At 45.6% G+C, this 113,106-nt stretch overlaps 2 protein-coding genes across 4 annotated transcripts; one reads left to right on the top strand and one right to left on the bottom strand.

Annotated features, from left to right (window-relative positions):
* Window positions 1-332: 332 nt before the first annotated feature.
* Window positions 333-85,641, bottom strand: PRSS54 (serine protease 54). Of its 3 annotated transcripts, none has more exons than XM_033942881.1 (6): window positions 85,538-85,641; window positions 60,110-60,168; window positions 46,278-46,449; window positions 30,423-30,688; window positions 26,676-26,803; window positions 333-1,711 (listed from the first exon to the last, which is right to left on the bottom strand). In XM_033942881.1, exons 1-6 carry the CDS (start codon window positions 85,618-85,620, stop codon window positions 1,250-1,252), a joined length of 1,170 nt encoding a protein of 389 aa, XP_033798772.1. In that variant the 5' UTR covers window positions 85,621-85,641; the 3' UTR covers window positions 333-1,249. The 3 variants fall into 3 exon arrangements, with proteins under 3 accessions (XP_033798772.1, XP_033798773.1, XP_033798774.1); XM_033942882.1 differs by lacking the exon at window positions 85,538-85,641 and adding an exon at window positions 82,732-83,340; XM_033942883.1 differs by lacking the exon at window positions 85,538-85,641 and adding an exon at window positions 60,288-60,380.
* Window positions 85,642-87,235: 1,594 nt separating this feature from the next.
* On the top strand, window positions 87,236-112,835 carry GINS3 (GINS complex subunit 3). Its single transcript, XM_033942885.1, has 3 exons — window positions 87,236-87,526; window positions 97,042-97,275; window positions 112,168-112,835. The coding sequence occupies exons 1-3, from the start codon at window positions 87,359-87,361 to the stop codon at window positions 112,396-112,398; spliced, it is 633 nt and encodes a 210-aa protein (XP_033798776.1). The 5' UTR covers window positions 87,236-87,358; the 3' UTR covers window positions 112,399-112,835.
* The last annotated feature ends 271 nt before the right edge of the window (window positions 112,836-113,106 follow it).

Genomic DNA, 113,106 nt, shown 5'->3' with positions numbered 1-113,106 from the left:
ATGTGTGTATACTCTTTGTGTACTCAAGTATTTTATAAAATACTCATTTGTGTTGCACCTTCACCCTGCTTTATCCAAACTATACCCCCAGGAATGCCTACACCTGATGCACAAACACATGCAATCTTTGTGGCACATATGCAACCATGCAATTTTATTAAAGCCATTTTCAAAGTGTAAAACAGGCTTTACATATGCAAAAACCTTTATAAAAGTATCCCGAAATAAGCCAATGCTGTAACAGTAGATCTTTGTTTTCCTCTTAAAGAGCATTTGATAAGCAAAAAGCCCCCAAAACATGCAAAGCTGAGACTCAACAGCAACTTTGGATCTAGGATAAAGACTGGAATTCAAAATCAACATTCCAATTTTCAGATATTTTTCAGCTTACGTAGGCCTGTTACTGTTGCAAGAGTATTTTATATAGACTTGAAATTGATTTACCACTGATTTTATGGAATCTGCATTAAATCCTCCCCCTCCTTTTATGAAGCCACGCTAGGCTTTTTTAAATTGCTGTTTGTGGTGGTATGAGCATCAGATCTAATACCGCCATGGCCTACGATAAAAAAGCCTAATGTGGCTTTGTAAAAAGGGGAGTGAGGGGGGGGGGAGGAATTTGCTTCCAGTAGACAGTGGATCTCTTCATTCAGGTGAATCTGCTGATTTGAAGGATCTCCATTGGACCTTCATTTTTTTACAAAATTGCAAAAATCTATGGTCTTGAAAGGTTTATCAGACTAGCTCATGGATCAAACATGATAGCATGTCCTGGCTACTTATGGCAACCCAGATGGTCCAAATCAATGACCTGATCCCTTAGTTTAGTGATAAGATGATTATAGTCTGAAAGTGAATGAACCACTAAATATACTAATTTACACACTCCACTATAAACTGCCACTATGGTGAAATCATTCTTTTTGATTATGTTCATATTGGCCCTTTGAGATTTATAATGCAGAAGCTCAGATAACTGGGTCTTTCAAATTTTGGGATTTGCATAATAAATTGTACTCTGCGGATTCTCCTGTTTATTTGAAAGTCCTTTTGTTCAACCTTACTCCTCTGCACTGATTTATAATACAGAAACATGACACTGGAATTTAACTATAGTTAATTACTGACATCCTGATTGTAAAAGCAAAGGCACTTCAAGACAGAGCCGTTAAGAGCTAACTACAGGATAAAAAGGAAACTCGTACACGTGAGAAAAAATAACATACAAGCACAAAGATATATGGTTATTTTAATCCCATGTATTTTCTACTAACATCTGCTCATTTTCTTCATCAGTAAATAAAAGGCTAAGTAAAAGTAAAAGAAGTACTTTCAGGAGTTGAAAATGATCTAGTCTAAGCCCACAATCAGGGACTGTTTGGTCATTGTAATAGTCATAGTAAATGTCATCCAATAATTTTGAATTCATACTTCTTGCTCCTTGTTCTTCATCCTGATCGTCTATGGGATTCCTAGATTTTATGGTGATGTTGACATGATCCAAAAAAGTAATATGTTCTGTAGAGTTGAGTGTGGGATAGAAGGGTATGTCTGCAGCCGCTGTCTCAGCCAAGATCCAGTTTCTGTAGTATGATATTCTGTTGTAAAGGAAGGGTCCAAAATTCTTCATACCACCATGGTTTAATATCCCCTTCAAAACCCAGAGACCATTTTTCTTATATTGGCAGGAGATGGGGTTACCTGGGTTACCCTTTGAGAGAGAGACAGACAATGATTAGTCTCCATAAAAGCACATGTTTTAGTGTGTAATTTTCAAGACAAGTTACACAGATAAATAGTGATTTATGTGTTTTAAGCCCCTGGTCTGAAATTTGCCCTCTTTCACTGGCTAAAAATAGGCATGTTGTTCCACATGTACAGTATACTTTTAACCATATTTATTTTAAAATCAGCTAAACTGGGTGGAGTTAATTTAGGATTAATTTTGTAATAGCCTAAAAACATAGAAATAGAATAAAATGAAGGCAGATAAAGACCATATGGCCTATCTAGTCTGCCTAACCATACCATCTACTTTTCCTTTCTCTCCTATAGAGATTCAATTCTCCTACAGAGATTCAACATACTTGACCCAAGCTTTCTTGAATTCAGATACAGTTTTTGTCTCTTAGATACGTTAGGAGGGAGTTCAACACATGCACCACCCTTTCAGTAAAAAAGTATTTTCTGAGGTTACTTCTTAGGCTGTCCCCTTTCACTTTCATCCTATGCCCTCTCATTCCAGAGTTTCTTTTCAATTGAAAGAGACTTGCCTCATGCACATTTGTGCCACCTGGATATTTAAACATCTCTGTCATATCTCCCCTCTCCTGCCTTTCCTCCAGAGTATACAGATTAAGATCTTTAGGTCTATCCCCATATCCTTTATAACAAAGACTACCATTTTAGTAGCCTTCTTCTGGACTGACTCCATCCTGATTATATCTTTTTGAAGGTGTGGTCTTCAGAATTGTACACATTCTAAATGAGGTCTCACCAAAGTCTTATACAGGAGCATCATTACCTCTTTTTCCTAACGGACATTCCTCTCCTTATGCACTTAAACAGATCCCCCCCCCCCCTCTGCCAACTCCATACACCTAGGGTTATCAGATGTCCAGGAAAACTTAGACTTGTCCTCTTTTTAGAGAACTGTCTGGGTGCCCAGACGGAATTTCAAAACCCAGCAGTTTGTCTGGGTTTTAGAAGGCCCATTAGCATGAGGCTGCATCTGGAGGGCCTCTGCGCATGCACGGATGTGACGCAATGAGATAACATCCATGGGCTCAAAGTCTCTCTAATGTACCTGGGGCAGTGAAGAGTTAAGTGACTTGCCCAGAGTCACAAGGAGCAGCATGGGGTTTAAACCCACAACCTCAGGGTGCTGAAGCTGTAGCTCTAACCACTACACCACAGTCTCCTCTGAAAATAATGTACCTTTGGCAATCTGAAAAACAAATTCAGATGCCTTGACCATTTTGGGGGGGGGGGTCTGCAAGATCTTCATGGCCTGCTGCTCCACAATATGGGCCAACAAAAAGGCGGCCCCTGCCAGAACTTCAGCAGCAGCAGTAGCCACCATGAGACACAGGAGAATGATGTTCCTCCGCACCCTAGACGACAGAGCCCCGGTATGGACAATTTTAGAGTGATAGCACTCTAAGAACTTGGAAAGTTCTGGCTAGCCTGCCCCGCGCATGTGCGAGTGCATTCCCGCCCGACGGAGGCGTGCGGTCCCCAGTTAAGATAAGCCAGCTAAGAAGCCAACCCGGGGAGGTGGGAGGGTTGTAAGAATATCTGCCTGCTGTCCCTGGATAACACCTGTTATGGTAAGTAACTGTGCTTTATCCCAAGACAAGCAGGCAGCCTATTCTTACTGATGGGTGACCTCCAAGCTAACAAAGTGGGATGGTGGGAAGGTTGGCCATTAGGAAAATAAATTTTGTAAAACAGATTAGCCGAAGTGACCATCCCGCCTGGAAAAGGAATCCAAACAATAGTGAGATGTGACAGTATGAACTGAGGACCAAGTGGCAGCTTTACAGATTTCCTCAATGGGAGTAGATCTGAGGAAACCCACCGAAGCTACCATAGCTCTAACTTTATGGGCTGTGACATTACTCTCCAATGTCAGTCCAGACTGAGCATAACAGAACGATATGCAGGCGGCAAGCCAGTTGGAAATCGTTCGTTTGGAAACAGGATGACCCACCCTATTCGGATCAAAAGAAATGAAAAGTTGGGGAGATGTTCTGTGAGGCTTTGTACGATCCAAATAGTAAGCCAAAGTTCGTTTACAGTCCAAAGTATGTAAGTTTCAAGTTTTATTACCATTTGATGAATCGCTTATACAAATTTTCTAAGCGATGTACAATTTAAAAAGCCACTAGATAGTGGTCTCACATACAATTGGACAAAAAAAATAAAAAACAACATACAAATTAAATAAATCAACTAACATTTTTGCATTCATATTAAAGACAAACATGATTGAAAAAGGAAAGGGGGGAAAAGTTACAACTTCATTCTATATTGGAAATTACATGAAAGGAAAAAAAACGAAAGGGAGGGAAAGGGGTTAATGTGGTTGATATCCATAACAAAATGTAAAGGGTCCAAAATAAAGCATATTAAACATCAAAAGTGTCTTGAAACAAAAAAGGTTTTAATAATTTTTTAAAAGATGAAAGATCTTTTTCATTTCTAATATAGTGTGGTAGTGAATTCCACAATTTAGGAGCCATAACAGAAAACATATCATTTCTTCTTGTGCCAACGATTTTCAAAGAGGGAATTGTTAGTAAGTTTGAAGAAGATGATCGTAGAGAACGCGGGGCATTGTATGGAATAATCATTCTAGTCATAAATTGTGGTTCGTTAAAGATTAGTATTTTGAATACTAAAAATAGTATCTTAAAGTTAATTCGGTGGGAAATAGGAAGCCAGTGTGATTTAATCATTAGTGGTGTAACGTGATCATATTTTTTTGCTTTATGAATAAGTTTTATTGCCGTATTTTGAATTACCTGAAGCCGTCTTTTTTCTTTATGTGTTATATTGATTAGAAGAGAGTTGCAGTAATCGATTTTAGATATGATCATAGAATAGATTAATATATTAACAGATTTAGGATCTAGAAATGTAGAGATTGAACGAATCAGACGTAATTTATAGAAACAAGATTTAACTATTTGACTGATGTGATTATGAAATGATAAGTCAACATCATCCACTACTCCAAGAATTTTCAACAATGTAAAGCTTGTTCTCCAGGATGAGAATGAGGTTTAGGAAAAAAATACTGGTAAAACAATGGACTGATTGAGGTGAAAGTCAGAGACAACTTTTGGAAGAAACTTTGGATGAGTACCAAGAACCACCTTATCATGAAAAACTGTGAAAGGTGGGTCTGCTACTAGTGCATGTAACTCACTGACCCTCCTGGCAGAAGTGAGAGCAATAAGGAAGGCCACTTTCCAGGTGAGAAATTTGAGGTGAGCTGTGGCCATGGGTTCAAATAGAGGTTTCATCAAACTGGAAAGAACTACATTAAGGTCCCAGACTACAGATGGAGGCTTGAGAGGTGGTTTCACATTGAAGATCCCCTTCATGAATCTGGAAACCAAGGGATGAGCTGTAAGAGGTTTTCCTTGTACTGATGCATGATAAGCAGTAATAGCACTAAGAAGGACTCTAATGGAAGTGGATTTTAGACCAGAGTGAGACAAAAACAGTAAATAGTCTAACACGAATTCCACTGCCAATGAAGTTGGATCGTGATGATGAAGCAAACACCAGGAAGAAAACCGAGTCCACTTTTGTTGATAACATTGGAGTGTGGCCGGTTTCCTGGAGGCCTCAAGATTTGTTGAACAAGCTGAGAAAGAAGAGTCTGAGAAGAGCTCAGCCCGAGAGAAACCAAGCTGTCAGGTGTAATGCCTGTAGATTGGGATGTAGAAGGGATTGCTGATTCTCGGTAAGCAGAGTAGGAAACACTGGAAGAAGTATGGGTTCCCTGGAACTGAGTTGAAGAAGAAGGGAGAACCAATGTTGTCTGGGCCACCGTGGAGCAATGAGAATCATGGTGGATGCTTCCCTCTTGAGTTTGAATAGAGTTCTCAACATGAGAGGAAAGGCATATAGAAACCGACCCGTCCAGTCCAGGAGAAAAGCATCCGCCACCAGACGTAGAGGGGAGTACAGTCTGGAGCAAAATTGGGGCAGCTGGTGATTGTGAGGAACCGCAAATAGGTCCACCTGAGGAGTGCCCCATTGAGCAAAGATGGACTGGAGAGTCATCGAATCGAGAGTCCATTTGTGCGGTTGAAGAATTCTGCTGAGGTTGTCTGCTAGTGAATTCTTTGCTCCGTGAATGTAGACAGCCTTCAAGAACAGATTGAGAGCCATTGCCCAAGACCAAATCTTTTGGTCTTCCTGACACAACAGGAGAGAACCTGTGCCTCCTTGTTTGTTGATGTAGTACATTGCTACTTGATTGTCTGTGCAAAGAAGTAGAACTTGGGGACAGAGAAGATGTTGAAACGCCTTGAGGACATAAACATTGTTCTGAGTTCCAGGAAACTGATGTGAAACTTGCGTTCTCTGGCAGTCCAAAGACCTTGAATCATGCATAAGGGGACGCATCTGTCGTAATGATCTTGTGATGAGGAGGCAGATGAAAGAAAAGACCTCTGGAAAGATTTGATAAGTTCAACCACCATTGAAGTGACTGCAGAAGAGATGATGTCACAGATATGTGTCATGACAAAGGATCTGTCACCTGAGACCACTGAGAAGCCAGAGTCCATTGAGGAGTACGTAGATGGAGTCTTGTCAAAGGCGTAACATGAACTGTTGAAGCAGTGGCGTACCTAGGGTATGTGGCACCCGGGGCCCATCATTTTTTGACACCCCCCCCCCCATGTAAAAAAATTTTTTTTTTTTTTTTTTTTTGCAATAACCATGAAATGGAATAAATGGTCAGAATAGAAACAGGCAGTGAAAATTTTCTTTTATTGAACCTCATATATGTAACCATTATTCCAAACATAACATAACATAAATTATGTCTAAATTGTCATGACATTAGAAGTACATATGGAGTAGTTGCAGGTGATGCTTGGGACAGTTCTGATTGTGTTAGTTCGGTTTTATGTGTTTTTTGAATAGAAGGGTTTTTATTTCTTTTTGAAGGTTTTGCAGTCTGTGGTTGATATCAATTGGTTGTAGAGTTGGGGGTCGAGTGTTGCAGCTCGAATGGCTAGGAGGTTGTCGAACAGTTTTTTTCTTTTGACGTTTTTGGTTGGAGGGTGTGTGAATGGTGCACAAGTTCTCCTATGTCTGTTTGAAGTGGATTGAATTATTTAGCTGAAGAAATTAGTTACCCCCCATTCCACACACATTAATTCTCTTCCATTTTTATTCCCATTATAAAAAACACTGATAAGTTCCCAGAAAAAAAATACATTAAAATAAGAAGTGAAAACAAAGGCCCCTACAGATGAGAACATAACATAAGAATAGCCTAACTGGGTCAGACCAATGGTCCATCATGCCCAGTAGCCCATTCTCATGGTAGCCAATCCAGGACACTAATACCTGGTCAAAACCCAAAGAGTAGCAACATTCCATGCTACCGATCCAGGGCAAGCAGACACTTCCCCCATGTCTTAATAACAGATTATGGACTTTTCCTCCAGGAATTTGTCCAAATCTTTCTTAAAACCAGCTACACTATCTGCTTTTACCATAACTTCTGGCCACTTCATTTTTAAGTTTAGATCTTTCCTTTCAAACAGAGACCTTGCTAGATGTCAAATACAGCACAAGGTAACTTCACATGGACTTAGCTGTGCAGGAAATGTGAATCTCCTCATACACCCACCATATAGTGCAAAAATGTGCAAAGGTCTGTTTTTTTCTTTCGATCACTACATAGTCTAATGCCACACAAGCAGCGCTGTTACAAACATATTCTGTAGGTCAATGCTAAGGATAACAAAGTTTCCTTCCTTGGACCAGAAGGAGATAAACCACTGGAAGAGATCCCAAAACAACACCCAAAGACCCACTCAGTGTGTGAATCAGTTGAGTGGAGTGGACTAACTGGGGGGTGGAAATGGGCCCGGAGTTTGCTCAGCAGAATTTCCCAGACCACCTCTTCCTCTCAACACATTGACACGCTGCCACCATCACCACTAGGAACACCTCACTGGGTAGGCCAGCTATGCTATAAACTTTATAAAACACATTATTATATTTTCTTATAAAGCACATATTTTAACTGACCTCTCTGACATCCTCAGCCTTTCCATTCACAAAAATAGAAGGAAGAAAAGTTCCCATTTCCTGCTGTCTCATGTCCCCGGCCTATACAATATTTTTTTTCTGCAGACCCTTCAAAAGTCTGACCAAATCCTCGTTTCACTTGCATTATAAAGTACTGAGGATGCCATCTCTCCCCAATCCCAGGTCCTAAAGTCTAAGACAGTAGCGCAAACTAATGCTGCCAGATACAGGAAAAAAAAATTTTGATTCGATTCAGCCCTATTGAATTGGTTTTTCAATTCGATTTTCCTGCCCAGTTGGGTGATTTTTTTCAAAACTCCTGGTGGGTTTTATAGCTTTTTCACCCCCTTTGGCTTCTCCTAACCACACTGGCGCTGTGGTGTAAATAAAATAAAGAAACAAAAAGGACTTTTCCTCTTTCTGTTAAATCCTAGCTCACGTTTGCAGTCCAACACCAGCTCTGGCAGGATACACATTTCAAATCTGACATGTTATAATCACAAAACAGAAAATAAAATTAATTTTTCTACCTTTTGTTGTCTGGTTATATTTCAAATCTTGTTGGTCCAAGGCTCTGGTTTTCTTCTGATAACTTGCTTGCCAGGGTCTCCTTCTTTCTGCATGCTAACCATCCATCTGCCAACTCTGTCCTCCCTTTCCATTTCTCTTCCCTTCCCAGGAAGTCTGGTATCTTTCCTTTTTTTCATCTCCCTCCACAGATCCACCTTTTCTTAAATACCCTTTCATCCGGCATCTCTCCCTCCTTCCCCACCATCCCAGAGTCCACCATCTCTCCGTTTCTTTTCCTAATTACCCTCCTATCCAGTATCTCTATCCCTCCTCCACACCATCCCTTGTGTCCAATTTCTCTCCCTTTCTGTTCCTTCCCTCCCTAAATCCCATGGTCCATCATCTCTCTCCCTCTCCTCTATTTTCAGACCCATTATTTCTTCCCCCCCCCCCAAAGTTTGGCATATGCATGTCTCTTTGAACACCCCCTTCCCTCCGTGTACTTCTAAATCATGGTCCCCCCCCCAAAGGCCTGTCCCCCCTTAAAGGTCTGCCTGTCCCACCTTGAAGGCCTGCACCCCCCTTGAAGGCCTGTCCCTTCCCCTTGTAGGCCTGTCCCCCCCTTGAAGGCCTGCCTGCCTGTCCCCCCCTTGAAGGTCTGCACCCCCCGAAGGCCTGCACCCCCCCGAAGGCCTGTCCCCCACTTGAAGGCCTGTCCCACCCCCTTGTAGCTTCTCCCCCCCCCTTGTAGGCCTGTCCCCCCTTGAAGGCCTGCCTGCCTGCCTTTCCCCCCTTGAAGGCCTGTCCCCCCTTGAAGGCCTGCACCACCCCCCTCGAAGGCCTGCACTCCCTTGAAGGTCTGCACCCCCCCCCGAAGGCCTGTCCCCCACTTGAAGGCTTGTACCACCCCCTTGTAGCTTCTCCCCCCCTTGTAGGCCTGTCCCCCCCTTGAAGGCCTGCCTGCCTGCCTTTCCCCCCCTTGAAGGCCTGCACCCCCTTGAAGGACTGCACCCCCCCCCCGAAGGCCTGCACTCCCTTGAAGGTCTGCACCCCCCCGAAGGCCTGTCCCCCCCTTGAAGGCCTGTCCCACCCCCTTGTAGGCCTGTCCCCCCCTTGTAGGCCTGTCCCCCCTTTAAGGCCTGCCTGCCTGCCTTTCCCCCCCTTGAAGGCCTGTCTCCCCCTTGAAGGCCTGCACCCCCCTTGAAGGCCTGCACCCCCCCTTGAAGGCCTGTCCCCCCCCCTTGTAGGCCTGTCCCCCCCCCTTGTAGGCCTGTCCCCCCCTTGAAGGCCTGCCTGCCTTTCCCCCCTTGAAGGCCTGCACCCCCTTGAAGGTCTGCACCCCCCCCAAAGGCCTACACCCCCCCCCGAAGGCCTGCACCCCCCTGAAGGCCTGCCTGCCCCCCTTGAAGGCCTGCACCCCCCCCCGAAGGCCTGTCCCCCCTTGAAGGCCTGCCTGCCTGCCTGTCACCCCCTCCCCCTTGAAAGCCTGCTTGCCTGCCCGCCCGCCCCACCCTGAAGGTCTGATGCCCCGACCCACCCCGAAGGACCGCTCGCCCCCCTGGCCTCCCCGCACCACCTATGAACAGCCGCAGCAGGATCGCGAAGTCAGCGTCAGCGATCTCTGCTGCTGCTTCCTGCGCCACGGTCCCGCCCCTCCTCTGACGTCAGAGGAGGGGCGGGATCGCGGCGCAGGAAGCAGCGCAGGGATGCTGACGCTGACTTCGCGATCCTGCTGCGGGCTGCTTCACAGGTGGTGCAGGAAGGTCAGTGGGGCGAGCGGTCCTTCGGGGGTGGCGGGGGACTGAACGGCAAGGCCGGGAACACCCCCTTAGGGCTGGTACCCGGGGCGGCCCGCCCCCCCGCCCCCCCTAGGTACGCCACTGTGTTGAAGCCATGTGACCCAAAAGAATCATCATATGTCTGTCAGAAATGGTCGGTAGTGGAAGCACCTGTTGACAGAGATGAATGATAGTCTGAAGATGATCTGATGGGAGGAACGCTCCAATGAACTGAAGTTTCTGAGTGGGAATGATGTCTGACTTGAGGAAATTGACCTCGAATCCCAGAAGCTGAAGAAAGGAAATGGTCTGGGTCGTTGCTTGAACCACTTCCTGAGAAGAGGCTTTGATCAACCAGTCGTCCAGGTAAGGAAAGACTTGGAGACCGTAGGAAAGCGGCTACTACCACTAGGCACTTTGTGAATACTCTGGGAGAGGACGCTAGTCTGAAGGGGAGTACCTTAGAAACATAGAAACATAGAAATTGACGGCAGAAAAGGGCCGCGGCCCATCAAGTCTGCCCATACCAATGACCCATTCCCTGACTTTTACTCCCCTAGAGATCCCACGTGGATATCCCATTTTCTCTTAAAATCTGACACGTTGTTGGCCTCAATTACTTGCTGAGGTAGCTCGTTCCAATGATCGACCACCCTTTCGGTGAAGAAGTATTTCCTGGCATCACCATGAAATTTCCCTCCCTTGACTTTCAGCGAGTGCCCTCTGGTGACCGAGGGCCCTGTAAGACAGAAGATATCATCCTTCACCTCTATACGTCCCGTAATATACTTAAAGGTCTCAATCATGTCTCCCCTCTCTCTTCGTTCCTCCAGTGAGTACATCCGCAGTTTTTTTAGCCTTTCTTCATACGTGAGATCCCTGAGCCCCAAGACCATCTTGGTAGCCGTTCGCTGAACCGACTCAATTCTCAGCACATCTTTCCGGTAGTGTGGTCTCCAGAATTGAACACAATACTCCAGATGAGGTCTTACCATGGATCTGTACAGCGGCATTATGACTTCAGGTTTTCTGCTGACAAAGCCCCTACGGATACAGCCCAACATTTGTCTTGCCTTGGACGAAGCCTTCTCCACTTGATTGGCAGCCTTCATATCATCACTGATGATAACTCCTAGATCACGTTCCACCATGGTCCTGGTCAAGGTTTCACCATTTAGTGTATAAGTTCTGTGTGGATTTTTTTTCCCTAGGTGCATCACTTTACATTTTTTAGCATTGAAGCTTAACTGCCAAGTTGACGACCACTGTTCCAGCTGTCGTAGGTCTTGTGTCATATTGTCAGGCACACTGCTTTTACCTACTATGTTGCATAGTTTGGCGTCATCGGCAAACAGTGATACTTTTCCTCTGAGCCCTTGGGTCATATCTCCTATGAATAAATTGAATAGAATCGGCCCTAAGACGGAGCCCTGTGGTACTCCACTCGTCACGGCTGACGTTTTGGAGGGGGTACCGTTTACCATCACCCTTTGAAGTCTACCGCTTAGCCAATCCTTAACCCATGTAGTGAGTGTATCCCCTAATCCCATCGATTTTAGTTTGTTCAACAGCCTACGGTGTGGGACGCTATCAAAAGCTTTGCTGAAGTCCAAATATATCACATCCAGGGACTCCCCGGCATCCAGATGACTAGTCACCCAGTCAAAGAAGTCAATCAGATTTGATTGGCAGGACCTTCCCCTGGTAAATCCGTGTTGGTGTGGATCACGTAGATTTTCTTCGTCTAGAATTTTGTCGAGTTTCTGTTTGATCAGTGTTTCCATGAGTTTGCACACTATGGAAGTGAAACTCACCGGTCTGTAATTTTCTGTTTCTGTTCTGCAGCCTTTTTTGTGTAGTGGAATTACGTTAGCCGTTTTCCAGTCCAGGGGTACTCTTCCCGTGCGCATGGAAAGATTGAAGAGCACTGATAGTGGTTCAGCCAGAACATCACACAGCTCTCTGAGCACCCTGGGGTGTAGATTGTCTGGTCCCATGGCTTTGTCTACTTTGAGTCTTGAAAGTTCGTAGTAGACACTACTGGGCGTAAACTCGAAATCCTGAAACAGGTCATTTTGGCTGTCTTTTGTCTGTAGTTGTGGACCAGCTCCCGGCGCTTCACTTCCAGAGCCATAGCTCTGGAAGTGAGCTCAAAGGTATCATAGATGGAGTGAACTAAAAACTTCCAAAGTTGGAATAAACTGGAAGTATATTGTTGTAAGAGTGGTATTTTGCGCTCAGGAAGATACTTTTGAAATGCAGACACCTGCTGAACCAAGTGCTTGAGATAAAAGGAAAAATGAAAAGCGTAATTACCAGATCGATTGGCAAGCATAGCATTTTGGTATAAACGTTTGCCAAAGCAATCCATTGCTTTACCCTCTCTGCCAGGAGGGACAGAAGCATAGACACTAGCTCCAACAGATTTCTTCAGACTAGACTCCACCAGGAGAGACTCATGAGGAAGTTGAGGCTTGTCAAACCCAGGAATAGGAATAACTCTATAAAGGGCGTCAAGCTTATGGGGAGCACCAGGAACAGTCAGAGGAGTTTCAAGATTTTTATAAAAAGTTTCCCTCAAGATGTCATGAAGGGGTAGTTTAAGAAACTCCTTTGGAGGCTGGTCAAAATCCAAAGCATCCATAAATGCCTTAGATTTTTTGGGAATCAGATTCCAGCGGGATAGAAAGGGTCTCTGACATCTCCCTCAAAAATTTAGAAAAAGAAGTGTGTTCCAGTTTAGTGACAGGCTCTTGAGAGGAAGGATCTTCTTCAGAAGAAACTTCATCCTATGAAACAAGAGATTCCTCAGAATCATCCCAGAAATCTGGGTCCCGGTAATTGACTCCAAGAGTCCGGTGTCGAGGATACCATATGCTTTGACTTCCGCACCGATTTCCCCGATCTAATCAACATCGTGTCAGGAGAAGTGTGGGAAGAACAATGTCGAATTGGTTCTGACATCGAAGCAGAAGCAGATGGTGCCGAAACAACCCTTTGTTGAGAAGGCACATCCATAGGTGTCAATTCCACAAAAGTCGGTACCGAAACAACCTGCTCTGCTGAAAGAACAGGCATCGACAATGAAGAGGTAGAACGGGTCGGTGCCGAAAGTGTCGATGCCGAAAGCAGAGGCTCAGACTGGACTGGCACCGGTGGAGTCGGTGTCAGCAGAGAAGGGAGTATTTGTTGTAACTGCTCCTTCAACTGGACTTGCAATATGGCTGAAATTTTATCGTCCAGAGATTGCACCGGTACCGCTTGCTTTTTCGCCGGTACCTTTGGTGCCGCTCTGCGCTCCAGAGATGAGGAGGCTGAAGATGAGGCACTCACCTCTATCAGAGCCGAGCGTTTTCTGGGACATCTCGAGGTCTGCAGGACTTTGCTCACTGCTGAATCGACCTGAGATCCCAGCTGGGATTTGCATCTCAAGGAGGCAGTGCATGCAAATCCATTTCATACATATTCATTGTGGATATCCTAAAAACCTGACCTGTCTGTGGCTCTCGAAGACCGGAATTGCCTACCCCTGTCATAGAAGAACTAGGCCATTGTCTGGACACAGAGGGGAGGGGATAGGGATATAGAAGGTGATGATGAATGCGGGGAGAAGGACACAAGCTGCTAGATGGGAAATATAGGAGACACAGAAAAGGGAAAGATTGGTACACAAAGATGGACAATGGATGGTGAGCATAGAGAAAAAGAAATGTAAAAGGAGAAGGAATCCCTGGTGAGTGAGTTAAGACAGAACAAAACAAAACAAAACAAAAACCAGAGCCTGGGTCCAAGACGATTTGAAAAATAAAATGGCCAGACAACAAAAGGTAGATAAGAACATAAGAATTGCCGCTGTTGGGTCAGACCAGTGGTCCATCGTGCCCAACAGTCCACTCCCGCAGCAGCCCTTAGGTCAAAGACCAGTGCCCTAATTCTGGTTCAGCAGGAACTTGTCTAACTTTGTCTTGAATCCCTGGAGAGTGTTCTCCCCTATAACAGCCTCCGGAAGAGCATTCCAGATTTCTACCACTCTCTGGGTGAAGAAGAACTTCCTTACGTTTGTATGGAATCTATCCCCTTTTAGCTTTAGAGAGTGCCCTCTCGTTTTCTCCACCTTATTATTTTCTATTTTGTGATTAGAATATGTCAGATTTGAAATGTGAATCCTGCCAGAACTGGTGTTAGACATAGCTGGGGCCCAGGACAGAAATTTGGGAGCTTCTTTGACTGGGTTACAAGGAAACTGGATATGGGGAAGTCTCTAGACATCGTGTACTTGGACTTCAGCAAAGCTTTTGATAGCGTCCCGCACCGCAGATTGTTGAGCAAGATGACTTCGATGGGATTGGGAGTGATATTGACGACATGGGTCAATGACTGGTTAAGCGGTAGAATCCAGAGGGTAGTGGTTAACGGTACCCCCTCCAATACATCAGAGGTGACCAGTGGAGTGCCACAGGGATCGGTCTTGGGACCGATCCTTTTCAACATATACATAAGAGACCTGAGTCAAGGGCTTCAAGGTAAAATAACACTATTTGCCGACGACGCCAAACTATGCAACATAGTAGATAACAGCACCTTGCCCGACAGTATGGAACAGGACCTGCTCTTATTGGAACATTGGTCCTCGACTTGGCAGCTAGGCTTTAATGCCAAAAAATGTAAGGTCATGCACCTTGGCAGCAAAAACCCGTGCAGAACTTACACTCTGAATGGTGAGACCTTAGCTAGGACTAGGGCAGAACGTGATTTGGGAGTAATCATTAGTGAAAACATGAAAACTGCCAAGCAGGTGGAGAAAGCTGCATCCAAGGCTAGACAAATGGTGGGATGCATCCATAGAGGTTTCGTCAGCCGGAGGCCCGAAGTCATAATGCCCCTGTACAGATCCATGGTGAGACCTCATCTTGAATATTGTGTTCAATTCTGGAGACCACATTATCAAAAAGATGTGCGGAGAATCGAGTCGGTTCAGCGAATGACCACCAGGATGGTCTCGGGACTCAAGAACCTCCCATATGAGGAAAGACTGAATAAACTGCAACTATACTCGCTCGAGGAACGTAGAGAGAGGGGGGACATGATTGAGACTTTTAAATATATCACTGGCCGCATCGAGGTGGAAGACGATATCTTCTTTCTTAAAGGACCTTCAACCACAAGAGGTCATCCGCTGAAAATCAAAGGTGGGCAATTTCATGGCGACGCCAGGAAGTATTTCTTCACCGAAAGGGTAGTCGATCATTGGAATGAACTTCCATTGCAGGTGATTAACGCCAGCAGCGTGCTCGATTTCAAAAAGAAATGGGATATGTATGTGGGATCTCTAGTCGGGTGAATTCTGGGGGTGGGTTATTAGCATGGGCAGACTTGATGGGCTACAGCCCTTTTCTGCCGTCATATTCTATGTTTCTATGTTTCTATGACCTCAAAGCCCACTATCAGGCTGTTCTGCCATCAACTTCCAGCAGGCTTAGGGCTCTGTTTGGTCAGGGGGCAATTGTCCTACTTTGCACTCCCTTAATACCATCCCTGGCATATGTGATCTTGATATTTTGCACAGGAGGAAATGGATCTATTTCTGTGGTAGTATGCTACATGCAAGGTGCGGCATCTTGAGATTTTGTTTAATTTAGATTTATTAGTTTTGATCAGCTATTATGTATTTGGTATTTGTGTTCTCTGTATGTTACTGAGGTATTCTGTGAGCACAAATTTTCTATGTAGCATTCTGTAGTATCGGTAATTTGGTTTGTTCAGTTAACCCGATTGTGGAGGGGATATTTGTGAGGGGAAAAGGGAGAAAGGAGTTTTGTTGATCCTTGTTCTGTTGTTTGTGATTTATAAAATGACAGTTGTTCAGAATATTGTTTCTTTTTATACTTTAATAAAAATGATTTAAATATAAAATCATAACTGTTTGAAGTTTGTGCAGAAGGGATCAAACTGAGCTTGTAGGGATAGGGACAGAGCTCGCAAGGACAGGGCAGGGACAGGGACAAATTTTCTCCCCATGTCATTCTCTACATAGGTCATTTTAGAAACTTCTGCATGCGTAAGCAGATGGCTACACAGTTTCAGAAAGCTGCTATTTATACGTGTAGGTGGCGAGGAGGCAAAAATTTAATGGGAGCATGGTTTGAGCCGGCCAGATATTTATACATGTAATTTTCATTTTCCAATGGGAATATATGCATAGTTAAAAAAAAAAAAATAATAAAAATTCCCTGTTGGCTTTTGCATAAAAAACATGCAACTGTGGCTGTATTTGTGGTATATCAAATAACTTGAAGCTTAAAACATGCCTGGGTCTCATAAAAATGCTCATTTGCGCTAGGGTTTTAAACAAGGGATTAAGGGGTAATTTTACTTAATCTCCCATATTTAAATTTTTGCCTCAAAAGTATTAAAAAAAGAAGAACCCCAAAACAAATAGGAAAAAAGAAACCTCTGCAGTTTCACCATTGCATGCTAAAATTATAGAATACTAGCATTTCAGTGGATTAATGTATACTTGAACACACCAGTGTGCCATGTGTGTTCAGGGCTATTCTATAATTTAGATGTACTATTTGCTTACCCCCAAAACTTTCTGAATTGGGCATGTAAACTTTTAGTTAGTCCCAATTAGCATTAATTATGAGGTGTTAATTGCCAATTATCAACACCGATTAAGCCAATTATTCAATTAAGCTGTTTGCCTATATTAGCTAATATAGGCAAACAGCTTAATTGAATAATTGGCTTAATCGGTGTTGATAATTGGCAATTAACACCTCATAATTAATGCTAATTGGGACTAACTAAAAGTTTACATGCCCAATTCAGAAAGTGTAATTCTGTAAAAAGTATGTGCTAGTTGCACTGCATGAATTTGAAAAAGGGTCATAGTCAGCGGCAGATTGTGGGTGTTCCTAAAAGTTAGGCGCATTGTTATAGAATATGCTCGATGCACGCATAACTTAGGCACAGACATTTAGACCTGGTTTTAGCTGCCAAAATGCCTGTGCCTAAGTTATTGATTGTGCACCCGTGCTAAGTGCGATTCTATAAAAGGTATAGAATCAGGCCCTTAGAAACATAGAAACATAGAAAGATGACGGCAGAAAAGGGCTATAGCCCATCAAGTCTGCCCACTCTACTGACCCACCCCATTAAGTCTGAGTACTAATGACCTAGTTCCTTAACTCGACCCTCGTAAGGATCCTACTAGGGCATCCCATTTATTTTTAAAGTCAATAACGCTGGTGGCCTTGATCACCTGCTCTGGAAGCTTGTTCCAGTGATCTACAACCCTTTCTGTGAAGAAATACTTCCTTATGTCACTATCGAATTTCCCTCCTCTGAGTTTGAATGGATGTCCCCTTGTGACCGAGGGGGTCCCCTGAGAAAGAAGATGTCTTCTTCCACCTCGACACGTCCCGTGATGTATTTAAATGTCTCAATCATGTCCCCCCTCTCCCTGCGCTCCTCTAGAGTGTAGAGCTGCAATTTGTTTAGTCTTTCTTTGTACGAGAGACCCTTGAGCCCCGAGATCATCCTAGTGGCCATCCGCTGAACCGACTCAACTTTAAGCACGTCTTTACGGTAATGTGGCCTCCAGAATTGCACACAGTATTCCAGATGAGGTCTCACCATGGTTCTGTACAGTGGCATTATGACTTCAGATTTGCGGCTAACGAAGCTTCTATTGATACATCCCATAAGTTGCCTTGCTTTGGATGAGGCCTTCTCTACTTGTTTGGCGGCCTTCATGTCTGCACTGATGATTATTCCCAAGTCTCTTTCTTCTGAAGTCCTAGCTAGTGTTTCTCCATTTAAGGTGTAAGGTTTGCATGGATTTCTGCTACCGAGATGCATAACCTTACATTTCTTGGCGTTGAAGCCCAGCTGCCATGTCGAGGACCAGTTTTCCAACGTAAGCAGATCCTGCGTCATACTATCCTGCAGATTGCTTTCACTTTCTATATTACATAGTTTGGCGTCATCAGCGAATAGAGTTACTTTACCCTGAAGCCCTTGGGTCAAGTCTCTTATGAATATGTTAAAAAGGAGTGGACCCAGGACCGAGCCCTGTGGCACTCCGCTGGTCACCTCCGATGTCTCAGAGAGGGTGCCGTTGACCATCACCCTCTGATGTCTTCCACTCAGCCAATCTTTGACCCATGCAATTAGTGTCTCACCTAACCCCATTGATTTCATCTTGTTTAATAGTCTACGGTGTGGGACGCTGTCGAAAGCTTTACTGAAGTCTAAGTACACTATGTCCAGAGACTCTCCCGAGTCCAGCTTTCCTGTTACCCAATCAAAGAAGCTGATAAGATTGGATTGGCATGACCTACCCTTAGTGAATCCATGTTGACTAGGATCCCTTAGATTCCCCTCATCCAAAATCGTGTCTAATTTACATTTAAGTAGTGTTTCCATGAGTTTACACACTATTGATGTGAGACTCACTGGTCTGTAATTTGCAGCCTCCGCTCTGCAACCCTTTTTGTGCAGAGGAACGACGTTAGCTGTTTTCCAGTCCAGGGGGACTCTCCCTGTACTTAGGGAGATAATTGGCTTAATCGGTGTTGATAATTGGCAATTAACACCTCATAATTAATGCTAATTGGGACTAACTAAAAGTTTACATGCCCAATTCAGAAAGTGTAATTCTGTAAAAAGTATGTGCTAGTTGCACTGCATGAATTTGAAAAAGGGTCATAGTCAGCGGCAGATTGTGGGTGTTCCTAAAAGTTAGGCGCATTGTTATAGAATATGCTCGATGCACGCATAACTTAGGCACAGACATTTAGACCTGGTTTTAGCTGCCAAAATGCCTGTGCCTAAGTTATTGATTGTGCACCCGTGCTAAGTGCGATTCTATAAAAGGTATAGAATCAGGCCCTTAGAAACATAGAAACATAGAAAGATGACGGCAGAAAAGGGCTATAGCCCATCAAGTCTGCCCACTCTACTGACCCACCCCATTAAGTCTGAGTACTAATGACCTAGTTCCTTAACTCGACCCTCGTAAGGATCCTACTAGGGCATCCCATTTATTTTTAAAGTCAATAACGCTGGTGGCCTTGATCACCTGCTCTGGAAGCTTGTTCCAGTGATCTACAACCCTTTCTGTGAAGAAATACTTCCTTATGTCACTATCGAATTTCCCTCCTCTGAGTTTGAATGGATGTCCCCTTGTGACCGAGGGGGTCCCCTGAGAAAGAAGATGTCTTCTTCCACCTCGACACGTCCCGTGATGTATTTAAATGTCTCAATCATGTCCCCCCTCTCCCTGCGCTCCTCTAGAGTGTAGAGCTGCAATTTGTTTAGTCTTTCTTTGTACGAGAGACCCTTGAGCCCCGAGATCATCCTAGTGGCCATCCGCTGAACCGACTCAACTTTAAGCACGTCTTTACGGTAATGTGGCCTCCAGAATTGCACACAGTATTCCAGATGAGGTCTCACCATGGTTCTGTACAGTGGCATTATGACTTCAGATTTGCGGCTAACGAAGCTTCTATTGATACATCCCATAAGTTGCCTTGCTTTGGATGAGGCCTTCTCTACTTGTTTGGCGGCCTTCATGTCTGCACTGATGATTATTCCCAAGTCTCTTTCTTCTGAAGTCCTAGCTAGTGTTTCTCCATTTAAGGTGTAAGGTTTGCATGGATTTCTGCTACCGAGATGCATAACCTTACATTTCTTGGCGTTGAAGCCCAGCTGCCATGTCGAGGACCAGTTTTCCAACGTAAGCAGATCCTGCGTCATACTATCCTGCAGATTGCTTTCACTTTCTATATTACATAGTTTGGCGTCATCAGCGAATAGAGTTACTTTACCCTGAAGCCCTTGGGTCAAGTCTCTTATGAATATGTTAAAAAGGAGTGGACCCAGGACCGAGCCCTGTGGCACTCCGCTGGTCACCTCCGATGTCTCAGAGAGGGTGCCGTTGACCATCACCCTCTGATGTCTTCCACTCAGCCAATCTTTGACCCATGCAATTAGTGTCTCACCTAACCCCATTGATTTCATCTTGTTTAATAGTCTACGGTGTGGGACGCTGTCGAAAGCTTTACTGAAGTCTAAGTACACTATGTCCAGAGACTCTCCCGAGTCCAGCTTTCCTGTTACCCAATCAAAGAAGCTGATAAGATTGGATTGGCATGACCTACCCTTAGTGAATCCATGTTGACTAGGATCCCTTAGATTCCCCTCATCCAAAATCGTGTCTAATTTACATTTAAGTAGTGTTTCCATGAGTTTACACACTATTGATGTGAGACTCACTGGTCTGTAATTTGCAGCCTCCGCTCTGCAACCCTTTTTGTGCAGAGGAACGACGTTAGCTGTTTTCCAGTCCAGGGGGACTCTCCCTGTACTTAGGGAGAGATTGAAGAGCATGGTTAATGGTTCCGCCAGGACATCGCACAGCTCCCTGAGAACTCGTGGGTGCAATTTGTCTGGTCCCATGGCTTTGCTTACCTTGAGTCTTGACAGTTCGCTGTAAACATCAGCTGGTGAGAACCCAAGATTCTGAAATGGGTCTTCCTTGCTTGGCTTTGCTTCCAGCTGTGGCCCGTGTCCAGGTGCCTCGCAGGTAAAGACTGAGCAGAAGTAATCGTTAAGTAGTTTGGCTTTTTCGGAATCTGTTTCCACATAAATCCCATCTGCTGTTCTAAGACGTACTATCCCATTTGTGTTCTTCTGCCTGTCACTAATATACCTGAAGAAGGATTTGTCCCCTTTCTTAATGTTCTTTGCTAGAGTTTCTTCCACTCGAAGTTTGGCCTCCCTGACTGCTGTTTTGACCGCTGCAGACCTTGTCTTGTATTCAATTTTAGCTTCTTTCTCCCCGGTGCGTTTGTATGAAAGAAATGTTCTTTTCTTGTCCTTGACTAGGTGTGAGATCTCATCAGTGAACCAACGGGGTTTTTTCTTTCTTTGTTGTTTATTTACCGATTTTATGTAGCGGATAGTTGCTTCGTGTAGTGTCCTTTTCAGTGTTGACCACATAGCTTCCACATCATCCGTTGTTTCTTGAGCCTGTAGCGTCTGATGGACGAAATCACCCATGCTTGCGAAGTCAGTGCCCTGGAAATTGAGTACCTTCGTTTTTGTTTGTGATCTAGGGAAGCCCTTTCTAAGGTTGAACCATACCATGTTATGGTCACTGGTTGCCAGCGTTTCTCCCACCAAGACTTCCGTGACGCTTTCCCCGTTCGTAAGTATCAGGTCCAGGATGGCCTGGGCCCTAGTGGGCTCTAGTACCATTTGTTTGAGCTGTACTCCCTTCATGGATGTTAATATCCTCTTGCTACTACAAGTTGTTGCTGAGAATGTGTTCCAGTCTACATCAGGCATGTTGAAGTCCCCTAACAGGACAACGTCCCCCCGTAAGGTAATATTCTCAATGTCTTCAATTAATTCATTGTCTTTGTCCTCCGATTGTCTTGGAGGTCTGTATACCACACCGAGGTATAGGCATTTCTCTCCGCCTCTGGCCAGGTTTACCCAGATGGATTCCCCAGTGTACTTGACATCTGTGATCCTAGTTGTCTTGATGTTCTCTTTGATGTAAAGCGCTACCCCACCTCCCAACTTACCCTCTCTATCTTGGCGAAGCAGGTTATATCCTGGTATAGTTATATCCCACCCTTAGTGTGTATATGCAAGGGGGTATCCATGTGGAGGATCATGGATGGGGCACGGATACGGTTTCCACACTAGATTCACTAAGCTCACCGATCGTGTCCTGACCAGTTTGCGAGTGTTCCCCGACCCAATCCGATCCGCCTATACAAATGAGGGGAAAGGGCAGCAATTCACTAAACAGAAGCAGAAACACCAATTGGGCTTGCTGATCCAAAATGAAGCGACTGCTGATGACTAGTCGCTTACTGTCTCTGCCGACTCTCCTGCTCTCTGCCGCCCTGTGAGCCTGTGGTTTGAACCTGCGGGTTAAAAGTGTGTTCAGTTCCATAATCTTGGCTAAAGCGTGTTCTGTTCCATTGAAATGTCCACTCAAGTAAACTGCAGCCACCCCTCCCCCTTTGATTTGATCTTGCTTGTGTGGAGAGCAAGTGCATGCGCGGATCACATCTATAGCCAACGAGGATGGTCTGCGAATGCGTCTCGATTGCTCTACAGCGATCTGTGTAATCGCTGTAGGGCGTGCCTCCAATCACAACATTTGTATGCAGAGTCTGTTGTGAATCAGTCGCCCGGCAAGACTCGGCCACGGATTGCCCAAAGACCGTGAGTTTAGTGAATCTAGGCCTGTTATGTGATAAGTACTGCTTTTAGGTGTATGCATTAATGCCTGAACACAATCACGAAAGTTTCAAAACCTTGTTAAAAACCTTTCTGTTTAACAATGCTTTCGAGCAATGATTTATAAATAAGAGACTAGGTGGAGACAAAACTGAAATAGAGGCACAAATCAGTTTTCTTAATTTTAAATTACTTTCTTCTTTGCTTTTACTAATGACATTATAGTTCCTTCTCTTTCTATCATTCTATTTATTATCATTTATTAATTTGTTGTAAACTGCATAGATGTTACTCCATTGTGGTATATCAAATGATAAATAAACTTGGAAACTTGGGCATGGCATAAGTAGCTGTACTTAATTATAGGGGCATAGATGCCAATTTACATTAGTATTCCATATAGAATCTGGGCACCTATATGCTGTTATAGCATTAGAGTAATAGCCCGCAAACTTTCTTGAGTTGTAGCACATGAAATGTAGTGGCTGCGGCTTGAGGCATCCAGAAGTGCTTGGACATCACCGTGATGTCATCACGTTGACATCTGTACATGCACGAAGGTCCTCCAGATGGGCCCTGAGACGCCAGAAAGGGGTGCCAGCAGGGAAGAGAGCCAGAGAGAAGAAAAGGCACTGGCATCAGCTGATTGCCTATAGCAGGGGTGCCCACACTTTTTAGGCTTGCGAGCTACTTTTCAAATGACCAAGTCAAAATGATCTACCAACAATAAAATTTAAAAAAACACAAAGCACACGGTACGCAGAGAAAATGTTAATTATCATTTATATTCTGCGGGTTTTCAAAGAGGTCAAGGCAGATGACTTTATGCAATGTCACCTCAGTAACAACTATACAAAAATAGACAAATATACCCCCTCCCTTTTTACTAAACCACAATAGCGGTGAATGCTCTGCACTGCTCTTGATGCTCATAGGCCCCCTGCGCTAAAAACCGCTATTGCGGTTTAGTAAAAGGGGGCCATAGTACAAAATATAGACAGCGGATATAAATTCTCAAAACGGACACATTTTTGATCACTAAATTGAAAATAAAATCATTTTTCCTACCTTTGTTGTCTGGTGATTTCATGAGTCTCTGGTAGCATTTTCTTCTGCTGACTGTGCATCCAATATTTCTTCCCTTTTTTCAGCCTCCTGTATGCTTCCTCTCCTCCAGACCTCATTCCCTCCCCCAACTTTTTCTTCCTCTCTTCCTGCCCCATCCCCTTTCTTTGCTTCTTTCTCTCTCCATGCCCTCTTTCTTTCTTTCTGTCTCCCTGTCTTTCTCTCTCCGTGCCCCCTTTCTGTCTGTCTCCCTGTCTTTCTTTCTGTCTTCATGCTCCCCCCTTTCTTTCTTTCTCCCTGCCTTCCACCACCATTGTGGAACAGGCCACTGCCGCCGCCATCGGGGAACAGGCTGCTGCAGTAAAGAGGACACTAAAGTGCCGGGCTGACCAACCTTCTCCACCCGACGTCAATTCTAAAGTCAGAGAGGAAGTTCTGGGCCAGCCAGGCAGCGATTGGCTGGCCCGGAACTTCCTCTCCGATGTCAGAATTGACATTGGGTGAGGAAGGTTGGTCGGCCCAGTGCTTAGCGTCCTCTTTACAGAGTCTGGAAGCAGGTAGAACGTAAGGCAACATGAGTCTATCACAGAGCCAGGGATGGGCTCCACGATTGACTTGCATTGCCTTCGCGATCTACTGGTCAATCGCGATTGACCTTTTGGGCATCCCTGGTCTACAGGATGTGTCTCACCATGAAAGGCAGGTCCTGTAGGCAGTCAGCCAGCACCAGCGCCTCTCCTCCTCCCCAGTGTGCTGTAGCACACCTGAAATCTAAGGAGGCACACTAGTGTGTGATACGCTACATTAGAGGGAAATTCTATGCCTGGCGCCTAATCTTAGGCACCGGTAGGTGCACTACCAGCACTTAAGTTAATTTGGACATGCCGTTTGAAATGGCAATTAACATTAAATTTAAAGCGCCTATCGGTGCCTAAACATAAGGTACCGGAATCATGCCTAATGCCACTATAGGCATAGCTAACGTCAGAAGTAGAGTTAGGCACTATAAACTGCCTACGTAGATGCGATTCACAGCAAAGATAGGCATTGGAAATGTAAGCCTTGAAATCTCTGGCCTACATTTCCAGCACCTATCCTTCCTGGAGGCACGATTCTCTAAATGGCGCTGTGGTGTGATTGACGACAGCTTTTTAGGTAGCTGCCATTATTGGCACCGTTTAGAGAATCTGCACCTTAGTGCTTTTGACACCCAGTTGTACAGTTGCCCTTATATGTATAAGTGCCAGCATTTATAAAAAGAAGGTGCTGAGTGATGTTAACATCTCTTCTTTTGTATACAGTATATTTGTAAAATTGCTGCAAAAATATGTGTATTTGATGGCATTTTTATAAGTAGTTTTCAAAAGGCTCTGCCTTCAGCAGAGCCTTTTGTAAACTACAGAAAAAATGTGAATATTCTGGCATGGACATTTTAGTTCCTTTGTTAGACCCCTATGCAAAATGGAGCTTTACATATCTGACTTTCCTTCCATATCACAATGAAGGATCATTTGTGCTTATTCCATTCTTTCTTCAATTCTCTTATTTTGCTCCACCACTTTCACTAGGAGATCATTTCCATGCAACCACCTTTCCCACAACTGTTTTCTCGTATTACTTTTCAGTTTTTTCTCTACTGCAACATGGTTTAATTTTTGTGTGTTATTACATTACTTTACACGATGATTTATATTCTGCCTCCACCCCAAATAGTTCATGGCGGATTACAAAAAGAAACATTTCACTACGAAGAATCTCAGTTAAACAATCATAACAAGAAAGATCACTCTGACCCTCAAACATTTATTACATTAATAAGTAGAAATTTTTTTTAAAAATAAATGTGTTTATAGCAGTCTCCTAAATATTAAGCAATTACCCTCAGCTCTTATATAAAAAGGGAGTTTATTCCAAACCAAAGGTGCCTGCTAGAAAAAAAGACATGTTTTATCTGCTTTGGACAGGGAAACAATGTATAACACAGATGGCCTACCCTACCTAACTTTAAAACTATTACATCCTTAGATAGGATGGGGACAACCCATACATAATTTTTAAAACCATTTTACAAAATTTAAAATGGATTTGAGCAATTACTGGAAGCCAATGCAGTCTTTTCATATAAGGTATAATCCTATCATATTTGGGTATAGAGAATATCAGCCTTATGGCAACATTCTCTATTGTCTGCAACCTTTTTAAAGGGGTGTTTGGAGCAGTCTAAATATACTATATTGCAGAAATCAATCTGGCATAACACAATAGACTGCACCACGGAAATAAATGTGATTCCTCAAAATATTTACAGATCACCCTCTTCTTAACATATCAAAGATTTTTCTTAGAACCAATTTGATTTGTTCCATAGAAAGAAGATTATCTAGTTGCACTCCTAAAACTCTTTTACTCATCATGGAAAGTACTACTCCCTATAAAACCTGCATATGTGGCTGAACTGCTGGCTTGAAGAACCAACGTGTGCTGCTATCCAAGCCTCCACACTATCGAGAGCTAATTTTAAAACACTCAAATCCTTTAAATCATCATTTCACAAGGGGCACAAGTATGCTAAAGCATCCAACGCTTCCCCTAGTGATGCATTATTATATTAAATAACAAAGGTGATAAGGGTGAACCTTGAGGGACACCACAATCTAGATTCCATCTATAAGACAATAGGCCATTCATTATAACTTTGTATGAGCAATGGGTCAGGAAGCCATTGATCCAATTTAAGATCTGCCCTGTAATTCCCCACTCCATAACAATTTGTTTAAACAAGATGTGGTCAACCAGGTCTTTGAGATCTTTGAATGCTCTTGCATTTGTCTCTCTTCTATTTTAGTTTATTTCTGTTTCTCTAAAATGTCATGATCATTTTGAATTCTAATCTTATATACAAAGGAGTTGGTAATTTTCTGAATTCTAATCCTGTCCTCTAATATGCTTGCAAACTGATTAGTAATTTGTTCTATATATTTCCATGTACTGAAGTTAATTGGTTTAAAGTTTCTTTGGTCCTATTTTTCCATTTTTTCCCTTCAGATTCCTTCCTGGCAACACTGCCTTTCTGACACTGCTAAACCCAGTGTTAGACAGCAGGGAAGGTCAGTCACATACGTGGGAATTTTATATCATACAGTTTCTGCGGAAACTGTATGATATAAGATTCCCACGTATGTGACTGACCTTCCCTGTTGTCTAACACTGGGTTTAGCAGTGTCAGAAAGGCAGTGTTGCCAGGAAAGAATAGGCTACAATTATACTTACCACTGATCCCTCTGTGTCATCAGAATCCCGATGACTGCAGCATTCCATTGCCATCGTTCTTCTCAGGGGACAAGGACTGATGTCCACCACAGACAGCGTCTGCCATTGGCTCTTGGCTGGGCTACCTTCTGTCTAAGCCAGGTAAATAACCATAAGAAGTTTTCAGTTCCGTATACTTAGTAAGAAATACAATTTCTTAATGAGTAAAATAAGATAGGTTTACATTCTCTTGAGGTACTGAAAGTAACTACCTTGGGAATGTCTACTGTGCGATGCTACCATATCACCCAAGAGAGAAGAAAGAACTTTCCTGGCATCTTTGAAGCAAAAATGTTTAAAAGCAGGCTAACTAGAAAAAACTACTAATTAAAAAAAACATGCATTGTGACACGACAGCATACCACTATTTATAAAGCAGTAAGGCACTAAAGTGATTTCAAGAAAGCATATGAGAGCTCTGACAGGAAATGAGCTCATGGAAATTCTTGGGGTATAGCCCTTTAGAGTCTCTCAGTCTCTCTCCGTGTGCTGGAACTATCCTTTTCAGCATCCTTTTCCACTTAGGATGAGTGGACAGCTCACAGGTGGCTTTGCAGGATCACATATGCAAATGAGCTCTTTCCCACTGCTGAAGCTTCCCTCTGCTGGCCAGTGACAGAAACCTCACCCTGTCACATTTAGTAACTACCCCCAAAGTTTGTTCATAATAATCGTATCACTTATAAAATACTTCTATTGACTTTTAAAGTCTTATCGAAAGATGAACCTCTTTATGTGACATGTTTGCTAAATCTCGTATACCGTTGAGAACATGTAGATCAGAAAATTAGAAATGTCTTATATTTCCATCTTATCGAGAAATAGTCCAGGAACATATTAGGGCTACTACATTTCCTGGAAAGGGCCCACAACTTTGGAATTCCATACCATTAGCACTTCAATTAAAAGGAACAAAATCTGAATTAAAAACATAAATTTTTTTCTGACGCTTATGAAAATAAATAGTGACAATTTGGTACTTGAAGGACTCCTGTTAAACACAAGAAGACTTGATTTCATGTGTATATCACTCTAAGATTTTAGAGACTGAGACGCCAGAAGTTTTTGACCCTTGGAGTGGGATAGTAAGATTTGAATAAACTTGGGTCCTCTGCCGCAGTCAGCTCAGCTGATCATAGCAGGGGTATTTCCCTCCCTTGATCAGCTGAAATGGCAGGACTTTCCAAAGCACAGCTTTAGGGAGTCCTGCCTGATCAGCTGATCAGTGATTCTCTTACCATGATCAGCTGATGGCAAGGGATCCCTGTGCAAAGACAGGTGGCCGAGCTGCCTATCTTTGCGATCAGGCTAAGGCCCGATTCGCTAACCGGCGCTGGTGACATGGGTGCAGGTTAGAGAATCAGGGGTAATTAGGCGTCAGTTTAATTCCGTGATTCTGCATAGGACACCAGTATGCGATTCTCAGCTGCTTCTTAGGTGGCCGCTGAGACTGGGGTCCTATACAGAGTCAGGCCCTAAAAAGGCAATTCTATAATATGGTGCCTCAAGGCCAAATGCTGAGCGCCAATTCTATAATGGCACCCTGGTGCTAAGATCCCATTACAAAATAGTAAAGTAACTTGGCATCAATGCGCCTATATTTAGGCACATCCACTTATGCCAGGTCTATGGCAAGCTTAAGTTGGCATGCCTAAATGCGCTATGCAGTGCATGCAACTTATAGCATTCCATAAGTTGAATGCATAAGTAAAGATGCCCATGCTCCACCCACATATACATCCCTCTTGGAGTCGCACACTAATGTACTTATGTGCTACCTTATAGGCACACAAGATGTGCACAACTACACACATGCATTTATAGAATTGCCCTGCCCATGTGTGCAAAAACGGACTATAATTTAGGTGAGAGTAGAATGGTGTCCCATTGAAGGAGGATAATGTGAAATCTGAGTGATGAATGGGATTTAGACAGGTTAAGTGTGACGGGTGAGGAGGTGATAGTAAAGGAAGAGATGAATGTGTTTGGGAGTATGTTTAGACCAGGGGTAGGGCACTCCGGTCCTCGAGAGCCGTATTCCAGTCGGGTTTTCAGGATTTCCCCAATGAATATGCATTGGGAGCAGTGCATGCAAATAGATCTCATGCATATTCATTGAGGAAATCCTGAAAACCCGACTGGAATACGGCTCTCGAGGACCAGAGTTCTCTACCACTGGTTTAGACAGTTCTCTGCCTATGGAAAGCCAAATACTGAAGACAATACAGGTTGGGTACATACAGTTGAGAATTTTACATAGCTTGAAACCACTGCTGCAAGGTTATGCTTTTCGTACGGTAGTGCAGGAGCTAATTTTAAGTACAGTGGATTATTGTAACGCACTGTATCTGGGGGTTGCAAAGGTGAAGTTGAGGGCATTGCAGTTACTTCTAAATTCAGCAGCACGATAACCAGTTTGGCCAGAGTAGCCCATATAACGCCGATTCTTAAACGACTACATTGGTTACCGATCCAGCACAGGGTGCAATACAAGGTATTGTCAATAGTTCATCAGGTTGTGTACCATGTCTTTCCTGTTATACTGAAGGAGTGGTTTGTAATTTACCGCCCACAAAGAAGTCTGAGGTCTGAAAAACAGCATGCAATTAAATTTCTATACAAGTCAGTCTATCGTACATTCAAGGATTGGAGATGCTATGGTGTCAGTAGGGGGGTGTGTGTGTCAAGATTTGGAATAGTTTGACTGGAGCCTGATATGTTTTCAGTGATGGCTCCGCAACTTTGAAACACTTTGCCTCAGCATGTAAGAGAGGAAAATGATCTTAGCTGTTTTAAAAGTAACTTAATGAGTTTCCTTTTTAAAGATGCTTTTAATCTTTAAATTATGTTCAAATTTTATACTAGTTTCCCTTCAGGTTTCTACTTTTCCCTCCCTAATGTACTTTCCATCTATGGTTCTTTTCTGTACTTTAAAGCATTGAATAGTAGTTCTTGTGTATTGATTAGTCTGTAAGTCTGTCGGTCTAACCCACAGGTGTCAAAGTCGGTCCTCGAGGGCCGGAATCCAGTCGGGTTTTCAGGATTTCCCCAATGAATATGCATGAGATCTATGTGCATGCACTGCTTTCAATGCATATTCATTGGGGAAATCCTGAAAACCCGACTGGATTACGGCCCTCGAGGAGGGACTTTGACACCCCTGGTCTAACCCATCATTTTTAAATTTTAAATGGTATGTCTAAATATATGTTTATATTTTTTTTATTAATATTAATGTTGTAACTTGCTTAGTAAATCTAAATAAGTGACTCATCAAATTAAAATAAAACTTGAAACCTTGTGGTTTTGTGTACCCAGACGAAACTATTGAAAACCTATTTGTTTGTCAATGCATTTATGTAATGGAATGCGAATGTGATCAGGAAGTAAAGCCGTGTGCATGGTTAAGGATTTGATTTATGCCTTTTGATGTTATTTTATGAAGTGTAGGATTTGTTTTAATAATAATTGTTTGTCAAATTATGTAAACCATGTAGGTTATATGTATTATATAAAATTTTTAAAATAAATAAACACTGCAAAATCATCCAGATGATCACTGTTAGCCCTTCCATATTTAATCTGCAAAGGGGAAGTAGAATACAGTCTATGTCTAAGGTGATCTTGCTTCTGCAAGGCCCTTCAAAGCTACAGGAGCAGCAAAACACAATTAGGCATTTCTTCTCTTTGCATGGTATTACCCCTTACCCGCATAAAGCTGTCTTCTCCCAGAGACCTGGCAATTCACTAGTGCTTCTGATGTCACACTCCTACCAGAGAAGCAGATAGGCTGGACATAGTCTGAGAAACTGATGGCTGTAATAGTCTTCAAAATGGCAATATTATGGTCCATTGTGATTTCATTAAAATCCTCATGAATGATGACAGTGTCTATCATATATTGTTGATACCGTTTTTCCACTTCACTTTCTTTTTTCAGCTCAGTTAGACCAACTACAGCCATAGTTTTTTTCCTAAAGTGAAAAAGGAGAAACTGGAATCAGACAAACTGTATATGATGAAAGTCTAAAATCTCGGTAGAGGTGGAAGAGGATAAGAACCAGTCAGGGCTAGGAGTTGAAAGCAGCCTCAAAAAAGTGAGCTTTTAGCTTGGATTTAAATACTGCTAGAGATGGAGCTTGACGTATTGACTCAGGCAGTCTGTTTCAGGCATACGGTGTAGCAAGATAGAAAGGATGGACTGTAGAGTTGGCAGTGGAGGAGAAAGGTATGGATAAGATGAATTAAACAAATGAACAGAGTTCATGGGGGAGCATAGGAGAAGAAGTCTGAGATCTGAAAAACAGCATGCAATTAAATTCCTATAAAAGTCAGTATATCATACATTCAAGGACTAGAGATGCTGGGGTATCAGTAGGGTGTGTGTGTCAAGATTTGGAATAGCTTGACTGGAACCTTGTAGTTTTGTGTACCCAGACGAAACTATTGAAAACCTATCTGTCAACACATTTATGTAATGGAGTGTGAATACATCTGTAAGTCAGTAAGAGGAGTGTGAACTGTATATGGAAATGGATCTTGAGCCAATGAAGTGACTTGAAGAGAGGGGTAATGTGAGTATGGCAGCTCTGATGGAATATAAGTCGTGCTGCAAAAGTTTGAATGGATTGAAGGGGAGAGAGATGGTTGAGTGGAAGACCTGAGAGAAGCAAGTTGCAGTAATCTAAGCGAGAGGTGATGAGAATGTGGATAAGGGTTTTGGTAGTATACTCAGAAAGGAGAGGTTGGATTTTGGTTATATTATAGAGGAAGAAGGAGACAGGCGTTAGCGGTTTGTTGGATCTGAGTGGAGAAGGGAGAGGAGTCAAAGATGACCCCAAGGTTGTGAGCTGACAAGACAGGGAGAGTGTTGTCCACAGAAACAGAGAATGTGGGAAGGGGGAGGAGGGTTTAGGTGGAAAGATAAGGAGCTTGGCCTTAGCCCTATTCGGTTTTAGATGGTGATGGGACATCTAGGTGGCAATATTGGACAGGCAGGCTGAGACTCAGGGCTGGATTCCTCTAGAGATAACTGGTGTGGAGAAGTAGATCTGGGAGTCGTTAGCATAGAGGTGATACTGAAAACCATGGGAGGAGATCAGTGCATCAAGGGAATAAGTATAGATGGAGAAAAGGAGAGGTCCCAAGACAGAGCCTTGAGGTACACTGATTGATAATGGGATAGCAGTGGAGGAGGATTCACCATTGCATACACTGAAAATGTGATGGGAGAAGTGAGAAGAAATCCAGGAGAGAACAGAGCCCTGGAATCCCAGTGAGGACAGTGTATTAAGGAGTAGATTATGATCAAGTGTCAAAAGCAGCAGCTCGCTCGAGAAGGATGAGGATAGAGTAGAGGCCTTTGGATCTGGCCAAGGACAGGTTAATGGAGACTTTAGCAAGGGCAGTTTCAGTGGAGTGCAGTAGGTGAAAGCATAGCTTGGGATGAAAGGAAGTCCAGGCAACGGCAGTGGACTGCACATTCAAATAGTTTGGATACAAAGGGGAGAAGGGAGATGGGGTGATAGTTGGAGGGGCTAGTGAGGGTTTTTAGAGAAGGGGTGTAACTATGGAAGGGCACCAAAATACCCAGCATCTGATCTCACCTGGTAGCCAGGTTAAGTTTTTTCTTCCTGTCCACCCCCCACAATCTTGGTCTGGTCTCTTCTTCACTCTTTGCCCTCCCTGTGGGTCCAGCACTGCTCCCTCACCTCTCTGCCTCCTATGGTCCTGTAAAGTTTACGTTGGTCACTGGCGGCTGCATCATAATAGGATGCCTTCTGCCAGCCCCTCTTTCCTCTGTGTGTCCTGCCTTTTCTGATGCAATTTCCTGCAGGTGACATGCAGCAGAGGGAAGACCCAGGGGCTGGCTGAAGGCAGCCTCTCATGCTGTTGCTGCTTTACAGAACTGCAGGGATGGGGGGTGAGAGGTGAGGGAGAAGTGCTGGACCTGCAGGGAGGGAAACGGGTGCTGCCAAAGCAAGATGGCTCAGGGTGCCACTATTCATTCAGCCAGCCTAGAACTAATGCCTATAAAACCCAGCATTCTGTCTCCGAAAATGGCCACGCTGGGTCACTTCAAAGTACTTGGCAGAGGCCAATAGCAAAAAGTTGTTCCAAATTGCTTTTGCTACAAGGATTGAAAAGAGTGCCAGTGAGAGATACCTGAAATATAGTACTTCTTTTGGAACAAGGGATGTAAGCAGATGCATGATGGCTGAGCTCCCCGATACCCCCTTGAAACAAAATTCAGTGGCACAATACTGGCAAAAATGTCATGGTATTAGGTGGAGATAATGCTGAGGAGACCAAAGTCAAAAACAGAGAAAGCAATTAAGGAAATGCATGCATACGAGAAGAAAATCAAACTGCTGTGTGTTAGCCGCAACCGCTGCACCAGCAACTCGCACAGCATGCCAAACAAAAGTAATGCAGACATGCTAGAAGGTAAAATTGAGCTGAGCACCAATATTTTCCTGAAAGACATGAAAAATTGCAATGTAGGCAGGTAAGTGAAAACCTGATTCTAATCTTACTCTTGGGGACACCTCCTCAAACCGTATGTAAAGAGGCTCATTTTCAAAGCACTTAGACACACTAAGTACCATTTGTGTGTCTAAATGCTTTGAAAATGAGCCACAAAATCACATATGAACAAGCTGCTGCAGGTAATGCTAGCTCAAGGAGTTATATAATAATAATAATAATAATAATAACTTGATTCTTATATCCCGCCTGTAATCTTGCGACTTCTAGGCGGTTTACAATAAACTAAACTGTAAATACAATCAAGAGAAGTTTTACATACAGCGAATTAGAGAGTATAGCGGTTTACAATAAAGAAACTGTAAATACAATCAAGAGAAGTTTTTCATACAGCGAATTAGAGAGTATAGCGGAGACTTGAAAACATGTGGAGCAGTGCTTCAGACCCACTTCCTGCAAGTCTGGATCTAATAAGAATGTTATGTAGATGAGGTTACGAGTATTACCATGTTTTTCAAGCTTTCACAGCAGTGCTTCATGGGACTGAATCAGGCAGTTCACTTTCCTTTTCCTTTGGGGCAGGGTTGGTTAGCAGGCAACTGAACTGTATGCTGTGCCTTGGTGCGCTTTCCTTGGCTGTGGCAGCTATTTTCCTTCCCCCACTTGTGAATTGGGTTCAGCTCTGATCTTTATCAAGGGGAGGTATGACCTCTCTTCGATGCGTTTCCCTGCAGGGATCTCTGGGAGGTTGTTGGCATTTCTTGCTTGGTGGTTTGTCTGGAGGGGTGGGGGGAATACATTGCTCCCTATACAGAGGCATCATTACCTCCTTTTTCCTGACAACCATTCCTGTCTCTAAGTACCCAAGCATCCTTCCAGCATTTGCCATCACCTTTTCTACCTGTTTCACCATCATATGATCATCATATATAAATACCCTCAAGCCCTGCTCTTCTTTCATGAACATAAAAACTTCCACTGTCACTGTACACCTTCCTCACCATCCAGTCTGCCGATCCCACAACATCTGCTATCTCCTCCTCTCCCTAAGAGATCCCATGTCTGCCCCATGCTATCCTATGCATGACTCTGCATTTTTTTAGATTTGGGTCATTCCATGTCAAGTGGTCTAGGCCTCTCCACCTGACCATCTCAGAAGTTGATGAAAATTTTAGTGGAAGTACAATAGGACATACAATACGTGCAAAGTCTTAAAGCTGGATCTCAACTTCTTCCAAAGTTAGGGGTCTCATTATTGGGGCCATTTTTTTTCATTCCATGGAAGATAGTGCCAAAATGTCAACTTTGGGTTCAGGTTGTGGAAAGGATAGTTGCTAGACCAAACTAAGAGTCATATTTCTAGTATAACTGTTTGTGATGAATCTAAATATAACACTCAATCATTGGTGCATTCTTTGGTGTATCACTGGTGGATCACAAAGATGATGAAAAAGCTTGTCATGGAATGTATAGGCAAATATTTGATACAACATAGCTCCTGAATAGAAAGCACAATAGGGCTCAAGATTTTAGGAACTGAACGAGATACTGTCCCAGTAGCTTCGTTTGTTAAGGAGGCTGAGAGATTATCTTACAATGAATAATTTTTGCACTGTGATCAGTATATTATTGACTCCGGTGTTTGATTACTGTAATTCACTTTATCTTGGATTGCCCAAGTATGTGATTCATGCTTTACTACTTGTACAAAATTCTGCCGCACAGATCATTGTATGAGCCTCTAAATATGATCATAACACCTATTTTGCATAATTTACATAGGTTGCCCATTGCTTCGCATATTGAGTTTAAGACATTATGTCTGATCTTTAAAGTACTGAATGATAAGAGTCCAGTTGTTTTGAGCTCACTATTTCATTTTTACCAGCCAAAGTGAGCTTTGCATTCTGTGAATCAGATGCGGCTTGAAATTCCATCTGTGAACTTGGTGAGACTAGCAAGAATTCAGCAGTCCATGGTGATGGTGCAAGGTGTGCTGCTATAGCATTCTTTATCCATTGAGATCAAGCAGGCTTCTAGTGTGCTCGTCAGCGCTCAGCTCCTCCATTCTTTTCCTTTTAATGGTGACACAAATCAGTAGGCCGCCCGCGGGAGTTGGAAACCCGCCCAGCGGGCACGCTGCAAAAACAGGCGAGGAACCTAGCAGAACCGAGTCACGGAGGCCTGCAAGAGAAACAGGTCCCTCCGCCACACTCGCTATTATTCATCAAAACAACAGCGCCGCCATCTTGCATGCACGTCACGTGACCTCGTCCTGAGCCAACTATAACTCTGGTGACTCCTCCCCCATCTGCATCAGCACCTTCCTGCCTTGCACTCCCCCTCCCCCCTCATCTATATCAGTGCTATAGACCAGGTGTAAGTAGTTGCTGCTAAATATAGGCACATAAAGGTGGACTTCTACATTCTAGAAAGGAATTTGGGCACGATCCCTAGATGCATGCGCAACTTAATTGGCTAGTGAGATTCTAATATGCAATAACTGGCTACTAACAACCAATTATTGATACCGACTGGAACACGTTTGATCAATTCTCTGGCCGATTCTGGCCGAGCGCTCGACGGCACTACCAAGTTTGCATGCAAACTCGACCGATTAATTGCTCAATGAGCGATTGACACATGTGCAGAGCCCTAACAGCAGTGACAGAGGAAGCAGCCTCCTGTCACTGCTGTTAGGGCTTCTTTTTTTAATGGCATAGATGCTGTGTGTGTGTTACACATTCACAATCTGCCCCATTACAATAAAAGTAAAAAAGCCCCATGCGCTGATGGCCTTCCCCAATGACCCCACCCCCCCAAAACCAGCACCGTGACCCCCCATGGCAGTGACAACCATGGGAGGAGCGGCAGCAAAAATGGCAGGAGGTATGTCTCCTCCCTCCTGCCTGGCCGAATACCCCACACCATACCCCCACCCGGTCCTGGACCCCCAGCACCACTGACCCCCCAAACATTCCCTACCCTCTCCCCTTCTAAAAAAAAAAAAAAAAAAAAAAAGGCAAGATGGATGCCCACTCCCTCCTGCCACCGGATACTCCCCCGAACCCCCCTCCCCTCCCCCCCAGTACCTTTGTTAAACATTAGGAGCTGGAGGGAAGCACAGTCCTTTCAACTCCAAGTCCTGCATGTCAAAAATGGCGGGCCTTCACCCTCTCCAGTGCACCATGCGATGCATGGGGAGGAGCCCAAGGCCCTGATTCGCTCAGATGCCTAAGACCTCTGTATCCCATGTGATGCACAGGGAGGGGCCTAAGGTCTGACGTCTGAGCAAATCAGGAGCTTAGGCCCCTCCCCATACATCACATGGGATACAAAGGGAGAAGGCTCTGATTGGCTCAGACACCTAAGGCCCTTTCTCTCTTCATTTCCCTTTAATTCTAGTCCCCCTTCCCCTTAGGTTAGGACCCTCCAATTCCTTCCACAATGTTCTGCTATACACACACACACGCATACTCTGTGACTCCCTAAAGAATCCAGTGTCTTAAGTGTCTACTGCTCTGTAGCAGAGGCATTCTTTGGGGGGAGGGGGGTCACATATATATAATTTACTCATCTGAAAGCAATGATATAACAGGATATCTACAGGAGGGTGTTCGGTAGGAGCCTACTTTCCTTGACAGAAAACTAGGCATATATATCATAGCATCTAGATACAAGCATTTAGGCCAGTTAGAGCTGGGGTAAATGCTGGAGGTACTGATATAACTTGCCAAAGTTATGCTTGTAAGGAGGAGTCCTGCCCTCTGTGTACACTCCCTTGCAAACATGTGCTATCCAAGATACATGTATATTCAGTGGCGGGTAGTGACATTTATGGCAAGTGATTCAGTATGTGAGCTAAACCAGGGATGAACAACTATGATCCATGCCAAGTCAGGTTTCAGGATTTTCACAATAAATATGTATATGATCTAATTGCATACAATGGAGGTGGTGTATGCATATTCATTAGAGAAATCTGAAAACCTGACATGATTGAGGCTCTCTAGGACTGAGGTTGGACACTCCTGTAATCAACGTTAGTGCAATAAGTACCTTTAACCAAGGTAAATGTGCTCACTGTTAATGTGCTCAATGATGTCAAGTCTTTGTCTCTTTCAGAGCATCACTTATAACATTTGCTACTTCTCCTTTTGATGTCTATATCACTACCACCTTTCTAAAATCTATCCTTCACAGTTATACACAGATTGGTATTATATAGTGTAGAACTGCAGATTCTCTCCATAAACAGTAGTAGTAGTAGTACCTGGAGAGTAGAGAATGATGTCCTCATCTCTGCCCAGTCAGCTTTGTCCCAGTCTTCATCCTGTCCCCACAAACTCTGTCCCCATCCCTGCTTTGCCCCCACAAACTCAGTCTGGAGGGAAGGTTTGGGCTGGAGGGAAGGGCACAGGAGAAGGTTGGAGATGAATGTAAGGGAGAGAGAGGTGCTTGACCTATGGAAGGGAGAGCTGAAACTGAAGAAAGTTTCCCTCCAGCTCCAACCTCCCTCCCGTGCCCTTCCCTCCAGCTCCAACATTCCTTCTGTGCCATTTCCTCCAACCCCAGCCCTTTCCTTCTGCCCCAGCATCTGTTTTGTCTTGCATTTCCTCCCTCTCTTCCTCAGAACTGATGGCTCCAGCTCCTCCCCTCATGGATCGGGGGGGTGGGGGTCCTGTCCCCTCTTCATTGTGGATCCAGCGGGTCCAGCCTGCCTCCCTTCCTCCCTGCTGCTGGCAAATACCTTGTAGAAGAGTAAGCTGATCTCTCAATGGTGCTCATGGCCTTCCTGCTGCTGGGCTCCTCCTATGATGCAACATCCTGTCTTTACGAAAAGAGGAAGTTGCATCATAAGGAGGCGCCCGGCAGAGGGAAGAATGCGAACACCGTTCAGCAGGCCTGTGTAGGTATTAACTTGCTCTTCTACAAGGTATATGCCAGCAGCAGGGAGGGAGGGAAGCTGGCTGAACCCGCCAGGCCAGCAAGTGAGCATGACCCATGAGTGTGGAGGGCTAGAGCTGTGAGGGGATGGATGGTTGAAGCCCTGAGGGGCATAGGGATGGTGGGGAGCTGTGATCGTGGGGGGTTCCCTGCAGGTTCAAAGCCTATTAACACTCCTATTGGGATGGGGTGTTGGGGAGTCAGGAATGTTTGAAGGTTTAGGGAGTGTCAGGTGGGGTGTTTGGGGTTAGAAGGGTTCATGGTAGAATGTCAGGGGATTGAGAAGGCCTGGCGGCATAAGGGAATGAGCATCCTTCCTGCCGATCTTGGATTTGGGGGGTTTTAGGCAGGAGGAAGTGTACATCCCTCCTGCCGATCTCGGAGGTGCGTGTCAAGAGGGTCCTCTGATGCAGCCAGTTCAGCTGATCGTGGCAGGGGTATTTCCCCCCCCCAATCAGCTGAGCCAGCAGGACTCCCAAAGCTGCAGTTTCAGGGAGTCCTGCCAGCTTAGCTGATTGGGGATATCCATGCGGGAATCAGCTGATGGCAAGGGATCCCTTGGCAAAGATAGGCAGTTAAGCCACCTATCTTTGTGATCAGGCAGGCACGATTTTCTAACTGGTGCCGGTTAGAGAATTATGGGGGGAGGGGAGGGTGGTAAGACACCTGTCCTTTCAGGTAGACTTGATTCTGCATAGGACACTGGTACGCGATTCTCCACTGCTTCTTAGGTGACTGCCGAGATCGGCATCCTATACAGCATCAGGCCCTAAGTGTCCTTTTAATAAGAATATCCAAATAGCTTATTTTACTCGGATGATATTGCATCTGAAATGATAAATTTGGGGTCCTAGTGTTTAGTTAATTATAGAACAAATTCAGGTCTTCTACACTTAACTTTCCATAATAAAAAATGTCATCAATGTATCTTTTATAGAAACATATATTGGTTTTAAATGTATGATCAGAGAGATAGGTATCTTCAAAGGAAGCCGCAGATTTCTAGTGCCATTGTGGCACTCATTGCAGTATCCTTTATTTGTTGGTAAAATACTTTTTCAGATATAAAATAATTCTTTGTCAAGGCAATGGTGGCTAAAGTTAAAATCAGATGGTTGGGAATATGCCGGTTGTCATTGGTTTATTGAAATCAGGCTATGTGACTTATATGCATGGGGGTGCATTTTCAATAGTGTGTCTAAGTCCGACTTTGGAAGTATCATGCAAGATGTCCATATATTGGGGTTGGGTTAGGGTTAGGGTTAGGGCTTTTCAAAACTGCTAGATGTCTAACTTTTTTTTTTTTTTTTTTTAAATGACCTATTTGGATGTCTTGGCTCCTAAGGATGTCTAACTTTTATGGCCATTTTCAAATACAAAATTGTCCATGTTCAAAATGTCTTAATCCTGACCATTTGGATGTGGGAGGGGCCAGCATAGTAATGGACATCCCAATAGAGCAGTGTGGCTGTTTAGAAGGCACTGCTATGAACTTCACATAAACGGTGTCAGATGGATATCCCACCATAACCCCCTTATAATTTATGGTGAGCTCCTCCAAAACTTACTATACACCTGTGTACGACCCCAATAGCCCTTATGGTTGCAGGTGGCATCTATATGGAAGTATAGTAGGGTTTGGGGGAGTTTTGGTGGGCTCATACTTAATACCATAGATATGGTTAGAGTGCCTTATGGGCCTGGGTCCTTCTCTCTATAGCTCAATAGCCCACTCACCAGGCTACTTAAGACACCTGTGTGTTGCTCTACTAGGCTTCTCCATACCAGATGCTGTTGTTTTAGAGACAGTTATATACATTTTTGTTCTCATTATTATGTAGTGGAAGGGGGGTCAGTGAATACTGGGAGAGTGTGGGGGTGTCTTACCTTAATGCATGCAGTGGTTCTCTGGTCAGTTTGGGCACCTTTGTGGCACTTAGATGCTTCAAAAACAGGTCTAGCTCCGAATGTCTAAGTTCTGTCCAGGACGTCTTACAAAATGTTCGATTATCACTGCAAGACATCCAAGTCTAACCTGCCCTTATGCACATTCCAAGCTCACCCATAACATGCCTCGAGTTCTGGATGCACAGGGGCTAGGACATCATGCAGGACGTCCAGAAAGGCACTTGGACATCCTGGTGATTAGGACATCTAAGTGCCAATTTTAGGACACTTTTTGGATGTTTATATTTTTTTTATTATGAGCCTCATAGTACATGTTGTGACAGGGAAGCTCCTGTCACCAGTTTAAACCCGGTTTTAAACCCTGCCATGCAAAGGGCTGCCCCTATTCCTAAGCCCAGGAAGCTGCCCAGTAATCCTGTTCCTATCACAAAGAGCCAACAGGCAGGGCAAGGCAGAGAGAGAAGGGCAGAAACCCCAATATCTGGTTTAGGGCACTATAATCCCTTTTATAACTCCTTGGGCAGTTCTCCAGTAAAGCCTCTGGTAAAGAAAACTAGCCCAGGAAGGGTTAAGGAAAGGGGCGGAGCTGACAGGCAAGACAACCCAGAGGGAGAGTGAGAACGAGCCTGCAGCATAAAATCAACACAGCTGGGAACACTCAGGGGAACTCAGGAACTGCTAGAGAGAGATGTGCAGGGCAGAGCAGGAAGGAGCTAGCTAGGAGTTCTCTTTCCCAGTCCAGAGCTAAGGAACCGGCTGTCCTACAGCCCTCCCGAACTAACAAACTTCTGGCTCCTAGGCAGAGGTTCAAGGGAGGAGAAAGGCTTCCAGAGCAGGGCTGGCCGGTAGCTGCCCCTGAAGGGAATTCTTATCCAGCCTCAGAGAGCGGAGAGTCCCTAATGGAGATAGAGGGGGATCTCCTATCTAATCACAGTCAATAAGGTATGAATGGGGGAGGGGAATGAAAGTTAACGTATTTCTGTGCAGCATTCTTTCTCCCTTAGGCAGGACTGTAAGAAGTGTGAATGAGTCAATTAGAGCCCGAGAGATAGGCCGTGCAGAGAGAGTGAAAGAGGTGGGAACCCTAATTAACTTCCCAGAAAAGCCTGAACGGGAATTCAGTGACCTGACATTAGATAACCCTGAATAGGGGAACTTTTGGGAGGGGACTTACACCAGTCAGAAAAGGGTGGATGGTTCCCCAGCCCCTACCCAGGAGCATAAGGGTAGTGGGGCTTTGTACTTCAGGTGGGAAAAGCTTCCTGAATTATCCTCAGGCACAATTAGTAAAACTGAAGAGAAAAACGTTTTTGTTTATGTTGGTTTATCTGCCTGAGCAGCAGGCTGGACTGTATTATACAAAAAGAAGCATTGCTGATGTAGTGTCTGTTTTGAGTCCACTCAGCCAAGAGGGACTACTGGAAACCCAGTGCCTTGAACTGGGGATAATAAAGAGAAAAATTTGAACTTTACCAAGAAAGCAGTGTATCCTAATTATTCTACTGAGTTTATCCAGCGGGAGTCCTCCAGGGAGCGCTCCGTCCTACGCCTGGGGCGGGAGCCGGGTTGCCAGCGCTAGGCTTATCCCTGGCCCCGCCACAATGTATATTGTGTTTTTTGAGGCACATGAGCATTTAAAAAAAAAAATAAGTTTGTAAAACCCCCCCCCACCACACATACACACACTTTTTGAATATAAGCAGTGTTCTTTAAAGAGTGTTGTAGAGAATTTTGATTCAGTTTTACTAATATGAGTTTTAAGTTGTAAATGGGTTATATACTGAGGCCGGGATTCTCTATAAGGCACCGATATCAATGGCCACCTAAAAAGTGGCCACCGACTGCATGTCAATCACACAATGGCACCGTATAAAACACTGCACCTCTGGGAAAGATAGATGCCGGAATAGTAGACCAGGGTTTTCCAGGCCAGCATCTTTGTCGTAAATTGTGCCTACGTAGGCGCTTTAGGTCACTTAATGCCACTTCCAGTGTTAGCCACATCCACAGTTGAAAATGTCATTTGGACAATGTTTTATTTACCGAATTTGGACTAAAAAATTAGAGCCAGTTAGAGAATCCGGGCCTGAGTGTTTGTATTGTGTACGAAAGGCTGTTAATAAGTTTTCAGCCCAGCTAACAAGAGAATGATGTGGAGCCATAAAACTTACAAGTTATTTCACACTGTAGTTGGTTGCGGTCATCCCAGTCCCTTCTGTCACTTTGGTTTGGCTGGATCCCTTTGCTTCCCACTGCCTACCCAAAGGCGTAGGCCAAGCTTTGGTCCTTTCAAATAGTCTGGACACCCTGCAGTATCCTCACAATCCTTTCTTTCAGCAACACTTTCATTATTTTTCCAACAACCGAAGTGAGGCTCACCTGTAGTTTCCTGCTTCATCCCTGTGACCACTTTTGTGAATAGGGACCATATCCGCTCTCCTCCAATCTCCGGAAACCACTCTCGTCTCCAGAGATTTGTTGAATAAGTCTTTAATAGGACCTGCCAGAACCTCTCTGAGCTCCCTCAGTATCCTGGGATGGATCCCATCTGGTCCCATCACTTTGTCCACCTTCAGTTTTTCAAGTTGCTCATAAACACTCTCCTCCATGAACGGCGCAGAATCTACTCCATTTTCTTGTATAACTTTGCCAGACAATCTCAGTCCTTCTCCAGAATTTTCTTCTGCGAACATAGAACAGAAGTATTTGTTTAGCACATTTGCTTTTTCCTCATCACTCTCCACATATCGGTTCCCAGCATCTTTTAGTTTAGCAATTCCATTTTTCATCTTCCTCCTTTCACTAATATATCTGAAAAAATTTTTGTCTCCCTTTTTTACATTTTTAGCCATTTGTTCTTCTGCCTGTGCTTTCACCAGACATATCTCTCTCTTGACCCTGTAGTCCTTTCTGCACTCCTCTTCTTGGGTTTTTTAAATATTTCACGAACGCCAACTCTTTCGCCTTTATTTTCTCCACCACTAGTTTGGAGAACCATATCGGCTTCCTTTTTCTCTTGTTTTTATTTATTTTCTTCACATAAAGGTCCGTAACCATTTTTATTGCTCCTTTCAGCTTAGACCACTGTCTTTCCACTTCTCTTATGTCCTCCCATCCTAACAGCTCTTTCTTCAGCTACTCTCCCATTTCATTGAAGTCCATACGTTTGAAATCTAGGACTTTAAGTATTGAGCGGCCGCTCTCCACTTCAGCCGTTATATCAAACCAAACTGTTTGATGATCGCTACTTCTCAGGTGAGCACCCTCTCGAACATAGTAACATAGTAGATGACGGCAGATAAAGACCCGAATGGTCCATCCAGTCTGCCCAACCTGATTCAATTTAAAAATTTTTTTTTTTTTTTTTTTTTCTTCTTAGCTATTTCTGGGCGAGAATCCAAAGCTTTACCCGGTACTGTGCTTGGGTTCCAACTGCCGAAATCTCTGTTAAGACTTACTCCAGCCCATCTACACCCTCCCAGCCATTGAAGCCCTCCCCTGCCCATCCTCCTCCAAACGGCCATACACAGACACAGACCGTACAAGTCTGCCCAGTAACTGGCCTAGTTCAATCTTTAATATTATTTTCTGATTCTAAATCTTCTGTGTTCATCCCACGCTTCTTTGAACTCAGTCACAGTTTTACTCTCCACCACCTCTCCCGGGAGCGCATTCCAGGCATCCACCACCCTCTCCGTAAAGTAGAATTTCCTAACATTGCCCCTGAATCTACCACCCCTCAACCTCAAATTATGTCCTCTGGTTTTACCATTTTCCTTTCTCTGGAAAAGATTTTGTTCTACGTTAATACCCTTTAAGTATTTGAACGTCTGAATCATATCTCCCCTGTCTCTCCTTTCCTCTAGGGTATACATATTCAGGGCTTCCAGTCTCTCCTCATATGTCTTCTGGTGCAAGCCTCCTATCATTTTCGTCGCCCTCCTCTGGACCGCCTCAAGTCTTCTTACGTCTTTCGCCAGATACGGTCTCCAAAACTGAACACAATACTCCAAGTGGGGCCTCACCAATGACCTGTACAGGGGCATCAACACCTTCTTTCTTCTACTGACTACGCCTCTCTTTATACAGCCCAGAATCCTTCTGGCAGCAGCCACTGCCTTGTCACACTGTTTTTTCGCCTTTAGATCTTCGGACACTATCACCCCGAGGTCCCTCTCCCCGTCCGTGCATATCAGCTTCTCTCCTCCCAGCATATACGGTTCCTTCCTATTATTAATCCCCAAATGCATTACTCTGCATTTCTTTGCATTGAATTTTAGTTGCCAGGCATTAGACCATTCCTCTAACTTTTGCAGATCCTTTTTCATATTTTCCACTCCCTCTTCGGTGTCTACTCTGTTACAAATCTTGGTATCATCTGCAAAAAGGCACACTTTTCCTTCTAACCCTTCAGCAATGTCACATATTGAACAGGATTGGCCCCAGCACCGAACCCTGAGGGACTCCACTAGTCACCTTTCCTTCCTTCGAGCGACTTCCATTAACCACCACCCTCTGGCGTCTGTCCGACAGCCAGTTTCTGACCCAGTTCACCACTTTGGGTCCTAACTTTAGCCCTTCAAGTTTGTTCAACAGCCTCCTATGAGGAACTGTATCAAAGGCTTTGCTGAAATCCAAATAAATTACATCTAGCATATGTCCTCGATCCAGCTCTCTGGTCACCCAATCAAAAAATTCAATCAGGTTCGTTTGGCACGATTTACCTTTTGTAAAGCCATGTTGCCTCGGATCCTGTAACCCATTAGATTCAAGGAAATACACTATCCTTTCTTTCAGCAACACTTCCATTATTTTTCCAACAACTGAAGTGAGGCTCACCGGCCTGTAGTTTCCTGCTTCATCCCTGTGACCACTTTTATGAATAGGGACCACATCCGCTCTCCTCCAATCCCCAGGAATCACTCCCGTCTCCAGAGATTTGTTGAACAAGTCTTTAATAGGACTCGCCAGAACCTCTCTGAGTTCCCTTAGTATCCTGGGATGGATCCCGTCTGGTCCCATCGCTTTGTCCACCTTCAGTTTTTCAAGTTGCTCATAAACACCCTCCTCCGTGAACGGCGCAGAATCTACTCCATTTTCTCGTGTAACTTTGCCGGACACTCTCGGTCCTTCTCCAGGATTTTCTTCTGTGAACACAGAACAGAAGTATTTGTTTAGCACATTTGCTTTCTCCTCATCACTCTCCACATTAGAGATACTCTCTCCTTTTGTGAGGACCAGATCCAATATCGCTTTTTCCCTTGTGGGTTCCGTCACCATTTGTCTGAGCAGAGCCTCTTGAACTTCCAGAACTGCTTCAGAAAGTGGCAAGAACGTTGTGATAAGGGTGTTTGAAGAAAGGGGGAGTATTTTGAGGGGGATTAGTGGCAATGTGTCTTTTACTGTCATTTTTAAAATTTAAATATTCACCATATTTTTTTTATCACACCTCGTATATTTGAGAAACAGATGCTTTAGGGTACAAATTGATATCAAATACTTCCAAGCAATAAGTGAACTTTCCCGATTAGATCTCCTGAAAACAGAGTGCAAAACTGTTATGAAAAAGTGTTCATACCTGTTTTTTGTATTATTATATGGTTGTAAATCACTTTGGGGCCCTTTTACTAAATTTCCCGTGAACTAAAGCCACTTCTTCACTAGCTGGAAAATGGCCAAATTTTCCATTTCCAAATTAATAGCCATATGCTAGTTTCACCATTAGTGCGTGGCCATTAAAAATTAGCAAGTGAGCTCCTACTGCTTCCTATTTCATAGGCAATAAGGACCCCCGTGCTAACCCTGCGTGGTAGTGTCCCACACATTAACAGGTTTGGCTGCCATACCTATTTCCTGCCCTCAGACACACTCCATTTCAGAAAGATCATTTTTTTGTGTGTGCTTACTGTACGTCAGCAAAGTGCACATTTACCACTGGATGCCAGAACACATCCCATGGTAATCCTTTTTAACCTGTGGTAAGCATACACTACGTCCATAGCTTATTTAAAAGGGCCACTTTGAGTCCTTATGGAATAAGGTAAAACAAATCCAGCCAAAGATAATTATATTTAAAAGATGTATTTTTAATCTTTTGATGTTATTTTAATTTTATTTATTTATTTTTTATGAATTTGATTACTTTGTAATTTGCCTTGGGTTGAACTGTAACTTAAAGAGGTAGTATATAGGTACAATGTAACATAACATAATATAACTTGCCTGTCTTGAAAACTGGATGCCACGCTCACAATCCAATACTTGCTTATAATAGAGCCTGTTACCAGGTGGGTGCCATTTACATCTTGCAGGGACACTAGCCAGGGAAAGCCATTCAGCAATGTTAGTTTCATATTGGCATTGTTTGGTATGGAATCATTAATGATACCACATCCTGCAAGAGATAGCCATGGCATGAAAAGACTACTTTGCAACTACAACTACTATTACTAATCACTTCTATAGTGCTACTAGACATAACACAGCGCTGTACATCAAAACACATAAGAGACAGTCCCTGCTCACAAGAGCTCACAATCTAGTCAAGACAAACTGGACTATCACTTTTATCTCTATATATTTTTACCTGCCTACTAAGAATACTCATTTGGTTTGTTTGCATTTCTTAAAATGGGGTTCATTTTCAAAATGAGCCCCATAGCATGTATAAAATCGTTTTAGCACACAATAAGCTATGATTTAACCTGAATATAGTTGATTTGCGCATTGAAAGTATTAACACGAAATGTGTGAAATGAACCAAAACAAAATTCAAAAATAGGAAGAAAAAGTCACATGAGCTATACACAAACCATTTTCCCCTAAATACATCCCAATTGCCTATATGACCTGATATATTTTCTTTCCTTGAGTCCTGCTAGACCAGCTCAGTGGGTGCTTTATCATCCACAATATTAATTAATTTCTATCACTTTGTCCAAGGAGGGGTAATTTTTGATGGGTTTAGCATCCCCAATCATTCTGAAAAGTTGGCTCCTATGGACTGTATGTAGATATTCTCCCTTCCTCTAGCAGGAGGAAACAGTAGTTCTTAATCACAGGTTCCGTTGTATGTAACATATAGCCAAATATATGTTGAATATTTTTATTGATAGGCAAAGTACAGCCAAAAACAACAAATTATAGCAAAAAAAAAATTTTTTTTTACCATCTTCAATAGCACTGTAGTGGGCCAACAATATCAGACATATTGAAACATCTATGTCTAACCATAAATGCAGTTACTACAACTCAGTGGTGGTCCTTTTACTAAGAGCGCTAACCGATTTAGCGCGCGCTAAAGATTAGCATGTATTAACCCCCCTCTTCTACAAAGCCGTGCTAGCGGCTGCTGCGTGGTAATGGCCCCGAAGCCCATAGAGATTTAAAGGGCTTTGGGGCTGTTGCCACGCTGCAGCCGCTAGTGCGGCTTTGTAGAAGAGGGGGGTAAATGTTAAGGCGCCCATTATATTCTATGGGTACCTTAGTATTTAGCGTGCGCTAAATTAATTAGCGTGTGCTAAATCGGTTAACACGCCTTGGAAAAGGACCCCAGTGTTATTTATGAAAACCACTAATTTCTTCTCACCTTCCCCTCCCTACCTTCCCTTTTGACATCCAATAATTGTGTCATTTTATGGATTATATTCTGACCTAATACATTTAAAATTCCACTAGGTTCCAGATGTGTTAACTAGTTCAAAAAGAAGTCCCATACATGTAGAAAGAGCTGGCACTTACTGTAGTCCAAGTCATTAACCCCACACTTTTCCTTAGCCATTAACAATATCATCTGTGATCTCCACTGCAACAAGGAGGAAGCTTTAGGAGCTAGCTAGTTCAATAAGACACTTTGTGGGCCTCCCTCAAGGACAAGCTAGAAATATTTGAGCGCCAATTACACTGCCCCGATCTCCAACCAATCACCACATTTCTATCATCATGTCTATCATCATGTCTATCATCATGTGATGCATCTATGGTAAGAATGATCTATGTTGGAGTCTCCAGATCTGCATCTCTTTCCATGTTGCACCTGTCTAGCCACCAATTCAAACTTTCTCTGGCCTTTTTATTTATTTTGGTATTTGATATGCTCATGGTAAAAGTAGACATTCACACATGGCTCTACCTGCAGCTTTCTGTATCAGCCTATTAGGAACCTAATTCCTTGGAGACTGTATCCAAACTAAAGGAATCCTCTTTTTTATATAGATTTACTTATTCAAGCAGCAAAAATTCTAGGTGTTACAAAAAGCACTTGTGTATGGATAATGAGGCCTCTCTCGGTGGGTTCTTAGCCGAGCAACGATGCACTAACCAACATAGTTGCTGCCAGATTTTTGTATACAACTGTAAATAAGTAAAAAGATACTACCCTTACCACCCCCCTCCCACCAATTTTTTTTTTCAAAAGGCTTTTGGGACTTTCTAGGATTGTTTATCTTTCATAAACTGTAAGTGATTTTATTATGTTATATGGTTTTATATGGTATAATTGTTTTCTTTGTTTGAGTGTTCACTTTTCTATATGAATTATGGCATTCAATTTCCTGCTTTGTTTTTAGTTTTTATATTTTGTACTCTGCTTTGGCCTGCTCGCCAGTAAAGATGGTATTTAAAGTTTAAATAAACATAAAGAAGTAAGGGGTTCCTCTGATTAAGGACACTGCTTAAAAACAACTAGGGAAGTTTGTATGTGTGTTTCACTAAGAACCGTGGCCTAGATGCATTAAATGCTCCAATTGTGTACAGATGGCCACTAAATCAGTTTGTTTAGTGACCGACCAAAGTTGCCGACTTGATGTTCAAAACGGCTCACCGCACGCCTTTACGTGTGCTTGTACATTCTCTGACTCATTACTATTAAAATGAGGTCTTTAATATTAAAACAAGCCATCCGATCAATGGCCTAACATTGCAATGCCGTAGGCGGATCGCTAATACCGACCCATAAAACTAATAGGTCTGACATGTTTTTTCTTTTTTTTTCCCAATGGACACAGATTTACAATATCTGCCCCCTACAAAAAATTCAAGCCATCACCCCCCCCAATAATGGTCCCCCTGGCCCCCCGATGACTTCCTGCTGCTGTGAACCCCCCCCCCAACCGAGCTAAACCAAACCCCCTGCCAGGATACCCACTCCCTACTGCCACCATGAATCCCCTCGCCGAGCCAGACCAACCCTCCCTGCCAGGAATCCTTCCCATTCCCCACTCACCATAGTTTACCAAATTTTGGCAGGAGGGATGCCCACTCCCTGCTGCACTGGATGCTCCCCGGCCCCCCAAACCACACCACAACCCCTGAACCACCCCTATACCTCTACATGAAGCAGACAGTAGGAGGGATACCCAGTTCCTCCTGCTCGCAGGCCTACTACTCCAAAATGGCAGGCCTTCCCCTTCCCGGTGCATCCTAGGATACACTGGGAGGAGCCTAAGGCCCTGATTGGCTCAGATACCCAAGGCCCCACCCCTGGGAAGGTGAAGGCCCACCATTTTGGAGTGGCAGGCCTGAGAACAGGAGGGACTGGGCATCCCTCCTGCTATCTGCTTCATGTAGAGATATGGGGGGGGGGCATCTGGTGGCAGGAGGGAGTGGGCATCTCACCTGATGATTTTTGTAAAGTATGGGGAGTGGGGAAGGGGTGGGGGTCCTGGTATGGGGGGTCAGTCGGTTCCAGGGGGGTGGTTGGTTCTGTGGGGGGGTATCCTGTGGCATTCCTCCTCAAATCGGGAAGGATTCTGGAAGACTGGAAAGTGGCAAATGTTACGCCGATCTTCAAGAAAGGTTCAAGGGGAGATCTGGGAAACTACAGACCGGTGAGTCTGACCTCGGTACCGGGAAAGATGGTAGAGGTGCTGATAAAGGACCGCATCATTGATCACCTTGACGGACACGATTTGATGAGGACCAGCCAGCACGCACGTTTTCAGCAAAGGAAGATCATGCTTGATGAACTTGCTGCACTTCTTCGAGGGAGTAAACAGGCATATAGACATGGGTGACCCAGTCGACATTGTATATCTGTATTTTCAGAAGGCATTCAACAAGGTTCCATGGAACAGAGGGTGAAATACGTGGATTAATGGACAATACTCGGACTGGAAAAGCGTCACGAGCAGAGTGTCAAGCAGAGTGCCGCAGGGTTCGGTGCTTGGACCCGTACGCTTCAACATATTTATAAACGACCTGGAAATTGGTATGACGAGTGAAGTGATTAAATTTGCAGACGATACGAAGTTATTTAGAGTAATGAAGACACAGGAGGATTGTGAATGCCTGCAACGTGACATAAACACACTCGAGAAATGGGCTGCGACGTAGCAAATGAGATTTAACATGGATAAGTGTAAGTTAATGCATGTCGGTAACAAAAATCTTATACACGAATACAGGATGTCCGGTACAGTACTTAGAGAGACCTCCCAGGAAAGAGACTTGGGAGTACTGGTCGACAAGTCAATGAAGCCGTCCGTGCAATGTGCAGCGGTGGCGAAAAGGGTGAACAGAATGTTGGGAATGATTAAGAAGGGGATCACGATTAGATCGGAGAAGGTTATCATGCCGTTGTACCGGGCCATGGTACGCCCTCACCTGGAATGCTGTATCCAGCACTGGTCGCCATACATGAAGAAGGACACAGTACTACTCGAAAGGGTCCAGAGAAGAGCGACTAAAATGGTTAAGGGGCTGGAGGAGTTGCCGAACAGTGAGAGATTAGAGAAACTGGGCCTCTTCTCCCTTGAAAAGAGGAGACTGAGAAGGGACATGATTGAAACATTCAAGATACTGAAGGGAATAGACTTAGTAGATAAAGACAAGTTGTTCACCCTCTCCAAGGTAGGGAGAACGAGAGGGCACTCTCTAAAGTTGAAAGGGGATAGATTCCATACAAACGTAAGGAAGTTCTTCTTCACCCAGAGAGTGGTAAAAAACTGGAACGCTCTTCCGGAGGCTGTTATAGGGGAAAACATCCTCCAGAGATTCAAGACAAAGTTAGACAAGTTCCTGCTGAACGTAAGCAGGTAAGGCTAATCTCAGTTAGGGCACTGGTCTTTAACCTAAGGGCTGCCGCGTGAGCGGACTGCTGGGCACGATGGACCACTTGTCTGACCCAGCAACGGCAATTCTTATGTTCTTTATTTTTCTTCTTGGAGTTATTAAGGGGCATCATTGGGGGGGGGGGGAGGGATAGCTGAACTCACCTTTTTTATGGGGCGTGTGTAACACATTAAAAAAAAGGAAAAATGCCTCGAACAGCTGAGTGGCAGGAGGCTGCTTTGGGGTTTCCCCTGCCACTCAGCTGTTCAGGCTTTCCCAAACTGGCTCTGTGCATGTGTGAGAGCTGATTTCTAAGCAAGCGATTGGATGGGATTACGACTGCCCTCCACAAACTCATTTATATGGGAAGCTGTTTAATCGATCACTGTTTGGCCCACAGCGACCCACAGAGTCTTAACGACCATTTTTAGTTTATCTAGCTCAGTAACAGCATGAGGAAAATAGCCCAGCAAAAACTTCCCATCCCCTCCTCAAAGTCTTTAATATACCTGCACAGAGAACTCTTTGATCTTATCAAGCTGCCTGTTTATAACGAAATGCTGTAACCTACAGCATAGGCACCAGCTCTGTGGGTGCTGTGGGTGCCTGAGCACCCCCAATATTTTTTTGGAACCTCATGTGTCCAGCGATGGCATGAGGTATTGGAACCCCTTTGACCCATACACCTCCCTCCCCTCCCCTCACTTTCCTGCAATGGCTACTAAGGGGGTGCTCTGAGGGCCAGCGGTTCACGGAAGTTTCGCCCCCCACATTTCGCCCCCAGCAATTCGCCCCTCACATTTCGCCCCCGCACATTTCGCCCCCCGGATGTTTCGCCCCCACACATTTCGCCCCCCGGATGTTTCGCCCCCACACATTTCGCCCCCGCACATTTCGCCCCCGCACATTTCGCCCCTGAGTGTCAGACTATTCCTCTCGCAGGCGATTTCTTTGCCGACACGACGGCAGGCTACAAATTCAAAGTGCACAGCTGGCTGTTCTCACTGCCTCTAATGTCGGCCCTGCAGCTCCGGACTTCCCCCCCCCTGCTCTCTCCCCCCCCCCCCCCCGATCACTATTATTTTAAATGTTATGGCAGCCACGGCGCTGTATCCATCGGAGGAGACTTCTAACCTCGGCCATGAAGTTGCTGTTGCAGGAAGAGTTCCGGGGCAGGCCGAGGTTAGAAGTCTCCTCCGATGGATACAGCGCCGTGGCTGCCATAACATTTAAAATAATAGTGATTGGGGGGGGGGGGGGGAGAGCAGGTGTGGGGAAGTCCGGAGCTGCAGGGCCGCCAGCTGTGCACTTTGAATTTGTAGCGGTTTTTTTTTTTTAAGGAGTCAGGGAGTATGCTGATGCGCCCCCGAACGCCGGCGCCGCCCCCCAGCGCGAAGAGAGTCGCTCGGCGCCGCGAGCCGCCAGCCCAAACGCGGCCCGCGCAGAGGCGCGGCCCCCCCCCAACGACCAGCCGACCCCGAACGCCACCGCGAGCAGACAACCCCAACGCGGCCCGCGGCCCCGGCAGTAGGGGAGCGCCGGTCCGCTGCGGTCGGCGCCGCCAGCCGCTACAGGGGGAGCGCCGGCACGCGCGTTCTGCGCCACGAGCTGCTGGCCCTAACGCGGCTCGCGGCCTGGGAGGAAGGAAGCGCCGGTCTGGTGCGGTCGGCCATTGGTGCCGGAGGGGGAGAAGGAGCCCCCAAGCGGCCCGGCCGGGAGGAGGGGAGCGCCGGTACGGTGCGTTTTTGCGCCGCGGGCCGCTGGCTCCAACGCGGCCCGCGGTATGAGAGGAGGGAAGACTACCGGCTAAGGGCAGGAATCCGATCCGACGCTCCCGGGCAGGCGGACCAGCCCGCACGTGTGGGGCGACCCGCCCCGCTCATATAGTTGCCAGGAAGAGAGTTGTTCGGTGCCGCGAGCCGCTGGCTCACACGCGGCCCGCGGCCTGGGCAGAGGTGCCGCCCCCCCCAACGATTAGCCGACCCCGAACGGCAAAGCAACCTGCGGCCAGGGAGGAGGGAGTCGGCGGCCCTGAAAGCCGGCGCGGCCGACGCCCCGACTCCTTGCAAGCCGCACCCCCTCTCCTGCACCAGCTCCACGCGGGGAGAGCCGGCAACAAGTTTAAAAAACGCCGAGGGCAGAAAGCCGATCGGCAAGAAGGCGCAGCGCTCTAAGGCGGGCGGACCCGCACGCAAGTTCCGGGCGGGCCGCCCCCACCGTCCTCTCCCTCATCGAGAGCGCCGTCGTGTCGGCAAAGAAATCGCCTGCGAGAGGAATAGTCTGACACTCAGGGGCGAAATGTGCGGGGGCGAAATGTGTGGGGGCGAAACATCCGGGGGGCGAAATGTGCGGGGGCGAAATGTGTGGGGGCGAAATGTGGGGGGCGAAATGTGAGGGGCGAATTGCTGGGGGCGAAATGTGGGGGGCGAACCTTCCGGATCCCAGGGCCAGCATCATAAATTTCTTCTGGCTGCAGAAGCGTTCATGATTCGCTGCTCTCATCTGCTTTGGGCCTTCCTCTCTGCCAGGTCCCACCTACTTCCTGTTTACACAAAGGCAGGACCCAGCAGAGAGAAAGGCCCGAAGTCAACGAGAGCAGTGAGTTGTGAAAGCTGTGCTGCTGACCAGGGAGGGGAATGGAGTGGAGAGGGAGACAATCGTGTACTCAACTGGGGAGTGGGAGGGAGAAGGGAGAGGAGAGGAATGGAGGGAGGGAAAGGAAAGAAGGAAAGGAAATGCCAGAGCATGGAGAGGGATGGAGAGATGGAAGGGAAGGAAAGGAGAGGAGAGAGAGATGCCAGGGCATGGGGGAGGGAAGGGAAGGAGACAGATGCTTGACCAAGGGGAAAGGAAAGAGAGGAGATGCCAGAGCACGGAGGGGAAGGGAGAGATTGAAGGGAAGGAGAGAGAGATGCTTGCCCAAGGGGAAAGGAAGGAGAGGAGATGCCAGAGCATGCAGGGGGAGGGAGAGATGGAAGTAGAGGAGACAGATGCCATTGCCAGGGCATGGGGTAGAGAAGGGAAGGAAGGAAAGGAGAAGAGAGAAATGCCAGAGCATGGGGGGGAGGGGTGGAGACAGAGCGAACAAAATGGAGAGGGAATGAAACTGAAATGAATCGTACAAAACAGAGAAGGGACACAGGATAGACAGTTTATGGAAGGGACATAGAAAGAAGGAAGACACCATATGGAAGGGGGAGAGGGTGGACAGTGGGTTGAAGAGAGAGAGAGAGAGGGATGGAAGGGGCAGAGTGAGGACAGATGCTATATGGAAAGAAGAGAGCAAAGAGAAGATGGCACCTAATAAGTAGTATAGTTTATAATACTGTAAAAGTGATTCTGTTTTCTTTCAGCTCTATTACCCATTATATTTTATTGCTTTGGTGGTCTCTGGGTAACACAGCTGTCCAATCAAGCAAAGTGTTTAGGGATTTCATATGCTATAAATGTTTCTTCCTCAAGTATTCTTGCTGGAAGGGGGTGAAAGAGATGGAGTTACACTAGTGCAAAGTGAAGAACTGTTCTTAATTATATGATGAAGCTGCCAACAGAATTGTAATTTTTAGAGATGCATTGTATATGGAAATCTTTACTTGATTATATAAGACAGGAATTACATTTTAAGGCTAAAGACATTTCTGTCTTCGCTGTTTTAGTAATATTGTTAATTTGTCAGTCAAACATATGAAATGTTTTGTATATTTATTGAATTTATGGTTGTAAACATTCTTTTAATGTATTCCATTTTGAGCAGGTGGTATGTTAAAATTAAACCAAATTAAGCAGCAAAAGGAAGGCAGCCATCAGCAGCAGCTGCAAAGTAGAACCCAGGAGTTATGGCACTGCTAAGAGACCAATGGAACCTTTAGATTTCACTGTTTCTTTTTTTTAGGTCAGAGACTTTTTTCTCCTAGTGTAAAGGAGTTTTTATTTCTATCTGTCCCATTCCTGGTGGCCAGTGATAATATATGTGACTCTGCATTGAGCTTTGTGCTCTGGTTTGAGTAGTATCCTTTGGGATTTTGAGGCCAGTTTGTTAATTAGTGATATTGCTCACTGGTTCACCTAGCACAAAACTGAGTTTAGACCAAGGGTGGGCAACTCCGGTCCTCAAGGGCCAGAATCCAGTCAGGTTTTCAGGATTTCCCCAATGAATATGCATTGAAAACAGTGCATGCAAATAGATCTCATGCATATTCATTGGGGAAATCCTGAAAACCCGATTGGATTCCGGCCCTCGAGGACCGGAGTTGCCCACCCCTGGTTTAGACACATTTTGGTTGGTTGGTTGAGTTAAACACAGTGTCTATCCTTGATTACAGGGGTAAGGAACTCTGGTCCTCGAGAACCGTATTCCAGTCAGGTTTTCAGGATTTCCCCAATGAATATGCATGAGATCTATTTGCATGCACTGCTTTCAATGCATATTCATTGGGGAAATCCTGAAAACCCGACTGGAATACGACTCTCGAGGACCGGAGTGCCCTACCCCTGCTTTATTATTATTGATACTGCTAAGACAGCTGTCATTGTGCCTCTAGATCAGTGGTCTTAAACTCAAACCCTTTGCAGGGCCACATTTTGGATTTTTAGATATTTGGAGGGCCTCAGAAAAAATAGCTAATACCTTATTAATGAAATGGCAATTTTGTATGAGGTAAAACTCTTTATAGTTTATAAATCTTTCCTTTTAGCTAAGTAATAATAATAATAATAATAATATTGTAATTTATAGCTAAAGAGACATATGATCAAGAAACTGTTTTATTTTACTTTTGTGATTATGATAAACATACCGAGGGCCTCAAAATAGTACCTGGCGGGCCGCGAGTTTGAGGCCACTGCTCTACACCTTAGGACAGCTGACTAAAGGGAATGCCTTGATACAGAGATAGCTAAGCAATCTATGCTGGAATGGGACCAATGACAATTGTGATGTGCGAGATGGAAGCAAAGAAGCGATAGCCAAGCAGCACCACCACAGAGGATTGATTTGGAAAATATTGTGTGCTGAAGATATACTCATTGATTTTATACTGATAAGTGTTGGATTTAGAGGTAGTTTGTTGATAAAATTAAGGGGGAATTCAACAGAAGACACTAAGCCTGCTAGTGCAAGCAATCATATTAGTGCATACTACCGTATTTTCGCGGATATAACGCGCGCGTTATACGCGTTTTTACCTACCGCGCATACCCCTCGCGCGTTATATGCCTGAGCGCGGTATACAAAAGTTTTTAAACATAGTTCCCACCCCGCCCGACGCCCGATTCACCCCCCCAGCAGGACCGCTCGCACCCCACCCCGAACGACCGCTCGCACGCGCTCCCACCCGCACCCGCATCCACGATCGGAGCAAGAGGGAGCCCAAGCCCTCTTGCCCGGCCGACTCCCCGACATCCGATACATCCCCCCCCCGGCAGGACCACTCGCACCCCCACCCCGAAGGACCGCCGACTTCCCGACAATATCGGGCCAGAAGGGAGCCCAAACCCTCCTGGCCACGGCGACCCCCTAACCCCACCCCGCACTACATTACGGGCAGGAGGGATCCCAGGCCCTCCTGCCCTCGACGCAAACCCCCCTCCCCCCCAACGACCGCCCCCCCCCAAGAACCTCTGACCGCCCCCCCAGCCGACCCGCGACCCCCCTGGCCGACCCCCACGACCCCCCCACCCCCCTTCCCCGTACCTTTGGTAGTTGGCCGGACAGACGGGAGCCAAACCCGCCTGTCCGGCAGGCAGCCAACGAAGGAATGAGGCCGGATTGGCCCATCCGTCCTAAAGCTCCGCCTACTGGTGGGGCCTAAGGCGCGTGGGCCAATCAGAATAGGCCCTGGAGCCTTAGGTCCCACCTGGGGGCGCGGCCTGAGGCACATGGTCGGGTTGGGCCCATGTGCCTCAGGCCGCGCCCCCAGGTGGGACCTAAGGCTCCAGGGCCTATCCTGATTGGCCCACGCGCCTTAGGCCCCACCAGTAGGCGGAGCTTTAGGACGGATGGGCCAATCCGGCCGCATTCCTTCGTTGGCTGCCTGCCGGACAGGCGGGTTTGGCTCCCGTCTGTCCGGCCAACTACCAAAGGTACGGGGAAGGGGGGTGGGGGGGTCGTGGGGGTCGGCCAGGGGGGTCACGGGTCGGCTGGGGGGGCGGTCGGAGGTTCTTGGGGGGGCGGTCGTTGGGGGGGGGGGGGGGTTTGCGTCGAGGGCAGGGGGGCCTGGGATCCCTCCTGCCCGTAATGTAGTGCGGGGTGGGGTTAGGGGGTCGCCGTGGCCAGGAGGGTTTGGGCTCCCTTCTGGCCCAACTACACAAAGGTACGGGGAAGGCGGGTGGGGGTGTCGTGGGGGTCGGCCAGGGGGGGTCGCGGGTCGGCTGGGGGACGGGCGGAGGTTCTTGGGGGGGGCGGTCGTTGGGGGGAGGGGGTTTGCGTCAAGGGCAGGAGGGCCTGGGATCCCTCCTGCCCGTAATGTAGTGCGGGGTGGGGTTAGGGGGTCGCCGTGGCCAGGAGGGTTTGGGCTCCCTCCTGGCCCGATATTGTTGGGGAGTCGGCGGTCCTTCGGGGTGGGGGTGCGAGTGGTCCTGCCGGGGGGGGGGGGATGTATCGGACGTCGGGGGGGGGGCATCAGGCTTTCAGGATGGGGACAGACCTTCAAGGGGGGACAGGACTTCAAGGGGGGACAGTGCACGGAAAGTCAGGGGGGGTGAACGGAGAGTCGGGACAGCGCACGGAAAGTCAGGGCGGGCGAAAGGAGCGTCGGGCATCATGCGCGGTATACCCGTGAGCGCGGTATACAAAAGTTTTTGTACATATCATCGTGATTTCTGCGCGCTATACCCGTGTGCGCGTTTTACACGGGTGCGCGTTATATCCGCGAAAATACGGTAACTGCTAAAGATGCCCATAGGATATAATAGGCATCTTTAGCAGTTAGCACACACTAAAGCAATTGCACATGCTAATGTGCTTAGCGTCCTTTGTTGAATTTCCCCCTCAGGTCTACAATTAATTTGCCCAGATTTATGAGCCTAGTGCTGAGAATCAGTTATAAACTCTTAAAACTTCACTAAACTAAGTTTAAGAGTATAAAAAGTGTGTATGGGGGTATTCGATATAAATGTAGCCTTAGTAAGTTTTCAAAGGAGCCAATTTAGGAGTATAACTCAAATTTATGACAGAAGTCAGATCTTCTATCTCGTTTTACCTCCTTGCTGTCTTTGGAGAATACCAAAGATATTAAAATAATTTCAAAAGCTGACCTATCTCATGAAACTACCTAGCAGTCCTCTATGATAGAAGTTTTGGACTCTAAAATTCAGGCAGTGAAAGTTTGGAAGCAGCTTCTCTGAAGGATAAGGTCTATATGCACTGGCGTTTGGAATACTTGGAGAATCAAATTACTGTAGAAAATACAACTTGATACTGCTTAACTTTAAAGATGCCAGGAGACTTTTTACCCCCACTACAAGGGCCCAAAGAAAGATTAGGTTCTTACCTCAATAATCTTCTTTCTTGTAGATGGGTTTATTAGTCCTGAATGCTAGGGTTATACATCTGGTAAAAAAAACTCTTTATGTATGCTTCATGATTTGTTTTTTGAGCTAATGTTTAAAAAAGAATGATCTGGCAGTGCTCCATGATCCATTACTTCGTTGGATTCTACTTTCCAACATTTTGTGCAGGATACGCAAAAAGATCTTCTGCTCCTGAAGAAGCTCTGATTTGATGTGAAATGGGGAAGCTCCATTGAGGATTTATTGTCATCTGCCCAAGCTAAATAATCCATTTATAAACGGTAGTTGCTACAGTTAAAATACCAAGCAGTACCACTATACCAGGGGTCTCAAAGTCCCTCCTCAAGGGCCGGAATCCAGTCGGGTTTTCAGGATTTCCCAAAGAATATGCATGAGATCTATTAGCATACAATGAAAGCAATGCATGCAAATAGATCTCATGCATATTCATTGGGGAAATCCTGAAAACCCGACTGGATTCCGGCCCTCGAGGAGGGACTTTGAGACCCCTGCACTATACAGTACACCAAGGGAGTTGTTTTTAGACTAATGATAGCTCACTTCTGGGTAACAGGACAAGACTCTTCTAAAGTCCTGTACCTGTGAGCCCTTGAAGTCTTTTTTTTCCCCTTGTATGTAAAACTGAGTGTCTCATATTAGTGCGTTAGGTGGATGCTGGTGAAGTCTGATTCAACGACTAGCCATACAATTTGCATTGTGCTGTCATTTTTGACTTTGACTTTTGTTGGGGATATTGTATTGACCTTATATAGTATTGTAAAATTAATCTTTATCAATACAAGCAATCTGAGTACAGATGTTCCTGCCTCTGGTCTCCTGTACCTTAAAAATTGTCAATAAATATATTCTAGACAGAGATAAAAATTCATGAAAGGGGGGGGGGGTCAATATTCAGCCAGAAGTGGTGAGGATTTCACTGACCCTCACCAGCGTTATTCCCAGATATTCAATGCTGGGCCATGTCCAGGCTTCAGCGTTTAATATCTGGTTTATGTGGAGCAGGCTAACGCATAGCCAGTTAAGTCAATAGACAGTATTTTAAGCAGCTATGGATTACCGCATAAAGATAGGACTGTTTAATGCAGTCCCATTTATGCGGTTACTCTGGCGATTAAGTGCTGAATATCGGCACTTAATCGATCAACTGCTAAATCCACCCCAAAATAGCCAGTTTTCACTTAGGTGATAACTGATTAATGCCATCGAAAATTAACAGTCCCAAACAAGTGATTTAACTGGTCAGCAGCCATTTTTGGCTAGTTAAATCATTTTGAATATTGGCGTGGAAATCTACAGTTTCTTCGTAATAGCCAGATCTCACACTTTCTCTAACAGTTTCCTGGAGCTTTTTCAGTTTGTGCCTTGCTGCAGAACAATATGCTAAAACTGCAATTCCCAGCATGCAACAGTTCAAGGACACATGTTCATGACCCATATCTCCGTTAGACAGTAATTTCATCATTCATGTTACTCACCGGAAGTAGTTTGTGGGATGCAGAAGCAAAGCAACAACCACCACTTCATTGCTAGGATACTGGAAAAGAAAAAAAAATGAAGCTAGAATAACCCAAGCCAAATGTTGTATAGCACTATGACATTATAGTAACTAGTTGATGTGCTATTCTATGTACTGGACCCTCTCAAATCCTTTACCATATTATACCCAAATGCATCCAATCTCTAGCATTCCATTGCCCATAAGAATATACTATAATTAGGACTTTTGATTTTTAGTTGCAGTCAAACTTGTAACAAAATTGTGTTTTCAGTTATAACTGAAAAATCCCTGAAAACTGACTTGTATTGCATCAAAGGCACAGGGTATGAAAAGAACGGGAAAGCTAAGCCTTCTAAATAAAACCAAAAAACCAACCCCTCAGACTCATTGAAAGGACCATGAGCTATATCATGCAACACTTGACATTTTAGGCTGAGAACCAGGCAGGCACTAGGATAGTGGCCAAGGCAGGAAGCTATCTCTGTGTTGCAGCTGCTGTTTCCATTCTCCAGCCTCTAATTGTTTATGGCCAAGAGGTGGGGGAAATACTTTCACCAATTCCTGCAGACCCAAAGGAGGGCAGCACAGAGGAAAGTGCAAGATCATTATATGGCGGGGGACAGTAAGAGGACAGAGATAAGTGAGTGAAGCCAAGGGCACAAAGAAGGCACAAGTTAGTGTAAGAGCTTCAAGGTTTGAGAAAAGAGAGAAAATTCATGCAGCCCAGGGCCATTCGCGCCTCTTCTTCACCCTCTCCAAATAAATGAATCATTGGCTGCTTCTGGGTGACATCATCTGTAAGTGACTCCCAGGGGCCACACCCAGGACCCCTAAGGTAACCTCACCTCTCTCCAACAACCATTACAACTCTCACAGCACCCAAAAAAATAATTCACGCATACACCTGCATGCACAAGAATCTCACACATACAAAGAAGAAAATCTAATATAATAAAATGATAGGCCGCGCATGCGCACTAAAAAAAACGTGTTCCCTGATCCCGTCGCGGAAACACGACTGCGCATGCGCGGGTTTTACGTCACCACTTGCTCGCGGCGGCTTTCAAATTAAAAAAAAATTACACAGCTGCGGCGGCCTTCCTCAACCCCGCCTCTCACTGTGAATGGTACCGGCTCCTCTCTCGAACTGCACCAGGATCGAGAGAGGAGCTGCAGCGCTGGCTTTCAACTTAAAACAAACAAACAAAAAAAAACCCAACTGGAGATCGCCGCTCTCACCCGGCTCCCACTGTGCAAACCCCCCCCCCCCCAACTGGAGATCGCCGCTCTCAACCCCCCTCCCCCCCCCAACTGGAGATCGCCGCTCTCACCCGCTCCCACTGTGCAAACCCCCCCTCCCAACTGGAGATCGCCGCTCTCCCCCCCTTCCCCCCAACTGGAGATCGCCGCTCTCACCCGGCGCCCACTGTGCAAACCCTCCCCCCAACTGGAGATCGCCGCTCTCACCCGGCTCCCACTGTGCAAACCCCCCCCCCCCCAACTGGAGATCGCCGCTCTCAACCCCCTCCCCCCCCCAACTGGAGATCGCCGCTCTCACCCGCTCCCACTGTGCAAACCCCCCCTCCCAACTGGAGATCGCCGCTCTCCCCCCCTTCCCCCCAACTGGAGATCGCCGCTCTCACCCGGCTCCCACTGTGCAAACCCTCCCCCCAACTGGAGATCGCCGCTCTCACCCGGCTCCCACTGTGCTACCCCACCCCCCCCCAACTGGAGATCGCCGCTCTCACCCAGCTCCCACTGTGCAAACCCCCCCCAACTGGAGATCGCCGCTCTCACCCGGCTCCCACTGTGCAAACCCCACCCCCCCATGGGAGGATGTGCCGCAGCAAAGTGCTGCTCAGGTACTGGAGGGGGAGAGACATATCGCTTCTGCACCGGTACAAACATCCCTCCAGCGTTGGCACTCGCTGCACGTTAAACAGGCTGCTTCGTGCTTTCTCCTGCAGTTGAGTCCCTCTGCCGTGTCACCGATGACGACATCAATTACGCAACAGATAGACTCAACGGCAGATGAAAGCCAAAGCAGCCTGTTTAGCATGCTGCGGTTGCCAACGCTGGAGGGAGGTTTGATCTTAAAGTCATCTTGCTGGGAGGGTTGCAGAGAGAAGCGTCTGCCTCGGGTGCTTCAGGCAGCAGCAGCGTTTACAATTCACTGCTGTTGCCGGCTTCAGGCCTTCCTCTCTGGCCGGTCCTGCCTACTTCCTATTTTCATGAAGACAGAGCCCGCCAAAGAGGAAGACCTGAAGCCAGCAACAGCAATAAATTGTGAATGCTGCTGCTGATCAATTAAGTAGTTAAATGAGGAAAGGGAGCAGAGGGGGAGAGAATGGCTTGGAGGGAAGGAGGAAGGTATGCCAGACCAAGGCAAAAGGAAGGAGGAGATGGAGAGAGGCCATATGGGAGAGAGAGAGAGAGATGGAAAGAGAAGAGAGGGCGGTGAATGGAAGGGGCAACATAGAGGGTGAACAGTATTCTAGCACCCGTTAATGTAACGGGCTTAAAGACTAGTATCATATATGAAAATACACAAGCAAGCAAAATCGTATATTACAACTGCAATATAACTGCCAGTTACAGAAAAAAGGGTAAAAGATACTTATACAATTAAACAAGGATAAAAGCAGAATACTTCATTAATGCTTTGATGACTGTCCTAATCCACAATGTGCTGTAACACAGAGTTTCTCAACTTCTTCAAGCCAAGTATCCACTCAGGGCTCCTTTTATGAAGGTGCGTTAGCGGTTTAATGTGCGTAGTAGCGCATGCTAAACCGCCGGCTGAGCTAGCCGCTACCGCCTCCTCTTGAGCAGGCGGTAGTTTTTTGGCTAATACGGGGGTTAGGATAAAGCCACTAACGCGGCTGGCTTCGTAAAAGGAGCCCTAAGTCTAACAAATATCAACCGAGTACCCCCGCACAAACTCCACCCCTGACCCCTCCCCCATAATAATAGTACTAATTGTGATACAATTTCTTCCATTCATTTTTCATATACACACAATATAATCTTATTAATACAACCACAAAATTAAAAAAACACATACAGAGAAAATATCATTTATATTTTTTTTTTTTTTTTTCAAAGAGGTCAAGGCAGATGACTTTAAAATATGCAATGTCACCTCAGTAACAACTATAGAAAAATATAGTGCAAAATAAAGACAGCAGATATAAATTCTCAAAACTGACAAATTGTAATCACTAAATTGCAAATAAAATCATTTTTCCTGTCTTTGTTGTCTGGTGATTTCTTTAGTCTCTGGTTGCACTTCCTTCTGACTGTGCATCCAATATTTTTTTCTCTCAGCCTTCTACATGCTTCCTCTTCTCCGGACTTCATTCCCTTCTCCAACCATCTCTCTCTGTCCCTCCATGAGTCCAACTTTTCTTCCTCTCTGTTCCACCCCCATTGGCAACATGTCTCCCTCTCTCTTTCACTGTCCTTCTCTCATTCCCTCCCTTGCTGCAAAGGGAGTGAGGAAAGAGAAAGATCCATGGTGCATCTCTCCCTCTACTTCCATATCCAACATTTCTCCTTCTCTCATCCCCCAGATCATGTGCAGCATTTCTCACCACTGCCCACTAGCCCCATGCCCATTTCTCCTTCTATCACCCCTCTCCAGCACCATGCCACATCTCTCCCTCCATCACTATGTCCAACATTCCTTCCCCTTGCATCCCCTTCTATCTGTCCCGCTGTTCCCTCTCTACCACCATATCCAACATTTCTCCCTCTCATCCTTCTCTTCCCCATGCATCTCTACCTCACTCTCTCTCTGCCCAATTTTCCTCTTTCTTCCTTTCCCCATTTGCACCATTTCTTTCCCTCTCACACACCCATGCCCAACAATTCTTCCTTTCTATTCTCTTCCTCCCTCCCTCCTATGTCCCAAGTGAGTGCCCCCTTCCTCCCAACCTTGTGTCCCAAGTTCATGCTATCTCCATTTCTTTTGTGTCCTAAGTTCATGCCCCCTCCTCCCTGCCTTCATGCCTTTCCCATGTCCAAATGTGCTCCTTCCCCCCCCCCCATTCTCCCTTTGTCCCACATTGATATCCCCTCTCTCCATTACTTACTCGCTTCAGGGCCACGCTCCCTTCAGGGCCCTCCAGCTGGGCTGCTGCTTCCTGCCTTCAGCTGCACTTGTTTGCAGGGACATGGGCAGCAGCTTTTGCATGCTGCAGAAGGCTGACCTGCAAACCTTCCCTCTGATATCAGCTCTGATGTTGGAGGGATGGCTTCCGGGTCGTCCACGTGCAGTGTGCAAGAGCTGCTGCCCATGTCCCTGCAAATAAATGCAGCTAAAGGCAGGAAGAACTGTTGAGGTAACTGGGATCCCCGGCTGACCCAGAAGGCTTCCCTCTGATGTCAGCTCTGACTTTGGAGGGAAGCCTTCCGGGTCAGCTTCGGCAATGCAGCTGGAGGGCATGGGATCCCTGGTGGCAGCGACAATTGAGGATGAAGGGGGGGGGGGACCCATGCAGTGTCGCATACCCCCCACAAGTGGCTCGCGTACCCTGTGTGTTGAGAAACACTGCTGTAACATACAGTAGCAATAAGATATCTGATACATCTCAGGAATGTTGCTGAAGAAAAGAATATCTTTAACTAAGTGCAGACAGTAACTGCAGACTCAGAGCAGATAGTAAGAACAATTAGAACAGGTTAGAAAAGAGAGCAATATATCACACATAGAAATAAAATTCCAAGGCATCTAAGAAAACTGCAAAAATAGACTCTTACATAATAAGAACAGTTAGAGCAGACTGGAAAAAGAGGAAATATTCTTATTTAAAGTTGAAAGAGAAGAATAGTCAGGAAAAGAAGGTCTTCTTTAGTGTCTCAGCCCCCAAAACTTAGAACCTTACAGGAAAAGAATCAGATGAAATGCACATTCTTCTCGAGAGAGCATGTTGCAGGATAGATGTCAGGCTAGCAACAGATCTAAATCCCTAACTTCAGGCGGATACACATGCACAGAGAAAGAGACGCGTCTCTTCAGCCCTCAAAGCTGCAAATACACAGAAGAACTTACAAACTTAAGGAGTTTTGTTGAGGTAGCAAGAGCTCATACAGACCCCAATAGAAGTCCACTGAATATGCAAAATGATCAGGAATTTATATGATTTTGCTTCCATTGGCCACAATGGAAAATGCCAATTAGCTCTCCCTGACCTTCAGGGTCAAGGAAATAAAGTTCTTCAGTTCTTTTAAGCGTCAACATTTTCATGTGAATCATGACTATACTTTCTGTTATAATGAGATCACACACAGGTGTATGGTGTCCCTTGCCCAAGGGTGCCACTAATTGGACTGGACTATAGATGAGGTAAACCCAGATGTTCAAGATAGGGGCAAAAAGAGCACCAAGATATCCATCATTCTGGCAGACTAGGCCTCATGCCCAGAAAACCTGCTTAATACAGTTAAACCTTATGTGATGGAACTTGTTTGCAGGGCAAGGGCAGTGGCTCTTGTTCGCTGCACGTGGCTGACCCAGAAGCCTTCCCTACAATGTCAGAGTTGACATCAGAGGGAAGGTTTGCAGGTCAGCGTTCAGTTTTGGTCTCCTTATCTCAAGAAAGATATAGCAGCGCTAGAAAAGGTTCAAAGAAGAGCGACCAAGATGATAAAGGGGATGGAACTCTTCTCATATGAGGAAAAACTAAAAGGGTTAGGGCTCTTCAGCTTGGAAAAGAGATGGCTGAGGGGAGATATGATTGAAATCTACAAAATCCTGAGTGGAGTAAAACAAGTACAAGTGGATCGATTTTTTACTCCATCAAAAATTACAGACTAGGGGACACTCGATTAAGTTGCAGGGAATACTTGGACTGGAAGAGCGTCACCAGTGGGGTGCCGCAGGGCTCAGTGCTTGGACCCATGCTCTTCAACATCTTTATAAACGATCTGGACACAGAGAGTGGGGGGTAAATGGACAATACTCGGACTGGAAGAGTGTCACCAGTGGGGTGACGCACAGCTTGATGCTTGGACCCGTGCTCTTCAACATCTTTATAAACGATCTGGACATCGGTACAATGAGTGAGGTGATTAAATTTGCGGACGATACGAAGTTATTCAGAGTAGTGAAGACACAGGGGGATTGCAAAGATCTGCAACGTGACATAATCAGGCTTGAGAAAAGGGCATCGACATGGCAGATGAGGTTCAAAGTGGATAAGTGTAAAGTGATGCATGTCGGTAACAAAAATCTCATGCACAAATACAGGATGTCCGGGGCGGTACTTGGAGACACCTCCCAGGAAAGAGACTTGGGAGTTCTGATCGACAAGTCGATGAAGCCGTCCGTGCAAAGTGCGGCGGGGCGAAAAGGGCGAACAGAATGCTAGGAATGATAAAGAAGGGGATCACGAACAGATCGGAGAAGATTATCATGCCACTGTACCGGGCCATGGTGCACCCTCACATGCAGTACTGCGTCCAGCACTGGTTGCCGTACATGAAGGACACGGTACTACTCGAAAGGGTCCAGAGAAACATAGAAACATAGAGTATGACGGCAAAAGAGGACCGGCGGTCCAACAAGTCTGCCCACTTAAGAACCCTCCCTCCCTGGTGCCCCTCTTTCATGCACAACTTTGTAGCCCTCCCACCAGTTTGTCCCATCGACTTTTGAAGTCAGGTACACTACTGGCCTCGATCACCTGGCGTGGAAGTTTATTCCATCGATCAATCACCCGTTCGATGAAGAAGTATTTCCTGGTGTCACTATGAAATCTTCCCCCCTTAAGTTTTAGCATGATGTATTTGAAGAGCGACTAAGATGGTTAGGGGGTTGGAGGAACTGCCGTACAGTGAAAGATTAGAGAATTTGGGCCTCTTCTCCCTCGAACAGAGGAGATTGAGAGGGGACATGATCGAAACATTCAAGGTACTGAAGGGGATAGACTTAGTGGATAAAGACAGGTTGTTCACCCTCTCCAAGGTAGAGAGAATGAGAGGGCACTCTCTAAAGTTGAAACAGGATAGATTCCTTACAAACATAAGGAAGTTCTTCTTCACCCAGAGAGTGTCATAGGGGAAAACACACTCCAGGGATTCAAGACAAAGTTAGACAAGTTCCTACTGAACAAGGACGTAAGCTGGTAGGGCTAGTCTTAGTTAGGGCGCTAGTCTTTGACCAAAAGGGCCACTGCATGAGCAGACTGCTGGGCATGATGGACCCAGCAGCGGCATCTCTTATGTTCATATCTCCTCTCTTTTGCCTTTCCTCCAGAGTATGCATATTGAGATCTTTAAGTCTGTCCTCTTATGTTTTATGGTGAAGATTACTAACTATTTTAGTAGCCTTCCTCTGGACTGACTCCATCCTGTTTATATCTTTTTGAAGGTGCGGTCTCCCAGAATTGTACACAATATTCTAAATGGAGGTCTCACCAGAGTCTTATACAGGGGCATCAATACCTCCTTTTCCCTACTGGCCATACCTCTCCCTATGCTCTCTAGCATCCTTCTAGCTTTCGCTGTCACCTTTTTGACCTATTTGGCCACCTTAAGATCATCACATACTATCACATCCAAGTCCCACACCTCTTTCGTAGTTCTTCCACATCCTGCCTATAGTCCCGGCCTGGCACTCTCTAACCACCATCTTTTCGGTTTTGTGAAGGAACAGAGGTGAGGCCAGCACTACAACACAGTGGAAGATGTCCAGAAAGCAGTGTGTCTAGGGAATTTTCAAGTTTGTAGAACGATGGGGAAAATGTGTGCAGAGAAATGGTGATTAGGTTGAAAAGTGAAAAAAAGTCTATACCTTAAGATGATGTACAGTAAAACCTTGGATTGCAAGTAACTTGGTTTGCAAGTGTTTTGCAAGATATGCAAAACATTTGATTAAATTTTAACTTGATATGCAAGCAATGTCTTGCAATACAAGTATATATAGTATACACACATCACAACTGAGCCGATGGTTCTTCTCTCTTTGATGCTGCAGGAGTGTAGTGACTGTTCTAAATGAGCGAAGTCTTGCAATATGAGTGCATATAGTATTTTGTATTAAAGTTTTTGGGTTGTGGAACGAATCGTCTGAACCACTGTTGCGACCTCTGAAAGGATTTCTACATCGCTTGGCCTCTGCATAAGAACAGAATCTTCGAAAGCCTGTGTCCTGAGCTCCAAACCACCCAAGGTCTGCTGTCCAGCAAGGCCTTAGGGTAATGGTCTTTAACAATGGCCATCAGATCATCCAGATTCTTTCCAAATAGCATCTGCCCCTTGAAGGGAAGCCTGCTGAGGGTCATGCAGAGACAGAATAGGCTGACATCTTGTTCATGACTCTTATGATGTCATATAGAGCATTTGCTACATAATTCACCCAAGAAAGGATCATCTGAGGGTCCTCGTCTTCCTCCGAGGTCAGGACCCAAGGTAGCTGAATGTGGCAAGCATGTGTCACAAAACAAACCACAGTTACCGCTCTAATTACTAAGGATAAAGTTTCAAATTGCCTCTTGAGAACCACATCTACCTTGTGGTCCTGAGTATCCTTCAACATCACACCTCCTTCAATGGGCATGGAAGTCTGCTTGGTGACCTATACTACCAGTTAATCCACCTTCCGCTGAACAAACAGCTGTTGAAAATCTGGAGCCATAGGGTAAAGCTTGGCCATAGTCTTGGCCACTTGCAGGGACCCTTCTGGAGATTCCCAGTGGTCAGTAACTAGCTTTGTGATGTTAGGATGCAAGAGAAAGAACGTGGTCAGAGTCACTGAGCCGCTCATAACTGTGATGTGTTCTGAGGAGATAGGCAGGGTAACAAATTCCTATTAATCACTCTGGTCTCTTCACTTAAGGGGCCTACTTAAAGTTTTGTTAGTAACATGATGTGGAAGAGTATCCTATTGTGGTCAGCTAGCCTTGTGGAGCAGGCTGGCCTGAATTAACAGGAACAGCTAGCACACATTACACATACCCTTTTAACATTAATAAAGCATTTTCTTTATTAGTTTGCCTCACAGTTAATATAAGAATGTCACTGTGGCTTACTCAGCCAGGCAGGAATGAATTATTCTGCTTCCTTCAACTATTCATAAAGTGTAAATACTAAAGTAAGAGCTGGAAATCTAGAGAAAGACCCCAAACAGGCCTCTAATAGTTATTTATTGGAGTGTCTTATCTTGTAGAGAAACATGGAATGGAAATGGCCAAAGGCAGGAAAAAAGGTCCTGGGATCCATGGCATAGCTAGGGTGAGTGGCGCCCGGGACAGTAGCACCCCCTCCCCCCATGTCATGCGTGCACACCCTTTCCCCATAGCTTTTTAACTTCGGCGCAAGCAGCCACCAACTTACTGCCCGCGTTGGCTTCGGCACTCTCTCTGACACCACTTCCTAGGCGGGGTTCATCAGAGAGGGTGACGGGACAAAAGCGCGCGAGACTTTGGCGCACCGACATTGCAGCACAGACAATTCGGTGCAAGTCGGGGGGGTGTAAGTGGGGAACCTCCCCACTATACTTCATACTCTTCGTGCTGCCATTGGAGGTGGGTGGTGCAACCTCCCACATTATAGAGAAAACGTAACTTTTTTCTAAAAAATCGGTAAAAAGTTACTCTATAATGGAGGGTTCCAACCCCCCCCTAATGGCAGCGCGAAGAGTATGAAGTAAAGTGTGTGTGGGGGAGTGTTCCCCACTTACACCCCGCATCAGAACTCTTTTAAAAGTAACTTTTTAGGTGGCGCGCTGGGATCTTGCACCGATTTGTCTGCACTGCAATGTCAGCGCACTGAAGTCCCGTTCGTGAATGACTATGAACCTCAGAGAGAGAGTGCCGAAGCTGACGCTTGCAGCAAGTTGGTGGCTGCTCGCACCAAAGTTAAAAAGGTATGGAGGAAGGGAAGGGGAGGGCGGAGAGGAGGAGGGGTGTCAGTGCCCCCAGGAAGATGGCACCCAGGGTGGATGCTCCTCTTGCCCTTCTCTTACACCACTGCCTGGGATAGTCATTCAGTGTTAAGCAGAGAGAAAAATAGTTATACTTAAGAATAAAACATGCAATACACTTTAAGAGAAGTCCACCATTATTCAATGAACTTCAAACCTAGCTCTCTGAAGGATAAGAAAATTTTAAAAAAAGTGCTTTCAAAAAGAATCTGAATTTAGCAATAAATTAGCTCTATGAAGAACTGGATAATCATGACTATCTGGCTTGAAATCTTAATTTTATTGTTATGGTTGCAGTCTGTTCTGCTAATGAAGAGTTACTAAAAAAAGATGTGTAAAGGCTGACTGTGAAATGATGAAAGAATCATGGCAGGAGCCCAGGTTCTTGTCCATAACATTGTTATGCGATGTTTGGCTGGGTAAGATACTGGCATATTGAGAGAGCAGACAGACTTTTTGTTCCCATAACTCCTCTCGGTAGTTGCAGCTGGCCTGATTGCAATGTCGGTGAAATGAGCCTATTCCACCCCCCAAATGAAGAGTTAGCAGTTTCATAAAAGTTTCTCATTGTAATAAATATACATTACCTGGTCACCTGGCAAATGCCAACATTGTCTCTGGCAAGGAAGCCTTCCTTAGAAGTGACTTAAACCTACAGACAAGGCGTGGCTTCTCAGGGTTGGTCCTTCTAAATTCCACTGTAACTCCTGGCATAGATATAAAACAATCTTTTGCTACATCTGTATCTGAACATTTGTTCCTCAGATACACTCCAGAAAGAGGCCACAGACCCAGAACATAGTTTTCCTCTGCCTCTTTGTTCTGGTTCACAACTGACAGATGAGAAAAACTCACTTCTGGGACAAAGTACCAAGCCAGTAAAACCCCACTAAACCACTCCAAACCATCCACCAGATAAAAAAAATCTGTGGTTTCTCTTAGCTGCATGAATAGCCATTTCAAAAACCTACATGTGGTCTGGCAATGAAATTAGTGGATATGCATGTTCTGTATAAAACAAACTTAAAGCAGGAGGAATGGGGGGTATACCAATATTAAAAAAACCCCAAAGAACTCCCTAAGATTAAAACAGAACTCCAGGCATGCAACAGAATACACTTGAAATAAAAACGAAAGAAAAATCCTCAGTTCAAAGGTGAGGGAAAACCACTCTACCAACCACACATAGGCATAAAAAACTTTCCTTACAAACCAATGTGTACAAACTGTTGCTGGAAAACGTGAGGGATCAATAGCAGTCCCAGTATGAAAAACAATATTGTAAGTTTAGCAAAATCTTATGTGCAGCCATCTGACAATCGTTTCGTAGCAACTTAGCTACTTCATGAGAGAGATTTGTATATAATGGACGTGACAGGCATGCAAATCTGCTCCATGCATATTCATTAGGGCTAGCCTGAAAACCCGATTAGCCTGGTGGTCCTCCAGGACAGGGTTGGGAACCACTGTGCTAATAGATCTCAAAGCATATTCATTGGGGAAATCCTGAAAACCTGACGGATTACGGCCCTCGAGGACTGACTTTGACACCTGTGCAATACCTGAGAGAGATGATATAGAATGTAGAGATGTTCATTACAAGGTGACAGTGAGGGACACTGCAGTTTGCAATTGTTCATGGAAAACATGTATGTGAAGCATGTGACTACAGTAGGGATACATGCATTTGCTGGGCCTAAGATCCCTGCAAAGGAAGAGTAAGTTCCCTGAATAATGAAACAGATCTGCATAGTACTGTACAGCATTTGCAGGGTAGAAATGTGCAAAGAAAGATATGGTTATTAATAGACTTGAATTTGAAGCAGACTGACTGATTCATGGCATATAAAGCAAAATAGAATGGGTGCTGTATACTGTACTTGGATTGTGATTCAAAGTGGTTTACATATAAGGCAGCTACCTATTTTTTTACATGCCCAGTGGAGGATGTTAGTGATGTGACCAAGGTCATGTGGAGCACTGCTGGTATTTGAAGCTGTTACCTCTGCTACTATGCCACTCCTCACTGAATGTTGTCAGCCTAACAGAAAGAAACTATGAATAGGACAGAAATGACAACATGTTGCTCTCATTGTCTAGGCCTGTGTTGGTCCACTTTCATGAATGAGATGTCATATTGACATAATGAAACTATTTTTGGGGCCACTTTTCTATTACTGGTAAAAGTGATGGAGGCTACCCCCAATTGGAAAGACAGGGGATAGCAGAACGGTGTTGGTTATGCTCCCAACAAGAGAGTCAAAAAGGCTGAGGAGCCTTGAGAACAGCAGAAGGCTGAGGTTTTTGTTGAGACTTCTGCGGAGGCTGTCTCTTCGCCGGTTGCCTCACAGCAGGAGCCTGCCTTGGAGTGTAACGCTGTTGGTATATCAAGGGTGGTCGAGAAGGTCGAGACTGAGTAGATTTAGGCTTCGGACGAAGGATGGACTAGAATGACTTCTCATGGTCCGACAGCTTCTTCGTCACCGTCTCGATGGACTCATCAAACAAATCCGCACCTGCACACGGGACGTTGGCAAGCCTGTCCTGGAGGTTCGGGTCCATACCAATGGTCCGAAGCCATGCCAAGCGACGCATGGCCACGGAACAGGCGGTGGCCCGTGCTGAGAGCTCAAACGCATCATATGAGGATTGCATCAATTGAAGACGCAGCTGGGACAGCGAGGCGACAACCTCCTCGTATTCAAAACGAGCTTGAGAGTCGATATAAGGCAGAAACTTCCAAAGCACTGGAAGGAAGAACTCCAAATAGGTGGCAAAATGGAAGGTGTAATTGAAAACTCGTGAAGCCATCATCGAGTTCTGGTAGATGCGCCTCCCGAACTTATCCATGGTCCTCCCCTCTCGACCCGGGGGCACCGAAGCATATACCTGGGACGGATGAGATTGCTTGAGGGAGGACTCGACCAGCAGGGATTGATGGGAGAGTTGGGAGCCCTCAAACCCCTTATGGTGCACCGTGCGATACCTGGCATCCAGTTTGCCAGGAATGGCAGGAATGGAGTACAGTGTTTCAAAATAGCGCATGAACGTCTGGTCGAGGAGCTTGTGTAGAGGCAGGCGAAGAGACTCAGCAGGAGGATGAGGCAGATGCATGGTATCCAGGTACTCCTTGGAGTAGCGGGAACCCGAGTCCAAGGTGATGTCGAGATCATCTGCCATCTGCCGCAGAAAAGATGAAAAAGACAGATGGTCCGCCAACACAGGACACTGAGACGGACTCGACGAATTCGAGGCCTCCTGACGACACACAGGGCTTCGGCTCCTCGGAGGCAAATCCCAATTGTCTCTGTCCGAGGCGGGGATGGGTTCCAGAGGCAGCATCTCACTAATCGAAGCACTCCTCGATGAACTTGCAGCCAAACGCCGAGCTTCCTCGCCTAGCAGTGAGAGCGAGTGGCGAGGCGGAGGAGGAGGAGGCGGCTCGACCCCACGAGGAGGTTCCGCATGCCCATGCTGGATTGTGGCAAGCCACTTGGGCCCCATGGTAGTCATGAGCTCGAGGAAGTGGGCTTCCATGAGCGACTGCATCGAAGCCGATAAGTGGGGAGCCACATCCGAAGTGGGACCCCCTGCATGGTCTTCGCGGTCCCGGGTGGCCGAGTGCTTGGCCTTAGAAGCCTTAGGCACCTTAAGAACCACCGGGAGAATGGTCTGTGGAGTTACCTGACCTGAGGAGACCGAAGCAGGCACCGGGGCAGGATGCGGAGTTGAAACTGGAACGAAGGAAGCCGGTTTCAAAAGACCCGATGTAGCAGGAGCAGGAGCAGATGCCGACGTCGAAGGCGAAGCGCTGGTCGAAGCCGAAGGTTCCTTGGAAGCCTCCATAGCGAACATCGACTCCCACAGGAAACAGCGACACTTGAAAGCATGTATGCTTGTGAGACGTCCGCATCGGGGATCTGTCGGATGACATCACCCACTAGTGAGAATACCTGCCTGTTTGTCCTGGGATAATATCATAATCAGAGAGGCAAAGCAAAAGATGGGAATCTAACATATTGATTTCACATATGTGCTATGTGCTTGAAGGAACAGGAAGGCAGACTGGGACATTAGTGTGATTGATAAGCACCATAGCAAATTTACCCCAGATGGCAAAGCTTAAGTTTTATAAGGCTTCTTTGTTCTGAAGAGTGTCCAGCCTGTACTAGGCTGGTCCTCAGGGAAGTTATAGGCAGACAGGAGTTGGCCTCTGACATAGTTGACTCACATTCCAAGGGGCCCTGATTTTGCAGTGAGAAAGACAAATCAAATCCACATGTGTATCATTGTATGTATAGATCCAGAATGAAGTTTTAGTAAGTCAGTAAGTCATTAAAACTACACAATAGGAATTTACTTAAGTAGCTATAGGTAACAAGTATAGATTAGAATACATTTTACTTTGATTTCATACTTTTGAAATCTGAAGAAATTCTGAGAGGGCTACATCTGGGATTTAACCTCTGACCTTAAGCAATTTTTTTCTACTCTGTGAAACTCTGATGCGAGGGGAGTTAATCCCTCCTTCTCTCTCTAGTTTCAGTTAGACAAAGGGACATGAATTTCTCAGCACAGAGATAGTACCAGGAAGGGATTTAAAAGCTGTATGTGAACATTAGTTTGGTGAGTACATTACAATATCTGTCTATGTATTTCTTCTTTATAAAACATGTAAGCTTAATATGAGAATGTAACTTTTAGGTATAAGAATGTAATTTTTAGGAATGCTTTTGTGACACGTCCATATGAAGGTATAGAAGCAAGCCTTATATGGAAGCAAATAATATGGACCAGTTAGATTGTAGCGAAGGAATGTCGTCATTTAGGATATATATGGATGTGTAACTGGTAAAACGGTGGAATTTGTTACTAGCAAGGCCAGCTTTTGGCTTCTGCAATAATTCTCATGATGCAACTAACCTTATGATTAATCATTTTTGTTAATGAATAAATAATAATTTTCTTTTGGATAAACATTTGCATCATTTCATTATTCTTGTGCATTTTTACAAACCTAGAGTAAAGCTAGCAGCTTAATGCTTATGAGTGTGCTTGTGTGCAATTACCCTGCTCACCGGCGTCAGGTAGAGTTTGGCAGAGGACCCTCTGATAACCCCCAGTGATCCGTGAGCATCTTTGCTATGTCCAGATGATCAGGGAAGAATGAAGACTGCAGCTTCGAGCTACTCATAAGAGAGCATTCTGCTGCTACTGACTGTCTAATCTCCAATTTCAACTGCTGGAGGGATTCAGAAATTAGCCCAACCAAAGTCAATGGCTTAAAGAATCTCCATACTGTGGGGTCTTCACTCAGATCAGGAACCTCTCCTACATCTGGATCTTGGAGCGAGCGCAGTTATATCTCCCGCAGGGTAGTGCCTGCCTGTGTAAGCAATGGAATCATCAGGTCTTGGTCATCCATGTCATCGGTTGGCGAATCATCCCTAAACAATTTGGAGAATCTGGACTTAAGACCTGTGCCTGGGGAGGGGGAACCTGCAAAGCCAGCAAGGATGCCACAGGAGGTGCAGATGGCATCTTTTTCTAGGCCAGATAAGCCTGGAAGAGCATGTTAATAAATTCCGGGGGAAACCCCTCATCCAGGGCAGCAGCCATATCCTGGGAACTCTGTTTGGTGCTTTTGGAGGATTTCTTAGCCTTTAATGCTGAATCGCAGCTCTGTTTCACTGGGGTTGGAAGCGCACTGTCCCTGGGGGCCAATTTCAACTTTTTTGACTGTCCTGAGCTGAAGTTAGCAATAGGACCCCCTAAAGGAGTGGAGGGACCTAAGGCTGAAGAAACCTCGCTCCCCCACCCCTTTCTGCGCTGCAGAACGCGTGGAACATGGCTGCTCACCGGACAGTCATCCACTACAAACAGGGCATGAATCTGAAATATCCTGCCCTAAGTTTATCTGAGTCGTTTTCTTGCAAAATTGAAGCTTAGAGGAAAAATATAACTTTAAATTCAGATTGGGAAAATCCAAAATGGCCACTGAGGGTGCAATTTTTAAAGAAAATCAGCCCGGGAAAAGCACAGAAAACCCCAAAACACAGCAATTTTAGGGGGGGGGGACTAAGGATAACTCCTAAACTGCCCAGAAACTATTTTTAAGAACCCTCAAAATTGCTTTGACAGGCTGTCAGCCTTGTGCCATGTGGTGCTGGCAGCTGTAGTAAGAAAGCTGAAACAGCTTAAAGGGAAATCGTCTGCCTCAACAAGTCTTGCAAACTGGACTGCTGATCTTCTGACTGCTCCTCCGGCCAAATACCAACAGCCAGGGACCTTTGCCACCTACAGAACATACTGCGCATGTGACCTGGCAGAGCAACGCAGTCGGTTATGATCCCCACAGAGCCACTGTGAACAAGCTGAGCGGTCATTGCCCTTCACCTCTCCACTCCCAGGTCTTCCCTGGTCTTCCAGGCACTGTTCTAGCACTTCCGTTCTTCATCACATGACCTTCCTGGTCTCCCAGGCCGCCAAAGATTGTTCCAGCCATTGCTGGTTCCTTTAGTTGCCACCGGTCACTTACTCTGGTCACTACAGTACTCCCTGGTCCGTCAGGCACTCTTACTCTAAGCACTCTCCAGGTCACTCAGATGCGCTCTCACTGACCTTCACCTGGTCATCAAGCTGGAGAGCTCTCCAGTTCCTCCAAGCTCTGCCAGGTAAGCAATAGAGGGCAGGGTAGGACTCCCTCTCTCTCTCTCTCTCTCTCTCTCTCTCTCTCTGCTATACTGTGCACCGTCAGGACTGGACAGCACCTCTACTGCACCAGACCCCCTGTCAGCACCAGCCAGTACTGGGCTTACTGGGAGTTAGGCTGAAGCCCACATTCCTCCTCCCAAAGGAGCTCTTGGTTTTCTCTGCTCTCTGCTTGGGACCTGTCCTTTTCAGCACTAATGCTTGAAGTATGGGAAACAAGATTTTGGATCTAGAAGCTGTGATGGAAGAGGAGTTGGATATAGTGGCAATCATGGAGATGTGGTTCACGGAGAACCATGACTGGCATGTAGTTATACTGGGCTATAATCTGTTCAGGAAAGACAGGGTAGAAAGAAAAGGAGGGGGGAGTAGCGTTATATGTTAAATATCATATTAAAGCCACACAATTGCAGGATCTGCAGGGCAAGGAAGAGGCACTGTGGATCAATTTGGAAAGAGGGAATTGTGAATATATTTACATTGGTGTGATATACAGGCCTCCTTCACAGATGGAAGAAGTGGATAGAGATTTAATAGTAGGCATTCAGATTATATCTAAAAAAGGGGAAGTCTTTCTAATAGGTGATTTTAACATGCCGGATCTTGATTGGTGTATTCCTATTGCAGGGTCTTCTAGACGTGGGGAGATCCTGGATTCCCTACAAAAAGAACTGTTCCAGCAGTTGGTAATGGAACCCACATGGGATGGGATCATACTGGATTTAGTGCTTACAAATGGGGAAAGTGTTTCTGATATTACAGTAGGTGATCTTCTGGCATCCAGTGATCACTGCATGGCACGGTTTAATATTAAGATGGGTATAGAGAGGGCTCATTCAAAAGCAAAGGTACTAGACTTTTAAAAAACTAACTTTGTTTGGATGGGGGTTTATGTCAAGGAATTGTTGTCTGGGTGGAAACGTCTGGAAGGAGTGGAAATACGGTGGGCAAAACTGAAAGGAGTGATTGTAAGGGCGACAAACCTTTTTGTGAGGCAAGTAAGTAAAAGTAAGAGGAAAAGAAGGCAGCTTTGGTTCTCAAAAGTAGTAGCTGAGAAAGTAAGGAATAAGAGGTTAGCTTTCATAAACTACAAAAGATCGCAGAAAGAGGAAGACAGGCAAAAATATCTGGAAAAGTTAAGAGAGTCTGGTCATGAAGTCCTTTCAAGTTTTAAGTTTTATTAGGATTTTTATATACCGCCTATCAAGGTTATCTAAGCAGTTTTTATAATCAGGTACTCAAGCATTTTCCCTATCTGTCCCGGTGGGCTCACAATCTATCTAACGTACCTGGGGCTATGGAGGACTGAGTGACTTGCCCAGGGTCACAAGGAGCAGCGCGGGGTTTGAACCCACAATCCAAGGGTGCTGAGGCTGTAGATCCAACCACTGTGCCACATACAAATGGAAGAAAAAATAGCTGACACGGTAAAACAGGGAGACAAGTCATTTTTTAGATATATTATTGATAGGAAGATGTACAAAAGTGGCATTGTGAGACTCGAAGGCGAAGGGGAGGAATATGTAGAAGCTGATAAGGAAAAGGCCGAATTGCTTAACAAATATTTCTATTCTGTGTTCACAGCTGAAGTGCTGGGAGCGGGACCACAGAAGACAAACGTGAATAGGGATGGAGGAGTAATAGACCCTGATCGATTTTCAGAGGGTTGTGTTCATGAGGAGCTAGCTAAAATAAAGGTAGACAAAGTGATGGGACGATGGTGTACCTCTGAGGGTGCTGAAGGAAATTAGGGAAGTTCTGATAGCTCCGCAGACTGACCTTTTCAATGAGTCTCTAGAGTCGGGAGTGGTACAGGAAGATTGGAGAAGGGTGGATGTGGTCTCTCTCCACAAAAGTGTAAGTAAGGAAGAAGTAGAAAATTACAGGCCGATAAGTCTGACTTCTGTGGTAAGCAAATTAATGGATCAGAACTTACTTTTCATCCATTCTATAAAGGAATTTTTCTATACTAGGAAATCAAATTTTTCAGTAGTAGCCCCAACCCTATGGAATGCTCTACCATCTCATCTCCGTCATGAAAAATTAATCGATAAATTTAAGACTAACTTAAAAACGTTTCTATTCCAAGATGCATTGAACTTGAAAATTCCTTCTTAAATTAACCAACCGCTTTCAAGAAGCGATCCCATCCCTAATGTTCTTTCCCTCACTTTCCATTTCCTTTCATTTTTATTATTTTTTTTACTATTATTATTTTACTTCTAACAATGTAACTTTATCCCCCTCCTCCCTTCTAATCATCACTCTCAAGTTCGTTTTGTCATTGTCTTTAATGTACACTCCCCTTCCTTTTTATAGATATCTCTTTTAAGTATCATTTTTTATCACTATTATAGCATTTTATTGTAAACCGGCTAGATACTTGTTGATGGTCGGTATATTAAAAATTAATAAACTTGAAACTTGAAATGCTTTTAAAACAAAGAATGGTCAAAGAAAACCTTGGAAAATGACAAGTCTGGTTACTTGCGAAACTATGGGTGTAGTGTATGCAATAGTATGCCCGTGTGATCTTTGCTATATAGGGCATACTATGAGATGTTTAAAAACTAGGTTGTTTGAACACTGGTCAAACATTACCCATAGGAGACAATATGATATACTGACTCATTGTGCTGAAAAAGAACACTCGTTGGAGGACTTCAAATGCTTTGTACTTGATCATATCCCAGCAACAGCATGTAGAGGAGATGTAAAAACTAAATTATACCAGAGTGAGCAAAGATCAATTTACTTCTTGAATACCATTTGGCCCAACGGTTTAAATCAAAAAATAGAATGATATGCATTTTATTAAGTTATGATCCTTTGCATTTTTGTTCTTTCAATAAAGTTTTACTTTTTGAGTTTCAGGAGGAAGTGATGTCACGATATCAGGAGCTATAAGTCAGGCACCATTGTGGAGCCAAATTGTGGACGGAATAGGAGGGAATTCCCTGAAGCAGCCATTCGTTGGTGAAACAAGTACCTTGTTGGATTTGGACATCGGTTCCTTGTCTTCACTTTAATGTCAGAAATGTGACTGTAGGAAGATCGTTGCGTTTTTGGATCGTGGTCCTGGCTTACATCAACAGCTGTGAAGATAAGTGTAACCTTCCTGAAGGTTCTTTTTCCTGTTCCCTGTGCACAGTGGTGAAATATTTTCCTATTTTGAAAGATTACATTTAGAGAAGTAGTGGAGTTTTTTTTTGCCTATGATACAGATTAAGAACGGCTAAAAAATTCATTGGGTTGCCATCTGCATATAAAACTAGTTTAGGCTTTTTTCTCCACTTTATTTAAATGGTTTTTCAAAGTATATTTCCACCACTTGGCTTATAACATTTTTGCAACATTTTTTGCTGCAGTTATTTATCTATTTAGATTGTTATTGCTAGTATTGTTTCTAGAGAGATGTTTAAATACCTACGTAATGTAAATGTGCATGAGTTGAGTCTCTTTCATTTGAAAGGAAACTCTGCAATGATAGGGCTTAGGATGAAGTTAAGAGGTGATAAGCTCCGGAGTAATCTGAGGAAATACTTTTTTACAGAAAGGGTGGTAGATGCGTGGAGCAGTCTTCTGGAAGAGGTGGTGGAAACAGAGACTGTGTCTGAATTCAAGAGGGCCTGGGATAGGCATGTGGGATCTCTCAGAGAGAGAAAGAGATAATGGTTACTGTGGACGGGCAGACTAGATGGGCCATTTGGCCTTTATCTGCCGTCATGTTTCTATATTTCTGTTTCATTGTTCCCCCAGGGTGAGTAGACAGATCCCAGAAGCCCTTGCAGGGTGGTATGCAGATTAGCTCTTTCTTTCAACTGCTCAGGTTCCCTCTGCTGCCTGGGAGATGACCTTCACCCTTTCAAAGTCATGCAGCTTGCACTCAAACCTACTAGCAGACGAACCTGGGGTGAGCTAGCTTCCAAGGGAACGGTCCGCAAGCCGCCGATCTAAAGGTGCAGGCTGTCCAGGGGATGCACTGAAAGGCAGTCAACCCCCTGGAAAGACTTTATCCACAAAGTCTGTGATCTGCAGCCAGAGCTGTTCCCAAGCGAACCTCAGCAGCATGAAGACACAAAAAGCATAAAAATACTGAGTAGAAGAAAAATTAGCAAACCAACATTGTAGTCTTATGAGCTATGCTGCTTGTTGGTAGCCTCTTAATTGGATTTTTTTGTGACTTTTATGTTTTTATATTTAAGACAGCCAAGAATCCTATAAAACTCCTGAAGGCATTTTTATTTTGCCAAAACACAGTCCATGTTGGGTCATTTTTCTTGTATACATTATTTGGTTTCTATCCTAACATAACAACGTACTTCTTAACTGTGTAAACATAAGTTCTACGTGGTTTACAAAAGATTTTTTTAAAAAAATTAAGAACAATTTAAGGATGACTAGAGAGAAATTATTTGATCAAGTATTTTGAAAAGAGATAGGTTTTCAGTTGAGTTCTGAAATGTTTGTAAGAATGGGCTTCAAGCAATAATCATCGAAATTCTTTATCATGTGAAGCTGCTTGGAATGCTAGAATATGGTCGTGAAATTTCTTACTTTTACAGCTCTGTATTGATGGAAAGGTAAACAGAGCATGAGATTTCCTACTGTATTTATAAGATGCTAAAGAAAATCTGTTAACCATGTAAGATGGAGCAGTTCCATACATAACCTTATAGCAAAAGCAACCTAACTTGAACAAAACACGAGCCTCCTTTGGCAACCAATGCAGCACTTTTTAAGATCATAGATCATTCTAACCGCTGTATTTTGGATCAGTATAAGTCTAGTCATGTCTTTCTTTGGAATTAAGTATATGTTTAAATGTGTTTATTCATTTTCAGCGTGCATAAAACAACAACCATAGTAAAACAATACAGAATACAGATATGTTTGCACAATATCCAAAATACCCCTCCCAACCCCCCACCTTCCAACAAAAACCCCAACAGAAAATCCCTGGTGAGAAGAAAATGCAAAATAGAAATAAAACTGCTATTATGAGTTCAAAAGTCTATTCCGAGCCATCGAGGTATGGAATTAAGTATATAATATTGCAATAATCCAAAAGACTCAGTAACAGAGACTGTACCAACAGTTTTAAAAGCAGAAAACTCAAAGAAGGGTCTAATGGTGCACAATTTCCATAGCTTATAGTAACCCTTGTGTATCACAGCATCTATTTGTTTTTTCATGGTCAGATGCTGATCCAAAATGACTCCCAGTATTTTAATTGTTGGTTTGATTTATATTAATCGATGGCTCCTGAGTTATCTTATGTTCTTATGACAGACAAAAAACTTTTGTCTTATCAGGGTTAGGGTTGAGCTTGAGCTTAAAGTCCTGCATCCAAGAGTTCATCAGTTTCAACAGACTCAATTTTATGAGAAATATGAGATAGAACTGTACCACAAGGTATAACAATTTTGATATCATCAGCATAGCTGAACAGTTCTATACCTAGGTTACTCAAACTGTGGGTCACTTGTGACTGTATACACCCTTTCTGGATTGTTTTTATGATTATTGTTTTTAAGTTATTTGGTCACTTATTAAACTACAAACTGGTACATCCGATTTTCTGTTCCACAATCTTTTTGTTGTTTTGCTGCTTCATTTTTCTTTGTGAAAAATTAAACATGAGCAGAAAAGACTAGCTCCTACTGTCTCACTTCTAGGAAAGCAACTGGTGATTAGAATGGAGTCTTGAAGTAAGAGGGGAGGGTCAGAAAAATTATGTAAATAAAGGTTCCTACAGTCTCATGAGATGGGATAAATAACTACTTGTCCAGAAATAGAGTGGGATTGTACAAGAACTATGTATTACAGTTTACTTCCCAACCCCACTATCCTTTCCCTTGATCCTTCTGTGGTATATTTGCCCTGTCCCTAACCACAATACCAATTTTATTTTTACCTGATTTACATGTGAATTTTTTTTTTTTTAACCTGGCAGTTCTTACCTGGTTCTTTTTCTTGCCATTCAGAAACAGGCTGGAATCTGGCACCAGGAGCCTTCGTTCTCAACTAATTGTGGATTTTGCTCATATTTTATACTCCCCTCTAAACATACTCAGTTGGGTCATCACAGTGGCAGGGATCACATGTGATGGCTTTCTTTGGAGCCTTAGAACCATGTGTCCTAAATTTCAATATCCAGGAATCCATTCCTAAGTGGTAAGCACAACTCCCTCCCCATCTCTGACTGACTGAAAGAGTGGAAGTCCTGATCTACAAATTGTACTGAGGACAATCTGAATGATAGTGCTCAGAGATTACCATCAGAATACTGAACTGGCTCCTATATAAGGAACCTTAAACCTAATTCCAAGTAAAACTATCTGGCATTTGCATGACAAACCTGGCTTAGGTATGAAGTAGTCCAGTGAATGGAATGAGCATCAATGAAGCTTTATAGATAATCAATTATGACATCATTGTTGTTATGGTAACACCAGATCCAAAGGCCAGTTTAGGGAGCTTAGGGCCATCCAGTATATGAAAGAGTGAGGTAATGAATGAGTCATAGGCACGATATGCTACCAAGCTAATCTCAGGGGAAATAATAATAAGAGATATTATTCTGGATATTTAAGTGGAACTTTAAACAAAAGTTTTGATTTGTTTAATATTAAATAAAACCAAAATAAATACATTGTAAACTACTTGGAGCAATGAGTTATTCTTTGAAAACAATGGGCCCAATTTTCAAATGATTTATGCTTCTGATCTTGAGAGTTATGTTTCTATATTGGCCTTGTGCTAACGCGAATAAGGGTGGGCCCCGATCCCAGGCAAGATAAGAGCCATACAGCAGATGCAGAAAGCATTTTATTAAAGGTGTTAGGTCACAGATCCTGTTCCAACCACAGGTAGGAGAAAAATCTAACAAAGCTAATTGGTAAATGTAACAATGTCCTCCTATGGCCTGCTCCTTCAGAGCCACTGTCTACCTTAATGCCTCTTAGCACAGCAGCACACTTTACTTATCCCTGGTCTGGTTCCTCAAAGTTATCAGTGTAATATTTAACAATTACTTGGAGCAAAAATACAAAATCTTCAAACTTCCACGTGGAGCTTACTGACTGTAGCAGTTGCAGTTCATACATACATGGTAGAGCCAAACACAGTTCTCATCACTGTTTCCCTCTAGGTATCCTTAAACTAACTATCGTCTCAGCTTATATATTTCCTGGACCATGCCATCCTGGCTCTATCCCTCCCATGTCATTTCGCCCTTGGGTTGGACTATAGGTTTTCAGCTGGCTTTGACATTGTGGTGTGTCAATTTTAGGAGTAGATTTTTATTTTTTCAAACTTTACAAACTACTAGTGACCAAATTACGTAGTTTCATATGCTGAATCTAATGCTATCTTCAGAAACTGCTTAAAGTGAGTCTTACCTACATGGACTCAGTCTTTCCTACATTGACTCACAGTATGAAATTAAGTAATATTTATTTGAATGTCTGAACCACATAATTATTTTTTAAAATGTAATTTATGCAGTAAACTTAATGTTATTTAACAAAATACAGCAAAGAAACCAAATCTTGTTTGCTTCTGTTTCAGCTCATGAGTCCCTGCTGACTAATGCTGCCCGATTCACGATTCGAATCGGTTCACTGATTCACTTTGAATGAATCCATTTAAAACAAACAAACAAAAAAAAAATCGGCCTCCCGATCCATTAACTGACCCTCCCCCTTCCCCCCTAAAGCAGGAGTGGCAGTGCTGCCTCTTGCTGGCCGGCTGCTGCCGCACCTGCTTTAGAGAGGAGGGTCAGTTGGAAAGTGTTGGTGTCCGGCTTCCCCCCGGTACAGGCCTTCAGGGGGGGACAGACCTTCAGGGGAGGGGGGACCTGATGTACAAGAACATGGAGGGAGGGGGGAGTCAAAGAGATGTGCATATGCCGGACTTTGGGGGGGGGAAAGAAATAATGGGTCTAAAAACAGAGGAGAGGGAGAGAGATGGTGGACAATGGGATTTAGGGAGGGAAGGAACAAAAATGGCAAGAAGTTGGACACAAGGGATGGTGTGTTTGGTGGGGATAGAGATACTGGATAGGAGGATAGTTGGGAAAAGAAAGGGAGATATGGTGGACCCTGGGGTGGTGGAGAAGGAGGGAGGTGCTGGATGAAAGAGTAGTTGAGAAAAGGTAGCACTGTGGATGGAGAAGATAAAAAGGAAAGATGCCAGACCTCTGAGGGAGGGAAGGGAAATGGAAGGGTAGGACAGAGGTAAAAGATGGATGGTTAGCACGGAGAAAGAAGAAAGGAGACCCTGGCAAGCAACCTATCAGAAGACAACCAGAGCCGGGGACCAACAAGATTTGAATAATGACCAGACAACAAAAGGTAGAAAAAATAACTTTATTTTCTGTTTTGTGATTACAATATGTCAGATTTGAAATGTGTATCCTGCCAGAGCTGGTGTTAGACTGCAAATGTGAGCTAGGATTTAACAGAGAGAGGAAAAGTCTTTTTTGTTTGTTTATTTTGTTTACACCACAGTGCCAGTGTGGTTAGAAGGCAAAGGGGGTGAAGAGGCTATAAAAGGGGTGAAGAGGCTATAAAATAGACCCACCAGGATGTTTGAAAAAAAAAAACAAAAAAACAAAACAAAACACCCAATTGGGCAGAAAAATCGAATCGAAATTTTTTTTCCTGAATCGGGCAGCACTACTGCTGACCATCTGACTCCTAATATAATGTTACCTCCTCTTCTGATTGTACACATGACCAGCAGCCTTGGTTGCCAATTTTATACCTTTCTACAGACTGCGTATGTGTTGGCCGGTCTGGAACCACCATGGGCCTGCTCAGAAATGCCTTGATTTCTGCTGTTGTCATGGTACAGGTAAGAGGATGTTCAGAAACTCTAGAGCTCCAGTCAAGTAATGGGGATAGTTGTCTTAGTTTGATGGATAGTGTTTCCTGGTTTCACCTATCTCCAAGCTATATCTTCTCATCTCCTTTACCTCTGATCTTCAATATCTTCTCCACTGCATCTCCTCTCTCCTGTTCCTCTTCACTGCACAACATAGCTTGAAGAACAGATTTGCTGTAACAATACCAAGTAACTCTCTATCTGTACCCTGCTATCCCCTTTGCTTCCAGGAAGTCTTCCAGTCCCTTTTTGAACTCCATTATTGTACTCTGTCTTATCACCTCTCCTGGAAGCGAGTTCCAGGTGTCCGCCACCCGTTGAATGAAGAACTTCCTTGCATTTGTTTTGAATCTGTCTCCTCTCAGTTTTTCTGAATGACCTCTTGTTTTTGTTGTCCCCGCTAGTCTAAAGAATCTGTCCCTCTCCACCTTCTCTATGCCTTTCATGATTTTATAAGTCTCTATCGTGTCCCCTCTCAGTCTCCGCTCTAGGCGCCTGGGCCAATCAGGCCTTAGACTTAGTGGGGATGGGCGGACCCGCTATGCCTAAGGCCTGATTGGTCCAGGCTTCTAGAGCCTGGGCCAATCAGGCCTTAGGCTTCGGCGGGATGGGCCGGGAAGGGGCGGGCCCACCTCATTTCAACGAGGCGGGCCTGCCGGCTGGACGGGCAAGACCCGTCTGGCCAAAAGAAAAAGTTTGGTGGGGTGGAGGTTTGGGGGCTGTTAGCGCGGGAGGGGGAGGGTGAGTCTTCGGGCAGGAGGGATTGGGCACCCTCCTGCCAGCGATCGGACAGGCGGCCGCGGCCCGCTATATTTATAGCGGCAGAGAGATCCCTTGCCGCAATAAGTATAGCGGCCGCGTCTACTTACAATGTAGACCAGCATTTTGTTGTACGTCGCCTACAGCTGCCTAAAATCGGGACGCACTTTGTAGAATCAGGGCCTTAGTGCAAGCACAGCTACCCCTGGTGGTTATTGGCTTTCACCTACAATTGCGCTGGGAAACTATTTTCTTTTTATTGTATATAATGTTCAGTATTCTCACTAGCAGTCATTTTTATATGATTTACTATTACAAAATTCTTAGAAATGGTATTTACGATTGCTACACTTAAAATCATATCTTAAGTGTCTTTCTTGACTAGCGGCACTGGCAACTTTTCGTTAAGCACGCCTAAAACCTTTCCGTGAAACATCAAATTATGACACGCCTTAGAAGGGATCAGATAACAAAAGCCGCTACAGTACCCAAAAAGCCGCCAGTGGTAATAGAGGAAATAAACAGGATAATAATAAAAGAGCAGGGATATTAACTAGTAGTCTATTAACCATATTTTCAGTAGTTTGCAAACATCCTGCAATAAATAGAACACAGCAAAATAATAAATATGAACCCCACCCCTAATTATCCAAAATAACACATCAGCCTCTATCACCAGCAGCATCCACAAACATGGTTAAAAAAAACATTCCCATGGGCCCTCCCGTCTCTATGTCCAAATATTTTTTTTTTTCAAACCCCATCTTTTGCGCGAATCGATGACGTCCCTATTCGGTAGCATCAGCGTCTGGAAAGTGACGTTAGTGATTCGGTAGATGACGCGCCTGCGCACTGACGACTTCGTTGTCCGGCGGCAGCCCTGGTACAGCCCCTCCCCCTGCGCGTGACCTCGAGGCGGTAGTTTCGAGTGTCCGTGCTGCTATGTCGGAGGGTTATTGCCCGGTGCCCCCGGGATTAGGGCGCGAGGAAAACTTGCTGTCTTTGGAGGATGTCTTGATGTCTCAAGAGAAGTTGCCTTGTCGCACCGAGAGCAGCCTGCTCCGCCTGGGCTTCCTGGAAAAGAGTGGTGACAGCGAGAACATTCCGTTGGTGAGAGCGGGGAGTAAGGAGTTGGGGAATAATTTGTCGGGTGCTTAAACTGCTGGGATATTTACGTTCTGGGTAAAGTAGGTTTCGCTTGCTGACGGATCCTAAAGGTGAACCATCGTAAACCATGCCAAGGAGTGGGATTTTTCAGGGTATAAAAAATACTACTACTGCTATTAATTATTTCTATAGCGCTAACAGTCATACGCAGCGCTGTACAGAGTCACAAAGAAGACAGTCCTTGCTCGAAAGAGCTTACAATCTAAACAGACAAGACAGACAAACAAACGGGATGTCATGAATACAGTTAAGGAGAATGGTTAATCTGGCTGGGTTGGAGGGCAGTGGGGAGTAGGGTTATGGATTGAAGGCTATATCAAAAAGTATTGTTTCCTATGCAAACAGCTTAGATGCCTTGCAAATGGGTTAAGTATCCCAATGCCCCTTCTCTCCATTTTAATTCTGCAAGCAAGTTGAAAAGATGTCTTTTCAGCTGCTCTGCATTAGATTTTTTTATTTTTGTATCTTAATCTAATCTTTTATTGAGGCTTCCTTCTGCTAAGAGGGTCCCAGTAGTCCTGAAACAGCTCTGCCTGGGAGAAGGGTCAGACGTTTGGGTCTGTAGCCAGGAGGGTCATACTTGTACTTGCCTGGCTGGCCTGCATAACACTTGGGATAGGGTTACCAGACATCCATAAAACCCCAGACACGTCCTCTTTTTAGAGGATTATCTGGGGTCCCAGACAGACTTGGAAAGCCCCAATGAGCTTTGGCTTTGGAGAGCATCTGAGTATGTGCTGATGATGTCGCACACATCCATGTATGCTCCAGGCCCTCCAGATGTGGCCGGAGCTTGTCGGAAAAGAAGGGGAGGTTGTGAGGGTGGGGCCATGTGTCTGGATTTTTGCGACCTGAAAAATGGTAACCTTAATTTGGGAGATCAGGGTCAGATCCCCTGGGTGTGATGCTTGCCCCTTCTGAGTCAGCCTACTGAGTCAGGCGCTCAAGCACAGGCTAGTTTGACTCTGCGACTGGACTGGAGTCTTGGCTGAGGTTGGCTATGCCCCCCCCTCCCCCGATGAATTATGTGGAAGAATGAGGGATCAAGGGTTTCAGGTTTTTGGAACCGGAATAAAAGGCAGCCTGAAAAGACAATCTGCTAGAGCCACCCCTTTGCTTGTCTGAGGCAGAAGTTCCCTTTTCCATTTCCTCTGCAGTAAGAAGATGATGCAGGCATAGCACATGGCAAGTCTGTGAGAATAGCTCATTACATGTGAAAATCGGGCTATGTCTTATTTTAACAAAACTAAGGTTATGCCAAGGATTCCTCACTTCTAAAATCCTATTTTGAGTGATGTTGGTCTTAGTTTTGCTCCCATGGGCTGTTTAATGGCGCCAAAATGCTGCCATGGTGGGTATCTTGGATTTACCAATTTTATTTTAAAAGCCTTCTGCTTCAATTTTGGTGGAAATCAATTATGGAATCCTCGGGTGGTTTAGACACCATATCATGCCAGTTTTGAAATGGATGTTCAGCTGAGGAGCGTCCTTGTCCCGCATTCAGTAGGGCACGCAAGGGGAGGGTGCAGAACCCATGGACTTAGCCCCCTCTGGTCACTCCACAGGTCATGAGGAGCAGAAAGCTTGAGATCTGGGTTGCAAAGCCCTGTTAGAGCCTGTAAACTATGACACTGCATCGTCAGTTAAGCGCTTCTGTACAGATGCCCCTGACCCGGAAAGGAGATGTGGTAGATCAAATTATATAATAATAATAATAACTTTATTTTTGTATACCGCCATACCCCGAAGAGTTCTAGGCGGTTCACATTAGTTAGCCAGAGATTACAAGTGGTTACATATACAAAGTAGCTATTCTCTCCTTCAGCTCACAAAATACCAAAGAACCGATCTTCATTCACAAGCTTCCTTCTTATTTCACATGAACCTTTAAGAGTCCTAAGATCTTCCTCTCAACATCTTCTTCATACACCGTCCTTGAAAATCATTAGTACACGTTGGACCATTTCATTCGCAGTAACGGCCTCCACAGTATGGAATTCCTTGCCAATTCATATCAGGGCTGAACAAAACTTAGATAAATTTAAGGGAAATCTAAAATGCTACCTCTTCCATAAAAATTGGAATAAAAACATACATATTTGCCTCCAGAACATCAGCACCTGGCATAGGAAAGCCTAGTAGAGCTGCACATAGGTGGCTTAAGTAGTCTGGGTGGTGGACTAGTGAACCATAGAGAGGAGGACCCAGGCCCATAAGCCACTCTAACCACTGCATTCATAATGGAAAATGTGAGTCCACCAACCCCCTACTGTACTGCCATATAGGTGGCACCTGCAGCCATAAGGGTTATTGGGGTTGTAGAAAGGTGGGTGTAGTAGGTTTTGGGGATGTTTGAGGGGACTCATCATGACCTGCAAGGGAGTTGTGGTGAGATGTTTGTGTGGCACTCTTTTGGGAAGTTCACAGCAGTGCCCTGTAAGGTGCCTCACTACTTTGTTCCCATGTCTGGATGGCCAGTCCATCACTTTGCTGGCCCCTCCCATGTCCAAAAGGTCTTGTTCTAGGTGTTTTGGATTTGGATGACTTTTTGGACGAGAATGTGGTATAAAGATAGACGTACTAGTGGTCTTGGACGATCAAATGCCTGAACGTAGAAGTAGACAATTTTCAGGAAAAAAAATGTGTGGACATATTTTTCGATAATGGATGGGCAACTAGCACCCTAGGCCAAATCGGACTTAGACATTTGTTTTGATTATATCCAGAGTGTATGAAGAATTATATACAGTGGTACCTCGGATTACGAGTGTACCGTTTTGCGAGACGAGCAAAACATTCGCAAAATCGGTGCCTCGGAATCCGAGCGTGCCTCGATTTGCGAGCGCCCCCCCCCCCCCCCCCAATGATCCGGCACTCCCCCCCCCCCCCCCCCCCGCCGCGACCTGAAGTCCCCCAGACCCACCCGAACCCGTTTCTTACTTTCATCTGGCCTTGGCACCGGCATGTCCTGTGCGTTGGTGCTGGTACCCGAAGATTGGCCTCCTCTTCTGTGCTGGACATTGAGCATCTGCGCATGCTCAAGGCCTGCGAGTTCACGTTCTCTCCGAGATTCTCAGAGATCTCGGAGAGAACGTGAACTCACAGGCCTTGAGCATGCGCAGATGCTCAAGGCCCAGCACAGAAGAGGAGGCCGATCTTCGGGCACCGGCACAAACGCACAGGACATTCCTGTGCCGGTGCCGAGGCCAGATGAAAGTAAGAAGCGGGTTCGGGTGGGTCTGGGGGACTTCAGGTCATGGGGGGAGGGTGTCGGATCGCAGGGGGGGCCTTCGGGGGGAGCAATGCCGGTTCTCGTGGAGGGGGGATAGAGCAGCGCCGCTGGCCTCAGGGGGGTGGGAACGTATCAAAGCGAGTTTCCATTATTTCCTATGGGGAAACTCGCTTTGATATACGAGTATTTTGGTTTAGAGCTTGCTTCTGGAACGAATTATGCTCGTAAACCAAGGTACCACTGTATTGCTATAACACAAAGGTTTTTCCTTGACTTGTTTGTTTTGCTGTTTTGATTGTTCAATGGCAATATTAAACATGTTTGTTTGAGATTTCAGAGCAGAACAAAGTTGTAATTCGAGGAGTTTCCCCATACCCCAGGGGTGCCCAATACGTCGATCGCGATCGACCGGTAGATCGGGAAGGCAACGCGAGTCAATCGCGGAGCCCATCCTGGACTCCGTGATAGACTCATGTTGCCGTCCCGATCTACCTTGCCGATCAGCTTTCCTCTCCCCGACGTCCCCCACCGCTGCTCCAAGCTCTTCCCGCAGAAGCGTCGGACTGACCAGCATTCCTCTCCCCGACATCGATTCTGACATCATCGAGAAAGTTCTGGGCCAGACAATCGCTGCCTGGCTGGCCCAGAACTTCTTCTCTGACGTCAGAATTGGCGTTGGAGAGCGGAATGCTGCTCAGCGCAATGCTTCTGCAAGGAGAGCTTGGGGTGGCGGTGGCTTGGGGGCCTGTTCCCTGATGGCGGCGGCGGCAAACCTAGTGGCTTGGGGGAGGACAGGGAGACAGAAAGAAGAGGGCAGGGAGACAAAGAAAGAAGTGAAACAGAAGGAAAAATGGAACAGAGACAGAAAGAAAGGGGGCATGAAAAGAGAAATAAAGAAAGGGAGACAGAAAGAAAGAAGGGGGCAGGGAGAAAGAAAGAAAAAGTTGGAGGAGAGGAAGCATACAGGAAGCTGAAAGAAGGGAAGAAATATTGGATGCACAGTCAGAAGAAGAAAGTGCAACCAGAGACTCATGAAATCACCAGACAACAAAGGTAGGAAAAATTATTTTATTTTCAATTTAGTGATCAAAATGCGTCCATTTTGAGAATTTATATCTGCTGTCTATATTTTGCAGTATGGCTCCCTTTTATTTAACCGCAGTAGCGGTTTTTAGCGCAGGGAGCCTATGAGTGTCCAGAGCAGCATGGGGCATTCAGCGCAGCTCCCTGTGCTAAAAACTGCTATCGCAGTTTAGTAAAAAGGGAGGAGATATATTTGTCTATTTTTGTATGGTTGTTACTGAGGTGAGATTGCATAGAGTCATCTGCCTTGACCTCTTTGAAAAAACCCTGGAATATGAATGATAATTAACATTTTCTCTGCTTTTCAGTGTGCTTTGTATTTTTTTTTTTTTTTTTATTTTATTGTTGGTAGATCATTTTGACTTGGTCATTTTAAAAGTAACTCGCAAGCCCAAAAAGTGTGGGCACCCCTGCCACACCCTTTCACATGTGTTTCTATATGGATCTATCACCTGCTTTGGTTCAAACTGAAGGGGGCAGCAGAGCCCTCTAATGAAGGAGGAGAGATTAAAAAGCTGGAGTGGATGCTTTCTCATGAGCATATGGATATTACCAATCTGTCCAGAATGACATACCTACCATGTCTTATATTAATTTTTGGTCAAAAAAACGCATTGGGGCTTATTTTCAGGGATGTCTTATTTTTTTCATGTACAACAATCATCTCTCCCTTCCTTTCCTCCACCCCAATTCTTCGGTGGGGTTCTGCTGCACCTGGGGATGGGAGGGAGGGATAGAAAGAAGCTGCACAAGGGAATGGGCGAGAGGGGAGGAAAGATGCTGCACAAAGGCTGGGTGGGGGGAGGGAGAAAACGCTGCTGCCACAGCTGCTGTAAGAGGCCTCGGAGTGGAGGTATGTCAGGTCTCACCAGGGTGGGAGTCGCTGAACTGATGACTCTGGCGAATCGAGCAGCACTAGTATCGGGGATGGAGTCAGAGAGTGTTGGGGACATTTAGGGGGTTGGGGCCTTCAGGAGTCGATCTTAACTAGGGCATATTTTTGGGGTAGGGCTTATATAGGAGCATCTTTAAAAATCATGTTAGTGCTTATTTTGGGGATAGGTCTTATTTTCAGGGAAACAGGGTATCTACAAGTAAAGATATTAGCAAGTAAGAACTTAAGGCTAGATTCATTAAGCCAGGGGTGTCCAATGTCGGTCCTCGAGGGCCGCAATCCAGTCGGGTTTTCAGGATTTCCCCAATGAATATGCATTGAAAGCAGTGCATGCAAATAGATCTCATGCATATTCATTGGGGAAATCCTGAAAACCCGACTGGACTGCGGCCCTCGAGAACCGACATTGGACACCCCTGCATTAAGCCCATCGATCATGTCCTGACCCCTTGCGACCTTTCTCCTGAGCGTATCCACGTCCGATCCACGCATGCAAATGTAGGTAGGCAGGGATTCACTAAAAAAAATTAGGAACACCGACTGGGCTGGCCGATCAACAAAGAAGCGTATCAACAAGGGATCAAAGAGGAAAAAGAACAAAGAACCAGCGTGGTTCACTGTAGAGGTGAAAGAAGCGATCAGAGACAAGAAAACTTTGTTTAAGGAATGGAAAAGGTCAAAAACGGACAAAAACTAGAACAAGCACAAACAACATCAACACAGGTGCCATAAGGCGGTAAAAGGGGCCAAAAGAGACTACGAGGAAAAAATAGCCAAGGAGGTGAAGAACTTCAAGCCGTTCTTTTGATATATTAAGGGGACACGACCCACGAAGGAAGCGGTGGGACCGTTGGATGACCATGGAATAAAGGGAGCACTAAAGCAGGACAAAGCAATCGCCGACAAACTGAACACATTTTTTTGCATTTATATTTACCAAAGAAGATTTACACAACATACCGGAACCAATCAGGCTATATGCTGGAAACGAAAACAGAAAGCCGACTGGATTGACAGTCAGTCTAGAGGAGGTGTGTAGGCAGATTGATAGGCTTAAAAGCAATAAATCCCCGGGACCGGATGGTATCCATCCAAGGGTCATCAAGGAACTGAAAGAGACCATAGCTGAACTGCTTCAACTAATAGCCAATCTGTCGATCAAATCGGGAAAGATTCTGGAAGACTGGAAGGTGGCGAATGTTATGCCGATCTTCAAGAAAGGTTCGAGGGGAGATCAGGAAACTACAGACCGGTGAATCTGACCTCGGTACCGGGAAAGATGATAGTCACTTATAAAGGACCGCATCATTGATCACCTTGACGGACACGGGCTGATGAGGACCAGTCATCACGGTTTTAGCAAAGGCAGATCGTGTTTGATGAACTTGCTACACTTCTTTGAGGGAGTAAACAGACAGATAGACAAGGGCAACCTGGTCGACATTGTATATCTGGATTTTCAGAAGGTGTTTGACAAGGTTCCACATGAACGACTACTTCGGAAAATTGCGAGCCATGGAATCGAGGGTGAAATTCTCACGTGGATTAAAAACTGACTGGAGCATAGGAAACAGAGAGTGGGGGGTAAATGGACAATACTCGGACTGGAAGAGTCACCAGTGGGGTGACGCAGAGCTTGATGCTTGGACCCGTGCTCTTCAACATCTTTATAAATGATCTGGACATCGGTACAATGAGTGAGGTGATTAAATTTGCGGACGATACAGTTATTCAGAGTAGTGAAGACATAGGAGGATTGCAAAGATCTGCAACGTGACATAATCAGGCTTGAGGAATGGGCATCAACATGGCAGATGAGGATCAACGTGGATAAGTGTAAAGTGATATATGTAGGTAACAAAAATCTCATGCACGAATACAGGATGTCTGGGGCAGTACTTGGAGAGACCTCCCAGGAAAGAGACTTGGGAATTATGATTGACAAGTCGATGAAGCCATCCACGCAATGTGCAGCGGCGGTGAAAAGGGCAAACAGAATGCTAGGAATGATAAAGAAGGGGATCACGAACAGATCGGAGAAAGTTATCATGCCACTGTACTGGGCCATGGTGCACCCTCACCTGGAGTACTGTGTCCAGCACTGGTCACCGTAAATGAAGAAGGACACGGTACTACTCGAGAGGATCCAGAGAAGAGAGACTAAGATGGTTAAGGGGCTGGAGGAGTTGCCGTACAGTGAAAGATTAGAGAAACTGGACCTTTTCTCCCTCGAATAGAGGAGATTGAGAGGGGACATGATCGAAACATTCAAGGTACTGAAGGGGATAGACTTAGTGGATAAAGACAGGTTGTTCACCCTCTCCAAGGTAGGGAGAACGAGAGGGCACTCTCTAAAATTGAAAGGGGATAGATTCTGTACGAACGTAAGGAAGTTCTTCTTCACCCAGAGAGTGGTAGAAAACTGGAACACTCTTCTGGAATCTGTCATAGGGGAAAACACCCTCCAGGGATTCAAGACAAAGTTAGACAAGTTCATAATGAACAAGGAGTTACGCTGGTAGGACTAGTCTCAGATAGGGTGCTGGTCTTTGACCAGAGGGCCGCCGCGTGAGTGGACTGCTGGGCATGATGGACCAGTGGTCTGACCCAGCAGCGGCAATTCTCATGTTCTTATGTTAAGCGACTGCTGGGGACCAGTCGCTCATGTCTCTGCTGCCCTGCCTCTCTGGACTGACAGCGCACAACCCACCCTCCATACCAGAAAAGCGGTGCACACAGGGAAAGGTGCCCAATTGAGCCCAAGTTCTTGAAGTAAAAAGAAAAGAGTACAGCCCTGTGAGAGGCCTGGAGGACCTTCAAGTGCTTGTAGTGCAGGATAAAGCCAGAGTTGCCAATAAATAAAAACGAACAGTAGTAAATAGAAAACAGTATATACGGTGGTCAAGCCCAGCGTCACATATAGGAAGGCACAGCTGGAGAACAGAGGGGCAGGGAGTCATTTCTCGCTGTGTCCCACTGAAGAGCTGCCATTTCAGGCTGGCTGAAGTTTTGCTATTTGTGGCTGACTCTTTTCATCTTGCTGAAAGAACTTCTGTGGTAACTCCGTGACAGCAAGCAACAAAAAAATAATTCATTCCGACTCCGTGGTTTTAACCCACAGGTTTAAAGTAGAGCTGCACTACAGCGTGTTCTGTTAAGTTCTGGAACACGCCGCAGTGCAACTTTGCTTTAAACCTGCGGGTTAAATGGGCTCGCACTGCAGGGAAGGGTGGCAGAGAGCAGGAGAGCCTGGGCGAGTAAAAAAGTAAAAAAAACCCACAAAAAACGGACAGCAAACGCATGCGCAGACCATCTGCAGGCAAAGTAGATGGTCTATGCAAACATCAGGATCGCTCTGTATCGAACCATGTCGGTGAGGGATGTGCCTCCGATCGCCCCCATTTGCATGAAGAGGGTTGGTGAATCAGTCGGCCTGCCACGGATCGCCAACGGATCGGGTAAGATCGGTGGATTTAGTGAATCTAGGCCCTAATCTCTTTATTGAGATCGCATTCTGAGAATGACCTCAAGATGGTTAAATTGTTCCTTATCTTAATTTTTTTTTCTCAGGCCATACTGTTCTTGCCCTTCATTCATCAAAAGGTGCATTTGTTGGTTTTACACCTCTGATGTTACAATGGGTTTAGATTTATCCTCGCCTTGTATGTTGAGGTTGCTGGATCTGATATCTGGAATTCTATACCAGTTGTGCTTTGTTTGAAGAACCATTTTTTTATATCTTTCCAGAGTCTTAAAATCTCTATTTTTTGAACAAGGTTTTGGCTATCTTGATGGATTTACTAGCAGCTTTTTTTCTTTTTTAATTCTCTTATGCTTATTTTTAATATTAAGTTGCATTTAAATAGGAGTTCTAGGGATGTGGGGGCAAGGAAAAGGCTACATTGGAATGAAATTGATGTGGATGCACATAACAACAAGCAGTGAAACCTGGGTACAACAATGTCATTTCTGAATGCCATGGTGAAACGGCATCCAAAATTTGCTAACTTCTGTTTCTGTCATTCTACAGACACCAAACAATTATAAATTGGTGGACACAAATAGTTCAGTTCAGGATGTAGGTTTGAAAATTATTATATTTAGAATGACCAACTAGCTATCATTCACATAAATTTTAAATTAAAAGTGCTTACATATAGTTCTTAGAGAAAAGGTTGCTGATTTGGCATATGGTCTAAAATTTAGTTAATTTTGAATTTAGGATCAATTTGTCCTCTTTGCACACAGGGCTCAAAGATGGAACTGCCACTTTGGTTGGTGAAAGGTCTGTATGATCAAAAGCGACGAGTTCTTTCGGTTGAGTTGCCCAAGATTTACAGAGAAGGCTGGAGGACTGTGTTCAATGCAGATGCCAATGTGGTCGACTTACACAAACTGGGCCCACATTACTATGGATTTGGATCTCAGTTGCTACACTTTGAAAGTCCTGAAAATCCAGAAATTGCAAAGACTATATTGCAGGTATGTATTTTGAATATAGGAATGCTTAGAGATCAAAAACTGCAGGCTTCACAATACAGATTCCAGTATAATAGGAATGGTATGCTGAACCTTAGGGTTATCCATGCGTGCTTGCGAGCATTCTGCTGATGTCAATCACAGCTTTCCAGTTCCTCCTCCTTATCCCTAGTCTCTGCTGCCCCTTTCATTTCTTCCTTCTGCAGTCGAGCATTAAGAACATAAGCAATGCCTCCGCTGGGTCAGACCTGGGGTCCATCGTGCCCAGCAGCCCGCTCACGCGACAGCCCAATGGGTCCAGGACCTGTGCAGCAATCCTCTATCTATATCCTTCTATCCCCTTTGCCCTATTACATCCTCTGGAAGCGCTTTCCAGGTGTCCACCACACGTTGGGTAAAGAAGAACTTCCTAGCATTTGTTTTGAATCTGTCCCCTTTCAACTTTTCTGAATGCTCTCTTGTTTTTTTATTTTTTGAAAGTTTGAAGAATCTGTCGCTCTCTACTCTCTCTATGCCCTTCATGATCTTGTAAGTCTCTATCATATCCCCTTTAGTCTCCTCTTCTCCAGGGAAAAGAGACCCAGTTTCTCCAATCTCTCAGCTTATGAAAGGTTTTCCATCCCTTTAATCAGACGTGTCACTCTCCTCTGAACTCTCTCGAGTAACGCCATATCCTTCTTAAGGTATGGCAACCAAGATGCAGATGCACCATCACCCGATACAGTGGCAGGATAACTTCTTTCGTTCTGGTTGTAATACCCTTCTTGATTATACTTAGCATTCTGTTCGCTCTCTTAGCGGCTGCTGCGCACTGTGCCGTTGGCTTCATTGTCATGTCCACCATTACCCCCAAGTCCCTTTCTTGGGTACTCTCATTCAATAACATCCTTCCCATCGTATAATTGTACCTCGGGTTTCTGTTTCCCACATGCAATACTTTACATTTCTCAACGTTGAACTTCATCTGCCATCTCGTTGCCCATTCCCCTAGTTTGTCTAAGTCCCTTTGCAATTCTTCACAGTCCTCCTTTGTCCGAGCTCCACTAAATAGTTTAGTGTCGTCCGCAAATTTTATTATCTTGCACTTCGTCCCTGTTTCTAGATCATTTATGAATATATTAAATAGCAGCGGCCCGAGCACCGAGCCCTGCGGAACACCACTCGTGACCTTCCTCCAGTCAGAGTAGTGGCCCTTCACCCCTACCCTCTGTTTCCTACCCTCTAACCAGTTTCTGATCCATCTATGCACGTCTCCGTCCACCCCATGGTGTCGTTCTGATTAGAGAATGACATGGGGACAAATTTGTCCCTGCGGGAACTCAATTTCTCCACTCCATCCCCGCCAGTGTTTTCGCTATCCCTGTCCCATTCCTGTAAGCTCTACCTTCACCGCATAAGCTTCTAACACACATGATTTTAAAGTGTTTAAGGCATGAGCTTGCAGGAATGGGGCAGGGACAGGAAAATGAGTTTCCGCAGGGTTGAGGAAAACTTGTCCCTGTGTCATTCTCTAGTTCTGATCTACTCCCTTTATTTCTTTTTTTTTTTTTTTAATGGTGTTTTTCAGTAGTATGTGGCTCCAGGACCGGCTGTGCCTGTTTGGAGAGGAGCAGACGGTCGACAGCTGGCAGGTGACCTTTGGAGACCTGTACAGCCAATCTGCTTAATATTTGTAGAGCTCAGAGTTCTGGGCCCTCAGCATTTGCTCGCTTCCTTGACTTGGTCAGGAGCTTGAGCGCAGACTGTTAGGCATCAGCAGTGTCCTTCGGGGTGCTCACGGTGTTGGCTGCAGTTTTGCACCCCCCTTCTCTTTTCATTGTTCTTTGAATTGAGGCAAAAAATCCCTCCAGAAGAGTGGTCTCAAACTCAAACCCTTTGCAGGGCCACATTTTGGATTTATAGGTACTTGGAGGGCCTCAGAAAAAATAGTTCTTTAGCACTCTCCAGACCAGTAGAGGTTAATCTTTACAAATGGGTATATATCCAATCATGACCAGCAGGTGGAGACTGAAAACAAAACTTTGGGACAGTATATACTATCCTCCCTTCTCTATTTCCCTCAGTCTTCTTTCAGTCTCCAGCAGGTGTTGATGTGATCTGTACCCATCTCCCTTGGTAGGGCTGTTGGAACTTGTTTAGGGGGTTTATTGTCCCTGTTTTTGGCCGGACGGAGCTTGGGCGGACCCTGTTTGGGGGTTCGTCCGACCTCGGGGGTGTCAAACCCGGCGGGTCTCGAGCGGGGTCCCTCCCCCCACTTCCTCCACCTCCCCACATTTTTTTATAGGAGCCTCAGCAGTAAGCCTTGCCCCCTAAATCAAGCAAGGCATATTGCTTCGAGAGCCTGTGGAGTCTGTTCTGTAAAAAAAAAAAAAAAAAAAAATCCTGAGGTAGTGCTGGTCTGGAGGGTTGTTTCCCTTTAAGAAAACTGTATTTTACTGTATTTTTTCAACTAACCGGCACTTTTTTACAGCTAGGTCGCGTATGGAGCAATGAGCACTTCTAAAGGGAAAAATTGCTCATTGTGCTCCAGACGCGAGGCACTCGCGGCCGGCCTGTGCAAGCGGTGTTCAGGCCGGTGCGGTGGAGGAGCTCCGTCGGCAGCGGCTGCAGGCGCCCAGAGCTCCCCGCCGATGGTGCCTCGCGAGTCGGCAGGGAACGGTGGGGAAGCCCGGTCTTCTCCGTCCGCCCACGGAGGGATTCCCCGAGCCGCCGACGGTCGGGTTTTAGAGGATTCCCTCTCAGCTGATTTTTTGACAGCTGATGCCGGCTTGCCTGCTTTAGCGGCTGAGACTGTTCAGGTTTCTCAGCCGCTTCAGGCTATGGAGGGAGCTTTTTTGGCGGGAAAACCGCCATCTTCTCTGTCTGGCCCCTCCATTTTGTCTTCCACCTCAGGTGACCTTCCCCCTGTTTTGACTATGCAGGGGCAGGTTTCTGCTGGGTCCCCTGCTGTGGCAGGGAGTCCCTTGGGACCCTCGGGGGGTTTTTCTCCCGATTTCTTTTTTTCTTTATGCAGAGCCTATTTTCAGGCGGCTGGGGGTCCCGGTTGCGCCCAGGGGGTTTTGGGGGGTGGGGTTTCCTCCGCGCTCCCTGCGGCTTTGCCTCTCTCGTCTGGCGTGACGTCCCCTCCGCCGCCTCCCTTGTCCAAGCGTCCGCGGGTGTCGTGGGACGAAGATTTGTGGTCGGAGGAACGTGTCGGTCTGGAGGAGGACCTGGACCCTTCTGAGGAATTACAGGACCCTCTGAAGGGGACAGAAGCTGGCGGCGGGTTGTCGGGTTTCCCGTTCGTCGGTGAAGAGGCGTCCGTGGTGCGCCTTTTTCAGAGAGATGAGCTGCCTGACCTTATTCAACAGGTTTATTCGGTTTTGAGGACGCGCCGCTGGAGACTCCGCGTGTGGGGGACCCTCTGTTACGGGGGATCCGTTCCGTTTCCCGCTCTTTTCCTATGCATCAGGATATTCGGGATATTGTTCTGGAGCAGTGGAAAACGCCGGAGACGCCGTTTCGGCTGGCGCGCAGCATGGCTCGCCTGTATCCCATTCCTGAAGGGGATCGGGCTACGTTAGCTTCGCCAGTCATGGATGCGGTGGTCTCGGCAATTTCCAAGCGGCATACCGTGCCTGTTGAGGGCGGTTCTGCCTTGCGGGACTCTGAGGAGCGCAAGTTGGAGAACATTCTTAAGCAAAATTTTCAGGTTTCTGCTTTTGGGGTCCAGGCGGCTATTTGTGGGGGACTGGTCGCTTGCGCCGTGTTTCGGTGGGCGGAGCGTGTCTTGGATCGAGAGTCTGATGACTGGTCTCTGGTGGATCAGGAGGTAGCGAAGATTGAGATGGCTGCCTCTTTCCTCTCAGATGCTCTATATGACTTGGTGCGGATCTCGGCTAAGTCTATGGCTTTTGGCGTGGCCGCAAGGCGTGTGTTGTGGCTGCGCGCTTGGGCGGCGGATGCTGCGTCCAAAGCTAAGCTTACTAAATTTCCCTTTCGGGGGTCGTTTTTATTTGGAGAGGACTTGGATAAGTTGATTCAGACTCTGTCGGACTCGAAAGTTCCCCGTCTGCCGGAGGACCGTGCCCGCCCTGCGTCTCGGGGTGGTGCGGCCCGGGGGCATTTGCGGGAATTTCGCAAGTATCACCCTGGGCGTGGGGCTGCTTCTTTCCAGTCTCCGGGGTTTTCCCGGGGTCGGTTCTTCCAGCGCATGCAGCCCTTTCGGGGGGCCCGTCGGGGGGCAGGGAATCCCTCCGCTGGTTCCCCCGCTTCCCGTCCTGCACAATGACGCCTTGCCGGCGCCCCCGTTGGTTCCGGTGGGGGCCCGGCTGCGCGACTTTTTCCCCAAATGGGCCGAGATCACGTCCGATCAGTGGGTCCTGGAGGTGGTGCGGGATGGAGTTCGCCCGCTCTCTGCCGGATTTTTTCCTCGCTTCTCCATGTCAGACTCCTGGGAAGACGCAGGCTTTTCGCCAGACCCTTCAGCGCTTGCTAGATCTCAGGGCAGTTGTGCCGGTGCCCCCTCTGGAGTGGGGCATGGGAAGGTACTCCATTTACTTTGTGGTGCCCAAGAAGGAGGGGACCTTTCGGCCCATCCTCGATTTGAAAGGGGTCAACAGGGCTCTCAAGATTCCCTCTTTCCGTATGGAAACTCTGCGGTCGGTCATTCTGGCGGTTCAGCCGGGGGAGTTTCTCACTTCTCTCGATCTGACGGAGGCCTACTTGCATGTTCCCATTCGGGCCTCTCATCAGCGTTTCCTGCGCTTTGCGATCTTGGGTCGGCACTATCAGTTCTGTGCGCTTCCTTTTGGGCTGGCCACGGCTCCCCGGACGTTCACCAAGGTGATGGTGGTCGTCGCGGCAGCCTTGCGATCTACTCCCTTTATTTCTTTTTTTTTTTTTTTTTATGGTGTTTTTCAGTAGTATGTGGCTCCAGGACCGGCTGTGCCTGTTTGGAGAGGAGCAGACGGTCGACAGCTGGCAGGTGACCTTTGGAGACCTGTACAGCCAATCTGCTTAATATTTGTAGAGCTCAGAGTTCTGGGCCCTCAGCATTTGCTCGCTTCCTTGACTTGGTCAGGAGCTTGAGCGCAGACTGTTAGGCATCAGCAGTGTCCTTCGGGGTGCTCACGGTGTTGGCTGCAGTTTTGCACCCCCCTTCTCTTTTCATTGTTCTTTGAATTGAGGTAAAAAATCCCTCCAGAAGAGTGGTCTCAAACTCAAACCCTTTGCAGGGCCACATTTTGGATTTATAGGTACTTGGAGGGCCTCAGAAAAAATAGTTAATGTCTTATTAAAGAAATGACAATATTGCATGAGGTAAAACTTTATAATTTATAAATCTTTCCTTTTGGCTAAGTCTTAATAATAATATTGTAATTTATAGCTAAAGAGACATATAATCAAAAAACTGTTTTATTTTACTTTTGTGATTATGATAAACATACAGAGAGCCTCAAAATAGTACCTGGCGCCCGCGAGTTTGAGACCACTGCTCCAGAACCAGCTACTCTTTCAAGGAATTGAAGCAGGCTGCAACACCTTTTCCCCTGCACATGGTCTGTGAGTACAGGCTATGACAGCCTATGGAGAAAATTGGAGGGGGAGTGGGTGGTCAATGTTTTGACTTTTTCTACAGCAAGAGCATTGTTCCCCTCTTCTAAAATCCTGTAGCACCTGGTAGACTGGTATAGTCCTTACGAATGGGTTATATACCTCACTGCTACCAGCAGGTGGAGACTGAGAACAAACTTGTATATCAGGATAGCTTCCCTTCTTGCAATTCAGTCTTCCTCACTCTCCATTAAAGCAAGTGGTAAGACTAATTCGGCTCCCCTCTTAGTACTATTGGAATTTTGTTTTGGATTCCTTGGACCGCTGATGTTCAATGTCTTTATAAACGACCTGGAAATGGGAACGAAGTGTGAAGTTATAAAATTTGCGGATGACACCAAACTGCAGCAGGGTTAGAACTGCGGAAGAATGTGAAGACCTACAAAGGGACCTAAACAAACTGGAAGAGTGGGCAAACAAATGGCAAATGCACTTTAATATAGAGAAATGCAAGGTCATGCATATAGGGAAAAAGAACCTGATGTTCAGTTACAAAATGGGGGGATTAGGACTAGGGAAAAGTAACCTTGAAAAGGACGTGGGTGTGCTGGTGGATACAACTTTGAAATCAACGGCACAATGTGCAGCAGCCTCAAAGAAAGCAAACAGAATGTTGGGTATTATTAAGAAGGAAGACCAAGACGAAGGAAGTCATCATGCCGATGTATCGTGCGATGGTGCGCCTGCATCTGGAGTACTGTGTCCAGTACTGGTCACCGTTCCTCAAGAAGGATGTGGTGATACTTGAGAGGGTCCAGAGAAGAGCGACGAAAATGATAAAAGGTATGGAAAACCTTTCATACGCAGATAGGTTGGAAAGGCTGGGGCTCTTCTCCCTGGAAAAGCGGAGACTCAGAGGAGACATGATAGAAACCTTCAAGATCATGAAAGGCATAGAGAAGGTAGAAAGGGACAGAGTCTTCAGACTATTGGGACCCACAAATACAAGGGGGCACTCGGAGAAACTGAAAGGGGATAGGTTTAGAATCAATGCTAGGAAGTTCTTTTTCGCTCAGAGGGTGGTGGACACCTGGAATGCGCTACCAGAGGTTGAGATAGGACAGAGTACACTACGGGGTTTCAAGGAAGGATTGGATAAATACCTGAAGGATAGAGGGATTGAGGGATACAGATAGAGGTTGAGATAGGTCATAGAAAGAGTATAGATAGAGAGAGAGAAAAAAAAAAGGGATTACCGTATTTTCACGCATATAACGCGCACCCGTGTAAAACGTGCACACGGGTATAGCGCGCGGGGAACACAAATTTATGTTTAAAAAATTTAATATAGCGCGCACACGCGTATACCGCGCATGCTAAAACCTCCTCCCGCTTACTCCGAACCGGCATCCTCCCCCCCCCCCCCCCCGCTCGCTTACCCGCGTTTTACAACTTTTTTTTTCAATCCGATCCGGCATCCCCCCTGCGAACCGGCATCCTCCCCCCTCGCTCGCGTCACCCCCCATCCCCCGCGATCCTACATCCCCCCAGCACCAAACATCTCTTACCCGATTGGGCACCGGCACCAGCACCAATGCACAGGACGTGCCAGTGCCCGAAGATCCTCCCTCGTTGGTTTGGGCTGGGCTGGGCTGGGCGGTGCGATGCAGGAGAGATAATCCTTCTTCCTGCGGATCCTCCCTCGTTGGTTTGGGCTGGGCTGGGCGGTGCGATGCAGGAGAGATAATCCTTCTTCCTGCGCCGGGCTGGACTAGGCTTTGAGCATTTGCGCATGCTCAAAGCCTTCTGGTCTCGCTCTCTCCGAGATTCTCTTCTCGGAGAGAGCGAGACCAGAAGCATTTGCGCATGCTCAAAGCCTTCTGGTCTCGCTCTCTCCGAGATTCTCTTCTCGGAGAGAGCGAGACCAGAAGGCTTTGAGCATGCGCAAATGCTCAAAGCCTAGTCCAGCCCGGCGCAGGAAGAAGGATTATCTCTCCTGCATCGCACCGCCCAGCCCAGCCCAAACCAACGAGGGAGGATCCATAGGAAGAAGGATTATCTCTCCTGCATCGCACCGCCCAGCCCAGCCCAAACCAACGAGGGAGGATCTTCGGGCACTGGCACGTCCTGTGCATTGGTGCTGGTGCCGGTGCCCAATCGGATAAGAGATGTTTGGTGCTGGGGGGATGTAGGATCGCGGGGGAGGGGGGTTGATGCGAGCGGGGGGGGGGAGGATGCCGGTTCGCAGGGGGGATGCCGATCGGATTGAAAAAAAAAGTTGTAAAACGCACTCACGCGTATAACGCGCAAGGTTATGCACGGTTTGTAAAATCGTGTATAACGCGCGCGTTATATGCGTGAAAATACGGTATAGGGCTTAGACAAGGATCACCTTACAGGCTATAGGCCTGATGGGCCGGTGCGGACTGCTGGGCGCGATGGACCTCTGGTCTGACCCAGCGGAGGCAACTTCTTATGTTCCTCTTTTGTGCCAGATAGAGCTTGGACGGATCCTGTTTGTGGATCCTTCTGACCTCGGGGGTGTTAAACTCGGCGGGTCTCGTGCTGGGTCCATCCCCCCACCTTCCTCCACCTCCCCACATTTTTGTAGAGGTGCCTTAGATGGCAGCCTGGCCCCCTGGTTAGTCAGCCCTCCAGCTCTGAGAGCCATGGAATCTGTTCTGACTAAGTGAAGAAAAAAAAAAATCCTGAGGTGTGCCGGTCTAAAGGGCTCAATTCCCTTTAAAACTGCCATTTGTATTGGTTTTTTTCTCATCTAACCAGCACTTTTATTACAGCTAGGGCGTTTTTCAGCACAGTGCTCATTGTGCTACAGACGCGAGGTACTCATGGCCAGCCTGTGCAAGTGTTGTGCAGGCCGGAGCGGTGGAGGAGTCTCGTCGGTAGCGGTTGCTGGCGACCAGGGCACCCCGCCACATGTACCTCGCGAAGGATTCCCTTACTGCTGGAGCGGCTGGGGATTCCCTTTTCGCGTCGGTCGGTTCCTCGGTCTCAGCGTCAGGAAAGTCCCAGGCTTTTTGGACACGACAGGCCACAGGAGCTCCGATTTTGGTGGTTTCAGGTCCAATTTCGACGGGAACCTCCTCCTTCATTTCTGTTACCTCAGGTGACCTCCCTCCTGTTCTGAAAATACAGGATAAGGTATGGCAGGGTCTCCTATTGGGGCAGGGAGTCCCTTGGGGCCATTGGGGGTTTTTACCCCTGAATTTATGTTGGCACTATGTAAAGCTTATGTGCTGGTGGCTGGAGGTTCCGTGTCCACTCTGGGGATCTCGAGGGAAGGGAGGGTTGCCCTCGACATCTTCCCCGGTGCAGCCCCATAGAGCGGCGGTTTTGCCCTTCTCTACTACTCTCTCATCCAAGCGCCCGAGGATGAGGATTTTTGCCCAGAGAAGCAAGATAGTATTGATGTGGATCTGGACCTTTGGGGAGATTACCAGGATCCTCTTGAGGGGCCGTATTCCTCCAGTGAGGGGTTCGAGCACCCCCCATCTGGCGAAGATGCGTCTGTTTGGTGTGCATTTTTCAACGGGAGGAACTTCATGAGCTAATTCTTCAGGTCTCTTCGGTTTTGCAATTTGAGGACAGTGTCGGAGCCCCCGTGTATGGTGGACCCCTTGCATAAGGGGATTCGCTCTGCTTCCTGCTCTTTTCATATGCATCAGGATATTCGGAACATTATGCTCGCATAGTGGCAAATGCCGGAAGCTCCCTTTCGTTTTGTGCGCTTCATGGCCCGCCTGTATCCCATTCCTGAAGGGGATAGGGACACACTGAAGTCGTCTGTTGTGGATGTGGTGGTCTCGGCCATCTCTAAGAGGCATACCTTGCCTGTTGAGGACGGTGCGGCCTTGAAGGACCCGGAGGAGTATAAGTTGGACTCCCTCCTTAAACAGAGTTTTGATGTGACAGCTCTTGCGGTCTAGGCGGCAATGTGTGGCGGGCTGGAGGCTCGGGCGTGTTTTTGCTGGGCCGAGCATGTGTTTGAAAGTAAATCTCAGGATTGGGAATTGCTAAACTAAACTAAATCTTAGGTTTGTATATCGCGCCATCTCCACAAGCGTAGAGCTCAAGCGCAAGGTGCAAAGATTGAATTGGGTGCTTCTTATCTTTCAGATGCTATGTATGACATCTTGCAAGCTTCTGCCAAATTGTTGGCATTTGCAGTGGCAGCTTGCCGTACCTTGTGGCTTCGCGCATGGTCAGCGGATTCGGCATCCAAAGCTAAGTTGACAAAGTTTACTTTTAAAGGATCTTTCTTGTTTGGTGAGGACCTGGACAAATTGGTTCAGACTCTCACTGATTCTAAAGTGCTTTGTTTGCCTGAGGATAGGCCTAGGCCGCTAGCTCGAGGTGGGGCTACTCAAGGGCGTGATATCCGCCTCTTCCACCCTGGTCGAGGGGCTACTTCTTTTCAGTCTCATGTGCTCTCTGGAGGCAGGTTATTCCAGCACATGCAGTCCTTTTGTGGGGCCCACCGGGGTACGGGTAGCGCCCTTGCTGGGTTCCCTGTTGCCCATCCTGCCCAATGACTCCTTGCCAGCGCTCGTCTTGGTTCCGGTGGGCGCCCGGCTGAGGGATTTTTATCCAAAATGGGCAGACATCGGGTCCGATCAGTGGGTTCTGGAGGTGATTCTGGACGGTTATGCTTTGTAGTTTGCCCGTTCCTTGCCAAACCATTTTCTCGCTTCTCCCTTTCAGATGGCATGGAAGCAGCAGGTCTTTCGCCAGACCTTTCAAAGATTGTTAGATCTCCACGCAGTAGTTCCAGTTCTCCCGCAGGAGTGGGGCACAGGTTGGTACTCGATTTACTTTTTGGTGCCAAAAAAAGAAGGGACCTTTCGGCCCATCGTGGATTTGAAGGTGGTCAATAGGGCCTTCCTTCTGCATGGAAACTCTGCAGTCTGTAATTCTGGCGGTTCAGCCAGGAGAGTTTCTGACCTCTCTAGATCTGACCAAGGCCTACTTGCACATTCCTATTTGGGCCTTCCATCATCGCTTCCTGCACTTTACGATCTTGGGGCAACACTATCAGCCTGGCCACAGCTCCGCAGACGTTCACCAAGGTGATGGGGGTCGTTGTGGTGGCGTTGCGAAAAGAGGGCATTCTAGTTCATCTCTACCTGGACGACTGGTTGATTCGAGCGAAGTCGTTCCAGGAGTGCACCCGGGTCACGGCTTGGGTGGTGGAGTTTCTGCAGTCGCTGGGATGGGTAGTCAACCTTTCCAAGAACTGGTTGTTTCCATCTCAGTGCCTGGAGTATCTAGGAGTGCTGTTCGACACCTCCTTGGGGAAGGTCTTCCTTCCGGAGGCCTGGGTAAGCAAATTGTAATCTTAGATTCACCTGCTTATACTGTCCCGGTATCCTCAGGTGCAGGATTTCCTCCAAGTCTTGGGGTCGATGGTGGCTTCCTTGATGTAGTGAAGTGATCGCGGGCCCAAATGCGTCTTCTTCAGTATGCTCTTCTTCGGAGGTGGTCGCCTCAGAGTCACAGTCTGGATCATCCTGTTCCGCTTCTGGGCTTGGCTCGGTGCAATCTTGGTTGGTGGCTCCAAACCTTCCAGCTTGTTCAAGGGATGAGTCTGGACCAGCCACAGTGGATGGTGCTGCTCACTGATGCCAGTTTTCTTGGTTAGGAGGCTCAGTGTCTAGGTCACTCGGCTCAGGGCACCTGGTCCACGCAGGAAGCTTCTTGGTCGATCAGTGTCTTGGAGACCAGAGCCATCTGTCTGACGCTGTTAGCCTACCAGGCTTTCTGATGGGCAAGTCAGTCAGGGTTCTTTCGGGCAATGCCACGGTGGTGGCCTATGTCAATCATCAGGGGGATACCAGGAGCACTGTGGTGGCACAGAAGGGGGCTCTGGTCATGGTCTGGACGGAGTTGCACCTTCAAGAAATTTTAGCCTCCCACATAGCTGGAGTGGAGAATGTTCAAGCAGACTTCCTAAGTTGTCCCTTGCTAGATTCGGAGAATGATGTCTAAGCCCCGTGGCCTTTCAATTGATAGTGCAGTCTTGGGGTCAGCCCCTCATGGACCTGATGACCACAAGTGTCAACGCCAAAACGCCCCACTTCTTCAGTCGTTGCAGATGCTCTGGTTCAACCATGGCCAACGGAGGGGTTTTTGTATGTGTTCCCTCCGTGGCCATTAGTGGGCAGAGTTCTTCTCCGCATAGTTTGTCATCTGGGCCTGGTGGTGCTGGTAGCTCCGGACTGGCCCAGGCGGCTGTGGTACGTGGATCTGGTGAGGCATCTGGTGGCAGATCTTCTTCCTCTCTTGGACAACCTTCTGACTCAAGGTCCCATTCCAATGTTCAATCTGTTACTCTTCTGTCTTATGGCTTGGCTCTTGAAAGGGATTGCCTAGGTAAGAAGGGGTATTCAGATAAAGTGATCTCAACTCTCTTGGGGTCCCGGAGGCTTTCCACCTCTCGGGCTTATATGAGGATTTGTCGTGTATTTGAGGAGTGGTGTACTGTGTGTGGAGTGGTCTCTTTTCGCGCTTCTCTACCTACCATCTTAGAGTTCTTGAAAGATGGCCTGGATAGGGGACTGGCTTGGTTGTCTCTCCGGGTTCATCTTGCGGCCTTGTCAGACTTTTGTGGGTTGTTGAAAGGTCAGCGTTTGACTGCCATTCCTGATGTGATTCACTTCTTGCGGGTGGCCAAATTGCTCAAGCCTCTCGTACGACCCTCTGTTCCTTCTTGGGATCTAAATCTGGTTTTGTCAGTTCTAGTGCACCCTCCCTTTGAACCGTTGGGCGACTGTTCTTTGAAGGACCTTACTCTTCTAGCGGCCTTCTTGGTGACTATTACTTCTGCTAGATGTGTTTCTGAGCTACAGGCTTTCTCTTGTAGGGCTCCCTTCTTGGAGTTTTCTAGGGAGCAGGTTGTATTGAGGCCTGCTTCTTCCTTTCTGCCAAAGGTAGTTTCTCCTTTTCATGTCAATCAGGCAGTAGTCCTCCCAGTGTTGGGTAGCCGGGAGGGCTCTTTCGAGCAGAGACAGTTGCGCAAGTTGGATGTCGGTTGGGTCCTTCGCTCTTATGTGCAGAGGACCTAGGAGATCAGGAAATCCGATCATCTCTTTGTCCTTATAGCGGGTCTTCGTAAGGGGGATGGCGCTTCTAAGGCTACTATTGCGCGTTGGATCAAGGAGACTATTGCTTCCGCTTTATCTTCTGAAGAAAAGGTCTTTTCCAGAGTTTCTCAAAGCTCATTCCACTCGGGGTCAGGCAGCTTCTTGGGCTTCTCTAATGCCTCCAGTGGATATTTGCAAGGCTGCAGTTTGGTCTTCTCTGCATTTCTTTGTCAGACACTACCGTGTGGATGTTCAAGCGCGTCCGGACACAGTATTCAGTGAACATGTTCTGGTGTCGGCCCTTCAGAGGTCCCACCCTTAATGGGTACATCCCATTTGTAAGGACTATACCAGTCTACCAGGCGCTACAGAAGGAGAAATTAGGTTCTTACCTGCTAATTTTCTTTCTGTTAGTGTGTAGACTGGTATAGTCCCCCACCCTGTCTGTCTTTGTGTGGTGATTGCAGGTTTTTGTTTTGCTCGATTGCAGATTTTGTTTTTTCTGCGGGTTCTAGAATTTTTCTAGGTCTGGGGAGAATTAAGAACAGTGGCTATGGCTCAGCTGGTGAGCTGTGGGGATATTTTCTATACCAGGGTTTAGTTCTACACATGTTCCAACAGTTATTTACCAGTGTTTGTTGTTTTTACACTCTTGCTCGGAGTGTGTTTTACTGTTTTCAGTTGAAGTCTTTCCTAGGTTCTGCTTGGCTATTTGGCAGACTGGATTGCAAGAGGGGAATCTATCCTGATATACAAGTTTGTTCTCAGTCTCCACCTGCTGGCAGCAGTGAGGTATATAACCCATTTGTAAGGACTAAACCAGTCTACAGCCTAACAGAAAATTAGCAGGTAAGCATCTAATTTCTTCTTTTTGGTCAGCCCTAAAGTGTTTTAAAGCTGATTTTTTGGCATCAAATCGCTGCTGCATTGGCCATGTTGGATTTCCCAATTTTTTTTCCCTAAGTTCTCAAACTCCATTAAAACGCCTTGTTTTGCCTCAAATTTTTTAGGAATGGAGTCCTCTGACCCTAATATCCCTATATCATGCCTTATTTGTGCTAGATGGGCAGCTGAAGAGTGCCTTTGAACCATGTGTTGCGTGTCACAGTGAGGAGGAGCGGGAGCTTTGGGCATAGCCTCCCCGCAGGCCACTAGAGCTGGAGAAAGGCAGATAAACTAAACCTTAAGCTTATATACCGCATCTTCTCTATAAATATAGAGCTCAACACGGTTTACAAAAATTTAAAAGGGAAGTACAGTGGAAGTTGGTGGTAGGGGGAAGCGGAAATTTACATGATATGAGCAACTGGATATCATCTGCAACTGGTGACTAAACAAATTGATAATTTAGAAAAGCAGGACTGAGATCCATTGCAGAGTGTGGCAGATAAGAATGCATGATCCCACAGGGTTTTGTTTTTAACTATGTGGGTTCTAAAACATGTCATCCTTACCCCCCCCCCAAATATCATCCTGTTTCTTCCTATTTCTCGGTTTCCCTAAGAAAGAAAGATTTTAGAAACTGGGTGAAGGGTCAGCAATACGGTTTGACACAACTTCCTTTTAAGTGGCAAAGGAAAATAACTTTGGCATAAAGTACTAATAATGAGCAATGTAAGAACTGGGACATCACTGCCCTCTTGAATATGGTATCTTTTTTGGAAAGGACATTTTGAGTTTCAGTTGAGCTGAAACAAGAAATCATGAATGTTAGGAAGTGAAACAAGAGAGTTTCTCAGGGGTGTGGTTACTAGTATGGCTGTCTGTTTTTTTTACTTAAGTAATATACCTGCCAATGAAGTATATTAAAGGATACTACATGCTTTGACCAATAAATTTCATAGTGTGCCCATTTCAGCATTTTATGTAGTACTATAAATCAGGGTATAGTTGGTTACTTACTTGAGATAGGTGATCTTATTTTTCACTAATATCATTAGGCAAAGCAGGCCTGGAAAATTAATTTTTATATAAAAACAAAATGAATTAAATAACATAGATGATTTCATTTTGCAGCCATCTTGCACTGAAGTGGATTTGGGAATAGTTAACCAGAAAGGTTAGCATAAAGCCAAAAATCTGCCAGAACAATTACTGATATCCTCCACTGTGGTGTTGGAAATAAAGCTACTGACCTGAAGTCAAGATTTCTGGTCTGCTGCATTGCCAGAATATAGACAGTCATTTGACTGGTATTTGTTGAAGGGGGGGGGGGGAAGGGGTTGTAGTTGTAGATACTCATATAAATCTTCTTTCTTAGACATTTGTTGGACGTTTCCGGCGCATCATGGATTCCTCCCAAAATGCATACAATGAGGATACCTCTGCTTTGGTGGCAAAGCTGGATGAACTAGAACGATCCCTATTTCGAGCTGGACAGAAGGGACTCAATGACTTCCAGTGCTGGGAGAAGGGACAGGCATCTCAGATCACAGCTTCTAGGCTGGTACAGAGCTATCGGAAGAGGAAATTTACAGATATTGTAGGTTGAGAGGAAGATGGCAAAACCCACCCAGAATAAATGCAGTGATGACCCATGTAAGCAGATTTCTGCTGTAATATGGGATGGGTATTGTGCCTTGATACGATTTTCTTCCAGTCTTATGTACTATTATTCAAAGAGCTATTTTAAAATAAGACAACATGATTATGAAGAGGAGAAACTGACAGTGGAAGCAGATTGGTCTATCAGGCAGTGCAAAGCATGGTGAGGATTAGAACTAATGAGTTCAAGCAGCAATAGTAGATTGAAGGTGGTATAAATCTTTTCCATTTTATAATTAGTAATCTTATTAAGTTCTCTGTTAGCAGGATCTGCGAGTTGAGACAAATTATTTTCTGATGTATTTTTTAATTGAATTAAGTTTTAGTATTAGTTCTCATAATTGCTATTCTGAATAAATGGCTTATATACAGATTGAAAATGCCCTTCTGTGATAACTGATTTGTTGGTTTAGTTGCTTATAGGAGTTAGCCTAATAACATGGGCTACAGTGCAACAAAGGTGTGATCTTATCTTTGTGTGCCCTTAGTAAATCACCATTGCTATGAGTAGCAAGCAATGATTTTTAGCACTAAGATTCAAATATGAACATTCCATTGTAGCATGCATATCTTCCACCAGTACAGGCTTTGTGTGTGGTAAAATTCATTTTACTTTGATTTCCTTTTAACAGTTTATAGTTCAGAGATCAAAGTT

Source organism: Geotrypetes seraphini, chromosome 4, assembly GCF_902459505.1.
Source record: "Geotrypetes seraphini chromosome 4, aGeoSer1.1, whole genome shotgun sequence".
NCBI lineage: Eukaryota > Metazoa > Chordata > Amphibia > Gymnophiona > Dermophiidae > Geotrypetes > Geotrypetes seraphini.
The sequence above is the reverse complement of the archived record's forward strand: the minus strand, read 5'-3'. Positions and strand labels throughout refer to the sequence as shown.

Excerpts from the sequence above, each read along its gene's own strand:
- PRSS54 (XM_033942881.1), bottom strand. The coding sequence starts at position 85,620 with ATGACAACAGCAGAAATCAAGGCATTTCTGAGCAGGCCCATGGTGGTT. Across the intron at positions 46,450-60,109 it reads CATCCCACAAACTACTTCCG|GATGTGGTATCATTAATGAT; the intron begins GTGAGTAACATG and ends TATCTCTTGCAG. Across the intron at positions 26,804-30,422 it reads GAGAAGACAGCTTTATGCGG|AAGGTAGCCCAGCCAAGAGC; the intron begins GTAAGGGGTAAT and ends TGGCTTAGACAG.
- GINS3 (XM_033942885.1), top strand. The coding sequence starts at position 87,359 with ATGTCGGAGGGTTATTGCCCGGTGCCCCCGGGATTAGGGCGCGAGGAA. Across the intron at positions 87,527-97,041 it reads ACAGCGAGAACATTCCGTTG|GGCTCAAAGATGGAACTGCC; the intron begins GTGAGAGCGGGG and ends CTTTGCACACAG. Across the intron at positions 97,276-112,167 it reads TTGCAAAGACTATATTGCAG|ACATTTGTTGGACGTTTCCG; the intron begins GTATGTATTTTG and ends CTTCTTTCTTAG.